Below are 144179 nucleotides of genomic sequence, written 5' to 3'. Positions count from 1 at the left end.
TTGACAATAGGTGACCCAAGAGGAGAGATCAAATACTTGGCTCACACTGGCAGCTCAGACTTTACCTTGTCAAGTTCTTGGCAAAATGCTTGCAATGAGAAAATGCAAGAGTGCATATTTTATCACGTATGGAGGCTGACTTTCATAGATGAAACCCAAGAGGCATTCAACAGGTTTGAAAAGTTTCCCTTCTTACAACCCTACTGGACTCTCGGAATGTGTATTTAACCTGGTTACTTCTTTCCAACAAAGTTCTCCTACATCACCAGGCTGGCCAATGTTTCTTACCCATCTCCGTCAGCCTTTCAGAGCAGGGGGATCCGTAGAAGGGATCAAAAATGTTACAAAGGTGCACACGGCAGCACCATGAAAGTCCAGCCACTTTTAAAACACAGAGAACTACAAAGGTGGCCCTTTTGTGACAGCACATAGGCGTCATTGGTCATTCAGCCCTTGGCATCACTAAGGTTGAATAAATTCAGTTCCCTCTTTAAATATTTATGCTAGTTCTTCTTTGACGCCAAAGGCTCTTAAAAAAGCAACAGGAACCACCCTTGGTCTGGTTTCTGTTCTTTCAGAGGGGAAAGATCTGAACGTTTTCTGCTTTGTAAAGAAACTTTTGTTGGCGTTCCACCTTTTTTTTCTCAGTTAGAGAGAAAATAAATAAATAAATAAATCACAGATTCTCCTTCAGGAACTGCTAATTATTTATTTAATTGCTTTACTTGATTCAATGTTGGTGCTGCCTGACTCTATATCGACTCTGGGCAGCTTACAATATATATGCAAAACCATCTAAAAATACATTGGGTAAATTAAAAATACAATAGAGTAAATGAACGAAGGTGGATAACCTGGCGGCCATACCAAAAGATATGCAACTTAGGTCAAGTACTTTCACCAAGGGGTTCCAAACCACTCCATCCCAATGACTGGAAGAAGATGTAATATTCTCCGGCAGACCTGAAGAATACTAGCATCGTATAGCAATCCTCACATCTGAATCCAGGACTTTACTTGGATGAAACAGACCCATCTCCTTAATCCTCTTTTTTTGAACCCAACTCTTACCACCTCTGACGGTGATATTCACAGGGTATGGTGAAAAACATCAAGCTGTGATGGCACAATTGAAGCTCTACAAGATTTTGAAATGGACACACATAAAAAAGGAGATATGATGACACATCAAGGAGACCATCTCAATATTTGGAGCCCAGCCTGCAGATTCCTGTGTCTTTGTGTCTACTTGACCCATGTGAGGCTGTTTCCTTCTGGAAGAAGCGTTATGTCACAGAGTCAACACGAAGCACCATGTCAAGGCAAAGAGGCACTACATCTGGCGAGACATCTGGCATCATTTTCAATGTTTCTCTCTGCTTCACTCCTAGGAGCCACGTTGCTTTACAAAATTGGCTTTGGACAGATGCTTCCTGAAGTGTCCTTCCAAGACCTCCACCAACGATCTGCTCAGCCTCAGCACCTAGGATTCACTCAGTGATTAAAGTAAAACCAACCATCTCCCTGAGGATGGAGCTAATGTTCTTTCCTAAAAGAGTTGGGCGTGAATTGTGAGACAAAGTGCTAATCATCAGATGTAGCCCTCAACCTAAATTGATCTACTGTCAAAAAAAGGGGGAGAGAGATTGGCAGAGTGACAAAAATTTCTCAAGGCCACCTGAACAGAGATGACAATGAAGAAAAGAAAAAGGAAGGGGAAAAAATTGTTTGTTCTCGTCGTTTTGTTCAGTTTTACACCATTTAATGGGAACATATAAACCTCTATGAGGTCGTCTCAAGATTTTAAAGCTGGTGCCATTTTAAGAGCAGGGATATGGAACAAACATTAAGAATTCATCCACTGATAAGTTTACTTTGTTATTCAGAAACTCTGTGCTAATACAAGTATTCCTTGACTTACAACAGTTCGTTTAGTGGCCAGTTACAATGGCACTGAAAAAAGTGACTTATGACCATTTTTCACACTTACAACCATTGCAGCATCCCCATGGTTACTTGATCAAAATTCGGATGCTTGGTAACTGGTTCATATTTAAGACGGTTGCAGCATCCCAGGGTCACGTGATCCCCTTTTGCAACCTTCTCACGAGTAAAGCCAATGAGGAAGCCAGATTCACTTAACAACCATGCTACCAACTTAACAACTGTGGCAAGAAAGGTCGTAAAATGGGGCAAAATTAACTTAACAAATGTTTCTCTTGGAACAGAAATTTTGGGCTCAATTGCAGTCATAAGTTGAGGACTACCTATACATCCTAAGAGTGAAATGCAATCCCCAAGGACCCAGAAAAGGGGTTATATAGTAATGCATATGGGTGCTCAAAGTATTCAACTATTATCTTAAATCATTTCTCAGCCTTTTGGCTAAGATCAAGTGTAATTTATGTCTGTGCGTGTCTTGTGTTTATCTCTGGGTCTGCACTTTATGGCCAAAATCTTAGATAAATCAGATTTCCATCCTTCCCACTTGACAGCTCAACTTCCTTAGTTTGCTGTATGCCAATGAAATGGCCATTATTTTATGCATTCCAACTGGCTTTAAGCTGGGTATTGCGATTTCTCTTGGTCAGCTGCTGTACTTTCAGTTTCTTTTTAGCATGTCTCCATATAATTTTGCATCTCACAAAATCTGGCAAACATCTAGGCTTCTGTTTATTTAGAGAAAGAAGCTGTGATAAAACTGAGCAGTGTATGTTCTAAGATGGCGGCGCCTGGAATGGCTGCGGCTGCATTGGCTCTTGAAGGCGAATAGTTTTGGGAGGGATAGTAAGGGCTATAGGCCACATGATCAGGAAGATTTTAATGTGTTTGAGCAACATGGTGGGACTAAGGTAACATACGACATATGACCGACAATCTTTGCTGGCATGGCGAGTTTCTAGTTGTTTTGGAACTGTTGGTGAGACCGTTAAAAGTCGTTGGCGCTGTTTGAATTTGTTCTACCAGCAGCAAGATCTGACTGCTGGCCCAGTGATGGATTCTACTGCAAATCAGGGCTGTTTCCAGAGGAGGCAGAGGAGGAGAGGACCTGGAGCTTATGGAGCGAAGGAACTGGATGAGGCTGTCGGCAGGCCCAGAGGAAGAGAGAGAGAGGCTTTTGGAGGAGTTGGTGGTGGCGGCAGCAGCGTGCTCCAGGGGCGAAAAGAAGCAAGGCCTCTTAAAGGAAAGGGTGGAAGAGTCAGGATCAGAAAAAGGAAAGAAGGCGAGGTTGTCAGAATACAAGCTAACTTGAGGGCTAATCCACATGGAGCCCCATTTCCATCTGCCCTGTTTGCCATCGTTCACTCCCTAGAGACTAAAATGGACAATGTGAAATTTGAGTGGGCCCCGAACAAGGAGTATATATCGGAGGTGGTGACCCTTTGAGAGCTGTATGCAACGAAATTTCATTTTGATGTATGCCGATTGGTGTACATTCAAAGTGACAATAAAGTTATCATCATATATTTTCTCTTCGCCATCAACCAAGTTCTTGTTCCAACGATTTAAGAAAGTCAGCTTGATTCCAACAGTGTCTCGCATTCTGTTCTTCCATTCCAATTGGTCAGGAAGGTTTAAAAAAATCAGCTTGATAGCCTTAACCACGTGATGAAAGACCCATCTTTTTTTTTAATGTGTTGCTGCCATCTTCACTTTTTTAACCCTTCTGAAGACATCCCTCAACATTCCTTCTTTGGGTTGGGGAAACTAGGTCATTGTTCTATTAGGTTTTTTTTTTTAGTTAGTTTAAAGTTTTCCTGAAATTCCTTTTCACTTTGAGTCCATTGTAACTCACTATTCTGATTCACTTTTAGAGAAACATAACCAAACAGCTGGAAATGTGTCCTGTTTTGTTTTCCTTTTTCCGGTAACTTTACGAGAAATCAAATATTGGAAGAAATAATTTATTCTACATTATTCAGGAGTAATGTTTTTCTCCCTTTTTGCTCTCCCACTCTGGATGACAAAAATCATGCAGGAATATGGTGAAGATATCAAGTTTATTTTTTTGAAGACTCGTTACTTACAGCACAATTATAGATAATTTAACAGGATCTTATACTCTCTGAAGAAATCTGAGAATAAATATGAAAAGAAAAAGAAAAAAAATGTTTTATTCCATTGGCCTCCAAAGATGGATGATATATCTTACAATTTAAAACATACTCTTGATTTTACGTTGAATATATAGACTCTGTCTCCAAAGGGTATAAAAAAATCTGTCTGAATCTTCTTACTCACCACAAAATAAAAATAAAAAGTAAAATCCATTCATTGCTCAAAGCAAGGATTAGCTAAACATGAATGATGTCACATGTGCTTATTGTCCGAGAAAGCATCTGTCCCTGTGTAAGGGCTGGTTTTTGAAGTAGTATTAGAGGTTGAACTTCATTCTTGGATGATTGTCTACTGATTCTTCAGGCTGGAAAAAAGAAAGGATGATCTTCGCATTAGTGAGAAGCTTTTTATTCTGGAATGCCAAGTTTCTATTCAGTGTCCTATTTACCTCTAGCAAAGGAGAGAAATCTACTTAATTCGTATTAGCAAGCAAACTTTCTCCCTTGCATATATTCCGAACTGTCATTACCAGTTAACTGAAATTCACATTTCTCCAAATTTTGCAATGTATTTCACCAGGAATGCTAATTAAAAATACACCAGAGAAAACTCGGGAGACAAATCCATATATCTGTGAACTTAGTGGGCCAAAAAAATGCATACAGATGTTGCTAGGCAGACTCACATTGGGAGTAAGGCAAATAAAGAAACATAGTATTTTATTATCATGGTTTTTTTTTAAAAAAAGATAACTGAACACATCTACAAAGAAATGAGACATTGAAATGGACAAGCTGAATGAGAAATGGAAAGAAACCAAGAGTCATCCTTCTCTACGTGCTTCAAGATGCTTAGCTTTTCCTAAGATGTAGCATTCTTATCCAATTCTCTTATTTATTATTCCTATAGTTCAGTGTTTCACAACCTTAACCACTTGAAGAGGCGTGGACTTCAACTCCCAGAATTCCCCAGCCAGCTTTGCTAGCTGGGGAATTCTGAAAGTTGAAGTCCACAGCTCTTCAAGTGCCCAAGGCTGAGAAACACTGCCATAGTTCAACCCGCTCTTTATCTCATTCCTCTTGAGTTCTGCCTGACAAAATTAAGAGGTACTATGGAAAGTTGGGACCTGAAGTCAGGCTACTGGACTGTGATCTCAAACTGATATATCGGAACACACTAAGAAGAGGAAAAATAAATCAAGGTCTATCCTTTGTTTTTATTTACTTATAAAAGGTAAAGGTTCCCCCGCACATGCATGCTAGTCGTTTCCGACTCTAGGGGCCGGTGCTCATCTCCGTTTCAAAGCCGAAGAGCCAGCGCTTGTCCGAGGACGTCTCCATGGTCATGTGGCCGGCATGACTAGATGCCAAAGGCGCACGGAACACTGTTACCTTCCCACCGTAGTGGTCCCTATTTTTCTACTTGCATTTTTACGTGCTTTCGAACTGCTAGGTTGGCAGAAGCTGGGACGAGTAACAGGCGCTCACTCTGTTACGTGGCACTCAGGATTTGACCTGCCAAACTGCTGACCTTCTGATCGACAAGCTCAGCATCCTAACCCACTGAGCCATTTATACCTGCCCTTTATTACTTTTATAAATAACTCAAGGCAGAGGACCTACCTAATGCATCTTCCTTCTCTTATTTTCTCCACAAAAGCAACCTTGTGAGGTGGGTTGGACCAAGAGAGAGTGGCTGGCCCAAAGCTTTCGTGCTGACTAGAACTCACAGCCTCCAGGTCTCTAATCCGGTTTGTAACTTGGTGCCTTAACCACTAGACCAGGGGTAGGCAACCTCGGCTCTTTTATGACTCATGGACTTCAACTCCCAGAATTCCTGAGCCAGCCATGCTGGCTCAGGAATTCTGGGAGTTGAAGTCCATGAGTCATAAAAGAGCCGAGGTTGCCTACCCCTGCACTAGACCAAACTAGTTCTTCCACATACCAGTAAAGAATTTCCCCACTTCCCTCATTTCATCTGCCTGCAATCTTTTCTTACTTTCAGAGAAGAAAATCCGACATGGCAGCAAAGGGATCTCGAGAGCATTAGAATCTTATAAAGGAAATAATGCTTATTTGTTTCATCATTCTCGAGACAAAGAACCAGCCTAGCATGTCATGTGTGTGATAAACCTTTCGCTGGGTCTGCATGTGTTTAACCTGCTTAAAATGGCAGGTTAAAAATCCAATAAAACAGAAAGCAAATCAGTCGGGTGACTGCGCTAACACAATGTTACAGCAAACGTCAAACCAGTCTCAGATTGTAGCATTTAGGTCTCTTCTGTGTGCTGTTCACTCAAGCACAGTGTCACAAAACAAAACAAAACCCTGCCAAGCACCCGTAGCGTGTTGTGTTGTGTTCCTGCACATTGGCCTCTGGATACAATCAAAGATGCTTTTTTTTTTTTTTTTGCTAATGCACGTTGGTGATGCTGCAGAACTGAACAAAAGTAGAGCAGCAAGAATTGGATGACAGCAGCGATGGGTGCATCATCAGAAGATCTGAAGGAGCAGCTTGGGAGCTAATCTATGTGGCCATTAAGAGTCAACAACAACCTGATGGCATCTAATGAACGGCACAAAACCTGTAATAAGATACCTGGTATCTAGAGCAAAAGCTGGGGAGAAAGGAAGGACAATTTTCTGCATATCAAAATTACCAAAATAATCCCAGCATTTGGAAAACAGACTGTTTGAGCATTTATTTACGGTATGGCACATTCGTGTCACATTTCAATAAAAACACAAGAGATAAAAATACAAAATATGAAATTTAAAATCTAAAATATTATAAACGTATGTCTACATTACAGATGTAATTTCTGGCTTCATTTATCACAGCCAGGAAATCAGCAAAGTCTCCATTATAGGCTTTATTTTGGCACTCTGACAATCTAACAGAATGACATAGTTGGAAAGGACTTTTGGAGGTCATCTAGTCCAACCCCCTCCCCTGCTCAACCATTTCAGACAAATGGTTGTCCAATCTCTTCTTAAAAACCTCCAGTTTTGGAGCACCCACAACTTCTGGAGGCAAGCTCTTCCACTGATTAACTGTTCTAACTGTCAGGAAATTTCTATATGTTGGGTAGTTTGTTTTTCAGCCTCACAATCACAATTTAGTGATGGTATTTTGCCCCATTTACAGAAGGCTTCTGCACATGTACCATGGCCAGTGTGAATATGGTTCAGTATTCAGTGTTTGGGGAACAATGTTCATGTCCATGACATTCCCTAAGTCACACATGTCCTATGGGTGGTGGCACTAAAGAACAATCACTTCAAGGCAAAATAACTGAAGCCTCAAAGATCTTAACAACCTCCTGGGTATATCACATCACTCTTACTTTTTGAATTACAGATCCACGTGAGTAAATGATCTATCAGCCAGTATGGATATACATGACAAGATATGCAAGCTTATATACACTCAACTACACTCATTTAAAAGATCATATACTGTTCAGGGCAGCTGGTAATAAATAATGGTTAAATAAGACATGGCTCACTGCACTATGTGAAAAAGTCTAAATTCTGGTTTGTTTTCTTTTCTAAATGATGAACAATAAGAATGAGGCTGGGCTTGCCCAAAATGCCAAGAAAGGCAAAAAAATCAATTCAGGCAGTTGGTGATTCATGAGTCAACATATTGTGAGAACTTGGGGAACATCTGCATGAATCTATATTATATTAGAATAGAATAGAATAGAATAGAATAGAATAGAATAGAATAGAATAGAATAGAATAGAATAGAATAGAATAGAATAGAATAGAATAGAATAGAATAGAATAGAATAGAATAGAATAGAATAGGAATAGAGCTGGAAGGGACCTTGGAGGTCTTCTAGTCCAGCCCCCTGTTCAAGCAGAAGAACCTGTACCATTTCAGACAGTTGATTGCTTAGTCTCTTCTTAAAAATTTCCAGTGATGGAGTGTCCACGATTTCTGGTGGCAAGCTGGTTGATTGTCCTCACTGTCAGAAAGTTTCTCCTTAGTTCCAGGTTGCTTCTCTCTTTGGTCAGTTTCCAACCATTGTTTCTCGTCCTTCCATCTGGTGTTTTGGTGAACAACCTGGCCCCCTCTGCCCTGTGGCAGTGCTTCAGATACTGGAACACTGCTATCATGTCTCCCCTATTTCTTCTTTTATTTAGACTATCATTTATTATTATTATTACATTTTTATTCATTAAACATGAACCTCAGTCAAATGAACACTAAAATTGACTGGCACTAATGGTTGACACGGGTTGCTGCCAGCATCCTAGGTATCAACCAGGTATCTCCTTAAAATGTAAGATGTTCCGAGTAGCACAGTTTTTTGTAGCTTTGCTGGAGTTATTGCAGGAAGCTGCAATTTCTTGATGTATTTTGCAAAGTTTCTGGACATAATTCCCAGTGCCCCGATGACAATGGGTATCACTCTTACACGTTTCATCCATAATCACGCAGTTTCGATGGCCATGTTGCGGTATTTCGTAATTTTCCCCAGTTCTTTTTCTTCGACTCTGGAATATCCTGGTACAGTGATATCAATCAACTGTATGCTTTGGTTCTCTACGACTGCGATATCTGGCATGTTGTGTTCCAAATGGTGATCTGTCTTATTATTATTGTTGTTGTTGTTAACTATTATTATCATTATTAACTATAATTAATCTAGAATAGTTTATTGGGAGGCTTGGGGAACACTGCATGCTGTGTGAGCACAGCAGTGGTGTTTTATGAGCCAGGATTTAGAGACTACAATGCAACATGAAAACTCAAATGTTGCTTGTTGAGATGGGTGGACATCATTTTAGTCACTCTAAACCAAAATAAATAAAAAATATTTAACGATATTCTAACTACAATTAACATGGCTATTTTCTGCTTATGCTGAAAAGGACAGATGAGAAATTTAAATCTCCTGACAGAAATTTTATATCCTCCCTTTCTGGAGGAAGGATAATTATTCAGATTCTTTTAGGAGGCAAGAAGTGATAAATTAAAATGCAGTTAAATCCCAACTAGCTTTGATAATTATTCATCTGCTAGAATGTTGATTATATTGCAGACCATTTTCCTCCTTCATATTTCAGATGGTTCCCAGCATGAAGCAGAAAGCACATAGAATAAACACATAACTATTAATAAACGTTAAAACAATTCAGATTAGCCCTAAATTTGGGACAGATGTGCTTTATGGCTTTGGTGCTTAATAACATTTCCTGGAGCTCAATGGAAGACTAACTGTGGAAAAAAAATATGAATCTCTACTGAATATGTAAAGAAGTGAAAGAAAAAACCATGACCTTTTTAAAGCATGAGTGGCAAAAACATAACAGCGACTTTTAAAGGGAGAAGCTTCAACAGATCAAAACAAGGGCAATCAGGATGATGATCAAAAGACCAGATACAATATCCTGTGATGATTACTCAGGGATCTTGTGTGATTGTAGGCCTGCTCCTTTTTTAAGGGACATGGCTTTGATCACACACAAGTGAAGGCAATATATACGTGTCCCAGAATAATGTTGCAGGATCCAAACTGGGTCGGTCACTGGGACAAAAGATTTAGTCTTCCAAGCTTTTGGACTCCTGCTGGATCCCATCCACAGGAAACTTCTCTATACCAGAATGTTTGCTTTGGGCTAGTCTATTTATTTATTCTATTTACCACCAGCTTATCAGGTATGTAGGAGCTGAGGACTTGGCAGCACAAGAAAACAACATCCAGTGACTTAATAGTCAGCCATCAACACCCCAATCAACAACTAAAAAGCCACACACAACCAGGCACCACATCATTGTCTGGGTTCTCTGAGGATGGGCTCCAGCACAAGTCCAAAATCTCAGAAGATTAAATCTCTTGTCCCAGTGATCGACCTAGATTGGATTGATCACAGAGTCATGGATATCCTATTGACTCTTTTGACCTTGTCTGTGGACACCCTTAATATATTTAGACTTGAGAAGTCTGTCAAAGGTGATGTTGCCCAGAAGGTCAATTGCTGTTTTCTGTTATCCCAGAGTGTGCAACACAGAACAATGAATTTAAAGGACAGTAATTAAGATTCCAACTGAATGTTAGAGGAAACAAGGACAATTCAATTGTAGAAATAAGAACCCAGAGAAATGATGGGTTTCTCTTCATTGGGTATGTGGAAGTAGAAGTGTTCTGATTTCCAGAACCCAAAAACGCTTCTTTAGCTCCAGAAATCATAAAGTATAACTCAACGAAATGGGTTTACAGAAAGATTTATTTCCAGTAGGCAGACTTACTTTGCTGTAGACTCATCCGGTCACAATCATATCTGTCCATTTTCATAGGTAAAAAAGGAGTAATTCTCCATCTCAGTTATTCTTGATTATAGCTGCTAGTCATGCGTGTAGCATAGTTGGTTAGAACAAAAGACTTACAACCCTGGCTGGTGGCCAGGAAATCCTGTAATAAACTTTGAAGCTCCTCCCACTTAACTAGATAAGTATTCACTAAACAGCTAGACTACATTTCCCAGAAGCCATCTCTTAAGGAAATAGCTTTAACCCTTTAAATGCCAAGCATTCTAACATACAGTTCTCTCAATGAAACAACATTAATCCTGTAAATGCTAAATACACTAACACTGTTCCTAAACACAAGCTCTGGCCAAATGGTTACATATTGGTCCAGCACAAGAAGACAGACAGTCATCTCTTGAGATTCTGAGTGACTGGGTAGCAGTTAGAGTTGATGGTCTCAATGACCTTTTCTAACGCTGGGATTCTCTCTCTCGTGCTAATCTTTCTTGCAAAGATAGAGAGCAAGATAGATTTCCCTTGTCCAGTTGTGTCTGACTCTAGAGGGTGGTGCTCATCTCTGTTTCTTAGCTAAGGGAGCCACCGTTGTCTGAAGACATTTCCGTGGTCATGTGGCCAGCATGATGAGGTGCATATGATGAGGTGCATGGAATGCTGCTACCTTTCCGCTAAAGTGGTACCTATTCACCTACTCACATTTGCATGCTTTCAAACTGCTAGGTGGGCTGGAGCTCGGGCAAGTAACAGGAGCTGACCTTGTTGTGTAGCACTCAGGTCTTGAACATGGGCTGTCAGATTTCTAGTTGACAAGCTCAGCATTTTTACCTGCTGAGCCATCATGCCCGTTTGCCCTTCTAAAGCTAGCCCTAAACACATCATTGATAATAGTATGTGGGGATGACCTATGCAAGACAGGGGAAAAGCCACAACCTTTGGATTTAGTACTCTTCGTTCTTTTCTGGACTGCCTCAAAGTGCTAACGTCATCTTGCAAGTCTACACGTTTTGAAAGCATTTTCAAAAATTCCTCCCAAATTACCTTTTTAAATATGAAATATAGGGAAGGATGAATACTTAGATAGGTGGGGAGTATTCATATAACCTGTATTGAATTTGATTTGATTTTGATTCAGATTAAATCAAGTAAAATTTAACTTTCATCCTGGTCCTGTCCACTCCTTACCAGTCCCTGGTATCCTTTTAAACACCAAGTACAGGTAGTCCTTGATGTACCATCACAATTGAGCCAAAAATTTATGTTGATAAGCGAGACATTTGTTAAGCAAATGTTGCCCTATTTTATGACCTTTCTTGAGACAGTTGATAAGCAAATCGCTGCAGTTGTTAAGTTAGTAACATAGTTGTTAAGTGAATCTGGTTTTCCCATTGACTTTGCTTGTCAGAAGGTCACAAAAGGGGATCAAGTGATCCCGGGACATAAATATGAGCCAGTTGCCAACTGCCTGAATTTTGATTTTGTGTCCATGGTGATGCTGCAATGGTCCTAAGTATGAAAAATGGTCATAAGACACTTCTTTCAGTGACATTGTAACTTTGAGCAGTCACTAAATGAACTGTTGTTAAGTCAAGGACTATCTGTACAACCGATGACCCACAATAGTTGAGCAGTCTTGATCTTCCATTGTTCTAGATCGGGGTAGGCAACCTCGGCTCTTTTATGACTCATGGACTTCAAGTCCCAGAATTCCTGAGTCAGCTGACTCAGGAATTCTGGGAGTTGAAGTCCATGAGTCGTAAAAGAGCTGAGGTTGCCTACCCCTGTAGATGGAAGTGGTTCTCCAAAATATTTGAGCAAAAGGATAATTCCTACCTAATTCTTTGAACTGGAGCTGCCAGAGGTTAACTATAATCTTTTGAACCCAGAACATATATTCTACCACACTGAAGCAATCATATATCAAGTTTACATTTTTTAGGTCAACCAGCTTTTCCAAGTAGATTTATAGATTCCAAACACAATCAAGGTGAGCTATAGATGCAATCATAGAAGGACATGGTATTTTTTTCAGCACGCTAGGTCTAATATTATGATTAGCTCAGATCTTGGACTGACAAAATAGCTTATATTAATAAATACCAGCCCCAATTAAAAATCTGTGCACAAAGTCTAAATAAAACCAACTGTTTTTGAGCAATTTCTCACACCGGCCCCTGTTAAATTTCCAGGCTTGAACTGGAGAATATATTTTCTATGATTATGGAGTTATCTTCTAAAGAAAAAAAAAGTTAACTATGCAGTCATTATCTGAATGTCTAAATTTTCTCAAAATCCCATGAATAGGGCTGCCAAATAATTTTGTCACAGAACTGGCTGAAAGCAGATTTGAAATTCATTTCATGTGACTCCATGGTGGGTCCAATCTTGCCAGAATGATGGGGGGAAAAGCCCACACCTATTTATTTTTGGCAATGTATGAGTTGCTCCATGCCCTCATAGCATTGTGAAGTTGTGGAGATCTCAAAAAATTGTCTTGTGGGAATTGGGCTTCAATTCTCATAATGTACGGGGTGTTTTTGGGGTGGGGGGGAAGAAGTATGACTTTTTCAGTATTTCATCATTGCTTTTTTCTTCTGAAAGGCATTCCTAATATTTTGAAAGCTGTGCTCCAGTCTTCACTTATACAAGTTCTTCATGGAATCATTCAACTTCTGAAGCCACTTTTGTGTGAGATCAGTGTTAAGGATTCAAACACATGAAGGGGCTTACTCTGTCCATAGCTTTTTGAGGAAAGTCTTCATATCTATTTTAAATGTATTTAAATGTATTTTAATCTACTGTTTTAACTTGGGCACCTTGTTTAATTCTTTTTTAGTTTTTGTATTCCTGTACTTTTATATGTTTGCCCTGTTCACCGCCCTGAGTCCTTCGGGAGAAGGGCGGTATACAAATAAAATTATTATTATTATTATTATTATTATTATTATTATTATTATTATTATTATTATTATTATTATTATTATTATTATTATTATTATTATTATCTGAAAATGGTGGAAACAATTGCCAACTATTGATTGAAGAATAAATTCTTCCCAATTGTGAATGAAGGTAAATATACATGTCCCCAGGATTATGTTGCAGGATCCAATCTGAATTAGTCACTGGGACCAGAGAGTTATTCTGCCAAGCTTTTGGGCTCATGCTGGTGCCTGTCCTCAGGGAACTTCTGAATGTGAGCACTGGGCAGTTCTACGTGTTGCCTTTTTGCTTTCCCAATAGGTTTGGTTTCACAAGTATTTACTGGTCACCTTCAGTCTAAGTGGAAACACATCATACTTCTAAATTTTCACTCTCTCCCCAAGCATTTTAATTTTCTTGGGCAATGGATAAGCCAAAATTAAAGTTCAAAGTGTAATATTTAATAAACAATTCACTGCTTTTTGTATTATTGTTTCAAATTGTTAAACATTTTACCTGGCTGGTCTTTGGTTGCACTAACATTTAATAACATTATTATTTTATCCCTCGACACTCAAAGCGATAAAAGAGGAAGTAGGGAAGAAGATTATTGCTTTAGACCAGGGGTAGGCAACCTTGGCTCTTTTATGACTCGTGGACTTCAACTCCCAGAATTCCTGAGCCAACTGTGCTCAGCTGTGCCAGCTGGCTCAGGAATTCTGGGAGTTGAAGTCCACGAGTCATAAAAGAGCCAAGGTTGACTACCCCTGCTTTAGACCTACCGTTTAGCAAGTTCTATTCTACTTATTTATCATTTTATGCTATTAACATTTTACACATTATAATTATCTTTTAATGGTGGCCTAGAGGCCCAAGGTAGCCTAGGGTGGATGCACCCCTTCCAATCTCTTTAGTTTTGTGCCATTTCATGCCGGGCTGTTGACACCAGCTGTCTGAACTCAACAAAAGGCTTGCCCCATTTTTAACCTGTGGCCTCCCCTGAAGTTATTTAGTCTGATTTCACCCCTGGCCCTGAGACACTGCATCAGAGATTGGGAGCAAGTTTGGGCTCCTTTCCCTTTTGGCCTAATATTAGAAAGAAACATAGAAATGGCCACGTGCGTTACTTCCAAAGTTTTGAAGCTTGGTATGCCCCCTATTAGTGGAGCTGCAGAAAACTACTGCCATCCCTTTACTGCTGATCCCCATGGAAAGCAGGATGTTCTCGAAGCCTGCGATCGGCACAAAGAGCACCCTCAGCAAATGGCATGGCAGCCCTGGGCCCTGTTCTTCTGAAGCATCCTGGTTTTGTTTCGGTTGCGCTCTCTTTGGAATGGGTAGAAAAAAAACACACACTTGTTTCGGGAACAGCCGGTTAGACAATGACTCAATCAGTTCAGCTTGTGTCCCAAGCCCCTAATTAAAGTTTTTATCCTTGGCCTCCACAGCAGATGTTCTGAAAGGTCTAACCCCCTTTTAACGTTAAGGACTGTGGATGTCCTAGTACTCCATAATAACTGTTGCTATTTTGAAACCATTGTGGTATTGCCAAGAATAGCTGACAATCAATGGGCAGAATGGGCCCAGCTTGAGCAAAGCCTCTCCTCTTTGAAGCAGGCTGGCAACATTGGAATAAAGCAATCTTTTTCCCCCAAAAAAAACGTTTGATAAAACAGGAAGATGTTCTGAGTTGTGATGGGCTCAAACAACAGAATTGGCTGCGCTTTGGGAGACCTGAAGTCTTTCATTGGCTTAGTTCCCTTATTTCTAGGCCTGAGCTTACCTGATTTTACTGGAAAGGATACTAAATTTCTTAAACCCAAGTTAGAAGACTGAATCCAGCTATCACTCTCTCTGGGTTTTGGGGATAGAAAGAGACTACCAAAAGACTTTGCCCACTCCATATTGGTATGGATGAAAACTAGGAGTAGCTTGTAGGATGAGAGACAATTGCTACTAGGGTTTGTTCTGTTTTCGTTTATTACAAAGACCAGACGCCAGAACAAATTAAAAACACACGCGATGAATATCCAGTTAAAATTCTAGAGTGAAATAATAAACAACAGATACAATCTATATTTAAAAATCACAATTTGGCATCCAGTCTGTCAGTGACACAATCCTTAAACTATGGGGCCCATAGTCATTGAACATCAAAATGCAAAAAAAGAAATAAAAATAGTAATGCAGAAGAGTTTGCTACATTAGTAGTGTAAGATTGCTACGCTGAATTAATCACGTTTCTGACAAATCCTCAGCACTGCTGTGCAGAATCTAGCCACCTGCACCACGTTTGTACTGCATTTTTGCACAAAATTTCATGACAGGAATTGGAACGGTCTATGGCGTTAAAAAGTGATAGATTATTAACAACAATATAAGGTACCCCAAAAGTTATTTTTTTTCCTATTTAGAAGATATCAAAGAAGCAGCCTTTTGGCTCAGTGTTTTAAATGTTGATGGCACTGATGGTACCGGACTTCTGTTAAGTTAGCAACAACGTTGTTAAGTGAATTTGGCTTCCCCCATTGACTTTGCTGGTCAGAAGGTCACAAAAGGTGACCCCACTTTTCATCCTGTCTTGTTTCCCTGGATAAAATGTGCTTGCTTTTTTTGTCTCTCTTGTCTGCATGCCCTGGCTGTTGCTTCAAAAGTCCTTTTGTGAGAAATTTTAGACCACCTCTTCCGGGCCGCCATTTCATGGGTCCAATTTATTTTCTCATTAATATTATCACAATATATTTGAACTCTCAGATTGAATTGGCAGAGGGCCAGCTAAACGAGAACAAAAAGGCGTCTGGGGGGTCAGATGTTATTTGGTTTTACGGTGCCAAAATCCCATCGTGCTTCTGGTTTTAAAATGAACGCACACATACACAAATAATCACACTGAGAAGCACTAACTGAAATGGCTTGTAGCCACAGAGCACAGAGGCAGATAGTCAAGAAATGTATGTTATCTAGCATGAAAACCTTTATAGCCTCAGGAGCAGGATTGGCTCCTGAGATACAGGTGGTCCTCAGCTTAGAACAATTCATTTAATGACTGTTTGGAAAAAAGTGGCCTGGGACCGTTTTTCACACTTAATAACCACTGCAGCATTCCCATGGTCATGTGATCAAAATTTGGATGCCTGGCAACTGGTTCATATTTATTTCCAGCCCTCCTGTGTTAATCTGATCCTCTGCAGCCCTCATCTGCTAACTTTACTTAGTCATTGTTGCCAGCCATGGCCAACTCAAACTATTAGCAAGTTGTAGAAAAATAGGAGGAGGATACGTTCACCATCTTGTTATTTGTAAAGATAATAAAGGTAGGATATAAATCAGGGGTCTTCAAACTCGGCCCTTTTATGACTCATGGACTTCAGCTCCCAGAATTCCTCAGCCAGTGTGCCTGGCTGAGGAATTCTGGGAGCTGAAGTCCATGAATCATAAAAGGGCCAAGTTTGAAGACCCCTGATATAAATACATCAGTAACAACAACAGCAGCAACAGCAACAACAAAACAACAATAATAAACTAACAAATAAATAAATACAACTGATAAATTAGAAGTACCTTCTTAATAGGGATCTTTGGGTGTAAATGCCTATCCTGGATTTATGGTTAATTCTTGAATTCATTTGGATGTTGAGCTGATGCTTGCAACCCTAGGAAAATTGGAAGCAGGACCTACAGAACATCATCTGCCTGGATGCTGCTTTATATCTTAGGACAGATTTATAATTGGTGCTCTTGAATATTTTTTTTTCCTGTGCTGAGAACTCTGGATATTGTTTTCCAATTCTGCTACGTCAGATTTTTTTGTCTATGGTTGGTATTTTACTAAAAGTCTTGACACAAAACCTAATCATCCTAAAGGACATCCATCACCTTTTGCATAGTTGCATAGTTCTACATTTGCATAATTTGCATAACTCTACATTTGTACAATTCCACACTTTCAGAAACTTTAATTGTAAATGATCCATGCAGTTTCTTGTACTAAAAGACAAGGCAAATATCCAGAAAACAACTATATATCCATAGCTGCTCTTTTTCCTCTTTCCCACAGCCCCAGCTAATTTTTAAAATCAGATATCAATCATATTCCCCTGAATTCCTAATTTCTCTGCACTAAAGGAAACCATGTAAGAGCAATCACAAAGATGAAGGGGAATGATCAAAGCAACTGCTTATCCAAAACTGGCTGGCTGAGCTTCTCTAACTACCGTTTCAAATTAAATTTATGAATGTTCTGGCTGCTGGATTTGATAACATCACATTGCTTCTGCTTTATTAAGTGTCTCTGGAATCACTAGTCAAATTTATATCATAATGCATATGTGAAGAGAGATTAGCTAGAAACACTAATAAGAATGTTAATTCAAAAGAAGAGTCTATAAAGAGAAAATGATTGCTTCCCAGGATAGTTCGTTTTTGATCAAGGTAAGGTTTGCATCCATCCTTCTGTCATAAATACCCGGGAATATTAAAACAACAAAGGTTCTCTCTCTCTCTCTCTCTATTTTTTTTTTTTGAGGATCTAAATTTTTTACGTAGATAGTTGAGGCGGCCCAACCTCTACCACAAATGTGTACTTTGTGACTTTGATCCCTAATTCTGAGAAAATAGGGCACTTCAAGTTTACAAGAGTGAATGAACACCACAAACTTAAGAGGAAAAAAACAACAGAACAGCTATCCGAAGTTTCTAAGCATGATTCTTACAGAGTTCAGTTTGATAAGAGTTACTGAGGAAAAAAGGGATGGGTTACAAGAATGCCAGCAGTCTTAACTATTTCTCGTTCAGAACCAATTTATTCCTGGGACAATTAAGATGGAGACACTCTCATCTTCCTTTCCTTTCCTTCTTTCCTTTCCTTCTTTCCTTTCCTTTCCTTTCCTTTCCTTTCCTTTCCTTCCTTTACAGAATAACAGAGTTGGAACGGACCTTGGAGGTCTTCTAGTCCAACCCCCTTATTGAGTAGGAGACCCTATGCTATTCCGGATAAGTGGCTGTCCATTGTCTTCTTAAAAGAGCCTTGGTGGAGCAGTGGGCTAATGCCTCCTTAAGTAACACCAGCTGCCTGCAATTAGTGCAGGTTCGCATCCCACCAGGCTCAAGGTTGACTCAGCCTTCCATCCTTCCGAGGTAGGTAAAATGAGGACCCAGATTGTTGGGGGCAATTAAGCTGACTTTGTAATAATGCCGCTTGGGGGTGTGTGTGAAAGCCCTAATAAGCAGGCATATACATAGAATGAAGGCTACTGCTAAGCTTGTAAGCCGCCCTGAGTCTTCGGAGAAGGGCGGGATATAAATGGAATAAAAAAAAAGCCTCAGTAATGAAGCATCCACAACTTCTGAAGGAAAGCTGTTCCACTGGTTAATTATTCTCACTGTCGGAAATTTCTCCTTAGTTCTAGGTTGCTTCTCTCCTTGATTAGTTTCCATCCATTGTTTCCTGTCTTGCCTCCTGGTGCTTTGGAAAATAGGTTTGCTTCTTCGTTGTGGCAGCCCCTCAAATATTCCTCCCTCCCTCCCTCCCTCCCTCCCTCCCACAATCTGGCAAAGAGACAAATCTCTTCACTGATAATTGAGAAACTTGTTATTTATTTTCGAGTCTCCTATATTTTTATCAATCCATGAACCAACCGTTGCAACCATTTCCTATATTAAGATTTTGGTCCTTAAAAGAATCAAACTCTTGCAGAAGTAGTATCAAGTAAAGATGCTCAGCAAACTGGACCACCACTGCTGAATTAATATTTGGTTTCTTGCACTCTGATTCTCAATTATTATTATTTTTACTATGCATTCAGTCTGATCCCTTCGACTTCACATTATTATACATTTTCTCTCCAAAGAAACATAGATCAAAGCTGACAAATTAATTAATTTGATGGCATTCAGTTGAGCTTTTTGATGATTGCATGGACGGTTGGCCACCAACTTTGTTATTTGTTTATATATAAATAGAATTTATAGGCTGCCCAATTCCTATTAAAAAGTAAAAAAAATACAAAATATGGGGGGAAATCATGAGGGGGCTAAAAAAAACATCTAATTAGAAAAACACATCCAGCAGGGGTTCTATCTTCACCTATCCCAGGGGTAGGCAACCTCGGCTCTTTTATGACTCATGGACTTCAACTCCCAGAATTGCTGACTCAGGAATTCTGAGAGTTGAAGTCCATGAGTCATAAAAGAGCCGAGGTTGCCTACCCCTGACCTATCCCGAAGCCTGGGAAAAGAAGGTCTTTAACAGCTTCATGAACATAATCGGTGTTGGAGTCATTGGGATCTCTAGGACAGGGGTCTCCAACCCCCGGTCCATGGACCAGTACCGGGCCGCAGAATGCCAGCAACCGGTCTTCACAAACAAGCAAAGCCCCATCCACAGGATGCAGGCAGCACACAAAACCATGCACTCTCCAGTCCGCGGAAAAACCTCTCTCTATGTAACTGGTCCCTGGTGCCCAAAAGGTTGGGGGCCTCTGATCTAGGGGAATATCATTCTAAAGGCCAGGCACAAAAAGTTTAAATATAGGGCTTCTCCATCTTTCTTTAAGAACTCATCACTTCTCATCTGTGATTACTTTTGAATATTGTTATCTATATATTTTTCTGGGATTCCTTTGAATTTCTTAAATATTTTCTCTTTTTTTTCCTTACTATCTTTTTAAGATTCCCTCTACTTCTCAATATTCTTGACTGAGATATCGTTTCCTATCTTTTCATGCTTGACACCACTCTAAATCTATTTTCATTCATCATGGATGAATCTTCGCCTCCTGTCTTGCTACTACTATCCAGAACAGCTTGTTCTGAAAGTCTCCTGAATCTTTTCTTTGAAATTTTGGGATTTCTTTTGTCATTCAATGTCTCTTCTCTTTTTTTGATAGCTCCTGTGTTCACTTCTACACACAAAGCAAATTAAATATATTCCTTATGTTGATCATATATTTTGATTGTATGTTCTACAGGTCAAAATATAAGGTCAATGTAAGGAACGTATTTAATTTGCCTAACATATTCTATGCACATTTTCTTAATGTAGTAAGTTTAATTCTCTTGCTAAATAAACTGACTGTAATAGACCTGCAATATATGTTTCTGACCACATCTTTCTAGAGAATGCTTCCTGATTTCTCATTCCAAATCTATAGGACCCAAGAAGTCCATCTTCTTTTCTGAATTATTCTATATTTTTTATCTAAAGGGATACCTTGGTACCTTACTTTGAAACTCATTGCATTTGGTACTCAACACGCTTTGACAGGAAAATGTTGTCCTGATACTCATTGTTTGTTTGGTACTCAACATACAAGCTCGAACTTGTCGGTGTCGGCTGCCTTGTGACCCACTACATCATTCCTTATGGGAAAATATTGTTTGGTGCTCATCGTTTTTGGTATTCATCGTGCCTCCTGGAATCAATTAATGATGAGCACCAAGGTACCACTGCATATAAAAACTCCAGTTGATTCCTAAACATGAATTAGAAGTAGACAAGTGTTCTGAATGTATTAAAATGGGAATTTGCTTGGACAGCCTGTGTGTGATCATTCCTCTAGATATCTATGTGCATCATTCAGTGATTTAAATTTATTCCATTCGATTAGCCATTTTCCTCAGATCAAAAGTGGCTTGTTCCACTGAATTCAGTCAATCTATTCTGCAATCATTATACGTTCTGTGTGTATCTCAGAGTTCACCTAGCCCACGTGTGCTGCCATCCGCAATTCAATTTAAACTAGGCTAGCTCCATTAAAAATCCCTCTAGAGTGAAGGCCATCTTCTCCTTAACAAAGTAAGCTTTGTGTCTTTGACACAAAAGGTACAAGGATGCATAGAGCAAAATTATTTGCATTTCTGAAGAATAGTAACCATTAAAAAAGAAACCCTCAGTGGAAACATTTTGGTTGTGGCCTCGACAGTAATAAGAAATGCAGAGGAAATTGCAAGGAAAAGCAGACGCTATTATTTTGACAAGAGTTTATTTTTGGATGAAAAATAATACAGGGAAACAAGCAGAAAACTCTGCTTTGGAATTTTTCCCAACCCCTTTAGCAGCAGCCCTGTAGAATGCATCTGTATTTCCTTCAAAATAACAAAAATATGTTGCATCTGTATGTAAGTGCCTGTCCTGGCCTCACGTTGCACATATATATATATATGTTTGTGAGAATGTGTGTACTGTGAAATACAAGATAGACTTGAAATGAGCCACTCTGAGGCACACGATCAGAATATTGTAGGGACTTAGAATGGAGCAATCGGCAATATTTTGAGCTGCTGTCCAAGGTCCTCTCCCACAGGAATGCACTGGAGAATTTTTCCTGCATTCCCCCACCCCACCCCACCCCCCCGGCAGTACTTTGCTGGATCAAGCCCATTTCAGACTCACGCCTTCCTTTTGCCACCTTCTTTCCCCATACTAGGTTTGTTCCATTTTCATTTTTGGAGAGCTATCCTGCTGCCTGAATTTCAAGCCCCATGACCTAATTTATTTCCAACACATTATAGGGTTGGGAAGAATAACAAGAGAAGACAGCAAGTCTAAAGAAAGAGACAAGGGTTAACCTAATTTAGACCTGGTGAGGCTTTTGCAGTTCCTTATTTCCAGACTGATTTCTGAATAGGCCATAGGTGAGATAGATAGATAGATAGGTAGATAGATAGATAGATAGATAGATAGATAGATAGATAGATAGATAGATAGATAGATAGATAGATAGATAGATAGATAGATATTTGGATATAGTCATATGAAAGGATTTATTAAACGTTGAAATGGGAGACATTTTGGCTAATTTTCAATATGTGGAAATTAGAATGAAAATAAGAATATTGTATTACTAACTTGTTGATATGGAAATGAGATAGATAAGAAGTGTATTTATATTACTACATATTGGAGAGAATTGTGTAAAGGGAAGGGAGGTCACTTATAAATATAAAAATGAGAAACTTCAAATGTTGAACTTTAATATCAATGCAAAATTAAAGCTGGAAAAGTATATAAGGTGTTTGATGTCTTAAAGATGGAATGTCAAAATATAAAATATACAAAAGTATTGACAAATGTAAGAAAACTACTAAATAACTGACGGATAACAACAAGAAGTATGTTATTAGATAAGAGATAATATGTATTAAAGGAAAAAAGAGGAAATTCTAGTTACAACAAATTCAAGATTTGTAATAATATATATTTGTATGAAACAGAATTATTGTAACCCAGACACCATGTTGCTTTTCAAAGATACTATTGTAACATTGGAAAATCAATAAAAACCTTATATTAAAAAGATAGATAGATAGATAGATAGATAGATAGATAGATAGATAGATAGATAGATAGATAACCTTTATTGTCATTTTTTTTTACTGTGGGCACAGTGGCACACATTAAGAATGAAATTTAATTGCTTGCTCTCAAAGTGCACACATACATAACACATATTTAAACATACTATATACAATACTATATATATACTGTATAAACAGAAACTCACTGTGTATAGAAGCGAGTTTTGGTTTTTGTTTCCAAAGAAATGGTTTATTCCCCACCCCTTCCCCTCTCCTAAATACCTTTTTAAACATGCAAATGGTTCGATAAAGCAACAGGGAAAAGATGCAGCAGTGTAGTAGTTGCATTAGTGTGCCTCGGCTTCATTTAAACATGAGGGTGAAATGGGACAGTGCCCTCACTCCAATTTTCATTGAACAGCTCACACAAAGCTGAATTTACTACAATCATTATCCTTCCCCCACCATAAACAAGTCTAGAGAGAGACTTTTTCTACCATGGCACCATCATTTAGCTATAATGGAATATTTCTTAGGATGTAAAAAGGGAATACAACCCAATTTTTTTTTTAAAAAAATGAAAGTATCTCTTTTTCATAAATTCATACTTAGGCACACATGCTACGGCTGGATCTGAATAACAGGATGGACAAGACTATAAGAGGTATTGCCAAAGGTGAGAGGCAGATTTACATTGGCAAACTGGATGGAGAGCTTATTTATACAAGGTTAAACTCTTCTTTTGCTCCCAGAAAATAAGTCCTATTCATCAGACGCTGAAGTGCTTCACTTTAATCTTTCCTTCTGCGCATCTCCCTCTCACACATACACAATTCATAAATGCATATATACTGCGTCACAATCTCCCATTCGATTTCCATCCTCCTGATTTTGACAGCCTCCTGCTGTCCTTCTTTCTCCTTCGTTCTGCTTTCTGAATATATGGCATTTTCACATTTGTGGCTTTTTACATGTGCCAGCTGTCAGGCTTAGCCCAAGAGCAACATAGAACACTGTGATGGTTCAGTTCTTTATTTGCTTACACCAGAGGTCCCCAACCATTTGGGCACCAAGGACCGGTTCCGTGGAGAGAGGTTTTTCCACGGACCGGAGAGTGCGTGGTTTTGTGCGCTGCCTGCATCCCAAGGATGGGGCTTTGCCTGTTTGTGCGGACCGGTTGCTGGCATGCCGTGGCCCAGTAACGGTCCACAGACTGGGGGTTGGGGACCCCTGACTTTCACCATATAGACAGAATCTTGCCAGACTAAACCTATACTAGTGTACCCTTAACAAGCAAAGCCCCATCCTTGGGATGCAGGCAGCGCACAACCCTGGGAGATTTTCGGGAGTGGCTATGCCAAATTTCTTCCTCTTTTTCCGATCCAGCTCTGGACTGTGCTGCCTCTTGTCTTGTCACCCTCCTTGAAATGTGCATGTCCTTCCTGGGAAATTGCCTTTTGACTATAGGCCCATCACACCACCTCCCTCAATGTGAACACAATCTACCACATCAGCAAAAATCATGCCATTTTGGGAGAACGACCTAAACTCCTTTCTCATTGCTAGTCTGTTTATTTAAATGCTTTTTTAAAAAAAATTTTTTTGCTTGCATCCAATATCCAGAAATGCAGGTTAATTATAACGGGAAGGGAAAATAATCCTGTCCCTATGTCTTGCTCACTCCACCAGAGCTAACAGAGAGTCAGACTTACTTGTTCTGATGTTTCGAGCCCTTCAAGTGTGCGTGATACTGTTCTATTGAGTTTAGAGTGACGTTACAGATGTTGCAAGTGTATGTCCGCTTCAGACCTGTGGACAGAATACATAACAGGATGAACTGCGCCATCTTATGGAAAGAGCCGGCTTGAAAGCTGCATTTACCTCAATAGGCTACTGCTACCCTGAAATCGTCCTCTCTTATGGAAGCTCCCACAGAAACCTTCTAGGTCTTATTTTCCAAACTCTCCTAGAAAATCATCACCTTCCATAGCTAGAAGACAGTGAAAATGGCGAAGGAAGCTTCTAGGTCTATTCTTCGTTTCCCAGGCCTCCATCTTTAAAGCCAGAGACTCCCCCCCCCGGTGGAAAGGATGACAAAAGGATGGCCATACTTTTAGGGTGTCATCAATAATATCTTGTAGATCAGCTGAAAAAAAATTTTTTTTGCATAACTCTACCACAGCATGAAGGGACGCGGTGGCTCAGTGGGTTAGGACGCTGAACTTGTCGATCGGAAGGTCGGCAGTTTGGCGGGTCGAATCCCGAGTGCCGCATAGCAGAGTGAGCGCCTGTTACTCGTCCCAGCTTCTGCCAACCTAGCAGTTCGAAAGCACGTAAAAATGCAAGTAGAAAAATAGGGACCACTACGGTGGGAAGGTAACAGCGTTCCGTGTGCCTTTGGCGTCTAGTCATGCCGGCCACATGACCACGGAGACGTCCTCGGACAAGCGCTGGCTCTTCGGCTTTGAAACGGAGATGAGCACCGCCCCCTAGAGTCGGAAATGACTAGCACGCATGTGCGGGGGAACCTTTACCTTTACCTTACCACAGCATATGTATACATGTGAGCATGTGTGTGAAAGAAAGAGAGATTAATTAATGTGAGCTAATTCATTTTCAGGGAACAAGGGGAGTTTTACTTTTGTATACATAAGTAAACTTCTTATGACCTTCAAGATCTCATCTTCTGCTGCTGTTCTCTAATTCTCAGTGTCTGCCCTCCCTTCCTTTTGACTCATGATGTCCTTGCCTAGGAAAGTTTGCATCCCAACAGACTTCTTTCCCTGTGCACTCTTTCTGTTATTATGTACTGCTCTGATTGTGCTACATGGAAATTTTCACTGCTGCATGGGAAAAAGATGTGGAGGAAATAATGGCTCAGTCCTTTAAAATAGCCATGTCAGAACACCAGCAAAGTAGTTAATAAGAAAACAATTGCTAACTGAAAACCGAACCACACTTCTGGGGAGAAATAGCAAACTGAAGATGCTCCGCTAAAACCCTCTGGACAAGGAGAGGGCTTAAGATCACCCATAAATACTCCATGCATTGGCTTCTTCTGAGAAGACCCCCCCGGATAGTGGTTTCCCATGGGCTTATATAAGGTCTGCGAGATGAGAAAATAGCTATCTTGCTCAATTCACAGTCAGTGTCTTTAAGGACGCTGAGCCCGGTTATTTCCTTTTCTAATCATTTAGGAAATTGTTTGCTGCTTTTTAGCTATTAGAAACCTTTGGATCAACAGGTTTTATAGCACCAGGTGAATTTCCTTCAATCCTTACCAAAAGGAGTTTTAAATACAAGTTTAAGGACTTAATTATTTTTTCTGGAATAAACAGCAAAAGGGTAATTAAAATGTTATTTTTATAAGGTTATAAATGGACTAAGAGCCTAGATGAATTTGAAGATTTTGAAATTTCCTGTGGGAAAATACTTTTGTTTTTATTTTTATTTTTTTTAAAAAAATGATAGGAGGGGACTTTGAAGGGTGGACACTAGAGGGAACTAGAAGGAATTAAAGATTACAGTCAAAGGAGTGATTAATTTAATTTTGACATACTAATAGAGAATGTGTTATTAGTGTTTCTTATTATTTTATTGTTCGGTCTGTATACCTTCCTTCCTCTGTACACCGCCCCGAGTCCCTCGGGAGAAGGGCGGTTTATAAAAACTAATAAATAAATAAATAAATAAATAAATAAAATACTTTAGCATTGGATTGTACTGAAGAATATTTGTGAACAATTGACCCAGAAGTTAATTTTTAAATGGTGTGCTTCTATAAATAGACTGTGTTTAAAAGATATTATTGAAGAGAAAGAAATTTTACTGGACAATATTCAGACTGATCTGAAAGTGAATTTAAAAATGACAGGGTTAGAAGTAGAGTTATGGTTAATATGGATAAAGATGCTACACTGGATACATAAATGAAAATGGCTGATATCAAAAATCAAGAGTTATGTGGATTATTTCCCTATATTGGATTTACAGAAAAAACTTGTTAAAGTCTTAAAGAATTTTGGGAGAAGAGACAAAGAAAACACCAAAAGAAATCAAACTTCAGGACATTATTTGAAAGGATTAAAGATCAAGATTGTTCAGAAAAAATGGAAAGAAGGAATATAAAGTTGATTTATTTTATCAAGATTAAAATAGATATACTGTCATGTCTGGTAACTCTTAATGGACCTTTGCTGATTAGGGAAGAATGATAACAAGGCTTTAAGGATTTATTTACAGATGAAATATGGGAAGATCATTTGTTCTATTTTAATAGAACATGATAAGTTTTAAAAATTGTTTATACTTGTTTATACACAAGAGTGTATAAACAAATATAAATACCTCTGTATCTCTCTGTGTGTGTCTGTGTGTGTGTATAAACTTTATATATTTCTTTTCTTTTTCTTTACTATATTCTTCTTTTTCTTTTATTTAATATTTTTCTTTCTATTTTTTCTTTTTTGCACTTTTTCTTTTTTTTTCTTTTTGGTCTTTTATTTTTTTAGTATGCATTTTTTTTATCTTTTTAACTCCAATGTTTCCTAAAAATTATTATTTTAAAAAATGAGAATAACCATATGCACAGTTCTCTCTGTAGATATCTGAGGGGTTTCATGATGCTTGGATTGTGCCCTTAGCGTGCAACATTATATTACATTTCCCTATTGCCTGAACAGACGGCTGTGCAGCCATTATCAGCTTAACATATGTTGCAATGAATGTCTGAAATTTGATGACAATCCCAGATTAATTTTTGCAAATGTTGAGAAACTGAGAAGATTTTAGGAGTAAATCTTGACAGTTATCAACATGTGACTGCCACCATTCATTGCAGTATTTCTGAAAAGTGAAGAAATAGGTAAACTGTTTCCTAAATAGGCAGCTGCTAATATCCATACTACTGAGGTCCTTGTCTACATTAATACCTCTTTGTTTGGGTGTCAGTCTTGCGGGGTAGTCCAGACAAGAAGAAAATATAGGAACACTCAGTCTAAGTTTAATATAAGGTTACATTAACAGTGTCTTGCAAGTACATTTCCCTTTACAGTGCAACAAATTAGGAAGGGATATTTACCATGCCCGCATTTCTTCTGCAGACTCTTATCTGACTATTAGCTATTCTGCAGTTGCTCCACCATTCTCCTAAGGTCATCCGCACATACCATTACAGTTTGTGAGAGAATGAAGGAAAGAAGGGAAAGGAAAAGGAATAGGAGGGAGAACAAAGAGCCTTGGTGGAGCAGTAGGCTAATGCCTCCTTAAGTAACACCAGCTGCCTGCAATTAGTGCAGGTTCGAGTCCCACCAGGCTCAAGGTTGACTCAGCCTTCCATCCTTCCGAGGTAGGTAAAATGAGGACCCAGATTGTTGGGGGCAATAAGCTGACTTTGTAATAATGCCGCTTGGGGGGGGCGAAAGCCCTAATAAGCAGGCATATACATAGAATGAAGGCTATTGCTAAGCACATTGGTTTGTGCTTAAAAATTGTAAGCCGCCCTGAGTCTTCGGAGAAGGGCGGGATATAAATGGGATTAAAAAATATATTTAAAAAAACCCAAAACAAATACAGACGGTCAAGAGATAGAAGGCAGGACATTAGCAGCTTATCCTATAAAAGGCAACTGAGACCAAGTAGCAAACAACAACAACAACAACTTGGAAGGAGCATTTCAAACCTTTAATGAATGTACTAGTAAATGTTGGCTGGAAATTGTCCTTGTAGTTCCCAAGATTCTGAATTTACCCCAGACTAGCATTAAAGTTACATAACTGAAGCCTGCTTATTCTTGTCTTGATCCTGTTCTGCTGTGTGGAGCTTGGCAATGTTGTTAGGAATATTCATCAATAAAAAGATGCACACTGGTGTGATTGTGCTGGACACAAAGTACAGGGAGTCCTTGACTTACAACTGTTCATTTAGTAACTGTTTGAAGTAACCGGCTCTGAAAAAAGGGATTTATGATTATTTTTCACACTTACGAACATTGCAGCATCCCCACGGTCAAGGGATCCAAATTCAGACCCTTGGCTACTGACTCATATTTATGACGATTGCAGTGTCCTGGGTCTCGTGATCCTCTTTTGTGACTTTCTGACAAGCAACGTCAATGGGGAAACCAGACTGACTTAACAACCCTGTAACTGACTTAACAACTGCAGTGATTCACTTAACAACTGTGGCAAGAAAGGTTGTAAAATGGGACAAAACTCAATTAACAAATGTGTCACTTTGCAACATAAACTTTGGACTCCATTGTGGCTGTAAGTCAAGAACTACCTGTAGTAAGAACTCAATAACTCGAAGGAGGCACACAAGTGGTATTAAATGTTCTGGAAATTCCATCCAGTCTAGGAGAATGTGCAACTCCACATCCGGAGGAAGAAAGGTTAAGAATGAAGGCAGACAAATTTTAATTTTGCACAGATAATTATCCTAGGGAGTTCCTGGATTTTGGAGAAAACCTGGAAAAATGAGGTAGCCTTAAAACACACTAGTGATCACATATTAATCATTGGTTATAGGAAGAATAGTTCATGCACAGAGCTAATATTTTACTTTTTATATAGAAAAAAGGAAATATTTATACAAGCATTTTGAAAAGGAAGGCTTTGGACTTAAGGAATAAAATAATGAAAGCGAATGAAAACCTCTGGTGGAGAGAAAAACAATTGCAGAAACCATAATAATAATAATAATAAAAATGAAATGAAATAATAAATAAACCCCTAATTTTACCAAAAAAGAAAAAAACCCAACCACCCTGCTTAGAACTGTCCATATTCTTAGATGCTACGTTAATAATGTTTAGTTCTTTGATCAGAACTTGAGTTATTAAGTTTCCACCATTCTTAGGCTGTGAATCTAACTCTAGATTATGCAAACATAATAATAATAATAATAACACACAACTGATTAAACTTGAACGTAGCTTGGAATGATTACAAGAGGAAATTCAACTCCCTACCATATGATTAGATACTCAAAAGCCTAGAAATAAGAGGAGTCAGTAGAAACACCAGAAGCTTTGTGCAAAGATCAATGACGCAATGGAAGACACAGTGGCTGATCAATGGTGATAGACTAGGAGAGGTTAATATCAAGAGAGAAATCTTTCAAGGAGACTCACTATCACCACAGTTGTTTGTCATTTCATTGATTCTTCTGTCAACAATACTGAAGACCATTGCTGTCAGGCCAACATAAAAAACCACCTCCTTTATCTGGACGATCTAAAGCTGTATGGAGAAACACCATCTGAAATAGAATCACTGCTCAAGACTCGCCATATATATACAGCCAAAATGTTGCGATAGTTTGGACTGCAACTTTTACCATCCACAGGGGAAAGATAGTGATAACTGAAGTAATTAAGATGCCCTCTGGAAAAGAGCCTGGATGAAGAAGATCACTACAAGAATCTGGGCATGCTGCAAATCGACAATATGAAGCACACAGAAGTCAAGAAGATTAGTAGTGAAGACTTCTTGAGAATGAAGAAGATCTTAATGTCTACATTTTATAGAGAGAATACCATCAAGGCAATTAACATCTGGGCACTTCCAGTCATTAGATACACAGCTGGAATAATGGACTGGACTCAAGCAAAACTAGATGTCATAGGGACAAGGAAGACCAGAAAAATAATGTCAATGAATCATGCCCTTCATCCACACAGCAAAGTTGAAAGATTCCACTTACCACAAAGCATAGGTAGGCATGGAAAGTTCATCAGAGATTTGAAGAATGAAAAAGGGCACCAGAAAATCAATGAAGAAGATTGAAGAAGATGCACTGAAGCTTTATACCACGAAGGCTTACCGAATACCAAAGCCAACATGGGTTCTAGGCCATGTGATACTTCCAAAATAAGATTTATTCCCAGAATTAGGCTTAACTAAGTGAGGAAATCAATCAGAAACAAAAAAAAAATCTGCATGGATGCAGGACTACTTTTAGCTGCTGAAAAAGGGATGAAACACTGAGAAACTTTTAGATGACAATGTCAAAACTCAATAAAAACTATTATTCCATAGAAAAGAGCAGAGAAAAATCCATCTGCACCTGGCAGTTGGATCAAGTGCACTGAAGCTCCGCTCCTTCATTCTTTTGCATTTGCTTTGGCACGGCTCCAATAATGTACACAGCCTGATCTGGATTCAGGTGTTGGTTTTGATCAACTCCTATTTGTGAAAAGAACTGCCTCTTTACTGATTCACCGAAAAAAGCCATTGGGAAGTGAAGTGAAAATGTTGGGGGGGGGGGGCAGAAAGGGAATGAATTGGTTTTAAAAGGAAAAGAATTCAGTTGCTAAAAATCTTGCAACCCTATCTCTTTCATCTCCATCAGTCTTACTAATAAGATACTGTAATTATCCTTTTCAAGAACCTGACAGCCACCTACCACTATAGTGATTGCCAGTTCCTCAGAAGTGACAGAGAAAGGGAACACGTGCCCTCCTCTCCATGTTTGTGTTTCCCTGATTAACACAGGGAGTGTTGGCCTAGATAAGATCTGGAAGAGAGGGCTCACTCCGAGTCCTGATCCCTCAGTAATGTCAGGGATCATGGAGGCCTGCTCTGTCACAGCCCCCTTCTTTGTATACCTTAGATCAGTGATAGAGAACCTTTTAGAGGCCGAGTGCCCAAACCGCAACCCAAAACCCACGTATTTATTGCCAGGGCTGCATCAACATTGTGGTGCCCTCAAGGGGGGGGGGCAGGGGAGTGCCATCTGAGTGCCACCTCAGGCACACAAAACCTGGGGGCACAAAACTGGGGACACTGTGCTGCAAGGCGCAAAAACGGCCGCCGCAGCACTGTGGGGTGCAGATACAAGACACTGCACCATGGAAGAATGGGGCAGGGCTAGTGAGTATCACGCAGGCACTATCCCCACCCCATTTGCAGCGTGTGCATGCTTGCAGCCCCATGCGCACATCCATGCATCTAAAATGCTTCCCCCTCCCTTTTTTCCCAGTCCACCAGTCATCAGTGGTTGATGACCTCTGCTCTACCACCTCTGCTTGAGCTTGCCAGTTGGCCGCTTTGCCTCCTTTGTGCTGGGTGGGGCTCCTGCTCCAGGCGGCAGTGGCGGCCTGATGGACCTGCTGCTGGCGGCAGTGGCACGCATGCCAACAGAGAGGGCTCTGAGTGCCGCCTCTGGCACGCGTGCCATAGGTTCGCCACCACTGCCTTAGATGATTAGAATGCCCTGGTTCTGCTAAGATTTTGGAAGGCTATCAAGATTTGGCTTCTTCAGAGGACCTTTAGCAGATAACATGAGCTTCATTTCCTCTAGGTCCTAGGTATTGATTCTTGATACTTTGCCCTTAATGTTATATTTTGCATCCTAACACAGCAATGCATACATATTTCATCACTCCGTGGATATAGACAGACTAGCCAAACAGCAGAACAATTCCATTATTTAACTGGAGGAATTCTATAATGGAGCTTCTTGAATCTACTAAAGTACTGTAATCCATTTCTATTCAGGCAGGCAGGTTTTGGAAGCACAATTATTCGACTTCTTTCAGTTTTATTCAGGATTCCCTTCCCTTTGTCCCTTAGCATTTTGGATTCTCTTTTGCTTTTTTTTTTTTTTTAAAAAAGATACCTAACCTTGGGATGAAACAGCATCAGCTTTCACATAGGGGATAGTGAAGGCAACTGAATCTCATGTTAGAAACGACACACATGGTGTCCTCTCCTCCATAATGTCATTTCTTATTTTTTTCACATTTATTTATTTTTATCCCACCTTCATTATTTTTATAAATAACTCAAGGTGATGAACATATCCAATACTCTTTCTTCCTCCTCTTTTCTCCACCACAACCTGCAAGATGGTTTGGGCTGAGAGGGAGAGTGACTGGCCCAAAGTCCACCAGCCAGCTTTCATGCCCAAGATGGGAGACCAGAACTCACAATGAAACATTGCCGTGATACACATGTTGCCATAGCTTATACCAGACACCTAAGAGAATGGGCCTCACAAGGTGGTAGACTTGTAGGTCGAAAGATGCCATTTCTTAATACTTTGAGGTCAGTTCGGTTCCCATCTGAGAAGGTGGAAGAAAGAAGAACATTTGCCTGGCTTTTGAGCTACTACAGGATTGCAACTTAATAATTTCATTAAGTGATTCAGTTTTAGGTTTAAATAGCAGGATTGTATCCTAGAGGAGATCAGCCCTGACTGCTCTTTAGAAGGCCAGGTCCTGAAGTTGAAACTCAAATACTTTGACCACCTTATGAGAAGGAAGGACTCACTGGAGAAGAGCCTAATGCTGGGAAAGGTTGAGGGCAAGAGATGAATGGGACGACAGAGAATGAGGTGGCTGGATGGAGTCACTGAAGTAGTAGGCATGAGCCTAAATGGACTCCAGAAGATGGTAGAGGACAGGAAGGCCTGGAGGAACGTTGTCCATGGGGTTGCGATGGGTCGGACACGACTTTGCAATTAACAGCAACAACAAAGCAGGATTGTAAGTTAAAAGAATACTAGTTTGTTCTACTCATGAATGGAAAAAGGTGGAGTTTCTTATTTCAGCAACCTCCAATAGATTTTCTTCATTGAATTTTGGATTATTCCACATTTGTCTCAGTATCCTATTCTAGGCATCTTCATTGTACATTCAGCAATGTAGCCATTCATTTAATTATCAAACAGATCAGTCAAAATTCATGTGATTCATCACGTAAATATTTTGTTTAATCAGTAGATGGCCTACAAATTAGAACTGCCAAGTTCTGAATATTCAGTAAGCAACTACCTTCAGGGATCTTTTGGAAAAGAATCCGCCAGAAACTGCTTTATCCACCCTTTGTTTTTATTAATGATTTGGATGAAATTGTACTGTAAAATGAATGCTTATGAAATTTATAGATGAGAGAAGGGGGGGCAACATAGTTGATACAGATATAATATTTATAACAATATTGATGAGCTAAGAATTGCACAGTAAAATTTAATCAATCAATAAATGCAACTTTACACTCTATTTACCACTATAATGCTTCCACATCATGGAAAATAATAAATCCATTTAATATGTTGTTGTAGGAGAAAAGCAGACAGAGCTGAGGGGTGGAGTTAAATATGTCATTCGTTTGGAGTCATTATGTTGCCACAAATGATCCAAATCCAGCCCCCCTTGAATTCCATTGACACTTACCTGGTGCCGATTCAGATTTGAACTTGAATTGACTAAATGTCAGTTACAATTCAGAAGAATTTATTGCTCAAGACTACACAAAAGAATCTGGTTGACTAAAGTTCAAATCTGAATCGGCACCTGATAAGAGTCAATGGAATTCAAGGTGGACTGGACTTGGGACATTTGTGGCAATGTAATGACTCTAAACTGAGTAACAGAATAATGGAAGGGACCTTGGAAGTCATCTAGTCCAACTCCCTGCTCAGGCAGGAAGCCCTATACCATTTCAGACAAATAGTTGTCCAATCTCTTCTTAAAAACTTCCAGTGTTGGAGCATTCATAACTTCTGGAGGCAAGTAGTTCCATGGATTAATTGTTCTGTCAGGAAATTTCTCCTTAGTTCCAGGTCGGTTCTCTCCTTGATTAGTTTTCATCCATTGTTTCTTGTCCTGTCTTCAGGTGCTTTGGAGAATAGATTGAACTGATGACATAGTTAACTTTACCCCCACCCCCATTCGCCACCTCCTCCTGTTCTCCTCCTACAGTTGTGGTCTGATTGTACATTGACTTCTCTATTCCTGAGCATCATTCTTTATGAAAGTTAAAGAGAGGGGCAGTGAGAATAATCAGAGGGAGTAGAGAGTAGAAAGTCCTACAAAAGAGATTGAATGAATTGGGATTGTTTGGCATTGAATTCAGAAGAACGAGGAGAAGAAGCTGCGCATCCATGGGGATGGGGTTGAAACAGGAAAGACGATGGTTACAGCAATGAGACCTAAGCCCTGTTCCTTTTGGACGCATGTTGATGTTGCATGCATGTACAAAGTGGTGGAGTTTTGATCCCAACACTGTAACTATTTTAACATTCCCCACACAGATGCCACGGTTCAGAGGAGATACTACACAAGTCTTCAGTTATCTGAAAGAATGTCACACAGAAAGTCTAGACTTAGAAATATAGAATCACAGAATTGGAAGCAATTACAAAAACAATTTGGTTCAACTTTCTGCAGAATACAGGCAAACCTGCACATGTGTAACAGAAAGCTGTCCAACTACTTCAAAAACTCCACAGATGAAGAACTTACTACCTTCACAAGTAGGCTGCTCCACTGCTTTTATAGATCATCTAATCGGAAAGATTTTCCCTATACTGTATTTAAACAACATTCAGGTACCTGCAGTTTAAACCTATATCTATATTGTATTAACAAGGTTTATCCAAGGCACAATGATTGCCAGTTGAAAACTACAGAATGTTGGGCTTCAGTTTTAAGAAGGTGTGATGGAATGCAGTCTATATTCCCAGGTGGGAGGGGCTGCATTCCAGAAGACCAAGTGTTGTGATTCAGGGTCAGCCTGTGGGTTCGGCAGTTGGGTCGGACGACTCAGAGGAGGAGGGGGGTGTTGAAGACCTTGCTGAGGGGGTTGAAGATCTTGCTGATGATAGCCCTCAGCCAGGCTCCTCCTACTTGGTCACCACGGAGACCCAGCTGTGTGAGCCTGACAGTGTGGATGAAGATGACCCACAGCTGGCCCTGTTCAAGGACGCCCGACGCAGGAGGCAGTCAATTAGGAGTAAACAGAGGAAGGCAATGGGGCTTCTTGGAAGGAGGCAGAGAGAAGCCACGCCCTGAACTCTATATAAGGGGAATGTCTGGGAGGGCTGGTTTGCTGAAGGCAACCGCTCGGATGTTTCATGTTTCTTAAAGCTTCTGTTTCTTGGTTGTGTCTTGTTTGTTTTTGTAGCTATAAATTTGGCAGGCGTAATTCCAGCCTCTTGCCGTTTGTAAAGGGGTTGACCCTGCCTTTTCTGCAGGGCCGGTAGCAGGCTGGTACAGAACACCAAGAAACAGTGAAGTTCAGATAGTTTGGCTGGGAGAAAGAGAGTTAAGAAGGCTCCTCCCTAACTGTTCCCTGAGTATATCTGTAGTGATGCAAATAATTGCTTTAGTTTGGCAAGATCTCTGTCTGTAGGTGAAGAACAATAAAATAAACTGTTCAGAAGAACCTCAGTGGTTTTTCTTGGTTTTTGGAGCCCGACCGAAAGCCAACCTCTTGTGAATGCTCAAAAAAGCTTCCTAGCAGTTTGGCAGTGTAATCAATTACTCCGATAAAGGATGGATGTGTTGAAATGAAAGCTCATCATGCATCTGTCTGGGATTCTGCACTGAGGGATTGGAATTGATGACATAAATGCTCCTTTCAACTCTACAATTGTATTTTCACCAATTTCAAGAATCCATTTAAAAAATAAGATCTGGCTGCTAGTGAGAAATTCAAATAGTAAATTTTCCTCTCTTTAGCTTTTATGCTTTGCTGTAATACTACAGGATTAGATCTTGAACTCTAGGGAAGTTACTCTTCCACAAGCACCCAAACTAAATTGGAGTCTTCATTTTATTGCAATACAGGTAACTGAGCTTCTCTTCATGCCCAGCACTTTAGCTGGAATCAGATACAATAACAAAGAAAGAATCTTATAAAACAGGCTTTAATCCTTACATGAAGAAAATAGATGAAATGTACCATGGGTGGAATCATAAAAATAGCTTAGCCTGGTTATATTAAAATCTGCTAGAATGAATCTTTAATACATGGCGTTCTGCTTATCGGCTGATCTCTACTCTGAGAGAAACATAATGATCATAGGACATGTTTGGAGTAGATGTGAGGACATTGCAACTTAAATCTTATTTTTGATCCAATACGCCCAGAGAATGTTGTAACCTTCAGAAGTAGTAAAGTCTAAAGGAGAATATTTGTAGTTCAGGATTGAACTGAGGGGTCTTTGGTGCTCTCTGGGCTGGGTGGTTTTCATTACCCAAACTAGGAAACATCATGAGTGCTAGTAAGGAGTGGGATTTGCTCCCAGTCTATATTCTAGTGTGTTTGCCCTGTCCCACATGTGTTGGTGGGAGTGGCCTTGGAGGCTCTTTGGTTGGGCTGTTTACTATTAGCTTGATTGGGGTATTGTTTACTTCTTGATTGTTGGTTTGATGTTAATCTTGGAGTTAATCTGTGCTCATCTGGGTGCGGATTGCTGGCGAGGAGATGTTTTCATCTTTTTGTTCCCTTTTTGGCTTGTAGATTGGGTTTTTTTTGCACAGTATGTAGATATTGTTTAAGTCTATGTGTCTACTGATGGCTAATTTGACAGAGTGCCAGGCTTCTAGAAATTCCCCAGCATTTTTGGACTTGGCTTGGACTAGGATGGCCATAGTTTCCCAGGTGAAACTATAGTTAAGTCTGTCCATATGTTGTGAAATTAAAGAGTTTTTATCATGCCTTCTGACTGCTAGTAGTAAACTCTCTCTAAGGCTGGCCTTTTCCTGGTCACAATATATTTCTTAGTTTCACAGTGGGTCTTAACCCAACACTGTCACAAGAAGTAAGTAGGATTACTCTACCTGTCAGTTCAATTACATGGATGCAATCCAGGATAGACTTATTTAAGGCCCACTTACACTTCTGAAATGTAGGAATTGTATATAGAGATTAAATGGATTTGGAAGTAATATGTGGGATGTAGGATTAAGAGAGAGAACTATTTTTTTTTAAAAAAAACAGCTTGGGATGTTTAAAAAACCCCTAAAAATTCTTTTAGAAAAAAATAGCGTAGGATTATGAATAAAAGCAAACAGCCTAAAAGATATTTCAACTGTACTTTGTTCAATATTCAGATATATGTAAATGTTGTTTGGGTGTTTCTGCAATAAATAGAAATCTCTGAAAAGAGAGATTTCTACTTGCTGTAGAAATCCTACTGTTATCTGTATCAGTCCAAATATGAGACATTTTCAGTCTCTTAAATAAAACAAATGTGGGAAGGACATGTATCTTGTCAAATGACATGACAGCTGACTCTCTCCTGGTGGCTTTCGGATGTGATAGGCGGAATCTATTCTGGTATCTCTCTGGTGGCTTCCATAGCATGGAACACTATGTTGAGGGTAGTTTTCTAAGTCACAGTTGCTCATTAGCCATGTAACAACAGCTCCAAGGCCCAAGACTGCAATTGCTGCCTTGGCATGTTCCTTATTTTTAGTTAATGTTCTATCTGTCAACTTCCTAATTCTGTTTTGCTATTGTTTTTAAGAAAATCCAGCATAGGGTTTTTATTTTATTATTTTACTCCTTTTCCACTTGTTTTATTTATTGGTTTTATGACTGTTGTGAGCCACCCAGATTTGCTAAGATGGGCAGGCATATAAATCTTTTAAATCAACCAACCAACCGATCAATTTCTACTGAGCAGCATACTGTAATCTGGGAAGCAAAAGAGGGGGGACCTTAACCCTCTTGGCAAGCTGCCTTGTTCTCACAACTACTCAATCAACATGTCATCTAGTCAAGCTGCAAATTCTTTCCAGACCACTTTCACAGTTTCTGTAGAAAAATTTCCAGACTTGATTATTCCTTCTATTAATAGTGTGCATTTTCTTCTAGGTCAGTGTTCCTCAAACCTGGCCACTTCAAGACATATGGACTTCAACTCCTAGAATTTTCCATAGGGTGACTGGGGAATTCTGGGAGTTGAAGCCCATATGTCTGAAAGTGGCCAAGTTTGAGAAATACTGATCTAGATCTTCCCCTAACTTTGTGCTGCTCTTGGCAACACAAAGAAGCTACAATCATCTAAAAGCAATAGCAATTACGGGGAAAAAAATACTGTTCGGGGGGAAAGCATCAGAATATGTGTTGAAGCATGTGCCGTTACCTAAAGAGATCCACTCATAGCAATAGAAGTACCTTGAGCCAGTCAGGATTGAACTCCTAATTGTGGGAAGAGTTTGCCTGCAATACTGCATTTTAACCACTGTGCTACCAAGGCTCAGTGTATGGATCTGCTCTTGATGTTAAATCCTTAAATTCACATACTGAATGGAAATTTTGGAAACTGTTGCCCCATCATATCTAAACAGCATGAATTGTTGCATTCAGCTCTCAAAAAAATTTGGGAAAACTATTCAATCCCTCAGCATATTTTTATCGAGATACCAGACAAAAATATGCTGAGGGATTGAATAGTTTTCCCAAATTTTTTTGAGAGCTGAATGCAACAATTCATGCTGTTTAGATATGTTGGGGCAACAGTTTCCAAAATATAATAATTGTTCTGCGATAGATTGAGGCCCATTAGTGTGTAGTTGGTCTTGGCTATGGCATGCTGTCCCCACTAATCTTCCTTTTTCTTCGTTAATGTCTTTCTGCTTTTTTAAGGCATTGTATTGATTTTAATCATATGCCATCCAGAGACTATGCTGAATGAGGGATAAATCTAAAATTATAACTACGTAAATAAACAAGTCGTGATAAAGGTTATTTAATTGGGCACAGCATGTTTATGTAAACAAACAGCAGGTATGTTTTGTTATTCGTAGCTTTAGTCAATAACTACCACAATTGAATTCTCTGTAAGAAAGTGGTGATGATCAGAAGCCTCTAGCAAATCTTAAGGCGAAGATTGAATTGCCAAAGAAAAACAAAGCAAAGAAAAACCTTCATATTTAGCAGCATATTCAGCTGTGAAATTTAGCTGGCTTCTACATGTGTAAGATTCTTTTTCATTGATCCTCGACTATTTGTCATCTGTCCAATTCTAGTGCAAAAAAAAACAAAACCCCACACAATTTTGATTGTGACATTGGTAAGGATAGAAATGTGTGGGCGAGGAAAGGAGAGATTAGGATATGATGTGTAGCTTTCATTTGGGGCACTTAAACTGGGTTTCTTTGGACCACATTGCACTGAACTGACATTGCACCGCAATTTGAGTTAATTTATTTATTTGTTCAATCTAAATAGTCACCTATCTCAAAACCAGTGACTATGCAGTGAAACTCATACATTTCAGTTTTACTTAATTAGATTTTCACAGATTGGAAAAGGCAGGCACTTACTTTGTTAACCAGTATCCAAGAGCCTTGGTGGAGCAGTGGGCTAATGCCTCCTTAAGTAACACCAGCTGCCCGCAATTAGTGCAGGTTCGCATCCCACCAGGCTCAAGGTTGACTCAGCCTTCCATCCTTCCGAGGTAGGTAAAATGAGGACCCAGATTGTTGGGGGCAATTAAGCTGACTTTGTAATAATGCCGCTTGGGGTGTGTGTGAAAGCCCTAACAAGCAGGCATATACATAGAATGAAGGCTACTGCTAAGTTTGTAAAGCTGCCCGGAGAAGGGCGGGATATAAATGTAATAAAAATAAAAAAATAAACCAAGGTGATAGTTTCATACCAGAAAAAAATATTTCTGTCAAACATTACATGTATATGTGTCACGCACTGAGGAAATTCAGGAAATTCAGACAGTTCAAGTGAGTGTAAAGATTTATTGCAAGCTTAAGCTCTCTACAAAATCTGAACTACTAATGAAATGAGCAGGAATTAGGAGACATTCAAGGAGGACGGGATTAGATCTCTTGCACAGAGACTCAAGACTTATTTTTTTCCCAAACTGCCATTTTTATTAGTTTATAATACAAAACACAACAGCAAACAGTAGGAAAGAAAAGGGAGGGAAAGGGGAAAGGAGAGGTGTAGAAAAAAAGGGAAAAAAGAAAAAAAAGGCGTTGACTTCCGACTCCCTCTAGTGCAGTAGAATAAAGCAGCAGCAACGTACCTCAACTTTTTCGTTTCACATACAGTAATAGTGTAAAACTAGCCATTTCGATGACAACAAATACATATCTAATCAGTAAAACTCATGATCAAATTTTCATTTTTTTTCCACCTCAAGGGACTCAAGACTTACGGATGTGTTTGACCCCTCCCTCGCGCTCAGCCCGGTCATCTCCTCCTGCATCATGCACACCACACACACGATATTGCTATCCCTCTCTCTCAGCCCAGGTTTTAGCATTTTAATCTCGCCTGCTTTGTGCTCTCCTTGCAATTTAAAGAGGTGAAAAGCGTTTAATGGGACCCTCGATCCTGTCCGTGGCTTCCAACAAATTGCAAGCAGATTTATGTATCCGTCTTTATTTAAACTACAAAAACACTTGTGGGAATTCTCAGGACGATGGATTTGCAGTGACACGTGTTGGTAGGTCTCTCCGAGGAAGAAAGACTCAACAGAAGAGAAGAAAATGGTGTCTAAGTAGAACATTTCGACAGAGGTAACATGCTGTTTTTAATCATCCCACCAGAGGTTTTAAAAATAAGTATTGCTATCCAGCTGAATTTAATAATTTAGCATGAAGAGCTGATGTTCAGGCAGTTTTACTACTCTTCTCTTTCATTGTTTTGGACAGCTCCATATCCTCAGCTGTTCCAGCCATTCCGCTCTTCTCACAAAGTGCTTTCGAACCAACTCTGAAACGCTCCCGCTTCTGCTGACTTTGAAATGTGGAGAACATAAAGCAGACATTGCAAAAACAAGTCCCTGCTCAGCTCCTTTTGCTCCAACTGACCGGTATGGAAATACAAACAACATCAGCACTCTCTCCGCTCAAAGAATGGTAAACTTTCTCTCATTCTGGAAGTTGTCATAAATGACTGTGATAGAAAAGGCTTTCCAAAGATAGAAAGCTGGAGCATTAAGGATCAACAGATGTTGGAGGGAACAATTTGCCCAAGACCAGAAGTCAGGTGCCAGAGCAAAGTAAGAGTTCTTTCAGGCAAAAAGAATCAGGACCATTTGTAAGGTTGCAGCCTAGAAGATTTATTCAGGCCTATGCACAAGAATCTGGTCAACTAAAGTTCAACACTAAATTGGCACCACATAAAAGTCAACAGAATTCAATGGGGTTGGACTTGGAGCACTTGTGGGAATGCAAGGACTGTAAACTGATGATGCACTTGATTCCACCTTCCCTAGCTGCCTGATCTTCTCCTACAAGTTCCTACCAATGGGAAGAAGGAAAGCTTTCTTGCTCTCATGGTTTCTCAAAGAAGAACATCTGCTTTGCTCAACTTTCCAAAGATCAGACTAGAATCAGAAATAAATCAACTTAGCTACTAAAATCAGATGATGATCTGAGATCCATCAGGTCAGCAGCCCACCTCAGAGTGGTAGAAAGCATTGACAAGGAATTGCCTTACATGAGATGGAGAGAACAATATTTTAGGAGTATTGAAAAAGAGCCCACCATTGCCACCTAAGGGAGCCTGTTCGTAGATACTTACAACTTGACAAGGATACACACAAACACACACACACACACACACATGCACACACGGAAGATTTTTGCTTGAAATTCACCCTTCTTCAGTTCTGTCCAAATCTAGAAAAGGAAGCAACATTTTCAAAAACAAATGAATTACCCGCAAACTATTTTTGTGTCTGTGTGCCTTTGTAGCAAGCCACAGAGGTGATCTTGGAGAAAGTACACAGCGACAATAACTAAAGCATGCTTTCAACCTGAGAAAGCACAAAAAAGAAGCTCAGATTGGTTTCCCCACCTTTTTAAAAAAACCCTCCCTAGGATATAGGAGGGAAAGAAAAGAAAACCCATCCTTTTTATTTGTCTGATACTATCCCCAATATCAGTAGCGTATAGTTCCAGTTAAACGTCTGAAATCTATTTCCTGCCCTGGGGTATCTCAAAGGACTGAGAACCTTTTCTTCTTCTCTTGTATCCTGTCCCTTCTCTTTCTCCTGAAGAAAAAAAAAGCTACTATTCAAAGTCTGAACTCAGTTCCACAAGGTAGTGGAACTCCATTTCTCTTTTCAGAGCTCCAGGTTTAAAAGAGTCACATTTAACCTAATCCACAACATTTCTTCTCTCAAAGGAAGCCCTGAGACAGGGAGAAGACTTCAAAACTTGCAGCACTGCTGATTGATTCCAGAATTCAACCAGCCAAATATTTAATCTTTCCAGGAGTAACTCCCCTTGGTGTATTGCCTCTGCATTGCATCACAGACCCACAGCTTCCTGCAAACGGTGAGAGCAAAGTCAGGATGAGATGCGGGTGTTTGTTTTTCACCAACCTTCTCAAATATTACTGCATTTCTATCCCACAGTTTCTAGTTGGTGTTAGTTGAATACTTTGTGCCTCTGGTACTCTTGATTATCCATCTCCTGCTGCCTTAGTCATTTGAAATAGATCCCCCCTCAAATGGAGATTTATTATATCTCAGTTGGATTTATTCTGTTTCCTTCTATAATGTTCTCTTTCCACCCCAACGCAAGGATTATAGAGACATTCTACTCCCTATAATTGGAGATGGGAGGGAAGAAATGTGAGGAACCAAGCATTTTTGCTCTTCTTTCTTTTGATGAGGCAGCTCTAAAGCCAAAGAGATCAAAGCTAGCAAGAAAGTTTGGGCAAATGCTTGATAAGGGAGAGAGCCTCTTATTAGATTTAGCCTCAAAATGCTCATCAACTCAAGTGTCAGGACCTAGCCAGGCTAGCTGTTCCAAAATAAAAGCTAAGGAAGTTCAGAAAAATTTGTTAATAATTGTTTGGGAGACCACCAGAAAATCCCAGGGCTATAAAATAGAGGGAAGTCTGTACCCTTTCTAGAGTCTCAACATCTATTTTACATCGTTGTCGATATTGAGACTCTAGAAAGAGTACAGAGAAGAGCAAAAAAGATTAGAAGACTGAAGACTAAAGCATATAGAAACAGTTGCTGGAATTTGGGTATGTCTAGTTTAATGAAAAGAAGGATAGGGGTGATAAGTTAAACAGTGCTCCAATATCTAAGGGGCATCCATAAAGAAGAAGGGGGCAACCTATTCTCCAAAGCACCTGAAGACAGGACAAAAAGCAATGGATGGAAACTAATCAAGGAGAGAAGCAACCTAGAAGAAATTTCCTGACTGTTAGAACAATTAATCCATGGAACAACTTGCTTCCAGAAGCTGTGGATGCTCCAACTCTGGAAGGTTTTAAGAAAAGACTGGACAACCATTTGTCTGAAATGTTGTAGGGTTTCCTGCCTAAGCAAGGAGTTGAAGACCTCCAGGGTCCCTTCTAGCTCTGTAATTCTGTTTCACGGAAACTTTTGGAGTGTCAATCAGCTCACTAAAATTGGGTATTTTCCTGGAACTAAGTCTCCATGTCACTAGACTGGCAGAGCATTACAAAAATATCAGTCTGAAAGAAGAGGATATTGACAATTAAAGGCAAAACTGACACCATGAAATTGAAGGCAATGTGTTGACTACTTAGCACTATATCCATGACCAGGTTTCACAGTAGGGAGGCCAGTGGAAAAACAAGATTCAAATGAGTTTCCTAAAAAAAGGCCCTAAGTATATGAAAAGATGAACAGCCAGTCCAGCCTTAGGATGGATCTTTAAACAAAGGGATGGAATTGAAATGTCCACATTTTACTCTCCAAAATAAGAGGTGTTTTTTTTTAAAAAAAATTTAAATCAGAAAACAAGCGAAATGACATCTTTTAATAGCAGAGAGAGGCTGAAGAGTGCATGCAAGTGGAGCTGGAACATGACTGCATTCACAAAACATGCTAAATTGAATTGAAAAGGAGCTAGATAGTTCTACTTCAGCCTGTTGGGGGAATCTAGCCATTAAACTGATTATGTGTACTAGCAAAGTGACAACATAGTAAACATCTTTGTGAATAGCATATGATGTGAAAAATTACAGCTTATTAACCTAGGTTTCAATTTAGTTTATTGTGTGAACCCAACTTTTGGTCATTCCTAGATGATATCCACTTTTTGGGGAAAATATTGATTAGAGAAGGAGGAGGAGGAAGAGGAAGAGGAAGAGGAAGAAGAGGAAGAGGAAGAAGAGGAAGAGGAAGAGGAAGAAGAAGAAGAAGAAGAAGAAGAAGAAGAAGAAGAAGAAGAAGAAGAAGAAGAAGAAGAAGAAGAAGAAGAAGAAGAGAATTTTATTAAGTCAATTGATTGTATCAAGGATGTAAAACTGATACAAAAATGTAGATTGAAAGAAAACAAGCTACATAGTAGATCATCACCCCTAAAGAAGAAGAAGAAAAAGATGAAGGTTTCCATCTTTGAACCACTGGCTCACAGATGTGGTGTCTCCATTGGATGAATGCTACCCGAAGCAGAGATGCAGGAAAACCAGTTAATTCTCTCAGCCTAAACGTCTCAGTAAATGAACCATTTCAGGCCAGCGAACCATAGTACTGAATGATCAGTGCAGATGAGGGCTCACCTTGCAGTTAAGCAGGATGGGCTGATCATTTCAGAAGAGGAACAAGGAAAGGTGGGTGGGGGGGGAAGGAAGGGAATGGAGCGGAATGCAATGGTAGCAATTTTCACAGGTATTGGTGAAGCAGGCTAGACATGGGTAAATTGGCAGGATTTCCTGGAGTGCTTCCATTGCAAAAATCAATAAAGCAATCATTAGACAGGAGAATGAAAATCTAAGCCAGATAATTGTGTTTTCCATATCTTCCACAACCTGAAAGGAAAGGGAAGAACCTGGGAGGGATGAACTAGTTCTCTGAGCATCAAAGCTATCCCATCAAATTCCATGCACTGTAGAGCAAGTTTATCGCAGTATCCTATGAGTCACAAGGGTCGTCCTTTTATCTATCTTCCAAACTGAGCACCCACTTCCTGTTTGGGAACCAGTTTAACCTCATCTAAGATTATTAGAATGAGACTGAGAATGTTGGAGAGCAACCCTCCCAGTTGGGAGGAGGCCTCACGTAGGAAATTAGATTGGACTCGCTAAGTAAACACAAGAGGGCAAGTCTGGCCCCCTCTCAATGCCTTTGAGCCTTATCTAGTGTTTCCCAGGTGGGATCTGTCAGTCTAGGAAGATTCTTGAATTATTGGCAGTGAACAATAAAATAGGTATCTTGAAGTCTACATGTGTTGAGTCTGATTGTTCGCAGCTGACAGAGATAGGGTAAAGTGGCTATCATCCTATTCTGTCTGACCTCAAAATAACTCAGGAGAATGAGTTACAAGAAGCAATGGATGGAAGCAGAAGAAGCAATGGATGGAAGCAGAAGAAGCAATGGATGGAAGCAGAAGCAGCAATGGATGGAAGCAGAAGCAATGGATGGAAGCTAATCAAAGAGAGAAGCAACCTAGAACTGAGAAATTTCTCAGAACAATTAACCAGAGGAATGGCTTGCTTTCAGAAGTTGTGGGTGCCCCAACACTGAAGGCTTTCAAGAAGAGACTGGACAGCAATTTATCTGAAATGGTACCGGGTCTCCTGCTTGAGCAGACGTTTGGACTACTAGAAGACCTCCAAGGTCCCTTCCAACTCTGTTATTCTTATTCTATTCTATTCAAGACAACAAAGAAAGAGAAGGCATTGTTATAGTGTTCCCTAGAATCTGCAAGGTTTAAAAGAACCATTCTCTAGTCTACTCAAAGAACTTTGAAATTCAATGCCACTCAAGGAAACAGCAGAAGAAAGGGGAAAAGAACTGAGGCAAGCGTTAAACAGGAAGGAAAAAAAGATGCTGGTATTTAATGACGTCTATGTACTTCTTAGCCAAGGCACACTATTGCTGAGAACTTAGAAGGCGGTCCAAAGTCTTTACAGAAAAGTTGAGCCTGGGAAAGGGATTTGACAGAACAGGGGAGGCACCATAAAGGTACCTATTCTTTGGAGTGATTCATGGCATAAAGCACAGCAAAGAAAAGATGTTTTGTAGAATAACTGAATGAAACGAAGCTGGAAGAGCAAAATTCAAGGCTGCTTTGTAATGGCACTTCAAAGCTGGGAGGGGAGAGAATTCCGAATCACTGTTGAAAGCCACTAGTGCCTACCCAGGGCCATATAACCAGCAAGGCCTCTAAATTAAGCTTTATCGATGTCTCTCCCCTCCCCGCACTGCAGAAATCCAATTCTGCTCCTCTCCCCTCTCCTTCCTTCCTTCCAGAGGTAGTCGGAAAAAATGAAGGCGTTAAGCATGACTGCAGCTCTCTCTGCAATGCACCCAAAAGTTACAGAAACGGGAGAAATAAAGTTGTCAGTACTTGGAAAGGTTAGATGAGGAGAGAGAAGCAGAGAAAGTTAGGGGGAAGAGGAAAAAGGTGGCTGAATTTATAGAAAATGTTTAAATAAATAAAAACTGAGCAGATGCATCCACACAAGAAACTACATTTGATGAGGGTTTACTGGCCTTATGCAAGCTAGCCCTAATTCATTTCTAACACCAAAATCCAAATTCAAAAAGGGTATTTATTTGATTCAAGTATGTGATTTCAAGGTCACATTACTTCAATTCAAACTGCTTCAACATTTAATTCACGGGGGGGGGGGAAAGTCTCCCGAAGCATCAAAATGCTTGCAGGTACATTAATCTGAGGAAGAAAGGAACAAAAAGAGCAGGGATGTGATAAACCTTTGAGTGACTAGAGATGTTGCAAAGTTTCCACTGGATTTGCCTTTAAGGATTTCATTGCATTTTGGAAAACTCCTGTGTTTTATTTTTTTTAAAGGCAGAGATAACAGACATGTGCACAGGACAAAAAAAGAAGCTAAAGAACTCTTTTCCTGAATCCATGCAGAAAATGCCCTACTCAAATATCAAATCTTCCTTAACATCCTGCTCAAACATCAAGCCTTTCAAAACCTTTTTAAAAAGTTTTCTTTCTTTCTTTCATTCATTCATTCATTCATTCATTCGTTCATTCATTCATTCCTTTATTAGATTTCTATAGTTGCCCATCTCACTTTGGGGTGCTTACAATAAAAAAATGTCACAATTAAAATACTAAAACATTTTAAAACAACAAAAAACAATAGAAACATCTAAAATAAATAGATGTAGTAGCCAAGATACTTGGTCAGTTAGCAAACCTTGGTCAGGAAATGGGGTTCTTATCACATTCAGCACCCCAGGCTTGGGAATATAGCCAGGTATTTAGGGCATTACAAAAGGCTAATTCTAATCTCCAAAGGGAGGATGTTCCATACAGAGCAGAGAGCACTGCAGGGGAAAAAAATAAAATTCTGTCTTCTGCTTCCTGCCAATCAACACTTTTTTGGCCGATGGAACCTGCACCATGGCCATTCTGGTAGATCAGGTTGGACTGGATTTAGTAAAATAAAATGGAGATTCTATTTTCTACCAACTGTCCTCTAACTAGTTTAACATCACAATGCAAACTCTTTAAGCAGCAAGCAGAACGGGCTGTAGAGCCTCTTGTCTTTATAAAGGAGAATATTTGTAGCTCAGGGCTGAAATGAGGGGTCCTTGGTACACTCCGAGCTTGGCTGTTTTCTTGCAGACATTTCATTACCAAATTAGGCAACATCATCAGTGCACTGACAAAGTGTCTGCAGGAAAACAACCAACCTCAGAGAGCACCAAGGACCCACTCTTGTATTTATTTTAATAATTTAAATGACCTCTGTTTTAAGTACTTCTCTTTATTTGGCAAGTTAGGCTCAAAAGCTCCAGTCAAGGTCTTTTACTTCAGCAGTCTCCAACTCCCAGGCCATGGACTGGTATTGGTCCGTGGCCTGTTAGGAACTGGGCCGGGCTAGTGGCAGGCGAGCAAACGAAGCTTCATCTGCACATGCGCAGGATCTAATTTGTGCACGAAACCACCCACTTCCCCCTGCTCTAGTCTACGGAAGACAATTTTTCTTCCAAAACCAGTCCCTGGAGCCAGAAAAACTGTTGTTTTAGTTTATCTTTTTTTTTAATCCAATATTTAAATATTGCCAATATTATCATAACTCTAGGGGGTAGGCAACCTTGGCTCTTTTATGACTCAGAATCCACGAGTCATAAAAGAGCCAAGGTTGCCTACCCCTGCTTTCTAGGCAGTTCACCCACACAAGGCAAGGCACACTCCCTTCTGCCAAATTGAAGACAATAAAATTAAATCTAGAATTACATCAAATCAGAATAAAATTGGAAGTAGAAACAGAATTTACGTGGCCGCTCTAAGCACACAACAGCCTGAACAGCTTTTCTGAAGATAAGTTTGTGTGGGGCCATCTGGATTTCAGAGAAGAACACCTTGTTGTGTATCTGTGTCTATCTCCCATCCTCCACCCCAGCCAAAGAAACTCATAAAAAACCCTTTGAGCAGAATAAATAGGCCAGGCAGAATCTATTGAAAGTGATGTTTCCAAATATAATAATTATTTCTCTGAGGATTTTATTTCCAAGATTCACTTCAAAGACGACACCACCCAATCAGTTAAGCGAATTGACCAGATGCCTTCAGATCAATGAGTGGGCTTTTGTGAATGACACATAGACAGTTTTAATTGATTTGAATTAACAGTTGGAATCAACTTGAATCTAATCAGTATTTAGAATTGGATCCTAGGTGTTTCACCTCCTCTGTTATTTTATAAATGTTAGTTTCAAAAACAGATTAAGTGTGCAAGTCAACATTTTTCTCCCCACCCCCAGTTATTTTACTTTTAAAATCTTATTGTTCCATAAAGCACAAACGTAATGACATCAAAGTCATTTTTCCACATTATTCAGAGAACAGGGGATTAATTTTCAGCGAAACAGCTGCTTGCGCCCTCAATATCTCATGGTGGAAATTATGATGCAGAAAGATGGATGGGTCCTGTCAAACATAGGCATACTAAGCAGGCTTCCTTTATGGGTTTTTTTTTAAAAAAATATTTTATTAATTTTCCAATTTTACATTTGAATATTTAAAAAGCATTGTGGTGCCTGGGTTAATAAATAGTTCAATAACAAAATCTTAGTGCAAATCTCAGGTTGCAACATCGGATATTTCTTCTTTATAGGGTTTTTATCGTCACTCAATGCGCAAGCAATATAGTTAGTCCTTGACTTACAGCCATTCCTTTAGTGAGCATTCAGAGTTACAACAGCACTGAGAAAAAAGTGACTTAAGACTGTTTTCCCCACTTACGACCGTTGCAGCATTCCCACGGTCACGTGACCAAAATCTGGATGCTTGGCACATTTGTGATGGCTACAGAGTCCCAGGATTACGTGATCCCCTTTTGCAACCAGAAACAAAGCCAGTGTCCCAGAGTCATGTGACAAGCAAAGCCAATGGGGAAGCCAGATTCACTTAACAGCCATCGCACTGCCTTAACAACTGCAGTGATTCACTTAACAACTGTTGGTGAGACCGTTAAAAGTCATTGGCGCTGTTTGAATTTGTTCTGCCAGCAGCAAGATCTGACTGCTGGCCCAGTGATGGATTCTACTGCAAATCGCCTCCAGAGGAGGCAGAGCAGGAGAGGACCTGGAGCTTATGGAGCGAAGGAACTGGATGAGGCTGTCGGCAGGCCCAGAGGAAGAGAGAGAGGCTTTTGGAGGAGTTGGTGGTGGCGGCAGCAGCGTGCTCCAGGGGCAAAAAGAAGCAAGGCCTCTTTAAGGAAAAGGTGGAAGAGTCAGGATCAGAAAAAGGAAAGAAGGCGAGGTTGTCAGAATACAAGCGAATTTGAGGGCTAATCCACATGGAGCCCCATTTCCATCTGTCCTGTTTGCCATCGTTCACTCCCTAGAGACTAAAATGGACAATGTGAAATTTGAGCGGGCCCCAAACAAGGAGTGTATATCGGAGGTGGTGACCCTTTGAGAGCTGTATGCAACGAAATTTCATTTTGATGTATGCCGATTGGTGTACATTCAAAGTGACAATAAAGTTATCATCATCATCAACAACAACTGCGACGAGAAAGGTGGTAAAATGAGGCAAAACTCACTTAACAAATGTCTCACTTTGCAACATAAATTTTGGGCTCAATTGTGGTTGGAAGTCAAGGACTATCTGTGCACTGTAACTCCTTCCTCGATTACTCTTTAATGACCCTACAAGTTCTGGTTGATAAGTTTGTATTTAAGGGAAGTTGGTCAATAATCCACGTTCTCCATTTCATCCTTTTTAACTAACATCAGTATTTTAATTTTAGAAAGACTGGATTATTCCAGTCCCAACTGTATTATTCTATGTTCTAGTTCTATTTTTTTTCTTTATTGGAAATATATTTTCTAATGTGAGACTCTCCTTTAATCATTTTATTCTACAGACTGCTTCCTGAACGGTTTGTAATTTTTGAAAAGTAGAACATGAATCTTTGAATAAATAAATGTCAGGTGGACCTGACCAAGAAAAAGATACACAGGCCTAAAAGTACTTTCATCTGTTCATCGCCGTGGCGATGGATCTTCCTTCTTGCCCTCAAGGCCATCCTCTACATTTTCTATAGTAAATGAGTACAATACAATGTTGAAAGAAGGTACCTACACTTCACCTGGTATAGAGTTGACAAGATCCACTTCATGCAACCACTTCTGCTTTGGTGACATTCTCCTTGGTGGAGCAGTGGGCTAATGCCTCCTTAAGTAACACCAGCTGCCTGTAATTAGTGCAGGTTCGAGTCCCACCAGGCTCAAGTTTGACTCAGCCTTCCATCCTTCCGAGGTAGGTAAAATGAGGACCCAGATTGTTGGGGGCAATTAAGCTGACTTTGTAATAATGCCGCTTGGGGGTGTGTGTGAAAGCCCTAATAAGCAGGCATATACATAGAATGAAGGCTACTGCTAAGCTTGTAAGCCGCCCTGAGTCTTCGGAGAAGGGCGGGATATAAATGGGATTAAAATAAAATAAGAAATAAACTATGGGATATGCTGGAGGTGGCCCCAGAAATTTATTTATTTATTAAATTAAATAAATAATAAATGTATTTATTAAATTTATTAAAGCAACCTGGAATTAAGGAGAACAACCTGGAGTTAAGGAGAGACTTCCTAACAGTGAGGAACAGCTTGCCTTCAGAATTTGTAGGTGGTCCATCACTAGAGATTTTTAAGAAGAGACTAGACAGTCACTTGTCTGAAATAGTGTAGGTTCTCCTGCTTGAGTAGGGGATTGGACTAGAAGACCTCCAAGATCCTATCCTATCCTATCCTATCCTATCCTATCCTATCCTATCCTATCCTATCCTATCCTATCCTACCCTACCCTACTCTACTCTACTCGTCTATGCCCCCCATTTTGTCTAGTGGCGATTCTAGGCAACTTACAGTCAATAAAAGCAACAATACAAAACATTAAATCAGTAAAACAATAAATAGTAATTCTAAAATTGATTAAAAATTAACAAGAAACAATGAATGGAAACCAACCAAGGAGAGAAGAAACCTGCAACTAAGGAGAAATTTCCTAGTGGTGAGAACAATTAACCAGTGGAAGGACTTGCCTTCAGAAGTTGTGGGTGCTCCATCACTGGAGGTTTTTAAGAAGAGACCGGACAGCCACTGGTCCGAAATGGTATAAGGTCTCCTGCTTGAGCAGGGGGGTTGAATTAGAAGACCTCCAAGGTCCCTTCCATCTATTTTGATTGATTGAAAGATGGGAAGGAAAGGAACAAGATGCAGACAGGAAGAAGGTAAGGTTTTATCTTAGTCCCTGAAGGATGGTGCAAAACTAACCAATTCTCAGCCCTCCAGGTCACAGTTGTCTCAAACATTCTTTTTCAAGAGGCAACTGGACTGTTTTTTTAAAAAGACATTTTGCTTCTCATCTACGATGGGAAAGTCCAGTTGCCTCTTGAAAAAGCAACTTTGGGACAATCAATGCTTTGCAAAGCAGGTTCCAGGTAGTACTTTGCCCAAAGTAATCAGAAGAACCCCTTCAGAGTTTTGCATGGCCTTAGTAGACCTTAGTTCAATTTTGCTGAGTTATTGAGCACATGCTCCAATTAACTGAATTCCCTGCAAACACAATCAAAGCCAATGTTTATTGCTTAGCTGCAGCCCTTGCTGGGACCCCCTGCTTTGGCAGCATCAGCGTTGCTGAATAATGCTATTTGCAATGTAAAATATGCGAAATGCAAGTGAATAGAAGGCAATTCACACCACGCCTGTTACAGTTTGAGCCTTGATACTTTCAGCTGGAGCGAAGAAGGCATTAGCTCAACTTTCCATTTTTAAAACCTAAACGATAATGCTTGCAAAGCATCACAGCCGCCTGAAATTAAATGTTCTCATCTGGAGGGGTCTTGTCTAGGCTCTGGCTCTGAGCTGATTCAAGTCTTAATCCGAGCCTAGCTCTGTAAACAGCTTTTCAAAGTTATTAGATCATGATTAGCAGACAACAGATGTGGTCCGGGAGCCTGTGTGAGGCAGCTCTAATTCTCCCCTGAGGAGATACTTCAAACCACAAAAGCAACAAAATTGGCCTCCACAAAGCAGTTTCATTCACGTCGGGAGACAGCCTCTTATCTGCAAGTATATATAGTAATATTTCTTTAAGTCCCAGTGCTTTCTTTTCCTATAGGCTTGTATAAAAGCCCATCTGCTGATAAGCAAACCCTTGCATTTAGCCTTTAAATCCTCAGCGTATCTGCACGCATATACTGTAGGGCAGGGGTCTTCAAACTTGGCCCTTTTATGACTTGTGGACTTCAACTCCCAGAATTCCTCAGCCAGCATTCCTGCCTGAAGAATTCTGGGAGTTGAAGTCCACAAGTCATAAAAGGGCCAAGTTTGAAGACCCCTGCTGTAGGGCATTTGCCTCGTATCTTCATCACAACAAAGAATCCATCGTTCTAAGTAGATCTGTAATTGGCCTAGTGACCAGCCCTTTTTTCTTACTTCATGGGTTGGTTCTGAGAGCTTTGGAGTTGATGCTGAGAATAATTTTAAAAATCATGATTTGGCCCTTGGATTTATGCTGCAATGAAACTGTTGTCTGCTAGTGCCTTCTTCACTCCAGCTGAAAGTATCAAGGCTCAAACTGTAGCAGGGTCCCATTTGCTCTTTCAAGACTTAAGTTTCCCTCCAGCCACAGATCTATTTTTCATAAGCACATCTGTGCTTTGATTCCAAGACAGAATAAGGAATGAAGTGAAGGGCAGTAGGAGTACTAAGGACAAGCTGAGAGGCAGTTTGGTGTCATGGGTAAAGGTACCAGGTTAAAAACCAGGAGACTGTGAGTTCTACTCCTGGTTTGGGTCCTAGATGATTGTGGACTGCTAGTTGTTTTTTTTTTCCCTTTCAGCCCTAAAAAGAACACAAACTATTTCTGAAAATATTGGTAAGAAAATACAGATAGTCCTCAACTTACGAGCACAATTGACCCAGAGATTTCTGTTGCTAAGTGAGACATTAGTTAAGTGAGATTTTGCCTCATTTGATGACCTTTCTTGCTACAGCTTTTAAATGAACCCCTGCGGTTCTTAAGTTAGTAACATGGCTGTTAAATGAATCTGGCTTCCCCATTGGCTTTGCTTGTCACATGACTCTGGGATATAGCGACCGTCATAAATATGAGCCAGTTGCCAAGCGTCCGAATTTTGATCACGTGGCCATGGGGATGCTGCAATGGTCATACGTGTGAAAAATAGTCATGAATCACTTTTTTCAATGCCGTCATAACTTTGAATGGTCACTAAATGAACTGTTGTAAGTAGAGGATTTACCTGTATTGTGAAAAGTCAAGACTGACTCTAAGGTCTCTCTCTCTCTCTCATTGACTCTCACATGTGCGCACGTACACACACACACACACACACACACACACACACACACACAAAGGCTAGCTAAATTCGTAAGAGAACAGAGATGAAGTCAAGAAGGACAACAAAGCAATCTAAATCAATAAAATTTTGGGGTGAACAGGGAAGAGTCAAGGATCTACAGCGGGGGTGTCAAACTGCCGGCCCGGGGGCCAGTTGCATCATGGGGAGGCCGCACCCACCCCAGCTCCGGCAAAGTGAAAAAAGTCACGATACGTCGCAACACATCATGTGATGTGACTGTTCTGAACCAGCCTGCTACCGGTCTTGCAATAAGGCAAACCCCTGTTCAAACAGTAGAGACTGGAGAGCGTCTGAGGCTGAAAAGCGTCTGCCAAGATTTATTACTCAAACACCAGAACAAGAAACAAAAACACTGGAACTTGAATCCTCAAACGGAAGGGTTGCTTTCAGCAACCAGCCCTTCCCCAAACACTCCTTTTATTTAGAGATCAGGGCGTGGCCTCCCTGTGCCTCCTCCCGAGGAGTCCCACAGCCTTTCTCTGTTTGGTCCTGCTCGACTGCCTCCTGCGTCGGGCGTCCTTGAACAGGGCCAGCTGTGGGTCATCATCCTCCGCACTATCGGGCTCACGCAGCTGAGAAGAGGGCCCCGGCTGGGGGCTCTGCGAAGCCTCCAAGCCATCATCAGCCGGTTCGTCTTCCACACACTCCTCCTCCCCCTCATCTGAGTCATCCGAGACATCTGAGCCGGCTGCCGGACCCACAGGCTGGCCCTGAGTCACAACAGTGGCGAGTTTGACACCTGCGATCTACACAAAACATCAAATTCCGGAAGCAAATGCACAACAGTTGGCTTTTCATGACCAGGAAAGCAAGTGTGAGCGGCAAAGGGTGATTCAGAATGGTGCCAACCAGCCATTGTCTGTAACAGGCCATCCTTAGCAGTTCAGCAGATAAACGGGCAGATATGTTTGCATGCCAATACCCACAATTTTAAATCTCAAAGTGGTTTTATCCCCATTAAACCCACAGAATAGAAATGACAAGTTAAAAACTAGATAAAGGGGAATCAAGTGGCTTGTTCCACTGAAGGAGTGAAAGAAATGAGTGAAAGAAAAAAGAAGAAAAATAACACTGACACAGTGGGACATTAAAAAAGGGTTGGGATTACAATTGCACAGCCATAGATATACACAATCACAAATCTTACACAGCACATTCAGATCACACACACACACCCACACCCACACACACATTGAGGTGTTTGCACTGCTGATATTGATCATGAGATCTCTGGCTACTGGGAAAAAGAAATTATGAAGACATTGGATTGACTGGTTAGAACAGGGGTGTCAAACTCAATTTCATTGAGGGCCGCATCAGCATTGCGGTTGCCCTCAGGGGGCCGGGTGGGTGTGGCCTGGGTGGGCGTGGCCTACTGGGTGGGCGTGGCTAGAGTGCGTATGGCCTACTGGGTGGGCGTGGCCAGCTCTACATCGTTCGCATCAAGGGTGCCTATGGGGGCCTGGGCAGGAGTGGGACAGATCTGAGGGTCTCTGGCAGAAGGAGGGTCTCTGGGCCAGGGCCAAGGCAGTGGGGGCCGTTCCCTCACTGTTTCCAGGATGGCTTCGCGGGCCACATGAAACCACTTCGCGGGCCGGATCCGGGCCCCGGGCCTTGTGTTTGACATGTCTGGGTTATAAAATCTCTGAGAAAGGACTCCGAGGAGTTATTTGGGCTAAGGGAGATATTAAATGTATGTTGCTGAATCACCTGGTCACCTTCTTGTGCTTACAAAACACAAGATTTTCTTAGCTGTGAGAACGTGAGAGCGTTCTTTCCTCAATTAAAACCAAGATGGAAAGACAAGTTCTTAAAATAAGGATTTCCACTTTTTTTTTTTAATTTCTGAAATCCTTCCAAGTAGTAGAAACTGCTAAGAGGAAACTGCCCCTTTGGAGAAATATCCTGCCTATTCCCTTCATTCCTCCCTTTTTGCCCTTCTCATTCTGGCCTCATTCCCTCACTTGCTATTTAATCTTCTGGAATGCAATGTGGTTTTGACATCACAGCATTGTGATTTCTCTGACAATATCACAGACCGAAACACCCCAAGGATGGCCCTGGCAGCCAACTGAACCAGACAAAAATAAGGGTGTACAAATGAGAGGTCAGGGAGAGAAGAAGAGGAAAGGGGAAAGGATACTTTAAAAAAGAAACAAAAGCTAAGGGAAGAAAAAGGAGATGAAATAGCATCAAAGCATCCAGCAAACTGAAGATTGAGAGCAAGAAAAGTGTGGCGGTTTTTTTTTAATGGAAGATTGAATATTGGAAACAAGGAACAGGCAGAAATAATTGATGCAAATATTTGGCAGAGAAAAAGGTTGGTTGGGCGAACTGCCTGTAGGAGAAGGACAGGCAGAGACAGGTGGCAGAGTCAAGAGAGGAATCAGCCTGGAGTTGTTAACATTCTCAGAAAGGATTCTAAGTCCAACCCCTCTTGAATTACATTAACTCTTACCTAATGCCAATTTGAGGGACGCGGTGGCTCAGTGGGTTAAGATGCTGAGCTTGTCGATCAGAAAGTCGGCAGTTTGGCGGGTCGAATCCCGAGTGCCGTGTAACAGAGTGAGTGCCTGTTACTCGTCCCAGCTTCTGCCAACCTAGCAGTTCGAAAGCACGTAAAAATGCAAGCAGAAAAATAGGGACCACTCCAGTGGGAAGGTAACAGCATTCCGTGCGTCTTTGGCATCTAGTCATGTTGGCCACATGACCACGGAGACGTCCTCGGACAAGCGCTGGCTCTTCGGCTTTAAAATGGAGATGAGCACCGACCCCTAGAGTCGGAAATGACTAGCACGCATGTGCGGGGGAACCTTTACCTTTTAATGCCAATTTAATGCTAACCTTTACTTGACTAAATTTTCTGTATAGGCATCAGCAATAAATCGCCTTATCTGAAATTTAATGTGTGGTCCTGATTCTTCGTACCTGACTTGTGGATCTCTTACTCTCCCAACCACAGGCAAGGCCCCTTTTACACCAGGATCCAAACCTTGGGGGCAAGATGGCAACTCTATTGCTGGTGACAATCTGCAAATAGGAAAGAGACTATCCCTAATCCATTAGGGATTTCCGTAAGAAGAAAGATGTTCAAATTTTGAAGGTTTTTTTTTTTAACCTCTTCTATTTTATTATATTCTTATTTTATCCAATGTCAGGGTTGTTGTTTTTTTTTACTATTTTACTACATTTCATTCAATTCTTTTCACCAGTTTTTAATTTTTACTACCTTTATTACCTTATGTCTTTGTTCCATTTGGCCCTTGTTTCTGAGGAGTTTTAAACGATTATTTTAACTAATTTAATTATGGTTATTCACTGTAACTAAATGCTTTGAAATTTGATTTGCAATTTTGAGAGCAGGTTAGAGGAACGTTGGCAACATGGATGCCATTTTAGTCACAGCCCCTCATGAAGAAGGAGGAAAATCAGTCAACTTGTACCCCAACACACCATTAAGTCCCTAATGGTCTTTTGTTTTATGTTTTGTTTTTTTTTCTGAGCAAGTAGACAGATTGCAAAGAAACTCACTGCCAGACACTTAAAAGGATCACAAATCTGAGGGTCTACACCAGCTAACTTTTTAAAAAAAAAATGCCTATCTTTCTTCCATATTCTTTGGAAGAAAGAATAATCACAATTGAATTTGTTTGCTGCCTTACTCTCCACAATTGGGTGACTCATAATAATAAGAAATTATAATAAAACCAATAAAACATGAAAAACAAATAACAAAGATGGCAAGGGCAATGATGTCTCTACTAAACAAGAAAAATGTAGATGACATTTGGATGATGACGACAACAACAACAACAACAGATTAACAGTGTTGGAAGGGACCTTGGAAGTCTTCTAATCCAACGACTTGCTCACGCAGAAGACCCTATACCATTTCAGAGTAATGGCTGTCCCAATATCTTCTTTAAAACCTCCAGTGAGAAGGGGTTGACCCACAACTTGTGGAGGCAGGTCGTTCCACTGATTAATTGTTCTCACTGTCAGGAAATTTCTCCTTAGTTCTAGGTGGCTTCCTTGATTAGTTTCCACCCTTTTCTCCTTCTCCTGCCTTCAGGTGCTTTGGAGCATACGTTGACACCCCCTCTTCTCTGTGGCAGCCCCTCAAATATTGGAACACTGCCATCATGCCTCTCCTGGTCCTTCTATTCAGAAAAAAACCTCATTCCAGAAGCCAGTTGCTACTACTATGCACTATTCATAACATCATTGAGCCCTTTTGATGAGAATAATGGCAATCAGCAGCAGAGAGCATTTTTCAAAAGTTCTTAACCAACTAAGAGTTTTGTTTTCCATTCCATTCCATTCCCATTCACCTAGAAATCAGTCCCCAGACCACCAGAGATCATTCGGTTCCACATCTGACTATGTAAATGGACTCAAAGTCGGTCTGGACCATTAATCCTTTGACCCAACATTCATTTATTTAATAAGGAAATGCACTTTTTCATGATCAGATACTGCCGCGGGCTTGTCAGTTCCCTCCAAGGCTCGGCCACATATCTTATCACTCCTCCCAACCTGCTTCTCTCTTACCAGCTTCAAAATCCAGACACGCCAGTTTTGTTAGTTGCCATGTAAAAGTGCCAAAATATTTCTGCAGTCACACATAAACACCCCCAGCGAACCGTACTTTTATTACCCACTCGCTTTTCATGGATTTGAAAACCTCAACATTTAAATGTCAAAGCAAACAAATCCTTTACACAACGTTATTGCCTGTCGACACAGAGCCAAAAGGCTGAAGGGGCCACATACTTATTGGACATTGCTGCAAATAACAGAGAATGTTTGCAATAGCAGCTTTATGTAAATCCCATTTCAGAGAAGTTCCATTGGCCTATTCTCTATTCTAGAGTTTAAGATGGATGAATGGATGGATAACCCCGATAGCTTCTCTAAAACAAGGAGATTGTGTATAAATCTCTAAGACAAATAGATTTTAAAAATATGGATATTCATCTGTTGTTTATAGAGAGATTGTTCTGAAAACTAAGATTTTTATTCTACTACCGTAGGTAAATATGAGACAAAAGTAACAAATCAGGAAAAGAAAAGTTAGGATCATTATCAGTTCATGTTCCATTCAAGTTGTTTAACATGAAGTTTTATTCATCACTGCACTTCCTTGGATCAGATCTGTACCCTGTTCAGTACAGGTAGTCCTCAACATACGACATCAATTGGGACCCAAATTTCCATTGCTAAGCAAGGTGGTTGTTAAGTGAGCAATGCCCGATTTTACCATCTTTTCTCCCATGGTTTTAAAATGAATCGCTACTCTTAAGTGAATCACATGGTTGTTAAGTGAATCTGGCTTCCCCCATTCACTTTGCTTGTCAGAGGCTGCCTGGAAAAATTGCAAATGGCCATCAGACGGCTATGGCACACTGCATCCGGTCAGTTGCCAAATGCCCAAATTTGGATTATGTGACTGTGAGGATGCTGTTAGCCTGCTCATGTCGCTTTTTTTTTCAGTGCCACTGTTAACTTTGAACACTCACTAAATGAATGGTTGTTAAGTCGAGGACTAGCTGTATTAACTTCTCTCAATGTCCTCAACCTCCAGCAGTCCCAAACATCTGGATCAATTAATTTAATTAATTTAATAATTTAATTTGTATACCGCCCTTCTCCCGAAGGACTCAGGGCGGTGAACAGGGCAGTACATAATAAAAAACAGGATACAAAAATTAAAAAGTAATTAAACAACAATGCCCGTAATAAACTAATACATATTAAAAGTTAAAACCGATTATAAAACCCAACCCCAACCCATCAGACCAGGCCAGCTTGTTCAAAAAGAAAGGTTTTGAGATCACGCCGGAAGGAGCGAAGGTCGGGGGCCATCCGGAGCTCAGCCGGCAAGCGGTTCCAAAGGTCTGGCGCGCCCACAGAGAACGCCCTCCCCCTGGGGACCACCAATCGACATTCTCTGATCGGAGGCACCCTGAGGAGGCCTACTCTGTGGGAGTGCACTGGACGGAGGGAAGTTGACGCTGGCCGCAGGTGTTGCCGTAGGTAATCCGGACCCATGCCACAGCTAGAGAAACCAAAGCTGGAGATTAGTCTACCCCTCAGCTTTTAGAACACAGAATAAGAGAGTGGGAAAGGGACCTTGGAGGTCTTCTAGTCCAGACTCCTGCTTGAGCGGGAGACCCTGTACCATTCCAGGCAAGTGGCTGTCCAAACTCTTGAAAAGCTCCATGCGATGGGGCACCCACAGCTTCAGAAGGGATGGCAATCCACTGGTTAATTGTTCTCACCATTAGGAAATTTCTCCATAGTCCTAGTCCTTAGTCTTCTTAAAAACTTCCAGTGTTGGAGCATTCACAACTTCTGGAGGCTCCACTGGTTAATTGTCCTCACTGTCAGGAAGTTTCTCCTTAATTCCAGGTTGCTTCTCTCCTTGATTAGCTTCCATCTGTTACTTCTGGTTCTGCCTTGTGTTGCTTTGGAAAATAGATTGACCCCTCTTCTTTGTGGCAGCCGCACAAATATTAAAGGTAAAGGTAAAGGTTCCCCCGCACACGCATGCTGGTTGTTTCCAAATCTAGGGGCCGGTGCTCATCTCCGCTTGTCCGAGGATGTCTCCGTGGTCATGTGGCCGGCATGACTAGATGCCAAAGGCGCACGGAACGCTGTTACCTTCCCACCGTAGTGGTCCCTATTTTTCTCCTTGCATTTGTACGTGCTTTCGAACTGCTAGGTTGGCAGAAGCTGGAACGAGTAACAGGCGCTCACTCTGCTACGCGGCACTCGGGATTTGACCCGCCAAACTGCTGACCTTCTGATCGACAAGCTCAGTGTCCTAACCCACTGAGAACACTGCTATTATGTCTCCCTTGGTCCTTCTTTTCACTAGATGAGACATACGCAAATGTTTCTGCAAACGTTCTTCATGGGTTATAGCCTCTTTTTTTAAATATTTTTTTTAATAAGCCATCTCTTCCCAGGTTCTCCTAAGAATGCTTAATTTGAAGCTGGAATCATTTGAGAGTCTTGTGAAGGTTCTCCCCCGTAACTGTGGTCTTTCTATTTTAACCACGGGAAATTCTACCAGCCTAAAGGCCATTGTCATAGGTGGGTGTTTTTTTTTTAATAAAAGGGCACTGATGAATCCAGCTCAAATACAAGTACCTTAGTTTTACCAGAAGCTGTTCATAAAACAGAATTCCACCACAAGATAGGAGGCTCCAAAAATAAAGAAAAACATCTATAATATTGCCGCGAGAGGTTCTACAGCTAAATTTGCTGCTCAGCTTTAAAATAAGGAGAATTCTTTCATCTGAGGGATTTTAATATCATCAGTAAAAGACTTGTGATCTGAGCATAATCTTAAGGGAAGGATACCCTTCATTAAAGATGAACTTTTTAGCTTTTGGTATATCTAGAAGCGCAATCTATATTGTGTAGAATTGGGAAATGAGGGTATTTAAAAAAGAACTGGGATTTTCTTTTAAAAAAAAATCCTTCACATTTAATGTTGCCCCAGGAAAGCTTTCTATTTTCAACCCTTTTTGTGAAATCATAAATGGATAAAATGTTCCACGGTTGATGGGCTATCCGCTAATAGTCCTTGACTGCAGGAAGTTGAAGGTATTATTTAGGAAGAAGGGGGAAAAAAGGAGATGAAAAACAAGTGTTCACTGTGAACTTTCAACCTCTTTTGAAGACGCTTCCCCTCCCCACCCCATATCCTGGAGGAATAGGTGTGATGTTCCGATTTTGCTTAATTAACCAAAATTTGGTTAGTTTGTTTTTGCAAGAGGCAGAAAAAGTGATGGTGGGCTGCTTTAAACATTCATTCACATATGCCTCTTTTTATCACTAAAATAACTGCTGGAATGTCACGCTCCATCATAAACTGCAAGGTTCTTCCTCCCTTGAGAGAGAAAAGTGCAATCCGAAGCAATATTGTTTCCATTAAGGTGAAAGAACAGAAATGAAAATGGCAATGAACAATTTAGCCAAACTCTAGTCTGAATAGAGCTATTTTAGAAATTTTGAGTTTAGGCCGAATCAGGCCAACAAAGGGTCATCCTTGGCATAGGGGACACCAGCCATCGCAGGTACTGTAGTCCTCAAGTTCCCTTCGTCCAGTGCGCTCCCACAGGGAGGGTCTTCTCAGGGTGCCACCGGTAAGAGATTGCCGGCGGGTAACACCCAGGGATAGGGCTTTCTCAGTGGGGGCACCTGCCCTTTGGAACCAGCTGCCAGTGAAGCTGAGGACTGCCCCCGACCTCCGTTCATTCCACCGGGACCTGAAGACTTGGCTCTTCGAACTCTCTGGCCCAGGCTGAGGATTAATTTATTTTAATTGGGGTTTTATTTAAGCAGGGACACATATAATTTTTTTAAAATTTGTTTTTAACTTTTGTATTTTGGTTTTTTAATCACCCTGTAAACCGCCCTGAGTCCTTCGGGAAAGGGCGGTATATAAATGTAATAAAAATAAAATAAATAAATAAACTTACAAATGTTTGTTTAGCGACCATTCAGAGTTACAATGGTATTGAAAAAGTGACTTATGACCGTTGTTCATACTTACGACCATTGCAGCATTCCCCAGGGTCACGTGATCAAAATTCTGACACTTGCCAACTGGTTCATATTTATGAGGGTTGCAGTGTCCCGGGATCATGTGATCCCCTTTTGGGAATCTTCCGATAAACAAAGTCAACGGGGAAGCCGGATTCTCTTAACAACCGTGTTATTAATTTCACAACTGCAGGGATTCACTTAACAACTGTGGCAAGAAAGGTTGCAAAAGGGGGCAAAACTCACTTAACAAGTGTCTCACTTAGCCACAGAAATTTTGGGCTCAGTTATGTTTGTAAGGCAAGGGCTACCTGTATTGTGAGAAAAGCAGTCTTATCTCAAGTCCTCATAATTGAATGCACATCCTTATTAAGACAACACTCCTCATTACAAAGGCCAGCTCAAAGAGGACAGAATATCTTGATCAGATTGGACATACCCTTAAGGTATCTACTATGAAGCTTGTTTTCTTTCACTCTACGGTTTTGTATCAGTTTTACATCCTTGATACAATCAATTGACTTAAGTCTTCTTCTTCTTCTTCTTCTTCTTCTTCTTCTTCTTCTTCTTCTTCTTCTTCTTCTTCTTCTTCTTCCTCTTCTTCCTCTTCTTCTTCTTCTTCTTCTTCTTCTTCTTCTTCTTCTTCCTTTTCTTCTTCTTCTTCTTCTTCTTCTTCTTCTTCTTCTTCTTCTTCTTCTTCTTCTTCCTTTTCTTCTTCTTCTTCTTCTTCTTCTTCTTCTTCTTCTTCTTCTTCTTCTTCTTCTTCTTTTTCTTCCTTTTCTTCATCATCTTCTTCTTCTTCCTCCTCCTCCTCTAATCAATATTTTCCCCCAAAATTGGATATCATCTAGGAATGACCGAAAGTTGGGTTCACACAACTTTCCTATCGATATTCTTCTTCTTTTTTCCTGTTCCTTCTCCTCCTTCTTCAATTTTACCTTTGATACAATTTGATTTTACTTCACTTTTATATTACCTTCTATATCTTATTCTATTTTATCTCACTTCATTGTATCTTATCTCAGTTTATTGCATTTTACTGTGGCTGGTGCTCATGTCTGAGATGGCCAATTGACTACTCCATAAAGTACGTCATATTGTATTTTGATCAGGTCACTCAACAGGCCTGGTGATAACCCACTGTTAACTCAAGGAGTCACCTCAATGGCTTCTCAGGGTCACCAATTTGTGCCTGGTTTTAATTTTTTGATGGGTGCCCACCCAAAGAATACAATCACTTTCATTTACCCAAAGACTTTTGAAGATGATTATTTTAGAAGACTAAAATCTCTTACCTCTTACCTCGCCTAGGTCCAATGTCTTTCCTAGCTGCTCTAGTAGATCAGCCCTGGCTGCGTTCTTTTTGTGCTTTTTTCCATCATAGTGTTGCTGTGCCATCATTGGGTTGTTAAACCAAGCTGCACACAGCTGGCAATACCTGTCAGAATCTCTTCTCTGATGGGGTGGAGACACTGCTGGAGAGCTCTCCACATGTGGCTCCTTAAGAGAACTCAGGTTTGTTTCTGCAAAAGAAAGCAAGTAGAAATGGAGTCACCCAGGTTCCTATCTCATCATTGAGAAACAAGGCTTCCAATAAACAACTAATCGTCATATTTTGGTCACCATGATAGAAAGGATTCTAGAAAGATTGGAGAGAAGAGCAACAAAAATAACTAGGGGACTGGAGTTTAAAACATACAAAGAACGGTTGCAGGAATTGGGTTTAATGAACAGAAGGACTAGGGGTGAGATGATAGCAGTGTTCCAATATCTGAAGGGTTGCCACAAAGAAGAGGAGGTCAAACTATTCTCCAAAGCATCTGAAGGCAGGACAAGAAGCAACGGAGCAAAACTAATCAAGGAGAGATCCAACTTAGAACTGAGGAGAAATTTCCTGACAGTGAGAACACTCAATCAGTGGAACAACTTGCCTCCAGAAGTTATGGGTGCTCCAACACTGGACAATCATTTATCTGAAATGCTATAGGGTTTCCTGCTTGAGCAGTGGGTTGGACTAGAAGACCTCCAAGGTCCCTTTCAACTCTGTTATTCTATTATATGAACTGGATAGCCAGTGAGTATTCTTCTTTCTGCAGTTGTAAAGGAGATATTTAATATGAGAGAATGTAATTAGTTCAATCAAGAACTAATTGGGATGCATATTGGAATACTGGCCATCTAAAGGATCCTAGAGATTTGATTTCTGGAGACACTTCAAGATGTAAATAACCAGAGTTGTCTAAAGGCCATTCACGTTCCATCATAAGGCATATAAATGTCTAGAAATTAACATGGATAGTTTAAACCTGACCTGGGCCCAGAAATGCAACAGGAAGAGGATTCTGCTTTCATATTTATCAGACAAAATGGAAGGTCAGCATCTAGTTACTTAAGGTCTCAAAACCCTGGAGACTTCATGTTGTTATTTGACCTCAAGGACCAAAACTGCATTTACCTAACTCAATTGGTCTGGAATCAGGTAGCACCAAAACCGAAATCAATAAATCAATACATAATATACCCTCTGTCAAGCACAGGAAATCAGGAAGTCCAGGCAGTTCAAATGAATATTCCACCAGAATCTGAACTATTAACGGTCAAAGCAAATTGGCGATAGATAAGAATTCAAGGTGGGCTGGACTTAGATCCCTTGTGGGAACAAAGGGACTTTGATTGTGCAGTTGACCCTTCCAGGTTCAGCCTGGTCTACTCCTACATCCTCAGTTGAGCACAAAGCCCCAAGTAAATACAAAACAGTAAACGATGAACTAGACTGAGCAGCGTGGTGGCGAGAGGTGGAGCTCTCGCCTCACAATCAGGAGGCTATGAGTTCGATCCTAGGTAGTGGCAGATATTTCTCTCTATGGGAGCAAAAAGGAAATATCTGCTGTGAGCTCCCTGTAGGCATCAGGAAGGGCATTCAGCCAGTAAATGCTCAGCTCTATGCAGTCATCCTGACTCCACCCTGAAAGAAGGGATTACTGGGTCATTAAAAGAAAAAAAAAAGATGAACTAGACTAAATCAGTTCAACAGCTCATCTAATCCTACCACCCATTTTCCCTGTTTGCTAAAATAGCTCCTTGGAAAGCCTAGAGGTCAGCCATTAGCTTGATGGCATCCTCCAGCATATGTTTCTCAACAATTAATAGCCTAGGCCAGGGGTAGCTCTTGGCTCTTTTATGACTTGTGGACTTCAACTCCCAGAATTCCTGAGTCAGCATTCTGGGAGTTGAAGTCCACGAGTCATAAAAGAGCCAAGGTTGCCTACCCCTGGTCTAGGCCAGTGTTTCTCGCCCTTGGCACCTTTAAGATATCTGGACTTCATCTATCCGGAAAATAAATAGTTGATTTCATAAACCATGTTTAAGCTAACAATGAATAAGCATGTCTCATATATATATATATATATATATATATATATATATATATATATATATATATATATATATATATATATATATATATGGATCTTTGGTCATTCGGGTTTTTCCCCACGTAGAATTGAAGGTGTAAAAGCAACGTTTTGACGGAATCCCATCCGTCATCCTCAGGCTGGTAGCTTCAGCTTCCTTCTTCTGGAAGCTGAAGCCACCAGCCTGAGGATGACGGATGGGATTCCGTCGAAACGTTGCTTTTACACCTTCAATTCTACGTGGGAAAAAACCCGAATGTCCAAATATATATACATATATTTCCTGTTTGCTAACAAAGAATTAAAGGGAGACTGATATGCATTTAAAACTTATTTGTTTTCATCAGTCAGCCATACCCTTCTGAGATACACACACACACACACACACACACACACACACACACACACACACACACATATATATATATATATATATATATATATATATATATATATATATATATATATATATATATATATATATATATAAATTTTAGATTGCTAATAAAGAATTAAAGGTATATATATATACCAAGATGGAGGGTTTTTTTTTCTTTATTAGACTACACCTCCATCAAGTCATGAAACGTGTAGATTTGGGTAATGGATAATGTCACAGTGTGACATGGATTTAGATTCTTAAAAATATATTTAAAAATCTGTTCTCATGTGTCATCATTCTAAAATATGGTTGGTATATACACCACATCCTCAAATGATTAACATACTTTCCCCAATAAATCTTAACACTTCTCTGGTGTGATTCTGTATGTGAGGTTCTACAGGGAGGGTTTTTAAATGAAAAATTCACTATTTTTTCTTCATACAGGGACATCTTTATGCAACACAAATTTCAACATCATTCATTCGCAGGTACCGTTCTCAGTCAATGTCTGGCTAAAAAGGCATAAGGTAAAGGTTCCCCCGCACACGCGTGCTAGTCGTTTCCGACTCTAGGGGCCGGTGCTCATCTCCGTTTCAAAGCCGAAGAGCCAGCACTTGTCCGAGGACGTCTCCATGGTCATGACTAGATGCCAAAGGCGCACAGAACGCTGTTACCTTCCCACCGTAGTGGTCCCTATTTTTCTACTTGCATTTTTACGTGCTTTCGAACTGCTAGGTTATCCTGTCTAAGAAGAAAGAGGTGTACGGGAACAATCAGACTTGCAAAATTCTCTTATTATAGCCAATTGTGACATGAGTAGTTTCAGGCTACCTGTGGAGTTGAGTCTCTAGTCTGCTCTACTCAGTGGGGCTGACATCTGTAGACTTTGTTCAGTGTTGTCATTTGCATAATGGAGTTTGTTTTGGCAACTCTATTTCCATAGAAACCTGTGATAAATTCCTTTTAAATTCTGACAATCTAGGTTAGTGGTGGGCAGTCACACTGCCTGCACATTTTCCTATCTTCTGCTGGAAAATGCACCAACCATATAAACAAAGCACTGGCTTGACATAATTTATAAAGCAGAAAAATCCCATCAGCCTACAAAACAAAAGGACAAAATAGAATAGCAAAACTGGGCTCCATCCATTGCTCTCCTTCCAGTTTCCTTCAAAGGCTGTTTCCCCTGATTAAAACTCACCTCCTTTCCCTTCCCATCCAAAGGCTGACCACTTGACCATCTACTTTATCATCTTGCATCCAACTCTGGTCAACCAGATGCCTCAAGAAAACCCCAGACAGGGCGTGAAAGTATTCTTACTTTTTCAAAAAAAAAAAAAAAAAGCACGAACGGTTACTTCTGAATTGCTAAGAGTGCCCCAAAACTTTCAAGGCTGACATCAAGAAGAAACCTACTGAAATCGAATTCACTTTTCAAGCCACATTCTAACTGCTCCTACTAATCCTTGACTTATGGCCACAATTGGGAGCAGAACTTGCATTGCTAAGCAAGGCAGTTGTTAAGTGGATCATATGCGATTTTATGACATCTTTGGCCACGGTCATTAAGCAAATCATTGCAGTTGTTAAGTGAATCCTATGGCTTTCCCCATTGCTTGTCAGAAGCTGGCTGGGAAAGTCACAAATGGCAGTGACATGACCCTGGGATGCTGCAGCCATCGTAAATACATGCCCGTTGCCAAGCACCCAAATTCTGATCACATCATCACAGGGATGCTGCAATGGCTGCAAGTGCAAGGATTGCTGTAATTTTTTTCCAGGGCTGTTGTAGCTTGGAATGGTCACTAAATGAATGGTTGTAAATCAAGGACAGCTGTATTCAACTGAAGGACCCAAAGCAGTGGTGGGATTCAGCCAGTTCACATCACTTCGGCAGAACCGGTAGCTAATTTTTTGTTGCCCAGGCCCAGAACGGACTTCCAGAAGTGGCATCCACACAGAGAACCGATTGTTCACATATCTGAACCCCACCACTGAGCCAAAGTCACCCCTTGATGAGGTTAGACTTAAACCTGGATCTCTGTAGTCTTCATCCAGGACTTTCACTACTATATCACTCAAGCTCTTTCATAGATCTATTCCTGAATCAAAGCCCTTGAGAAGAAACACTTATTTATCTGCAGCGATCTCTAATCTTCTCTCATATGATTGATCTTTAAAAGATGAGAATCCTTTATATGTACTGAGAATATAATAAAGGTAAAGGTAAAGGTTCCCCCGCACATGCATGCTAGTCGTTTCCAACTGTAGGGGCCGGTGCTCATCTCCGTTTCAAAGCCGAAGAGCCAGCGCTTGTCCGAGGACGTCTCCGTGGTCATGTGGCCGGCATAACTAGACGCCAAAGGCGCACGGAACGCTGTTACCTTCCCACCGTAGTGGTCCACATTTTTCTACTTGCATTTTTACGTGCTTTTGAACTGCTAGGTTGGCAGAAGCTGGGACGAGTAACAGGCGCTCACTCTGTTACGTGGCACTCGGGATTTGACCCGCCAAACTGCCGACCTTCTGATCAACAAGCTCAGCATCCTAACCCACTGAGCCACCACGTCCCTTCAAGAATATAATAGAGGAGGGCTTTGCAGAATTCCTATCAAATTTTTCATTTCTTCCTGGTCCCTGCAGCTACTACTCAAGCTATGCAAGGACAAAACACAAAAGAAAGGAAAGGAAAGGAAAGGAAAGGAAAGGAAAGGAAAGGAAGGAAGGAAGGAAGGAAGGAAGGAAGGAAGGAAGGAAGGAAGGAAGGAAGGAAGGAAGGAAGGAAGGAAGGAAGGAAGGAAGGAAGGAAGGACAATAGAAATAAATAGAAGAAGAGAATAGATGAAGGAAGGAAGGAAATAGACAAATAGAAATAAACAGAAGGGAAAGAAGGAAAGAAAGAAAGAAAGAAAGAAAGAAAGAAAGAAAGAAAGAAAGAAAGAAAGAAAGAAAGAAAGAAAGAAGAAAGAAAGAAAGAAAGAAAGAAAAAGAAAGAAAGAAAGAAAGAAAGAAAGAAAGAAAGAAAGAAAGAAAGAAAGAAAGAAAGAAAGATATGTGAAAGTTTAAAGGAAATAAATAACCCCAATTCCCTCTTTTCTAATGTCACCAATTATTTTTAATAGCCTTGTGAGTTGAGTGCCTTGTAGATTAAAAAACTGACATAAGCTGAAAATTGCAGGAAGGGCTTGTCAGACAGTGTTTTGGACATGTTGTAGTGCAGCACTTTGGGCTATAAAGTAAGAGATTTCCTCCTTTCGACTCTCTTTGTTTATCAGCTTCTCAGCTCCCTGGGGGAGAAGCCGACTGGAGTACCATTTGCTTAGCTGGTAGCAACTTTGGAATTTATGTCAGTTGGATGCTGACATAAAAGTAATGACTGAAGTTCACCCACTCAACACTGCCTTTTTTCCCCCCTGCCAGCTTGGAGAGATTTGATGCTTTGAGGATTTATTTATTTATTTATTTATTTATTTAATTGTATTTATATACCGCCCTATTCCCTGAGGACTCAGGGCGGTTTACAGGGAATTAAAAATCCAAAATACAAAAATTAAGAACCAAATTAAAAAAAATTAAATTAACCCTGTAGTCAGTTAAAAAAGAACCCCAAATTAAAAAATCCTCCTCAGTCTGGGCCCGAGAGCTCGAAGAGCCAGGTCTTCAGGCCCCGGCGGAATGATCGGAGGTCGGGGGCAGTCCTCAGCTCCACCGGCAGCTGGTTCCAGAGGGCAGGCGCTCCCACAGAGAAGGCCCTATCCCTGGGTGTCACCCGCCGGCAATCTCTCACCGGCGGAACCCTGAGCAGACCCTCCCTGTGGGAGCGCACTGGGCGAAGGGCGTTTGATGCCGGCAGCAGGTGTTCCCTCAAATAACCCGGACCCAGGCCATGTAGGGCTTTATAGGTGATAACCAGCACCTTGAATTTCACCCGGAGGGCAACCGGAAGCCAATGCAGCTCGCGGAGTAGAGGTGTTACATGGGAGTATCGGGAAACCCCCATTACAACTCGCGCGGCCGCATTCTGCACCAGTTGAAGCCTCCGAGTGGTCTTCAAGGGCAGCCCCATGTAGAGAGCGTTACAGTAGTCCAAACGGGAGGTCACAAGCGCATGAGTGACTGTGCGTAGGGCGTCTCGGTCCAAATAGGGACGCAACTGGCGCACCAGGCGAACCTGTGCAAAAGCCCCCCTGGTCACGGCTCCTATATGATCTTCAAAATTGAGCCGTGAATCCAGGAGGACGCCTAAGTTGCGAGCCCTATCAACGGGGGGCAACACCTCACCCCCCATCGTTAGAGGTGGAATAACATGGTTAACCCGAGACGCCAATATGCAGAGCCACTCAGTCTTGGCGGGATTGAGACGGAGCCTGTTTCTCCCCATCCAGACCTGAACCGCCTCCAGGCACCGGGACATCACGGAGAGGGCATCACTGGGTTGGTTCGGGGTGGAAAGAAAAAGTTGGGTATCATCAGCGTACTGGTGATACCCCACCCCAAAACCACGAATGATCTCACCCAGCGGCTTCATGTAGATGTTGAACAGGAGAGGCGAGAGAACCGACCCCTGAGGAACTCCACAAACGAGAGACCTCGGGGCGGATCTCTGCCCTCCTGTCAACACCGACTGCGAGCGGCCCTGGAGGTAGGAGGAGAACCACCGTAAAACGGTGCCTCCCACTCCCAACCCCCTGAGACGTCGCAGCAGGATACCATGGTCGATGGTATCAAAAGCCGCTGAGAGATCTAATAGGACCAGGACAGAGGAGCAGCCCCTGTCCCTAGCCCTCCAGAGATCATTCACCAGTGCGACCAATGCCGTCTCCGTGCTGTGTCCGGGCCTGAAGCCCGATTGGTACGGGTCCAGATAATCAGTTTCCTCCAGGAACATAGGGAGCTGATGCGCCACCACACTCTCAACAACCTTCGCCAGAAAGCGAAGGTTGGAGACTGGACGATAGTTGTTTAAAACAGCCGGGTCCAAAGCAGGCTTCTTGAGGAGGGGTCTCACCACCGCCTCCTTCAGGGCGGCAGGGAAGACACCCTCCTTCAAAGAAGCAGTTATTACTGCATGGAACCAGCCTCGTGTTCCCTCCCGAGCCGCATAAGCTAGCCAGGAGGGGCACGGATCCAACAAACAGGTGGTGGAGCTCAGTCTCCCCATGATCCTGTCCACATCATCAGGGGAAACAGGGTCGAACTCAGTCCAGATAACATGCTCAAGACCGCCTGATTCCTCCACATCAGACTCTGCCCAGTCAGAGTCCAGGCCGGTCCGGATCCGAGCGATTTTGTCCGCCAGATGATGACTAAACTCCTCGGCTCGTCCCTGCAAGGGATCCTCTCTCACCTCCTGACTAAGGAGGGAGCGAGTCACCCTAAACAGGGCGGCCGGGCGATTATCTGCGGATGCGACAAGGGCGGCAAAGTAGTTAGACTTCGCCGTCCTTATCGCCGCAAGATAAGACCTTATAAAGGTTCTTAACTGCAATTTACTGGTTTTTATTTTAAAATAGAGGTCAGAAGTCCAGTAAGAGCAGCCAGGTGCACCCCAAGGAGTCGGGGGCAAAGCTACTTCCCTGCTGATCTCCAGGAACAAAACCCCCAGACAGGTTGAATATCTAAGCGCTATCCCAAATTAGAAGGTCAATTTCTCCTGCATTTTTATTTCCTGCAGTTTTCATTCCATCTCATGAAAGAGAATTTGCTTTTAAAAATCTGATTAGGAAGAAGAGAATTGGGGAGGTGGAGTTTACTTATTAAGGAATAAAGTGGACAAGGGTGTAAGTTTAGGTATGAAGGTCCTGATTTTCATGGTTCAAACAACTCCCTTGGGTCAGTCCTTTGCTATATAGACCAGGCAGAAAATATACTGTAAAACAGGGGTGTCAAACTCAATTTCAGTGAGGGCCGCATCAGCATTGCGGTTGCCCTCAGGGGGCCGGGTGGGGGTGGCCTGGGTGGGCGTGGCCTACTGGGTGGGCGTGGCTAGAGTGCGTATGGCTTACAGGGTGGGCGTGGCCAGCTCTACATCATTCGCATCAAGGGTGCCTATGGGGGCCTGGGCAGGAGTGGGACAGATCTGAGGGTCTCTGGCAGGAGGAAGGTCTCTGGGCCAGGACCAAGGCAGTGGGGGCCGTTCCCTCACTGTTTCCAGGATGGCTTCACGGGCCACATGAAACCACTTCATGGGCCGCATCTGGCCCCCGGGCCTTCTGTTTGACATGTCCGCTGTAAAAGGACTACCAAAAGTCTACTTTATCGTTGTAGGGAATGATAACCAAAATCTGCCAGAGTTTCTCTCTCCCTCCTCTTATATCCAAAAGAACTAAGTTGGGGAAATCTTGATTTTTTTGGGGGGGACCCCTCCTCTCTTTCAAAGCTATGCTGGTCTTTACATAGATGTGCTTGCATTCCTTCTGTCTGTCACTTAATGCTACACTATTTGCTGGATCTGTTTCTACTAAAAGGGAGGCCTGATTTGGAGAAAAATAGAGAAATTGTCCACACAATATATTTCAATGACAAAGAGAGTGGAGAATTTTTCCAAACCACCAAAAGGCAAGACAAGAAACAATGGATGGAGAGAAGTATTAGTACCGCTTTATAAAACCCCTAGTAAGACCACACCTGGAATATTGCAGCCAATTTTGGTCACCATATCACAAAAAAGATGTTGAGAGTCTGGAAAAAATGCAGAGAAGAGCAACTAAGATGATCAAAGGCCTGGAGACTAAAACATACGAAGAACGGCTGAGGGACTTGGGTTTGGCTACTCTAAAGAAAAGAAGAAATAGGGGAGACATAATAGCAGTGTTCCAGTATCTGAGGGGCTGCCACAAAGAAGTGGGGGGGGGGGGTTATGTTATTCACCAGAGCACCAGAGGGAAGGACGAGAAACAACAGTTGGAAACTGATCGAAGAGAGAAGCACCCTGGAATTAAGGAGAAGCTTCCTGACAGTGAGGACAATCAACCAGTGGAACAGCTTACTCCCAGAGATCGTGGGTGCTCCATCTCTGGAAGACAACCATCTGTCTGTGATGGTTCTCCTGCTTGAGCAGGGGGCTGGACTAGAAGACCTCCAAGGTTCCTTCCAGCTCTATTCTATTCTATTCTATTCTATTCTATTCTATTCTATTCTATTCTATTCTATTCTATTCTATTCTATTCTATTCTATTCTATTCTATTCTATTCTATTCTATTCTATTACTAAGGAGAAATTTCCTAACAGTGAGGACAATCAACCAGTGGAACAGCTTGCTTTCAGGAGTTGTGGATTGCTCCATCCCTGGAGGTGGTTTTTTTTTTGAAAAAGACTGAACAGCCATCTGTCTGAAATGGTATAGGCTCTCCTGTTCAAGCAGGGGGTTGGACTAGAAGACCTCCAAGGTTCCTTCCAACTCTATTGTTCTATATTTTATGTACCCAGCTTGAATTTTTTTAAAAAAAAAACTTCAGTGGTTGGGGCTGTGGGGGACCTGACCTATTTAGTCATCTTGAAACAGGCCCAAGAAAGTATTCTGAGTCATGTAACATTAACGGTGGTCCTTTCTTCCCATCTCTGCTCTAAAATACACGGGCAAGCTAGCACCGCGTTGAGCTACCCCTGGAATCATAAGGCAATTTGGGCCAGAGGGAGGGAGGGAGGAAGCATTTCGTTGAAATTACTGAAAGTTCTATCACAGAATTTTGCTAACTCATTAATTAGCAATATAAGCATTTTCCCAGCTTGAATAAAATTGCCTTCCAGACAACTTAAGCTGCTTTTTTTTATTTCCAAAGTAATTCACTCTATTCTGCAACCATTCTGCAAGTAGAAATTCCAAGCACCTCCGTGTGTTTCCTAAAGTCAATATCATCTTGCGTATTTGAAACCGCATTCCCAAAAATATTAGATTTTAATTATGTGGAATAAAAATTCAGTTAAATAAATGGAGTTACTGTAATACGGTGCTGCTCATTTATTTTTACTACTTTCCTCATTAGACCACATCAAAAAAATCTCAGTTTGGGCAAACTCTTGGAAAGGGGCTTCAAAGCAGATACCCTTTCCAGAAATGAAGGCTTGGATTCATTGCTATGTTAATTTAGCATTGTAGTTCATGATGGGCATCAGCTCTTCAGAACCTGTAGCAGACAAGCCGATGGGACAGAAGGTAAGATGATGTCACCAGCTGCCATCCATCCTTCTGTGCAATCCTGATGGAGATCCTTTGGGAAGTGAAAGAAAACTCCGCAATCGTGGACAAATTCCAATACAGGTAGTCCTTGACGTACGGCCACAATTGAGCCCAAAATTTCTATTGCTAAGTGAGACATTTGTTAAGTGAGTTTGGCTCCATTTAATGACCTTGCCACAGTTGTTAAGGGAATCACTGCACTTGTTAAATGATAACACAGTTGTTAACTGAATCCCCATTGAATGCTTGTTAGGTTGCCAAAGGGGATCACATGACCCCAGGACACGGCAACCATCACAAATCAGTTGCCAAGCATCCCTGGGCATGCTGCAAAGGTCCTAAGTGTGAAAAATGCTCATACGTCACTTTTTTCAGTTATGTTGTAATGTCAAACAGTCAGTAAATGAACTGTTGTTAAGTCGAGGACTACCTGTATCTAAAAACTAATTTACACTTTCCATATCGTCCATCACGATGGATGTGATGGGATTATATCCGGATTCCTAGGAGGGAGAAAATGCATTCTGGAGGAGCAAAAGATGGTGCAATTCGGATAGTTTGTGTGGGAGAAAGAGAGTTAAGATGTCTCCTCCCTAGTAATTTCCAAAATGTATATTTTATGGTGCAAGTAGATGGCTTTAGTTTGGCAAGAATTCTCTCTATAGGTGAGGAACAATGAAGGAAACCACTTAGAAGAGTCCTTGACGTGTCTTTCTTCGTTTTGGGAGTTCAACATCAATCAAAGACCTCTGGGAACTATTAGGGAGGAGCCGTCTCAACACTCTTTCTTCCACACAAATGATCTGAACTGGCTTATCTCTTGCTCCTCTGGAATGCATTCTTTCTCTCTCCTGGGAATCCAGACAACCTTCCATTACAGTGGGTATCTTAGCACCAACTATCATTAGTCCTAACCAAGTGGCTAGTGGTGGGGGATTTCGATCCCAAACTACCACACCAAGATGACTCTTTTTAGCTTACCCAAAATGGGATTTGGAGATTTGCAGCCGTAACATAAGGCACGCAACACGTTTACGGTGCTAGTCCTAGGTCGATTGTAATAATCGGATTTTTCCCTTAGAAGTATGAAATGCAAATGTAAAATGCAGTGTACTCCTGCTTGTCCTTTTATTCTTCTGTCTGGGCTTTTGAGCACAGCATTGGGGAAATGTAGCTTCTCTGCATGTAAGAACGTTGCATCGAGTGTTGCAATTGACAGTCCAATGGCTAAATTAGCTGCTACTGACATTTGATTTCTTAATTGTGAAAATTAATGGGGTCTGGATAGTCTAAGCAGAGGAGGAGGAGGTAGCTGAAGCTTCAGACAAAATTCAGGAGGCCAACCAACCAAAGAAGAAATTCTTATTCTCTTTAAGAAGAATTTATCTTCCCCCCCCCTGCCCAAACATTTCTGCAAAGTTAAAAGTAAAACGATATTTTACTCTGTGGGATGCTGGAAGGATGTATAAATGCATTCACTGAGCTAAAGGCAATTCCAGAACAGGTTATGCATCGCCAGAGGGAGGAGTGTCAAACTTACAAATACATTTCAAGCAAATGGAGTTACTTTTGAAATGACAGAACCTGATGGATGGCTATGTAGATCAGCCTTCCTCATTTTCCTGCCCTCAAAATCTGCCAAACTATATTTCTCATTATTTACAAACAACCCAGTAATGCTGGGAGGACTACTAATCAAGGACAGAAGCAACCTAAAACTAAGAAGAAATTTCCTGGCAGTTAGAACAATTAACCAGTGGAACAGAAGTTGCCTCCAGAAGTTGTGGGTGCTCCAACACTGGAAGTTTTTAAGAAGAGACCGGACAGCCATTTGTCTGAAATGGTATAATTTTTCTGCCTGAGCAGGGGGTTGGACTAGAAGACCTCGAAGGTCCCTTTCAACTCTGTTATTCTATTCTATTCTATTCTGTTCTGTTCTGTTCCTATTCCTATTCCTATTCTATTCCTACTCCTATTTCTATTTCTATTCCTAAGAATTTTAGACAAGTCCCAGTTGATGACTAACTAAACAAGTATTCTTAATCAAATCAACCAGATGCATTCAGAAAAACGGCATGTGTGAACTGAAGAGTGATCTACTTCTCCACCCTCATCGCGTCCGCAGATAATCGCCCGGCCGCCCTGTTTAGGGTGACTCGCTCACTTCTTAATCAGGAGGTGAGGGAGGATCCCTTGCAGGGTCGTGCCGAGGAATTTAGTCAACATCTGTCGGATAAAATCGCTCGGATTCGGACCAGTTTGGACTCCAGCTGGGCAGAGTCAGGCGATCAGGACACGGGCGGTCTTGTCAATGTTATCTGGGAAGAGTTTGATTCTGTGACCCCTGATGAAGTGGACAGGATTATGGGGAGGCTGAGCTCCTCCACATGTTTGTTGGACCCGTGCCCTTCCTGGCTGGTTTATGCAGCTAGGGAGAGGACACGAGGCTGGCTCCAGGCGGTTATATCTGCTTCTCTGAGTGAGGGTTATTTCCCCACCGTCTTGAAGGAGGCGGTGGTGAGACCTCTCCTCAAGAAGCCTGCCCTGGACCCAGCTGTTTTGAACAACTTTCGTCCAGTCTCCAACCTTCGCTTTCTTGCGAAGGTTGTTGAGAGTGTGGTGGCGCATCAGCTCCCTCTGGTCCTGGATGAAGCGGATTATCTGGACCCCTACCAATCGGGTTTCAGGCCCGGGTACAGCACGGAGACGGCATTGGTCGCTCTGGTGAATGATCTCTGGAGGGCGCGGGATAGGGGATATTCCTCTGTCCTAGTCCTATTAGACCTCTCAGCGGCTTTCGATACCATCGACCATGGTATCTTGCTGCGGCGTCTCAGGGGATTGGGAGTGGGAGGCACAGTTCTTCAGTGGTTCTCCTCCTATCTCCTGGGACGCTCGCAGTCGGTGTTGGCAGGGGGGCAGAGATCGACCCCTAGGTCTCTCGTTTGTGGAGTTCCTCAGGGGTCGGTTCTCTCGCCTCTCTTGTTCAACATCTATATGAAACCGCTGGGTGAGATCATTCGTGGTTTTGGAGTTGGGTATCATCAGTATGCAGATGATACCCAACTTTTCTTTTCGACCCCAAACCACCCCAGTGATGCCCTCGCCGTGATGTCCCGTTGCCTGGAGGCGGTTCGGGTCTGGATGGGGAGGAACAGACTTCAACTCAACCCTGACAAGACTGAGTGGCTGTGCATTCCGGCATCCCGGGACATTCAAAATGTTCCATCTCTTTCTATGGGGGGTGAGCTCTTACCCCCCGTGGATAGGGCTCGCAACTTGGGAGTCCTCCTAGATTCACGGCTTACCCTGGAAGATCATATAGTGGCCGTGACTAGGGGGGCTTTCGCCCAGGTTCGCCTGGTGCGCCAGTTGCGGCCCTATCTGAACCGGGATGCCCTGTGTACGGTCACTCATGCGCTTGTGACCTCTCGCCTTGACTACTGTAATGCTCTCTACATGGGGCTTCCCTTGAAGACCACTCGGAGGCTCCAACTGGTACAGAATGCGGCCGCGAGAGTTGTCTTGGGAGTTTCCCGGTGCTCCCATGTTACACCTTTGCTCCGCGAGCTGCATTGGTTACCAGTTGTCTTTCGGGTGAGGTTCAAGGTGTTGGTTACGATCTTTAAGTCCCTACATGGCATGGGTCCGGGATACCTCAGGGACCACCTGCTGCCGGCATCGATTCCCCTCCGCCCTGTGCGTTCCCACAGAGAGGGCCTCCTCAGGGTGCCGCCAGTCAGGGAATGCCGACTGGTGGCCCCCAGGGGGAGGGCCTTCTCTGTGGGCGCTCCGGCATTATGGAATCAACTGCCGGTGGAGCTCCGGATGGCACCAGACCTCCGAACTTTCCGTCGGGGCCTGAAGACCCACCTGTTTGAAATAGCTGGTCTGGCCTGATGGGGGATTATGGGTTTTTAATTGTTTTTTAAATTTGTATTACTGTTTTAATTGGGCATGGGTTTAATCCTTTTTTAATTTTTGTATTGTCTTTTTTATATATGCCCTGTGAACCGCCCTGAGTCCCTACCAAGGAGAAGGGCGGTATATAAATCAAATAAACTATAACTATAAACTATAACTATCTCCCCCTTCCATTGTTGCTTCCCCAGGAGCTAGCATTTCAGAGATGGTGCCTGTGACTAGTAGCCATGCATTATCAGATTCTCCATGAACCTGCTCAGTCTAAAGCATCTAAAGGCATGACCCTCAAGTTTTTAGTTTATATGACAGAAAGAAAGACTTTTTAAACTCTGTCCTAGCTCTTGCCCTATTTAGTTTTAATGGATGACCCCGAGTTCTAACACTGAGTGTAGTGGAAAAGAACTTCCTTCTATACACATTTCAGAAGTAGGCATCTACTCCAGGTTTCCCAGTTTGGTACTTTTCAAACCAATCAATTAATTTTTATTACGGTTACAGACCAGCGTTACCCTCCAGATAACTTAGTTTTCATAAGAGCATAAGAAGAATCCTGAGGTTACCATGGCCTACCTAAGCCAGGATTCTGGGTCAAGTGGTGGTCAACCAGAGGCATTGAGGAGTTCATAAGGAGGAAAACAGGAGTACAATAGCTCTCTTCTAGTAGCCAGTTCTTAAAATCTACTCTCTGTGATTCTGTGATTAGCATGGAGACATCAAAGCTGAGAATTGTTGATAGGTTGATCCCCCGGGGAAGTTCTCCATTCTCTTCTAAAAGTAATCTAAGTAGATGGCCATGATCACAATTTCATCAGAGGGTATCAAGCCTAGGTTCCTTCCCCAATCGGCATAGTTATTTTTAAAAAGCTGCTGTGGCAAAGAGCAATGATATCTTATTGGCTTCTTTCTTACCAACATGGTTGGACTTACCAGTAGCTTTTAAAGTCGGCTGCACTCCTAGCAAGAGTTTTAATCTTTTGGCATGGATTTTCCCCTGATAGTGTGACTCAGCCACCACCGCTGAGGTAAATGACATGTTGCAGAGCGTACAGCACTTGTTCTTATCCACGGAATCATCGTCGCTTCCCTGGAGAAGACAAGAAGGAAGCAACTTGGAGATTAGCTTATTGTGAAGCAACAGAGAGAGCAGGAATTGCAGGCAAACCCCAGATAAATCTGATTTTTTTTGATGCCTGATTTTGAATTGAGATTTCAGAAGTGGATGGAGTCTGAAAAGAGACCTGAGGGAGTTGTGGAGAATTGTCCTTCCATGCACAAAAAGTTCCAGCATCAACTGACTCATCTACCTTTTTTTTTCCCAGACAGCTGACCTGTACCTCAAGGATTGTAAGGATTCAAACAGCAGCAACAGGAATTAAAGCTTCTAAAACACAAGTGCATAGGTCGACAATGTATGTTTAAAAAAACCCATCCAAAAAGAGAGTTGGTGTATGTGTTAAAATCATAAAGATATACATACGTATTTTTAAAAATGACATTGCCCCGATGGATTTCATGAGATCATCCAATCTTATAAGGTTACAAAATCCTACCCTTGAGATGGCTGAAATCTGGCAGGATTATTGGTGATGCCACCAGGCTTGCCTACTTTTGAATGTCAGCATCTGGGATCTGAAAAGAGCAGTGGCTTGCTATCTTAGCTCATCCGCCAGCGTCTAGCGGCCTTTCTGAGCAATGCTGAGAGCAACTTCAGAATATCTCTTTTTTCTGCCTTATTTTCCCCTGCTAAATCTAGGAAATGTACCATGTTCCAACCCAGAGTCATTTCAACTGTGAAAAGACATTCCATTTTGCTATTCAAGACAATTTTATGGGCTTATGAATGCTTTAATATTTTCATAACTACTACAACAACTTTATTGATTAGCCCTTGGGCCATATCAAAGTGCAAAGTTCCAGCAACAAATTGTTACTAAAATTTGATAAAGGCAATTTAAAATGGAATTTGATAAAGTACAATTTAAAATGGAATTTGATAAAATACAATTTAAAATGGAATTAAAATAAAATACAATTTAAGATGAAATAGTAATAAAATACAATCTAAAATGAAATTGTAATAATGTACAATAATTTAAAATATAGATAAAATATGATAACATTATATTTCGGAGTGGCCCTTGCAATCTACCCCAATCAGTCCCACATATGCAGACCTCAACCGGATCATTTTGTTTAAGTAATGTGCTACATTAAATGTTATTTTCAAGTTCTGGCCGGACATAAAGTAATTTATTTTGATGTGGGGATCCCAATGGGTCAATATTTTCATACTTTTAATTGATTCTTTGATGGGGTGTTTCTCAAGATTCTAATGAAAGACAAAGTCTACATCCCACCCCAAGCCATAAGCAAAAAAACAACCGCCCACTTTTTTTTTGCCAAATTAGAATTAGGGTCATAAGATGCACTCATCTCCAAGAGATTCCCCACCAAATTGTAGTTTTCAGGAGCAAATACATAGAGAGCAGTGTTTCTCAACCTTGGTGCCTTTAAAAAGTATGTATTTCAACTCCCAGAATTCCCCAGCCAGCCAGCAAAGCTGATGATGGGAAGCATGCAGCCTGGGGAATTCTGGGAGTTGATGTTCCACATATTTTCAAGTTGCCAAAGTTGAGAAACACAGAGAAAAAGAATGCAAAAGAATGCAAAATAGATGCATTAGAGTCTCTTGCTCTTAAAACAACTTTTTAAAAAATCAACATATACACCCAACTAGCAGAACATTTATACTCTACCTCTTTGACAGCAAATGTCACTATGCCTTCAGGGTTTAATCAATTCCATCTCCTAAAGGCAAGTGATTTGGAGTGCACTATATAAACTAGGCTGAAAATAATGGCATTATTCTATTGTAGTACCAGAACCGTGACAAAATTTCAAATTTCTCCAACTGATTAGGCAGAGGCACCAAAGCAGTGGCGGGATTCAAATGTGTGAACAATCAGTTCTCTGTGTGGATGCCGCTTCCAGAAGTCCGTTCTGGGCCTGGGCAACAAAAATTAGCTACTGGTTCTGCTGAAGTTGTGCGAACTGGCTGAATCCCACCACTGCACCAAAGGAAGGAGAATGTGCCAGTTTGGTGTAGTAGTTAGGCACTCACCTAGAAGCCAGGAAACTGTGAGTTCTAGTCCTTGCTTAGGCATGGAAGCCGGCTGGATGACATTGAGCTAATAACCAGGAGACCATAAGTTCTAATTCCAAAGTCAACTGGGTGACTTTGGGCCAATCACCAGGAGATGGTGAGTTCTAGTCTCCTTAGGTATGAAAGCCAGCTGGGTGACTTTGGGCCAATCATCAGAAGATTGTAAGTTCTAGTCTCGCCTTAGACATGAAAGCCATAGATGGGTGACTTTGGGCCAATAGCCAGGAGACAGTGAGTTCCAGTCCCAGCTTAGGCATGAAAGCCAAATAGGTAAACTTGGGCTAGTTGGTCTCTCTTAGCCCAACCTACCTCATAGGATTGTTGTGGTGGGGAAAATAGGAGGCGGGAAGAGTATTTGGTATATTCCTGCCTTGAGTTATTTATATTCAAAATAAAGGGGTAGATATATATAGGAACAAACAGCCACTACCACATGCTTCTCCCAGAAGAAGGAAGCTGAAGCCACCAGCCTGATGATGACGGATGGGATTCCGTCGAAACGTTGCTATGTGTGTGTGTGTGTGTGTGTGTGTGTGTGTGTGTGTCCCATTTATATCCCGCCTTTCTCCAAAGACTCAGGGCGGCTTACAATCTAAGCACAAATCAAATGTGCTTAGCAATAGCCTTCATTCTATGTATATGCCTGCTTATTAGGGCTTTCGCCCCCCCCAAGTGGCATTATTACAAAGTCAGCTTATTGCCCCCAACAATCTGGGTCCTCATTTTACCTACCTCGAAAGGATGGAAGGCTGAGTCAATCTTGAGCCTGGTGGGATGCGAACCTGCACTAATTGCAGGCAGCTGGTGTTACTGAAGGAGGCATTAGCCCACTGCTCCACCAAGGCTCTTATATATATATATATATATATATATATATATATATATATATATATATATATATATATATATATATATATATAAGCAAGACACCTTTTTAAGTGCCACGTGTATCTCAACAGAGGAAGCCCACAGTTGAGTTCTTAGCAGGAAAGCAGAGAAGCCAGAAGACCACGGAGAAAGGCAGGTTACTCTCCTCCCTCCCTTCGTTTGGTGGGTCACCTTCATCACTAAAGCAGCTTAGGAACATGACACTCTCATCTGTGCAAATGTCACCAAGCTTCTACGTTTCTTCTACGAAACGTCAAAAAGCAAACTGCCTTGCATCAACGAGGGGAAAATGCAAGGAGAAAATTACATGCAAAAGAATTCTGCCTGGCACTAAATGGAGCATGGAAGGAGAAATGGAGGCCAGAGGGAAGCACACAAATTCCTGGGGCTTGATAACTATCATTTTTGGAATAACACTGCCTTTTCTCTCCTCTCCCATAGGTGCATGTTCAGTTGCATCAGTAACGGTCACAGATTTCTTCCCATTCTAAAGAGAGCTGCTAAAACAAGCATTCCTAGCAACATTAAAAGAGACTGAAGCGAGGACATTTTAAAGTCATTTGTCATTCTCCTATAGCTGCATCTAGGGCAAAATGTGCGCACAGCTGCTGCACTACGCTAGACCTGAAACGAACATACTGGAGGAAAAAAATGGATCTCCTGATCCTGATCTGTATGCTACGAATATTTACCAAACCCTATCAGAAAGATTTGTGATGCTATAAGCCTTATTTTAAAATATAAATACAGAGAATTAAGAGATACGGAAGCACAAATGATAGTGACAACTCCACCAGTCAGCCAGAGGAAGGTGCTCTGTGGAGCTAAGTAAAGACTATAAGTCGCCAATTGAACCGTTTGGGACTGAAATATAAACTCATGACAAATGAAGGCAACTATACATGTCCCGGGATAATGTTGCAGGATCCAAAGTGGGTCAGTCACCGGGACCAGAGGTTGAGTCTTCTGAGCTTCAGGACTTGTACTGGAGCCCATCTTCAGGAAACCTCTCTGAGGATGGGCTCCAGCACAAATCAAAATGCTCAATCAATCAATCAATCAATCAATCAATCAATCAGAATAGAGCTGGAAGGGACCTTGAAGATCTTCTAGTCCTGCCCCCTGCTCAAGTAGGAGACCCTATACCATTTCAGACAAGTGGCTGTCCAGTCTCTTCTTAGAAACTTCCAGTGGTGAAGCACCCACAACTTCTGAACGCAAACTGTTCCACTGGTTAATTGTTCTCACTGTTAGAACATTTCTCCTTAATTCCAGGTTGCTTCTCTCCTTGATTAGTTTCCATCCACTGTTTCTTGTCTTGCTCTCTGGTGCTCTGGAGAATAATTTGACCCCCTTTTCTTTGTGGCAGCCCCTCAAATACTGGAATACAGGTATCATGTCACCTCCTAGTCCTTCTTTTCTCTAGACTGGCCAAATCCAATTCCTGCAACCCTTCTTCATATGTTTTAGTCTCCAAGCCTTTAATCATCTTAGTTGCTCTTCTCTGCAATTTTTCCAAAATCTCAACATCTTTTTTGTAATGTGATGATCAAAACTGAATGCCGTATTCCAGGTGCAGCCTTACTAAGTTTTTGTAAAGCAGTACTAATACTTCATGTGATTTTGATTCTATGCTTCTGTTTACACTGAATTCAGTTTATAACTGAAGAAGCTCAGAAGACTAAACCTCTGGTCCCGGTTACTGACTCAGATTGGATGCTGTAATAAAGTCATAAACTGACTGACATAAACTTACTAGAGAGATTACTCTTTCTCCCCTCCTATCTTCCCATCTGTGATATAGGTCAAATATAAGCCTTTCCCCACAACCCCCCTCTAGGCTGCCATGAAGATGAACAACTATACAAAGTCTTCATCCACACCGTCATTTCCATGGTTTGCATGTCACAGTACAAGGCAGAGTGATGTGACGAGACTTCTGACATTTCACACTTCATAAAAGATTTCTGCAGTAATGCTGCTGTGCCACAAAGATAACATCACAGGGGGTCTAATGGGGCAAGGAAAGAACATTTCTAAAAATGAAATCGCTTCCCAAGTTCCATCCACTTGGAGAGTCTAAACTCTTCCTCCTTCGGCAGCTTCCAAACCAAAGTAAGTATATTTACTGTATAATTATGAGCACTTACCCATTCAAGTACTTCCACCCCTACTGGGTTACTTCCTCAGATGGCTTGATTGCAAAGTTTGTACCTGTTTCCTTCTCCCCCCCTCCCTCTTTCTTCAGAGCCAGGCAAGAGCCATTCTTTAAAGCTCTAACACTCACGATAGATTGGGTTTTAATTTTTTGCACTTCAGTTCTGGACATTTCAGCATTAAGTCATTTACTTTTATTCGGGACATAGCTACTTTCAACTTACTGCCAGGGCTGCATTCAGAAGGGACTGTGAATTTCAGATGGACTCCTTGAGAAGATTTATTTATTTCTGTGGCTGCCCAGTTCATCCAGTGATTCTCAGTGGTGGGTAAAGATTTAAAACCACAGAATGCAACCAATAATCTATGCAACCCAGTGTAAAAACAAGAAACTCTGATCATGGCAACCACATCAACGGAAGAGCTTGCCTAACCTCCTAGCCCAAAAGCCTGAGGAAACATCCAAGTCTTTAGGCTGCAAAAGGCTAATATGGACAGGGCCATCTGAATCTCCAGAAGGAAACTGTTCCACAAGGTAGTCACTGCCTGCCACAGAGAAGACTCAACTCCTGGGACCAAGAAGATGACACTCTTTAATGGAGGGGACCTGGAACATCAATCTCTGCTAGATCCTGTAAGCCAAGCAGAAACCACGCAGGAGACACAGCTCCAGAGTCTGGCCCTGTGCTGTGTAGGTCTCTATAGGTGACAACTAGCACCTGAAATGTGCACTTGGAAGCCTACCAGAGCCAGTGCAGCATTATTATAGTAGCATAATGGGAAACTCCAAAGCTCTACACAGTGGTGGAATTCAAATACCTGAACAATCGGTTCTCTTATTTGATGCAGGCCTGAGCCTCCGAGACCTAGAATGGACTTCCAGAAGTGGCATCCTAGCATGTCCAGCAGGCTGTTCTAGGCCTGGGAGGCCTCCTCCAGGCCTAGACTGGACTTCTGGAAGCCAGCCATTTCTCCGAATGCAGAAAAATTTAGCTACCGGTTCTACCAAACCGGTGCGAGCCGGCTGAATCCCACCACTGTCCCTACAATACTGCATTCTGCACCTGAGGAAACTTCTGAGTGCTCTTCAGGGGCAACTTCACATTAGACATCGAAGTAATCCAAACAGGAGGTGAAGAAGCTATGAGTCACCATGAAGTAAAGCCTCCCAGTTCATGAATGGGCACTTTGGTGCACAAGATGAATCTGTGCAAACGCTCCCCTAACCATGGCTGCCAGCTACTTCTTGTTGTGATTCAGCATCAGCCTGTGATACTGGCAGCTGATGATTCTGAAGAGGAGGAGGGGAGGGGTTGGAGAGCCTTTGGTGTCAGAGGGAGGCTCTGATGCACTGCAGGACTCTCAGCCTGGCCCCTCCTATCATGTTCCTCATCAGACTCAGCCGTGTGAGCATGAGGTATTGGATGTAGATGATTCACAGCTGGATCTATTCAGGGACACTAGGAGCAGGAGGCAATCCAGCAGAGTAGAACAGAGAAAGGCAATGAGGCAACTCGGTGAGAGGAGGAGAAGACAATGAGAAGCCATGCCTTGGGACTGCTGATAAAAGGGGAAGGTGTGGGAGGTGCTGGTTGCTGAAGGCAACCGTTTGAAGATCTTCTGCTAGAGTCCTGGTCTGTTATTCCTGTTTTGTTTGAACTTTTGATTTCTTTGTAAATAAATTTGGTTGGGTTTTTCCCACCTGTTGACTATGAAAAGGGGTTGTCCCTGACATTCAAACAGGGCTGGTCATAGGCTGGAACTTCTTTAGCAGGAGTGGTAGGTTCTGGAGACACCCAAACGGCACTCTGACTGTAAAGGTGCATCTCCAGGCAGAGTTAAAGATGGAAAATCTCCAGAGTCAGGAGGCCTTAAAACCCACAACCACTCAGCCTTGTGAGGATTGAGCAGAAGCCTGTTCTTCCCCATCAAGATCTTCATAGCCTCCAGCCATTGGAGATCCCAGCAATGTTCTTCCTGTAGTGCCTTCATCACCCACCTGAAATCACCTGCAAACCACTCTAAAATGTGGGGACCAAAGGTACTTGAAGAATGGGAATCTCCAAAGTTTGATTTCCCAATGGGAAACTCCATTCTTTTAGCCATTAATTCAGGGAGCGAGTACCAAAACGATGGAGGGAACCTTTACAACTCACCCCAAATCCCAACCCACGGGTTAGCACATGCTTATGAACACTGAGTATCCAACCAAATAAAGACTGGGGAGGTGAGAGGAATGGGTAGAGCTTTTCCTTTCCTTAGTTAGTTTGTATGGTTGTAAATAAACAAGTGCAAAATATCAATACATCTGCAGTAGCCTTTTTTCTTAACAAGCTAAACAGGATTATGTGGAACAAGATTTAGGAGGACAGTGCTAGTTGGCATCACACAACATGTTTAAATTGGTAGGACTGAGAGGGAGGGGCTGGCCCAAGGTCACCCAGGTGGCTTTGTGGCCAAGACAAGCCTAGAACTTACAATCCCCTAGTTTTAGCCTGGCGCCTCAGCCACCAGCCCAATTTGGATCCCTCATGCACAGGTTTATCCCCCAAATAAACCGAACTGACTGTATTTCCACTGCATAAACTCAGAAGAAATTATCCACTGAAAACTGCACCTTTCAGCCCAAAGGACTATCATTCCTTTGATGTCCTTTGCCTTGCTATCTGCTCTCTCCTGACATCTTGATGAAGATTAGCAGCTGGTATTTCCACGTTAACAGCAGAAAATGCCTGCGCAAAGAATCCAGCAGTTCCATGCTTATTTTTATCAGAAAATACGCCAGTGCTCTAATTAGTTTGCCAGACAAAATTGCTTCCTACCATCAATTTACTAGGAAGATTTATAAACAAAGGTTGCTAAAAGCCTCCTCTGTGATACAATGTCTTTCTAAAACTACTTCCCACCCCCACTCTCATTTAAGAATAATCAATCACATCACACCAATCATCAACCAAAACAGAAAGTTCTAGCTTGGAAGTTTTCTAACCCTGCACAGTGGTAGAAGGAAATCAAGCATAATTACATGCCACTGATCCTGCAAGCCACTGGGTTTCCAGTCCAGCCCGAAACAGATTTACTTAGGAGAAGTCTGACCAAGTGAAACATGAAAGAATATAATTTTTGACAGTGGCAAAATCCCCCAGGAATTATTCCAACATTGCTGCCGAAGACTGAAAAGAATCCTCTTGCTTTCACTTCACACTGGAGTTTTGCTGAGTTGAAAGAGAAGAGAAGTGGATCAGTGCACGGGGATGTGGGAATGACCTTGGGAAAGGGAGGAAGGGAGGCTGTCTGGGGAACAGTCAGATAACAGACGGCCTAGCCCACAGCTGCATAATGAGCAGAGAAAGCAACTCAGAAGGGGATGCTGCCAAGATTCTCAGGCTTTTGAAAGAGACAGTGGGAGATTTGTATTTTCAGACTTGCAAGATTCTGTTAACATACTCTTACAATAAAGTAAAATTTGTTCCTCTGATCATAACTTTCTGCCTGGTTTATCTGGGAAAGCTGACATCAACCTTGCAAGTCTGAAAGTACAAATCTCCTGTCTCTTTCATAGCCTGGGAACATGAGGATTGGGGGTGGGGGTGGGTAGCCTTCTAAGTTGTTTTCTCCCATTATGCAGCTGCAGTTTATGCTTTCTCTTATCTGACTGACCCATAGCTAGCTGCCCCCCCAGGTCATTCCCAAATACCATTACAGTTAGGGAGAAAAGGGTGCTTTGATCACTTTAAACTCCAGTGCTCCATTACACAGCCCCCAGTGGATTACCCCTGCAAGAAGGTGACCCTCAGCTGAAAAAGACTGACATATTCCTGCTGCAGAATGAATCAATGCCGGTCGATACAGAAAACAAAGCTGGATAGGCCAGCAACAGAAAAGTAGCTTTGGATTTCTGTACCGAAGCAGAGAAGCATGATGAAAAAGAGTAAGTGCTTGTTTTCTTGCATCACATCTCTTTTATGTAGGGGGCCTAATCACTCAACGCAAGACAAGCAGCAGCACTTCATAGGCTGATTCCCCAGGAAAGGCTCCTAATTGTGCATGATTCCTAATCTGCCTGACCCAAATTTACCACAACAACAGTAACTTACAAAAGGGTGTATGGCCATGTCTAGTTTAATGAAAAGAAGGACTAGGGGTGACATGGTAACAGTGTTCCAGTAACTAAGGGGTTGTTGCTACAAAGAAGAGGGGGGCCAATTTATTTTCCAAAGTGCACGAAGGCAGGACAAGAAGCGATGGATGAAAACTAATCAAGGAGAGAAACAATCTAGAACTAAAGAGAAATTTCCTGACAGTTAGAACAACAATTAATTTGTGGAACGACTTGCTTCCAGAAGTTGTGGGTGCTCCAACATTGGAAGTTTTTTAAGAAGATATTGACAACCATTTGTCTGAAATGGTATACTGTACAGTTTCCTGCCTGAGCAGGGGGTTGGACTAGAAGACCACCAAAGGTCCTTCCAATTCTGTTACTCTGTGTCCTGCAGCCATCCCTATCAGCACATTGCAATGGTGGTCCTGATGCTGTTCCAGCACCACAACCCTCTGTTGGTTTGCCCTTCAGACAACAGATGGCAATTCGACCTAAGTTGGAGCTATCTCCTCAACCTGGATCCTTGGCAAGTGTGGAAATCTGCAAATGTGGCAGCTTTGCTTTTGTACCCTGGGTATTCAGAATAAGATTTCTATTGCAGAGCGAGCAATTTATGGCCCAGAACTGAATGTTGATCTTGGGTTTTCCTCAATCATAACTGCTGAAAATTAGTTATGCTTCCTATTTTGAGGAGGAAAGAGCTGAAAACTATAGTTCTCAAACTTTTTTCGCCACAGACTCCTTTAAATACATTTGTGGCCGCGGATTATGCCACGAACCCCAAACTTAACTCAAGATTTAAAGCACCAGGCTGCATCAAATATTTGGGACCCACCCCCCCTTGTGACGACATTGCCCCACCCCCCAGCAGTCTACGGACCACAGGTGTAACCCTTAGAATAAGCAGATAGCTGTTTAAACACTAAAGAGAAGTCCTGAACTGGTATGGCACAGCAACACTCAGCAGCTCTCAGTCTCCTTCAAAGTTAATAGCAGCCCCGTTTCTACCCATATCTCAGTTCAGCATCTGGCCAAGGATTTGTTTCCAGAAGCTTTACGCTACTAGCATCTTTCTCTCACCTGAGATGGAAGCATCAACACGGAGTTCTTTCAACATAAAATATGTTTATCATTAGCCTTCAGTAGAAGAAAATAAAGGAAATGTCTTCAGGTAGAAGAGCTATAAATGCTTGTTAGCAGGGGGGGAAAAGCTTCTTTTTAATGCCCTGCTTTTTTTCCCCTATTTTTTTTTCTCTCTCTCTCTCCTTTTATATATTAAGTTTTCTTCTTGTCTTGGGCCCTGGGGAATGATTTCAAAGTAATTTCAAAGTTAAAGTGCAGTAAGGAATTGTTGCGAATTCACACATCAACATCCAATGATGCTCAAACTAGTCACCCATAAAGATCTTGTTTGAAAACCCGACGCTTGAAAAGTGTTTGCGGCTGGAGTTGTGTTTTTTTTATCCTCACACACCCAGGCTCATTTGGGAGGCATTTTTCCTGAGCTTTGCTGAGATTATTCCCCTTCAAAATCAGATAAATGTCATTATTGATTGAAGCAGTTTCAGGATTCTCCTATTCCATCAACCACGTTTTTGTGTTTTTGTTCAGAGGTTACACTGGAAATGATGGCCAGAGCCTCACAGGAGAATTCAAAGACCTCCATTGCTAGCTAAATAGCTTTCATATTTCTCTTCCCTATTTGGAGTCTTTCATAAAGATTTGGAGAAAGAAACAATTAAATTTCATGCTAGAGTGTTTCTAAACATCTAACCACCAGGAAAGAAACATGCTGTTCTCAGATCCTTCCCTACTCCTTAGTTTTCATGGATCCCGTGGTCCAGCGTTTCTCCAGCTTGAAAATGTGTAGATGCAAATTCCACAGCTGTGTGGGGGAGGCCTTCATGCCTTCCCACCCAGCATGCTCGCTAGGGAATTCTGGGAGTTGAAGTCCAAGCCTCTTCAAGTTGTCAGGGTTGCTCTAGTCCAGGGGTCTTCTAATTTGGCAACTTTCTTATGGACTTCACCTCCCAGAATTCCTCAGCCACCTGGCTGAGGAATTCTGGGAATTGAAGTCCACAAGTCTTAAAGTTGCCAAATTAGAAGACCCCTGCTCTAGTCCAGGTGACTTCATTCTGTTGGATTTTCTCCACCAAGATGTGCACTAATAAGAGCAGTAAATCTGAGAACTGGTATGAAGGGATAGTAAAATGGGGCCAGAGGATGCCATGTTGCCCATGATAATTGTCAGATAGCATACATGGGAATAATAGTGGAATGGCTGTACCCGGAGATAGCAGAATAGAAGAGGAAGAACTGTAGAACAGAACAAAATTTTGAAAATAGCAATAGAATGACTGTGGCAAAAGAAAGTGAAGGCAATACCAATACTAATGGGTCCCTTGGGTGCAATCCCAAACTACTAGAGCACTAGTTGAACACCATCGCCATTGACAAAATAACCATCAACTGCAAAGGCAGCTTTACTCAGAACAGTTTACATCCTGCGACAATACCTTTAACGTATCCATATCTGCCTATCCCAGGTTCTTGGGAAGGACTTGATAGGTGGACAAAAGTGCCAAATCCAGTCTGAATATCTGGCTGACCTCCCCCAGTTGACTTTTTTTCAAATGGCAACTGGGCTTTGTTTTTCCTTGAAGATGTTTCACTTCTCATCCAAGAAGCTTTCTTGGTTTCGAAGTTCAGAATTTGAAGAAGCTTCTTGGATAAAAAGCAGAATGTCTTCAAGGAAAAACAAAGATCAGCTGCCTTTTGAAAAAAAAAAGCACCTTTGGGAAAACCATAATAATAAGTCTCAGAAGACTTTGAGCAAGACCACAAAAATTTATAGAGTTTACTAATTGTTCAAGATTTCAGAGACTGGGCTGTTGATCAATATAGAATTATTTTCAAGCCTGTCTCCTAAGACAGCGATCTATCACTTTTTATCTGGCCAAAAGTTGCAGTGTATAAAGGTGCACAAATAAGCCAATATAATCTCAAGATAGCCTCTTATAAATCTCCCAAACTCAGTGGACCTTGTCCAGATGGTTTTGTAGGAATGAAATAGAGAGATACTCTTTACAGAACAGTGGCTATGACTTGATATCCAATATGTCATGGTCTGAATAAATACAGAGCTGCATTCTTCCTTGAAAATCTGGATCAGGCCAACAGCAGAACCTCAGATATGGCTCCACCACAGAATAACAATAGGTTTAAATATATTCATCAAAGATTATATTTTAATTTTAAAGGAACTAGTAAAATTCTTGGGTTACAGAATTTTGTGCCATTCGCTCTTAGAAGGTCTGTTCAATGCATAGGCAATAATAGATTTTGACCTATTTGCTTTATGAAGTTTGACTGGTTTAATAATCTGTGCCCTTTGTTAAAATGTCTTTGTAATTTCTAAATAATAATAATAATAATAATAATAATAATAATAATAATAATAATAATAATAATAATAATAATAATAATAATATAAAGTTGGAAGGGACCTTGGAGGTCATCTAGTCCAACCCCCTGCTCAAGCAAGAAACCCTATACCATTTTTAAAAAATGGTTGTCGATGCAGTTGTCAATGTTGTCAATGCAGTTCAACTGTTTACCAGCGACATCAGAATGGACTTTGGACTTGGAAAATGTGCTATATTATCCATGCAATGAGGAAAAATGGGAAAAATGGAAGGAATAGAACTGGGAAATGGAAGTATTATGAAAGCACTAGCAAAGGATGACGGTTACAAATACCTAGGCATATTGGAAGCAGATAACATCTTGAATGGAAAAGTCAAAGAGTCAACACCAAAGGAATACATCAGAAGAGTCCGCAAAATACGGTACTAAAATCAAAACTGAATGCTGGAATTATAATTAAAGCCATTAATACATGGTTAGTCCCAGTGATACGCTACCCAGCTGGAATTATCAACTGGACATTGGCCGAATTGGAACACCTAGACCGGAAAATGCATAAACCTTTGAACATGCACCATGCTCTACATCCACGAAGTAACATCGACAAATTGTACCTGCCAAGAAGAATAGGGGGCAGAGGGCTACTGCAAATCCACCAAACTGTAGAAGAAGAAAAACAAAGTTTGAATGACTATGTGAATCAAAGTACAGAAAAATTGCTGCAGGCTGTGAAAACAGAGAGCAGAAACAAAGGCAGAATATAAGGAAAAACGGCTGGATGATAGATTAAATAGATGGAAAACAAAGCTTTGCATGGACAGCATTTGAAAAACATTGAAGGAAAATGTGATAACAACTTGACATGGGCATGGCTTAAGATGGGAACCATCAAGAAAGAAACGGAAGGCTTAATACTGGCTGCTCAAGAACAAGCACTACAAACTAATGCCATGAAAGCGAAGATACAAAAATCTACTGACAATCCAAATTGCCGACTTTGCAACAACAAAGTTGAAACTGCTTCACATTTAATATGCGAGTGCAGCAAAATCTCGCAAACTGATTTCAAATCTAGACATGACCAAGTTGCTAAACTAATCCACTGGGCATTGTGTAAAAAATACGACTTGCCTGTGTCCGAAAAGTCGTGGGAACATAGGGTGGAAAAAGTTGTCAAGAATGAGAGGTTGAAGATGTTGTGGGACTTCCAAATACAGACAGATCGCCATTTGGAACACAACACACCATATATCACAGTTGTAGAGGACCAAAGCATACAGTTGATTGATATCGCTGTACCAGGAGATGCCAGAGTCGAAGAAAAAGAACTGGAAAAAAATTACAGAATACCGCAACATGGCCATCGAAACTGCGTGATTATGGATGAAACGCGTAACAGTGATACCCATTGTCATCGGGGCACTGGGAACTATGTCCAAAAACTTTACAAAACACATCAAGAAATTGCAACTTCCTGCAATAACTCCAGCAAAGCTACAAAAAACTGCGCTACTCAGAACATCTTACATTTTAAGGATACCTGGTTGATACCTAGGATGCTGGCAGCAACCCGTGTCAACCATTAGTGCCAGTCAATTTGAGTGTTCAGTTGACTGAGTTTCATGTTTTATGAATAAAGGTTTTATAATAATAATAATATAAAGTTGGAAGGAACCTTGGAGGTCATCTAGTCCAACCCCCTGCTCAAGCAGGAAATCCTATACCATTTTTAAAAAATGGTTGTCCAAAATCTCTCTTTAAAAACTTCCAGTGTTGAAGCATTCACAACTTCTGGAGGCAGGTTGTTCCACTGATTAATTGTTCTAACTGTCAGGAAATTTCTCCTTAGTTCTATGTTGCTTCTCTCTTTGGCTAGTTTCCATCCATTGCTTCTTGTCTTGCCTTTAGGTACTTTGGAGAATAGCTTGACTCCCTCTTCTTTGTGGCAATCCCTGAGATTTTGGAACACTGCTATTATGTCACCCCTGGTCCTTCTCTTCATTAAACTACACATACCCAATTCCAGCAACCGTTCTTTATATGTCTTAGCTTCCAGTCCCCTGATCATCTTTGTTGCTCTTCTCTGCACTCTTTCTAGAGTCTCAACTTCTTTTTTAGATCGTGGTGACCAAAACTGGATGCTGTATCCCAAGTGTGGCCTTACCAAGGTGTTGTAAAGTGGTATTAACTCTTCACGTGATCTTGATTCTATCCCTCTGTTAATGCAGCCTAGGACTTTGTTGGCTTTTTTGGCAGCTGCAGCACACTGCTGGCTATTTTAGTGATTGTCCACTGGGACTCTGAGATCCGTCTCAGAGTTACTACTATTGAGCAAGGTAACCACCTATACTATGCCTGTGCATTTGGTTTTTCTTGCCTAAAGATAGAATCTTAATTTTTTCACCATTGAATTTCATTTTGTTAGATAGCACCCAATGTACAAGTCTGTCAAGATCCTTCTGTATCTTCTGGAGCGTTGGCTATTCCTTCCAGCTTGGTGTCGTCTGCAAATTATTTTTGGAACTTTCACTGTATAGTACTTACCTATGACTATACTAACAATCACATTCCATTTAGATGGCATTCAAGCTAGATAGCGATGGTTTGAGACATGGGTGGACAATTGGTGGGCAGAAGAAATTGGTGGAAAGACAGGAGAAATTGTCCAATAGGTTCTCAACAGCAGGAGCTCCTTTAGTAATAACAGTAGCAATAACGTTGCTAGTACTTTTGAATTAACCCCATAAGAGAGGGAATATTGTCCTGATATCTTCCACTGAGATTGAATGGAATTGCATAAAGTCAAGACAATATCTTTTTTTTTTGTTTGATTATGGGACTGGTGTTGACACAATGAAAGACAGGACAGCCCCACATTTGGCTAACAGGCATTACATAAGTATATTTAATCCATGAAAACCTCTCCAAAAGTTATTCCTTTGGGTGGGAATCCTTCTAAATTCTTTTTTTATCCCCCAAAATAAAAACTGATGGGAAAAAACACAGGGGATTTTTTCTCTCTAACTTTGTGTAATATCTCTCCCTAGCTTTCTATTGTTCTTTCATTCAGTGTGTCTGCTTTAAGGAAAAAGAGAAGAAGCAAGTAGATATAATGGCTGATGAGTCTTTTGATTATTTCAGACTTTAGGAGGCAAGAGAATACAAAAAAAAAACAAAAAACCCCAACCTCTCTTACTGGAAAGAATCAAAGCTTTCTTCTTGGCATGTGAGATACTCTTAAGAGAAAAACAAAGGAATGGCAATGTATAGCCAACAGTTGGTCCCAAAATGGGACTTACAAATGAAGGAGGATTCTGGCTATAGAAAAGTTGAACGCTGCTATCAAATGGAGGGTTTGTTGTCACTGTGTGTTGGGGGGAGAGCGCACGGGGGGAGGCTCAGCTAATCTCAATGTACACATGTTGTACTTTGACAATAAAGGTTTATTTATTTATTTATTTATTTTAAATGTTTGTGTTATACATTATTTGTGATATGTGAATGGGAAGAAGCAAGTAGCAGAGGCAGCCCTGGTTCTTGTTTCCACAACTGCTTTACAGGAACTACTCTTAAGCAGAATGTCTCCTCAAGGCAAGAAGGTGACTTCAGGATGACTTTGGCACCAGAGGACAGAATGGGACAATCTGTCCCGGCCAATTTGCCAATTCTCACTACGGCCAACTTGCCATGGCCGCGGGACAATGCCACGCGGGACAACTCAATGCGATACTGTAAATGTTACCCACCACTGTTTCTTCAACATTATTTCCATTTTTTGGAAAGTGGTGGATAACATTCATCACGTTGAGTTATCCTACATAGAACTGTCTGCAGTGAGTTGTCCCATGGTGGCGAGTTGGCTATGGTGAGTGTCCCGTGGTGTTGGCTGTGGCAAGATGGCCACAGTGGGTTGGCTGAGGCGAAATGGCCTTGGCGAGTTGGTTGCAGTGAGATGGCTGTGGTGAGATAGCTGTGGCGAGTTGGCCTAGACCCCCCAAAGGATACATTCTCTCCTATGTCTCTCTTTCTCCTTCAGCTAGGCTTTCTCACATCCAACATTTATTTCTTGCATTTGCCCAGATTTTCTTTTCCAAAGCGGATTGCTATTGCTTTGCAGCTTCTCAGATGACCAGCTGCTCCATCTCTTCCTCTCCACCTTTAAGACCTGCTGATGCTGGAAACTTTTTTTTACAGAAGTCCATTTCTTTATTGAGCTACCTTGCAGCAGGTCTTCCCCAACTTGACCTCCTGATCCTTTACAGTGGAACTACAAAGGCTTGAACCTAAATCCTTCTGCCTCTGCTAAAGCCTGGGGCCTTGTTGATGGAATACAGCTGTACCCAGGGAAGGCAACTTTATTTTCTCAAGGTGGGCAGAAGCAAACTGATGTCATCGTGTGTTCTGACTTCAGGGCAGTCACCTTGGGGATCCATCAGGATCAAGTCAGATATACAAAAAAAAAAACCTCTTTGTAGGTTTGGGACCTGGAACAAATTCCCTCTGTCTTTGTTTGTGGCCCTATTATCCCTCATGCCTCTGAGGCCTTGGGACGGTCCTGCTCAGCTGCCACTGGGACTCAGGAACATCTTGTGAAACATTGCAAGTTCTTCTTTACCTATGGGGATCGTGTGGAAGACAGACATCATTTCAGTAGACTTGAGATGAAATAAATCTAGAAGCTCATCACTACTCAATTACCACAGGCCCACAAGGGGCCAGATAAAGCTAAGAGGAACAAAAGACAATGTGAGCCTTATAATGCTTGTGATTGATGCAACAATCATTTACTAGAATTTATTTCTCCCAGCTTTCTCCCCTCGGGATGAAGGAACACATTATTCAATTTTTCTTTCTTGTTTACATTCAGAAAGAGGCTTCAGGAAGGTTTTTTTTTAGCAATTCTAATAGGAAGCGACCTGATTCACAACTGGTAGACTAGTGAGTGATTTGAAACTTATTTTGATCTGGAAAAGATTGGTTTTAAATGTATCAACATGATTTTCCAAACCTGCCTTTTGAGCAAAAGAGAGGTGTTTAAATGCCATTCAAAAGAAAAAAATGTCTTGCGATTTTTTGAAACACAAATAAATGCAGAGATAAGGTAGAATCGAATTTTCCCGCACTCCACAACCCCAATTCTGTCTTATTCATTTTTTCCCATTTTCTTTGCCTAATAAACCAGGGGTCTTCGAACTTGGCAACTTTTAAGACTTGTGGACTTCAACTCCTAGCATTCCTCAGCTAGCCATTCTGACTTCTGGTTGAAGTCTACGCATCTTAAATTTGCCAAAGTTGAAAAACATTGTCCTAAGCCAGGGGTAGGCAACCTCTTTTATGACTCATGGACTTCAACTCCCAGAATTCCTTTTTTTTTTACAACACGGAGATTGTTTATTAAAATGTCACACTTCAGTTTACAAATAAGAGAGTTTAGTGCTATTCAGAGGACATTCAACGGAAGGGAGCTTTGGATACAGTGATAAATTGGGACATTAGAAAATAGTTGCCCCTAAAGCAACAGATCTGTCTATTTATATATAAATCTTTACAGTAGTGGGTGTTTTTTTCTGCAGATACACAATCCCAAAGCAGTTGGAAAAATAACTGAAGAAAAAAGAAAGGAAAAGAAAGCTGAGTGGTGATAACAGAAAATATCTAAAGAAGTGCAGAGGAACAGGAGGAATACAAGATCAACCTCTGAATGGCTGAAAGAACCATCTAATATGACCACCTGTGCAAAACATCAATGTTTCTTGACTTTGTTGGCATCTATTACTCTCTGGCAAGCACTGAGGTGCTTCCAGGCATCCCAGATGAGAAGAGAGGGAATGATAATCCACAGACCATTCCTAAAGACAAAGTAAAACCAGAAGTAGGGTTAGGGTGCCACATCTCACTATGGCGAAAGCCATCACGGTATTCAGTGTACAAGTACAGAACGTCACCATGTAGAAGACCTAGTGACACCACTAGCTGCAACACGTATCGATGGGACTGGCGTGACAGAAATGTGACCACACTCCAAAGACTGAGGGGACCCCAAAAACAGACATTCATGGTTTCCACGCAAACTATGAAATTATCTGATATCATAAATCTGCTGTCACCTTTGCCATATTCCTTCCAGATCTGCGAGAGAAAGGATGGATCCCCTGGGATTTCCGTATAGTAAAGGACAAACCAGCCTTCAATGACATCATGAATAAAAAAAACAGATGGTAAATCAGCAAATGATCAAGGTGCGCCAAGTTCCAAAAGGGCCCCATGTTTTGCTTCGCCAACCTGCTGCAAACCAAGTCAACAGCAAGATAATTCCTGAAGTAGAGAATAAGAATGTCAACAGCTGCCATAAGGGTCGGTCATTTGGGATGTAATTTTGGAGTTCCAAATTCCGAGGCCAGTATGGGTGGTGGACAATAACGGGTTTTGCTTCCAGAACCATAGTGGGTTGAGAAAGTATGAGTTGAGCCAGTGACAAAGGCAAGGGCTTCTTCTGGTAGAAAATGACCCACCCAACGTAGCTCGCAAAACTTTCCCACCCAACGCTTCTCCTCAACTCCCAGAATTCCTGAGTCAGCATAGCTGACTCAGGAATTCTGGGAGTTGAAGTCCATGAGTCATAAAAGAGCCGAGGTTGCCTACCCGTGTCCTAAGCTAACTCAAAGCTTCTCTAACACACAAGGGCTCATCATCTGCCATTAGCTTTCAGGTGGAAGAGGAAAAGGTTCACGCTATGCTAAAAATCTACATTGTTTACCAATTTCTTTTCTTCCTCCATTACAGCCTGGCGCTTCAGATTTATTTCATCTTTCTCCCCAGGCTGACCTTACTTGTGGCAGAGGGCACTACTTCTATTCTTCTGGCTTTCTGTCCCTTTTCATCCCTCTGCAGCCTCCTTGGCTGCTGAATCTTTCACTTTGTTGTCTTCCTTTGGGATTATATGCAAGTATGGGAGAAGCCATGGAAGCTGGAGATGGCCGGAGGGATGAATGCGCTGGACAGGAAATTCATATATATATATATATATATATATATATATATATATATATATATATATATATATATATATATATATATATATATATATATATATATATATATATATATATATATTGTTGTTGTTGTTGTTAGCTGCGAAGTCGTGTCCGACCCATCGCGACCCTATGGACAACATTCCTCCAGGCCTTCCTGTCTTCTACCATCTTCTGGAGTCCATTTAAGCTCACGCCTACTGCTTCAGTGACTCCATCCAGCCACCTCATTCTCTGTCGTCCCCTTCTTCTATTGCCCTCGATCTTTCCCAGCATTAGGCTCTTCTCCAGTGAGTCCTTCCTTCTCATTAGGTGGCCAAAGTATTTGAGTTTTAGCTTCAGGATCTGGCCTTCTAAAGAGCAGTCAGGATTGATCTCCTCTAGGACTGACCGGTTTGATCGCCTTGCGGTCCAAGGGACTCGCAGGAGTCTTCTCCAGCACCATAGTTCAAAGGCCTCAATTCTTTGGCGCTCAGCCTTTCTTATGGTCCAACTTTCACTGCCATACATTGCAACTGGGAAGACCATAGCCTTGACTATACGCACTTTTGTTGACAGGGTGATGTCTCTGCTTTTTAGTGTGCTGTCTAGATTTGCCATGGCTTTCCTCCCCAGGAGCAAGCGTCTTTTAATTTCTTGGCTACAGTCCCCATCTGCAGTGATCTTGGAGCCCAGGAAAACAAAATCTGTCACTACCTCCATTTCTTCCCCATCTATTTGCCAGGAATTGAGAGGGCCAGATGCCATGATCTTGGTTTTCTTAATGTTAAGTTTCAACCCAAGTTTTGCACTCTCCTTCTTCACCCGCAACAAGAGGCTCTTTAGTTCTTCTTCACTTTCTGCCATTAGAGTGGTATCATCTGCGTATCTTAGGTTGTTGATATTTCTTCCGGCAATCTTAATTCCAACTTTTGATTCATCTAGCCCTGCCTTTCTCATGATGTGCTCTGCATATAAGTTAAATAGGCAGGGCGACAGTATACAGCCTTGCCGGACTCCTTTCCCAATTTTGAACCAATCAGTGGTTCCGTGTCCAGTTCTCACTGTTGCTTCTTGACCCGCATATAGGTTTCTCAAGAGACAAATAAGATGGTCTGGTACTCCCATCTCTTTAAGAACTTGCCACAGTTTGTTATGATCCACACAATCAAAGGCTTTAGCATAGTCAATGAAGCAGAAGTAGATGTTTTTCTGGAACTCCCTAGCTTTCTCCATGATCCAGCGTATGTTGGCAATTTGATCTCTAGTTCCTCTGCCTCTTCGAAATCCTGCCTGTACTTCTGGTAGTTCTCGATCCACATACTGCTGAAGTCTAGCTTGTAGGATTTTAAGCATGACTTTACTAGCATGAGAAATGAGTGCAATGGTGCGATAGTTTGAACATTCTTTGGCACTGCCTTTCTTTGGAATTGGAATGTAAACTGATCTTTTCCAATCCTGTGGCCACTGTTGAGATTTCCAAATTTGCTGGCAAATTGAGTGTAGCACTTTTACTGCACTGTCTTTTAAGATTTTGAATAGCTCAGCTGGAATACTGTCACCTCCACTAGCTTTGTTGTTGCTCAGCTTTTCTAAGGCCCACTTCACCTCACATTCTAGGATGTCTGGCTCGAGGTCAGTGACCACCTCATTGTGATTATCTGGGACGTTAAGCTCATTCTTGTATAGTTCTTCTGTGTAATTTTGCCACCTCTTCTTAATCTCTTCTGCCTCTGTTAGGTCCCTGCCATTTTGGTCCTTTATCATGCCCATTTTTGCATGAAACGTTCCCTTCATCTCTCCAATTTTCTTGAAAAGATCTCTGGTCCTCCCTATTCTATTGTTTTCTTCTATTTCTTTGCACTGTTCATTTAAGAAGGCATTCTTATCTCTTCTAGCTATTCTCTGGAATTCTGCATTCAATTGGGCATATCTATGTTTTTCTCCCTTGCCTTTCGCTTCCCTCCTTTCCTCAGCTATTTGCAAAGCTTCCTCAGACAGCCATTTTGCTTTCTTGCATTTCTTTTTCTTTGGGATGGTTTTGGTTGCTACCTGTTGTACAATGTCGCGAACCTCTGTCCATAGTTCTTCAGGCACTCTGTCTATCAGATCTAATTCCTTAAATCTATTTGTCACCTCTACTGTATATTCAACAGGGATATGATTTAATTCATACCTGAGTGGCCTAATGCTTTTCCCTACTTTCTTCAGTTTAAGCCTAAACTTTGCAAGGAGAAGCTCATGGTCTGAGCCACAGTCAGCTCCTGGTCTTGTTTTTACCGACTGTATAGAGCTTCTCCATCTTTGGCTGCAGAGCATATAGTCAATCTGATTTCTGTGTTGACCGTCTGGTGATGTCCATGTGTAGAGCCGTCTCTTGGGTTGTTGGAAAAGAGTGTTTGCTATGACCATCGTATTCTCTTGACAAAATTCTATCAGCCTGTGCCCTGCTTCATTTTGTACTCCAAGGCCAAACTTGCCTGTTATTCCAGTTATCTTTTGGCTTCCTACTTTAGCATTCCAATCCCCCATGATGATAAGGACATCATTTTTTGGTGTTACTTCTATAAAGTGCTGTAGGGCTTCATAGAACCAGTCAATTTCATCCTCTTCAGCACTGGTGGTTGGGGCATAGACTTGGACTACTGTGATATTGAATGGTTTGCCTTGGATTCGAACTGAGATCATTCTGTCATTTTGAGGATTGTATCCCAGTATTGATTTTCCTACTCTTTTATTGACTATGAAGGCTACTCCATTTCTTCTGAGGGATTCTTGCCCGCAGTAGTATACCTGATGGTCATCTGAATTAAATTCACCCATTCCTGTCCATTTTAGTTCGCTGATACCTAAGATGTCGATGTTCAGTCTTGTCATCTCTTGTTTGACCACGTCCAGCTTTCCTTGATTCATGGATCTTACATTCCAGGTTCCTATGGAGAAAAAATCTTTACAGCATCGGACTTTCCTTTCACCACCAGACACATCCACAGCTGAGCGTCCTTTCGGCTTTGGCCCAGTCGCTTCATTCTTTCTGGCGCTACTAGTACTAGCCCTCTGCTCTTCCCCAGTAGCATATTGGACGCCTTCCGACCTGAGGGGCTCATCTTCCAGCGTCATATCGTTTTGCCTTTTGGTACTGTCCATAGGGTTTTCATGGCAAAGATACTGGAGTGGGTTGCCATTTCCTTCTCCAGTGGATCACGTTTTGTCAGAACTCTCAGCTATGACCTGTCCGTCTTGGGTGGCCCTGCACGGCATAGCTCATAGCTTCATTGAATTACGCAAGCCCCTTCGCCACGACAAGGCAGTAATCCATGAAGGGGATATATATATATATATATATATATATATATATATATATATATATATATATATATATATATATATATATATATATATATATATATATATATATATATATATATATATATATATATATATATATATATATATATATATATATAAATATATATATATATCCCTTCCCCTGCATACATGAGAACATCTCTGAAATTTTATCCTTGTAATGTTCAAAAACAAGTGCCCTTCCATCAAATGGAGTGCAACCTGGAGGAGAGAGAAATGTAGGGAATTTTTTAAAAAAATCCAAACTAAAATCAGGTGGGATTAATGCATAGCTGAAAACAAAAGAAACCACGAGGATATTTCTTCAGAAGCACCTTCACTGCATCTGCACAGGTCCACTTTTTCCTGCAATTAGACAGCCTCTGCCATTGCAGTTCCCATGTGGCTGTGCCAATTATCCTCTGCCCTCTGGGTTCTCCCCAGTAAAAATGCATCATTAAAAAAAATATGATAGCACCGTGATTATAGCATAGCCAGCCCAGTTTGGTTTGTAGTCTTAATTTTCTTAGATTGCAAGGGACAGCTGCATATAATAAATCAAATCCCATAAAATAAGTTGCCAAGCATCCTTTATATGCTGTCTGCCAGGCTGAGATACCAACATTTTAGGACAGCAGTGAGGATTACCTAAATAATACTTTGTGTAACCCCTTTCACTCCTTTCTCCTGCTCAGTCACATTGGTTTTCCCAGCTGCTACCATAACACTTTACTCATTTACAGTATCTTTCATTTTGCTATTCTTTAAAGAAAAACCCAATTGCAACAATAAATGGAACAGAGTACGGGACCAAATTGCACAGTTTTTTAAAAAAACAGTAATGCCAACCATTTAGATAAAAAGTAAACAGCAATCAAGGCAACAGATAAAATCTCCAAAATGCCCCAACTAATAGATATGTGCTCAGTGAAAACATATTGGGGGGGGGGGAGGAAAGCTATTTAATCTTTGGGAAGATTATTCCTGAAAATGAAGATTATTCCTGAAAACCAGAAGAGAAGAATGCCGTACTCTTGGATCCACAGATGAATGACTATCAGCATAGCAGTTTGGTTAGTAGGGCAGCTGCTCCAGAGCTAAAAGACTATGTAACCCTATACTGAAATAGCCTGTTCCTTATAAACCTGGACCTTGAAGAAATGTCATGATTTAAATCTTGAGTTAAGTCTTAAGGGTCCGTGGCCATAGTCTGTGGCCACAAATGGTATTTAAGGAGGTCCAGCGTGAAGACAGGATTGGGAATCACTGGCTTAGTATCTACCAGGAAGTATAACAGTAATGTTTTAACACCCTGTTCTGACTACTGCATCTCTTTCTCCATACTGGATTGATTAGTCCAGACATGTCAATCTCACGATGTCATGTGATGTATCTGAGCTTTTTCCCCATTGCCGGCAAAGGGGTGGGTGCAGTTTCATTGTGACGCGTCCGGCCTGTGGGCCGGCAGTTTGATACCCCTGGATAAGTTCTTTGAAGAGTCTCAACCAATCATGAGTGGAGGAAACACAAAAATATGAGACCAAGAGGATTTGTCTATCGGCTGATAACAATCAAATCAAATGAGGTCATGGCAGGCTAGAAAGAGACACTGGGATTCAACTCACACATCATATTTGGACAGAACATCACAGTCACCTACAATAATGTGCCGAAGTTACATCTCCTGCTTTCTCTTTCTCCTTCTACGTGCAAAATAATGCTTTCTCACTTGAGAAAGAAGATAGCTAAATTATTTTTAAAAATGTCCTCATTTTACCATCTTCTCAAGCTATGACAGCTACAGATCAACTTGGAATTATCCTTCAGGCTGTCTTTCTCTGAGCATTCCTACCATGCTCATCTCCGAATGCGTTCTTTCTCTAATGGCATGCTGTTAAGACACCAGTTTCCTCCAGTTATTCTTGCATTCTGGTGTAGCCCCTTGTGAAAATAACAGCCAGGACTTCAAGGCAGAGTTCTGCAGGCAAAACCCTAGGCTGGTCAAAACTTCAAGGGCCTGAGTTGATTTGAAAGCGATTTAGAGGAGATATGAAAAGAAGAATTTTTTACTTACGAAAAGAGATATTTGTCACAGTCCTATAGATGCTTTTTCCAAAAGGCCACTGGACTTTCTTGGTTTCTTTCTTTGAAAACATCTGGCTTCTCAATCCAAGAAGCTTCTTCATTTCTAATTGATAGGTGGGGAATGGAAGATATATATATATATAAATCCTTCCCTTCTCCACTAGTCAGTCAGAACTGAAGAAGCTCCTTGGATGAGAAGCAAAACATTTTCAAAGAAAACCATGATCTGGATGACTGAGAATCTCCATAGATGTTTTTTTTAAAAAACAAACAAACAAACAAGAAAATCCAGTTGTCTTTTGGAAAAAGCACCATTGGGATAACCATGACCTGGATGACTGAGAATCTCCATAGGCATTTAACCCATGCACAAGAAACCACTTTGCTTTAAACGTTGGGTCAGACTGTGCAATCTTTGATGCTTCAAGTACAGTAGATTCTACTACCCCTTCTGTATTGTCCATCTCTAAATGTTTTTGCAGGTATGAATGCTAGGAAATCCAATCTGGGTCCATGTTGGGTAAGTAACAGACAAAAGAATACTCACGTTTTCTGACCGAAGCTTCTTTGCAGGACACCCTCCATCAATCGGGTGGAGCATGTAGTAAAGCCGAACTTTGCTTGCATGTTTCCGACTCTGTGGAGGAAAACCAAGGAGCCTTTTTTCAATGAACCAAGCCTTTGCAAAGAACACCAAAGCCAAGTTTTGCCCTACGGCTTAGATTGCTACAGCTCTCTTTTCTTAGGTTTGAGGGAGAGCTTAAATTCCCAGCCTGTTTTCTGGGTAAAAAAACCTTGAGGATGTGATTTTTACAGCCTTCTCTACAAAGTCAGCATCTTGCCCCCAACAATCTGGGTCCTCATTTTACCGACCTCGGGAAGAGGGAAGGCGGAGTCAACCTTGGAGCAAGTCAGGATCGAACTGCTGGCAGTGGGCAGTGTCAGCCTGCAATGCTGAATTCTAACCCCTGTGCCACCACAAAAGGGAGGGAGGGAGGGAGGGAGGGAGGGAGGGAAGGAAGGAAGGAAGGAAGGAAGGAAGGAAGGAAGGAAGGAAGGAAGGAAGATAGCAATAGATTTATATACCGCTTCACAGCGCTTTACAGCCCCTCTCTAAGCATTTTACAGAGTTAGCCTATTTGCCCCCAACAATCTGGGTACTCATTTTACCGACCTCGGAAGGATGGAAGGCTGAGTCAACCTTGAGCTGGTGAGAATCAAACTGCTGGCAGCCGGCAGTCAGCAGAAGTAGCCTGCAGTACTGCATTCTAACCACTGAGCCACCACAAATTCAGATAGCTGAACATAGAGACAAGAAAAGTTTAATTTTCTTGTTTGAATATCTATGAAAAAAATGTCATGTTTTCTTCACATGAATTCCATGTAAATAAATAAATAAATAAATACCAAGTTAAAGTACATACCATAGCAATTGTTACATGATTTTACTTGCCACAGGAAAGTATATCAAAGCCACTAAATTCTTTCATTGGGATAAGCAGCACTTGGAATTAATTAATTTTAGCTGGATGAGGAGAACCCTATTTTGCATTGTTCTGAACAGGATAATCACCAATTTGTTAATTAACCATCAGAGATGTATTTGATTTTTTTTCCCCATTTCATTCCTCAGCCTTGGGAATCCTGATGCTATCAGTACACCGTCTGCTACAGCTTGCGTGCCTTTATGGTAATATTTCATTTCCAGACTGGAGACAGAGATTTGATCATATAGCATATACGGCATTTCAGATTGCAATCTATGAATACCCTCCACGCTAACAACAGTTAATAGTGGAGCAAAGCAACTTTTCAGCCTTCAGTCTCTTGCTTTGGGTGCTTCACAGTCTCTTTTGTTTAGTTTGATTTAATTGGAAGAGATATTCTCTGAGCCAGCCAAAACACAACGAACAAGTAATTTTTGCAAGGGAAGTGGTTCTGGATTGCCTGAAACTCAGCTTCTGCAAATGAGCCATTTTGCATTTGAAACAAGGTCATTCATTCTAAGTCCAACAGCATTCTGTGCCATGTTTCTGGGTCAGCCGTGCCTCTTATTAGCATGCTTTAGTCCATGGTCCTCCACTTCCTAAAGGTAAAACCCAACTGCCTTGTATTTTGATCTAGGTTACCATTGCATTTTTTTAAAAATTCCATTTATATCCCGCCCTTCTCCGAAGACTCAGGGCGGCTTACAAGCTTAGCAGTAGCCTTCATTCTATGTATATGCCTGCTTATTAGGGCTTTCACACACACACCCCAAGTGGCATTATTACAAAGTCAGCTTAATTGCCCCCAACAATCTGGGTCCTCATTTTACCTACCTCGGAAGGATGGAAGGCTGAGTCAACCTTGAGCCTGGTGGGATGCGAACCTGCACTAATTGCAGGCAGCTGGTGTTACTTAAGGAGGCATTAGCCCACTGCTCCACCAAGGCTCAACAATTTTGATGCATGATCTCAAAGAGCTGCAAAGGCAGGGAGGCATTCAAGGTTTACCTTGCTATATGAATTTGCCAGTAGTTCTAAAAAAAAGTGGGTTTAAGAATCATCCTCCAAAAGAAAAGGAGCAGAAAACTGCTTTACCCTCCCATGCACATAATCCCATTTCTTACTCAACTGGCATGAGCCGTACGAGATGTTTAAAGTGGGAGCCCATCTGTTGCTTTATTTTAGGTCCAATCCCACCTGAAATTTTTCTTTAGGTTTGAGTTGCAGTATTTTAAAGAAGGAAGGAAGGAAGGAAGGAAGGAAGGAAGGAAGGAAGGAAGGAAGGAAGGAAGGAAGGAAGGAAGGAAGGAAGGAAGGAAGGAAGGAAGGAAGGAAGGAAAAGAAAGGAAGGAAGGAAGGAAGGAAGGAAGGAAGGAAGGAAGGAAGGAAGGAAGGAAGGAAGGAAGGAAGGAAGGAAGGAAGGAAGGAAGGAAAACAAAAACCATCCTGGTTTTTGTGAGAATGGAAGGAACCTCTTCAGACATCAAAAACTAGCATTTCTAAGCAAAAGCTTGGATGAATTGCTCACTGATTTATATACTTATTTATATGATTTCTAAAGCCTGCCTTTCATTCATGACCTCACAATGGCATCTGGTCTATTTGTTTTCCTCACAATAACTATACTGAGTGGTAGGATTGGATGGGAGAGAAGGACGAGCCCAAAGCCACTGAGAGAGCTTGCAAGGCCGAGGAGAGATTAGAATCTGGGTCTCCTAGTCAAGGACTTTCAGCCTTACATCACTCTGCCTCTCAACTTTTCTCCCATCTCCCATCAAGCACAGAATGGATTAGAAGCGTCGGTAAGCTCAAAGGTGTGTTTTTTCTTCTTCAAAAGACAACTGGACTGGTTTTTTTCCCTTGAGGAAGATGTTCTGCTTCTCTTCCAAGAAGCTTCATCAGTTATGGCAGGATGATGGGAGCGATGGAAGGGTTACTTATGACCGGAGGGGCTGATGGTTTGGAAGGATCATATTTCTTTGCAGTCATCTGGTCGTTAGTCATCTCCATGAGAGCTCTTGAGGCCACTCGGGGATTTACCTGTGCCCTCAGAGTCACCTGTATCGGAGTGCAAATGGGAGTGGGATCTTCTTGGAACTGCTGCAAGGGCTGCGTTGTAGACAGGAGAGAGGAGGCGTCTTACACACCACCACCCCAGCTCAATGTTAACATAAATGGTCTATTTTCCCCTCTTTCAAACCAATGGTCCTCTCCATCCGGAATGTGGACCGAAAGCACAGGTAAAGAAGTGGTGTGATGGAATGTAGTCTGGACTCACAGGAGGGAGGGGCTCCTTCCCAGAATGCAAAGAGACAGCAGATTTTGGAATGTCTGATAGGCATTGATTCTTTGGGCCCGGCATTGGTGTTTTATTGCCACAACTGCAAATGACAGAATGACAGCGACATGCTGTTAAAAAGGAAGACAGGACTAGGCAGACACGGAAAGAGTTTGCAATGCTACTTGGATTGTTGCTTCAGATCACCTGCTTGGCAAACATACCACTTGAATGAAATAGCAGATCATAATTTAGCAATTGCAACAGGAGGATTAAACTGCCTTGCAAGGATAAAAACCTCAGGTTTCTTTCCCCTGTGCCAGAAAGACATTTATATTTGCATGTTCCCCTGTGTGTTCAATTTAAACAAAAATAAATGTATGCGCATTAGATGGGAACAGGGGGGGAGAGGACAAAATGGTTTATACTTTCAGGGTTTGGATGCGTTTCCTGAATATGTTAGTTTTCTCTGATAGGCCCCTATTGACGCAAAGGAATCGAGATTTTTTTGAAAGGATTATTTGAAAACATTTTAGCATGGTGCTGCAGAGAAGCAGCAAAATCTAAGAATTCAGCCCCAAGAAAGAGAGTCTTTACCTCTGAGTTTAGTGCTAGATGCAAGATGGTTTTCTTGCATTTAGCTCAGTTCATTGTCTTTTGAGAATATTCTTCAGCAAATATATTTCCAATTTTCCACCTTCTCTTTTATATTGTGCAGTTAAGCAGTGAGACCACTTTAGTTTCTGTCAGCCTTTCAGAGAAGGCCTGTGCTATCTATCTAACATGCTCTAGCTCAGGGGTCCCCAACCTTGGCCACTTTAGGACTTGTGGACTGGTTGAGGAATTCTGGGAGTTGAAGTCCACAAGTCCTAAAGTGGCCAAGGTTGGGGACCCCTGCTCTAGCTGATTTAGAGCCGCAAGCTGACTTCTCAGCCCTAGCCAGAAACAGCTTCTTGAGGCCCTCTGCGCACCCTCTTCAATCAGCCAGGTATCTCAGTTGCATAACAATCCCCAAATTCAGAAGGTCCCTTTCTTTAGCCAGATTCAGCGCCCCCACCTACAGCCATCACTGAAGGAAGATACAAAAAAAATCTCCTTCAAACAAAGACTATGTCTACGTGGTAGTGGAATAATTTAATCATCGGAACCCGTTATACTGTATTGTCCCCTCTATGCAGGAGCATGCCAGCAGTTATTATTTCCACTTTTTATTAAATACCCTGGTCATTCTGATTTATCTTAAAATGGTATTATCAGATCAATCTGACTATATATCTCTCTCTTCACAGCCAAGTACTGCTCAGTAATCTGCACTTTACACGTAGGATTGGTTCTACTCAGTGGTGGGATTCAGCCGGTTTGTACCACTTTGCACAAGCATAAAGCCAAAGACACCAGCCTAAAGATGACGAGTGGGACCTTGTCGAAACGTCACCAAGACACCCTTAATCTTACATGGGAAAAGACCCGAATACACACACACACACACCCGTATATATATATGTATGTGTATATATGTGTGTGTGTATATATATATGTGTGTGTATATATATATATATATATGTGTGTGTGTGTGTGTGTATATATATATATATATATATATGTGTGTGTGTGTGTATATATATATATATATATATATATATATATATATATATATATATATATATATATATATATATGTATTTCATTGGTATCCCATGCTAATTGCACAAAATTAATTAATCTCAAAACCCTTCTGGAAGAGCTTGTTTGAGCAATTTCTAAAAAGCCAGAAGGATTGGGGAAAAACAGGCAAATCTGAAAATCTGAAAGGAAGATTCATGTTTTAATCCTTTCTCATGTACATACAAACATGCTGTATGCAGAGAATAAGTTGAAAATCATTGCAGTAGTTTGAAACTGGATCTCAGAACTAACTTTAAAGCAGTGAAGCTGGCACAATGACAAAGTGATGCCGTCGCAACAGCTCCTTCCAGTTAAAAATTTGGCTTCCACTTTCTGGATCAAACCATTTATATGTGTGAATGACCTTGGGAGAGGAGAAGAAGAGAGACTGCCTCAGGAACAGCCAGATGAAAGGTAGGCAAGGAGGCGGAGCCCACAGCTGAATAACATCAGGGAAAGAAACTTAAAAAGCATCTGCCCTAAATTGTAACATGAAAAAAAGAGATTTGTACTTTTAGACTTGCAAGACTGACTGTCAGCCTCCCAAGTAGACTAGAATCACAACAAGGTGAATTAAATCTACTTTATTGTAAAATAACTTTAACAGAATCTTGCAAGTCCAAAAGTACAATTCTCCTGCTGTCACGTTTTCTCTGCCCATCTTCACATATAATTACATTTATTTAGCTACAAACTCAGTGGAGAATTTTTTTCCCTCTCTGGATGGCTTGAATTTAGCTACTTTTCTCTCGACTCATTTATTGTTCTGTACATTTGCATGATATTACTCTTTTCTTGGATGCTGTGCTCAGATGTTCTACCTGACTAATTAATCTCAGAATAGAAATTTGCTCCTCTTTAAATAGAATACACATTTCTGGTTCTTGTATAAAAAGGTTTACATAGCCCTTCCAGCTTCCTATCCGGATAATAAGAGCACCAATATTATACATGCAATGAATTCACGTGAATGACTTTATCAAACAGAATCGTACAATCTCAATATATGAAGGGGAAAATAGCTGAATCTTTTATCTGTGCCAAATAACAGCTGAAGCCATTTGTTCTAAAATGGGCAATTACAGAGTTTCCCAAAAGTCTGACAGCTAAAGAACACCGGGGTATTTTTGAGACATTTTTCTTTTCTTTTTTTTAAGAATGAGCAAAAATCTCAATTTTCTTTGTTGCTCTCCTTTAAGATAAGACTTTGAGGGAGAAATTATGGATCTTCTCTGCAGAATCTATAAAAGGCATCCAAATGTAGTAAGTTCGTTATACAATGAAATAATGAGGGAATAATTTTTCCCCTCCTAAGACAAAATCTGTGAGCCCCAATATGTTTTGCTTTGCTCAGGTTTCATTGTTATGGATTTCAAAAAGAAATTTCCTAATCTGATTTCTAGAACTGGATGTTTTGGCTAACTTACTTAAGGCATTTAATTATTTATGCTTCTGTTCATTTGCATTTTTCTCCTGCTATATTGCCGCTGCATCAATAAAACATGAAAAATTGGTAAACAAACTCTAGCCTGCTCTGAACCATCATTTAATTGTATCAAGATGAATTTTCTGTAGTGCTTTTACTGAAGCCAAGGCCTTCTTCCCCTAAAACATCACAATAAAGAATCTTAATGCAATGAAAGATATGTCTAATGCTACCAAAATGGCTTGTCTGGCACCAGATCCTCTGAAGATGAAAGAGACATATATCATCTAACTGGTAGGAGGAGAACATTTTGGCAAAGGTTTAAAGGGAGGGGTGGACAATCTGCAGACCTCAGTCTCGTTTGCAAATAACCCTGTGAGATGAACTCAGATTGCTGGTAAACGGTTCTACGGCTTGGGAGGGAGGCAAAAAAGAACCTCAGAAAGAAAAATAAAGGTATGTTAGAAAGAAAGAAAAAAATAATGGCTTCACCCACTTTGAGTTCTGGTTCCAGCCACTGTTTTCTTTATGCAGCATGGACCCTGAACTAATGCAGCAATGGACAGAAAAAGAAATGTCCACTTTTGGTTTAGGGGGAAAAAATAGAAATAGTTTCAGGGTTATAAAACCCAGCTGGAGTCACTCTGTGTGAGTTGAGTTATGTTCCTTGAAACACAATGCATAAAATGTCATAAGATCAGAAAGCACAGGAGACAAAGAAGCTTCTTTTGGGGGAAGTGACGTGCAAACCTTGTGAGCCTTTGGATAAGTAGAGTATGAAGTGTGTGTATGTGTGTGTGATTGTGCCTCCACAATCTTCAGATGCTAACATGCAGAGGTGGAAATCCCAGATGTAACTCTTGTTATAAACCAGGGGTGTTTATAAACCAAGGATGTTTATAAAGGCTATCCAGATCAAATTCAGTTCGAAAAGAAGGATTTACAGCAGGGGTGTCCAACTTTGGCAACTTTAAGATCTGTGGACTTCAACTCCCAGAATTCCCCAGCCAGCCACGTAGTCCATAAGTCTTAAAGTTGCCAAGGTTGGACACCCATTATAAATCCTTCTTTTTGAACTGAATTTGAATTGAATGGCCTTTCCGCTATCTTCAAGTAGAGAATGATCTTCTGGGATATTGGGCAATGGAGATGGAAGGAGAAGGCCAAGGAGAACAACCCAGACCATCGCAACTCTTGCAAAACAAGACTCAACACAAACAATAAAAAAAAGAGAGGAACTGTGGGCTCGTCAACCTTGTGATTTAAATGCCTGAAAGCAGAGTGGAAAGAATTTGCATGTTGCCATGATGTATTCTAGGACCCAAAGTTAATCCTGTCCCAATTCTGATGTCTTTTTCAATTAGGCATGCCATCTTCACCAAAATCTGCCTTTCAATTTCTCAACCATTTTCTTCCCAGGTATAAACTCTTCTGTGTTCCTAACGTGGTTCTCCAAACACTTAATAATTTCTTTTGAAGTTCTGGTGTTATTATATAACCTTCCTTTATTGTTTGAGGTGGCTGAAGGTTCTGCAACAATATTATTTTCTGTGACATGTCTATTTTTCTGAAATTTTCCTGACTTTACTCATTTTTCAGCTGGGCAAGCAGCCATGGGAGAAGTTCCCTCTAAAGCATCTTTTTAAAGATTTAATGTACAGGTATCTATGGAGATTCTCAGTCATCCAGGTCATGGTTGTCCCGACAGTGCTTTTTCAGGAGGCTTTCTTGTTTGTTTGGGTTTTTTGAAGACGTTCACTTCTCATCCAAGAAGCTCCTTCAGCTCTGACTGGACGGTGGGGAGTGGAAGGATTTATATTCCTTGTAGACAGCTGGTCATTTGCCTTCTTTTACAGAGTCATTGAGGCCACCTGGAGGTTTACCTGTGTCCTCAGGGTCACCTGAGTAGTGCAAATGGGTGTGAAGCCTTCTTGGCTGCAGGATGTTTTCTGCCCTGTGTCCCTTTGCTGTTGAAGACAGGAGCAGGCTGTGGGGGATAAGTTTTGTGTTGTCTGCATCTCAAACTGATCTGCAAATGATCAGATGACTCTGAGACACTGCAACCGTCACACATAGGAGTCAGTTGCCAAGCGTCTGAATTTTGATTACATATCCACATGGATGCTGCAATAGTCGTAAGTGTAAAAAACAGCCATCAGTCACTTTTTTTAACTAAATCACTAAATGAATGGTTGAAAAGTCAAGGGCTACCAGCACTTGTAAGAAACCAGGAAGATTACAGGCAAGTAAGAGATAATTTTATAATGGAGGGCAGGATATTTATATGCTTAGCTCTTCATTATCCTTATCATTACATAAGTCTGAGATCAACATCTACCTATAAGAATTTCACCAAAATTCCCTTTGAAAACAAGTTCAAAAGCAAACTACCTTTCATCAGACAAAGTGAGAACTAACAGAAAAATGCCAGAGAATAGTTTTGTATAGTACTGGTCTGAAACCAGAATAATGCTGGATTTCCTCAAATGAGACTTCCTATGTAATGAGACATTTTTGCAACTCAGAAGGTGTCTGATGGTAAGTGCAATTTGCAGAAAACCCAAACAATAACTGTTTGGGGGTTTAGGCTCTGCTGTTAAGATTCTAGCCTTAATTAAAATGCAGTGCTCGATAAGGTAAGATGGCAGAGTGTTCATTAACTAAACTTCCTTGGCTCACTGCATTGTGCAAAAATAATCAGAGATTAAGAGTTCCCTGGAATTGCAGTCCACCTTATCATCTGAGGTTAAAGCCGTATCTTCCATAATTTCTAGCTGTGAAAATGTATTCGTAAAGCTCCCCCCAGCATCTCTCATCTCCTCCTTCTCCGTAAAGGTTACCAAATGGGTATAGCACTAGCTGATTTTAATTAAACTTGTCAGTCCTTGTGTTGCTGCCTTGACCTCCTGGCTTTCACAGGCTGAGAAGGGGAGAGAGATAAAAAAAAAGCCTCGTTCAAAACAGGAGGTCACTTATTTTCTACCTCAGCCTGAAATTCATAAAATAAAAACAGAAAATCACATTTAAGTTCATTGCCCTGCTTTTGTTTTCTTACAGGCAATGCAGACAGGGGGAAATGAAAATCCATCTAACAAATATTCAGAGACAACAAGAGGTTATTGACCTAGAAAAGAATGAGGGAAAAAATGTATTCCCAGAAAATTTCAGGAAAATACCTACTTAATTACACATTAAAATTGTTTTCCAGATGCTTTTCCTTGTTCTCCCGTGAAAGGCTGCATACTGTAGCTAGCTTGGTACTAGACTTTCAATTTCTTTTCCAATTCTGCGAGAGCTGTGAGAATTGATAACTCTTTTTAAACATGTTGCTTTGTTGGCTGAACCCTTGTGAGGCGCAAACAACCAGGTCTACCCATGAAGAGTTCAATTAGCAGTTTCATTTCTCACATCTATACAGTACACAGAAATTTTTGCAGACTGACAGCTTACATCTGGGTAAGACTAGATAAGGTTCAATGGCATTGAAGAGGGTTGGACTTCACTCTCTTGTGCCCACACAGCGATTCCAGACTATTTCCTTGTTGGACTCTTTCCCCTGACTTGGCCAGTCTCTCTTCAACAACTCTGCAGTATTGTAAGCAGTTAAATCTAAATGCATACCTCATGCTTAGACAGATAGACAGACAGACAGATAGATAGATGGATGGATGGTTGGATGGATGAATGGATGATACATAAGATGATAGACAGACAGACAGAAGACAGATGATGGATCAGATAAACAGAAGGTACATAGAGACATGCTTACACACACACACACACACAAACACACACACACACACATACATATCAATAAATGCTTCACTTTGATTATCTTTTAAGCTAAGTATCTCCTCAAAACTGTTGGCCTGCAAACCCTGCCCTCCAAGCAGGCTACTTGGGACTACTCTCAGTCTCCTCCTGCAGAACTGATAATGGGGAAGATGAGAGATTTACCCCAAACCCCTTGTCAGCCATAATGCCTTTGCATGGCACTCTGCATGGCTTGGGAGCTTCAGGAGTGGCTTTGGCATGCCCAGCTTTTAGGAGAGTCCAGTAGTATGCATAGATTTTTGTCATATTGCTGGTCTCTTTCAACTTCTGATTGTTGGGAGAAAGCGAGCAGAAATAGTTTCTCACATCTCCCTAATCTTGGAAACTCTTGGCCCACTCTGAGGAGACTCCAGATTTTTTAGAGAAGAACAAAGGGGGTATGTTGCAAGATCAGTTGTTGCCTAGACTCCAACTGTTGCCTACAGTTGAGGAGAACGTCAAATGAATAACCTTCCTCCAGACCTTTCAGTCAAGGAAGCCCCAGTTGATCACAAAGACTCCTCTTCATTCAGCCATGAAAGCCCATTGGGGGAGCCTCCGTCCCTCAGTTCAACCAACCTCCCAGAGTTGTTGTGGAGATGGAATTTGATGCTGGCTGCCCTAAACTTGCATAGAAGAGGCAAGATAGAAATCATCATAATCCTCCAGAGAAGTTCAGCAATATTCAATCAAATTCCTACCGCACGTGTCATAAATCCATTAGCAAAGAAGCAGAAAAGTGCACTCAAGAATCTAGCAAAATCCCTGGGTGCCTGTCTGGGTTTCCCTTGATTAATGGATTTATCTGCTCCATCATGGTCGTTACTAGATTGAGAACAAGATGCAATAAACGCAGATGTCCCTAGTGTAATCTGGTCTCCGTTCAGAGCCTTGCAACATGGAAATTGAAAGGGGTGTCTGTTATGTTTCTTTGGCATATATCTTCATGGAGTTTAAGGAGCCTTTTAATAGAACGGACTGTTTTCTTCTTCAAAAGCGACACTGGGGACTGCTTTGGAAGAAGAAATGGCTGCCATCAACGGAGCCTTGCCACCAGGAAGTCAAGCTGCCATTATTTCTGACAACGGAGAAGGAGTCAACAAGTGGTAGAACATCTGCTTGGTATTAATTGCTGTTTCAAAAGATGGTTGAGTTTAGAACCAATGTGGTCTCTTCCCCACTCCCCCCACCCATTCCTTAACAAAAACACAAACCAGCATCCATCCACCTCCTTAAAATTCTTGGAAAATCTTCTCAGAATGTTTTCAGGGCATGTCAAATATTCACCATCTTCAGATTCTTATTTTGTAATTCAAGGAAATAAATCCAGCTATACTGAATAGTTGAATATTGAAATAGTATTTTTGTAATTCAAGGAAATAAATCCAGCTATACTGAATAGTGGAATGTTTAAGTAGTGAATATTCAGTAAGCCAGAAGTTATATTAGGCTCAAAAGGACTGTGATCTTTGTGCTTAAGTATTTATGGTAATCTAGCTGTCATTTTAGCAAACTGTGTAAAGCACAGCATTATGTGTAGCTATAACATGATTTCCTTGTTCATAGCATAGCATGTTATAATAATATAGAAATGTAGTTTTGTTAATCTGGGTTTACAATTGGCATATTGCATGAATCTAACAAAAATTAGCCATTTTCATTTAAAAATCCTCAGACATAATTCAAAAACCAAAGTAAATTCAGAGTGAATTTCTACACTTTAAACACTAGATGTTTGGGTTGACCAAGATATAATGTGTAACCAAGCAATCAGGAAAGATCAGCACATAAAAAAGGGAAAGAAAGCAAAATAGAGTCTTGTACATTACTAAACAATTGCATTATTCACAAGAAACAAAATTTTGCTTGAAAGCCCTGGTGACAAGAGTCATATGGAGAGTCAGTAAGGTTAAATGAAGAAGCAACTTTCAAAAAAGGGAGAGAGAAATCAGATAGCTAAGATGGATAATGAAAAGAGCCAGAGAATTCGCGAAAGAGGCTGGCTATTGTTGCTTTATTAATTGCAGAAAAGTCTGTGATCGGGCGGGATACATTAAAAGCAAGGATGCCAGAAGACCTGATAGTTTTTATCAGGAGGCTTTAAAATGTACATGAATAGGGAAAGAAGTGCGATGAGGATGCATTCTGTTTACATGTTTGCTTCATAGCATCATTCTATGCTGTGACCTAGAGTTGAGATGGTACCCAGTTAATCAGATGTTATCCATGAGGGCTTGGTTAATGCCCCTGGAGTAAGAGAGGCCCACCTTCAAGGGAACCCATTATAAACTGACCACAGATTTTGAGAGCCTAATCCAAAAATACTGCTGTGTTACTGAATCTTTAGAATTACTTCCTTTGGACATAAAAAAACAACTTGCCATCAATTTCTCCTTCTCAAATTGTTACCCATGCAGAATTGGGTTTTTCCATTTCTCCAGGGCATTGTGGGGGAATGAGGAGAGGATAGGATAGGATAGGGTAGGGTAGGATAAGATAGGATAGTGTAGGGTAGGGTAGGGTAGGACAGGACAGGACAGAATAGAGGTTGGGAGGGGTCTTGGAGATTTTCTAGTCCAACCCCCTGTTCAGCAGGACACCTTATACCATTTCAGACAAATGGCTACCCAATCTTGTCTTGAAACCTTCCAGTGATGGAACAGCCACAACTTCTAAAGGCAAGTTGTTTCACTGGTTAATTGTTCTCACTGTCAAGAAATTTCTCCTTAGTTCTAGGTTGGATCTCCCCTTGATAAGTTTTGATCCACTGCTTCTTGTCCTGCATTCAGGTGTTTTGGAGAGCAGGTTGATCCCCTCTTCTCGGTGACAGCCCCTCAAGTACTGGAAGACAACTATCATGTCACCCCTAGTCCTTCCCTTCATTTTATGAGGCAGACCCAGATCTTGCAACCATGTTATAGCCCCTAGAATAGTACAGAAATAGTTGGACAATGCTCGCATAAGACACTGAAAGTAAGAATAAAAGTAACTCCTTCCCCACAGCACACATATGGATAATGCCAAAATGATGAACTATCCTGAGCAGCAACTTTTCAAAGCTCCCTCACAGATATAACAAACAGCATAACAAACAGCAGTTACACCTCTCAGATTCTCGTGTGATGACATTCAGCTTGTCAAAAATAGTTCAACACTTCCCTTCACAATGACAAGACTTCACCCATCAACTCTTAAGCATGTGCTGCTACCCTGAAGTTGTAGGACAGCCTTAAAAAAATCAGCAACAGAGACCTTCCTCTCTATCTGTTGTTCAGCTCCAGAACAGCATTTCTTAAATTCTTTAGCTTGATTATTAATATATTATTTCATCAACAGAATATAGCAGACGTGTCAAACTCACAACGTCAAAGAATTGCCGTACAGAAGCCATCCAGACCCACCTACTCCTGTTGGGTCCACTTTAAGCCTGTGAGAAAAAGACTCAGAAAATTTCTGGCATAAGAGACACCTGAATATACAGTATGGTTTCACTTGCTGGAATGCTTGCATCACTGCTTATTTCACCTCAACAAATCTTGCTAAAGAAAACTCCGTGAGATTCATGCGTGGGAGGAAAAAAAATACAAATCAGACAAACAATATGGCCAGTGGTGAGATTCAAATATGTGAACAACTGGTTCTCTGTGTGGATGCTGCTTCCGGAAGTCCATTCTGGGCCTGGGCAACAAACAATTAGCTACCGGTTCTGCCAAAGTGGTGCAAACTGGCTGAATCCCACCACTGAATATGACTCAAGTAAAAGGAGATAATTATTTTAAAGATCGTTTATGTTATTAGACTTTTGCTAAAACTGACAATACCCAGAGGCATCACCTATGACAATACAGCAGTTTTCACAGAAGCAGCTAAAAGCTTGGAACCAACATCAAAGAGTCAAAGAGATGCTTGCTTTGTTTTAATTTGGCAGCCATCACATTTTAATTATCTGTCCTTTCATGATCCCTGGAATGTTATGACACCTATATATTGCAAACGGTTACAGAATACAATCTTTATAAATTGTTTAATAATCAAAACAATTCCTCTTAGCTTATGTACAGTATGTGCATTTTAGGATGGTTATTCAAATATTTTTAAAGCCCTTGGAGCAATATTCAAAGAGCAGCTTAAAAACTACACGTGCATATTAATAATTTGGCTCCACATTAAATATGAGCACAATACAGCCTGGATAATTTTACTGCAAGTTTTTTCGGGCAGGTATGAGAAACTGTTCTATTTCTTCAAAAGGTGTTGTATATGCGTAGGATCCTAAGTCATGCTGTCAAAATCTGCCTTGTTGTTTTTTCAAAAAAGGTTTCTGCGTTTGTATGAGATTTTCAGGATGCTTGAGAATTTTTTTCTAGAATTCCTCTTGGGGGTCCCTTTGATGGCATGATTGTGTTTAGTTGAACCTCAGTAGCACTTTATTTATTTTGTAGAAATAGCCAGGGGAAGTTCTCAATATCTCAGATAGGCTCCATATGAAAAAGACCACCTAGTTCATGGAAGCACCACGGTCCAGCCTCCTTACAGAAGCTTTACAACCCATCTTACGCCACCCTTGGTCAAACTAAATTTATTTATTTATTTATTTATTTGATTTGTATACCGCCCTTCTCCCCAAGGACTCAGGGCGGTGAACAGTGACATAAATATCAAAAATGTACAAATACAGAAATTGAAAATAAGTTAAACCCTATTGCCCAAATGCAGAAGATAAGTTACATTAAAACAATAATTAAAACAGAACCCGTCAGACCAGACCGGATTGTTCAAACAGATAGGTTTTTAGGTCGCGTCGGAAGGAGCGACACACAAACACAATGAACCCTACCAAACACCCTTCCATAACGAGAGGTGCCTGTTGTTCAGATTCTTGCCAAGAGAGGCAGCTAAACACACAGACTGTAGAACAGTTGGCAAATGTTGGAAACACTCGGCAGGCATTAGCGCAACCACAGATACTCAAAAAGAACGTGTTTGAGACCGAAAAGAACGCTCTGTTGCTTTTCATCCAGTTAGGAGTCGACTCTGTACTTCACAAATCCATTCACCTGCCCTCACATCCCCCTCTCTGGAAGCAATTTTACTTTGTTTCATGGAATTTCTTGTCAATTTTTATCGGTATTGTTTGTAATAAAAAGAGTAGTTTTGGTAAAATGTTCATTTTCACTGTCGCTATTCTTCCCAGGATTCATAGTTGTAGGTTTTTCCATTTTTCCAAGTCTAGTTTTATTTGTTTTAATAATTTTACATAATTGTCTTCTTTTATTGTTGCACTTCTTGCTGTTAGATATATCCCCAAGTATTTAACTTTCTTAACTACTTGCAGGTTTGTTTTTACTGATAGTTGGTTGTTGTTTTTTTGTTTATCTGTGAGATTTTTAACTATAACTTTAGTCTTTTCTCTGTTAATTTTCAGTCCTGCTACTTCTCCAAATTCTTTAATCTTTGCTAATAATTTAGGACTTGTCTCTAATGGATCCTCTAGTACAGGGGTGTCAAACTCAATTTCATTGAGGGCCGCATCAGCATTGCGGTTGCTCTCAGGGGGCCGGGTGGGTGTGGCCTGGGTGGGCGTGGCCTACTGGGTGGGCATGGCTAGAGTGCGTATGGCCTACTGGGTGGGCGTGGCCAGCTCTACATCATTCGCATCAAGGGTGCCTATGGGGGCCTGGGCAGGAGTGGGACAGATCTGAGGGTCTCTGGCAGGAGGAGGGTCTCTGGGCCAGGGACAAGGCAGTGGGGCTGTTCCCTCACTGTTTCCAGGATGGCTTCGCGGGCCACATGAAACCACTTTGTGGGCTGGATCTGGCCCCCGGGCCTTGTGTTTGACATGTCTGCTCTAGTATAAATACCAGGTCATCTTCAAATGCTTGTAGTTTGTACTTTTCATCTTTTATCTCCATTCCTTTGATTTCTGGATCCTGTCTGACATTCCTGTTCAACACTTCCAAAGTTAAGATAAATAATTGTGGGGATAACGGACATCCTTGTCTTGTGCCTTTTTTAATATTGAAGCTCTCTGTGAAATCTCCATTCACAATTATTTTAGCCATTTGTCTATTATAAATTGTTTGGACTATATTCATAAACTTTTCTCTGAAATCCATATGGTTTAGTTGTTAAACCATAAATTGCCAACTGATGTTGTCAAAGGCTTTCTGTGTCTAAAATTATTCTTAAATTGTTCTTTATTTGTCTCTTTGGTAAAAATCCATTTTAGTCTGAATGTATAAATTCAATCAAGAATCTCTTTAGTCTTTCTGCTATTATTGAAGCAAAGATTTTATAGTCCACATTTAGTAGAGATATTGGTCTGTAGTTCTTTATCAGGGTCAAGTCTGTGTCTTCTTTGGGTATTAGCGTAATATTGGCATCTATCCATGTATTTGGTAATTTGGCTTTTAGTAATACCTCATTACACACTTCTTGCATTAGTAAAATTAATGTATCTTGTAAACATTTGTAGCCCATCTGGGCCTGCTGTCTTATCATTTTTTTGTCTTTTTATAGCTTCTGTCAGCTCCATCACTGTTATTTTCCCATTTGGCATATTTTTGAAATTCTCTGAGATTTTTGGTAAATTAGCATTTTCTAAGTATTGCCTTATTTTTTCCTGAGGAATTTCTTCTGTATTATAAAGTGTTTTATAAAATTATTATTATTTTTTATTGCATCATTTTGACATTGTAGATCACCTCTCAGATATTGTAGTTTGTTTATCAATTTCTTCTCTCTTTCTTTTTTTCAATTTATAAGCCAACCATCTCCCCGGCTTATTGGCATTTTCAAAAAAAGTTTTGTTTTGCTATTTTGATTTGTTGAGCCATTTCTTCAGCTTCTTTTAGATTTAATTCGTGTTTTATTATCTCCATTTGTTTTTTAAGAGTTTTATTTTGTGGGTCTCTTTGTAATTCTGATTCTAATTTTGTAAGTTCTTCTTTGAGCTTAGCTTGTTGTTTTTTGTCTTTCATCTTTTTTGCCATATAGGTTATGGCTACTCCTCTAAAATATGCTTTTGCTGTATCCCAGACATTTTGGAGTGACGTATTTTCTTTCTTATTTTCTTTGAAGAAAAAATCCATTTCCTTTATGGCTTTTTGTATAAATTCTTTCTCTCTCAGTAAGAATTGGTTTAAACCCCATCTTGCTTTTTTCTTTGTTCCTCTTCAAGTCATCTTTATTCTCAATTTCTTGTATATCCCTTCTTAATTCAGGAGATATCCATATCATGTCAATTCTGGACCATGATTTGTGGCTGTTTGAATAAAATGTATGTTGGGATTTCTTAGGATTTATTTCTCTCCATATGTCCTGTATATAAATTTCTTCTGCCATTCTGAAAAAAGCCTTAGGCAAAATATTCCTTCCTTTTCCCCCTATTTTACCATTCTTGTAATCTAACTTTCCATCTACAATTGCATTAAAATCTCCTACTAAACAAATATTCTGGTACTCCATTTCCAGTATTTTCTTGTGTAATCTTTGGTAGAATTCTTCTTGTTTGTTATTCAGTGTGTAAAATGCTACCATCAATGTCTGTTTTCAATTCATCGTTATTCTTACCATGTGCCTTCGGGAAAAGATAGCCCCGAAATTGACACTTTGCTTGCTACTGAGCCACATTTATGCACCAGTGAATCTTTCATAAGTCTTCAAACTATCATTATTTTACTTCTATCTCTTTGATTTGAACAGAAGGAAGGAAAAAGTATATATTTTTGTTACCTATGGAGTCTCAGAATTTTACCTTCTCCTCACCTACTCTTTGGCCTGTTCTCTAGTCAATTTCAAACCAATAGTCAATTTCACAATTCCTCCTAGTCAGATTTACAAGCCAAATCTGCATGGTTTCCATCTTTCTTTTTTAAATGTTTACAAAATTAGTGCCCACTTGCCTTAGCAACGTCCTATAAATGAAACAACACTTTAAAATGCTTGTACTCAGACCTACAGTAAAAGCTAAAAATATCCTGCGTGAGGAAAAATGGAGCATCTTTTGATAGACAGAAGGTGAAATTCTTGTGTTATCCTTATTTCGGAGATGGCAATTGTTCCTCCACTCCATAATGTAATCCTCCCTTTTAAATTTTTTGACCTAGTTGTTTAACTGCAATTGCAAACTCTAAAAAATCTTAGACCAACAACAGAACTAAAATGAAGATAAGAAAGATTTGCATGGCATGTTGAGAATTGTGCTGGAATAAGATGCTAGGTTCATTCAGTTTTTCTTAAAAATAAATATTTCTAGACATCCTGGTTTAAGCATTCTTACTGGTGCAAAATCACATTGCAGACATTTACATCCCAGTCCAGATTCCTCTTGGATCAAGTGACTGAGAACCAACATGGTAAAATACATCATTGTAATGATCAGAGCTTGTTCAGGATTTTGGAGGGAGGGAGGAATCTCAAGCATGACATCCACTCATGCTTGTTTCATTTTCAAAGGAGCATGTGTGTAATCATCTATCAATTCTCTTTGGCTAAATGGCCACAGGAAAAAGTTCAAGTTTTGTGTGGCCCTCAAAAGTCTTTGATGCAGCTTATGAAGTCCTGCCATTGTGTCATGATCCTTCACATGCTCCTTCAGCTTCTCTCCAGAATGATCAGGGAATAGATAAGGTGGACAAGACCAATCCCCAAAGGATCGATGACTTATTGCTGAGATCTCAGGGGATTCCTTTATATCACCTGCATCCTGAACCAAAGGGTGTTGTGGAGCCTGCGAGGATGTGGCTAGGTCCACCTTAACTACAACTGAATGGAGAAATGTCAGATTGCTCGGAAGAGCACTGTGGAGTAGTAGACTTCTCTGAAAGAGTCTCTTCCCCTCAAATTGTGTTGGCATCCATAGGAAGGTTCAGAATAGGCAGCATAGCAGATGCAGCATTGCAATATAAGCTACAGCTAGTCCTTGACTTACAATAGCTCATCTAGTAACCGTCCAAAGTTACAAAAATGGCACTGAAAAGTGATTTATAAGTTTTTCACACTTACAACCACTGCAGCATCCCCAGGGTCATGTGATCAAAATTTGGACACTTGGCAACTGGTGCATATTTATGACCTTTGCTGGGTCCCAGAGTCATGTGATCACCCTTTGTGACCTTCTGACAAGCAAAGTCAATGGAGAAGCCAGCCATGGCGGTGCAGTGGTTAGAATGCAGTATTGCAGGCTAACTCACTTCTCACTGCCAGCAGTTCGATCCTGACCGGCTCAAGGTTGACTCAGCCTTCCATTCCTTTCGAGGTCGGTCAAACAAGGACCCAGATTGTTGGGGGGAAATATGCTGATGCTGTAAACCACTTAGAGAAGGCTTAAAGCACTAAGTGTTATTGCTATTGCTATGAATAGAACAGTACAGGACAGGGGAAAAAAGAACAGAATTGAGTTGAAAGGGACCTTGGAGGTCTTCAAGTCCAGCCCCATGATCAAGCAGGAGAACCTATCCAGGGGTGTCAAACTCAATTTCATTGAGGGCCGCATCAGCATTGCGGTTGCCCTCAGGGGGCCGGGTGGGTGTGGCCTGGGTGGGTGTTGCCTACTGGGTGGGCGTGGCTAAAGTACGTATGGCCTACTGGGTGGGCGTGGCCAGCTCTACATCATTCGCATCAAGGGTGCCTATGGGGGAGGAGTGGGGCAGATCTGAGGGTCTCTGGCAGAAGGAGGGTCTCTGGGCCAGGGCCAAGGCAGTGGGGGCCGTTCCCTCACTGTTTCCAGGATGGCTTCGCGGGCCGCATGAAACCACTTCACGGGCCGGATCTGGGCCCCGGGCCTTGTGTTTGACATGTCTGACCTATACCATCTCAGAAAGGTGAATGACCAGTCTCTTCTTGAAAATCTCCAGTGATGGAATGCCCACGATTCCTGGGGGTAAGCTATTGATTGTCCACACTGTCAGGAAGTTTCTCCTTAATTCCAGGTTGCTTCTCTCTTTGGTAAGTTTCCAACCATTGTTTCTCATCCTTCCCTCTGGTTCTTTGGTGAACAACCTGACCCCCTCTTCCTTGTGGCAGCCCCTCAGATACCGGAACGCTGCTATCATGTCTCCCCTATTTCTTCTTTTCTTTAGACTAGCCAAACTCAAGTCCTGCAGCCGTTCTTCATATGTTTTAGTCTCCAGGCCTTGGATCATCTGTAGTGATTCACTTAAGTAATGTGGCAAGAGAGGCTATAAAATGGGGCAAAGCTCACTTAACAAATGTCTCACTTAGCAACATAGATTTTGGGCTCAGTTATGATCATAAGTCAATGACTACCTGCATATGCCTTTTGTCCATGTGCAGAGGCATTGCAACAGTGAATCCACCATCTTTCCTGTTTTACACATACACTTCATGGTTATCTCCCCTGCAACTGAATTTAGCTTGACTCCCCATCCACCCACCCAAGTTGCTCGCCTGAGAAGTGGGCCAAAACCCTGATGCCCTGTGATGAAATCGAAGCTGAGATGAACTGGAGTGGCCCTTCCTGTTGTTGTTGTTAGCTGCAAAGTCATGTCCGACCCATCGTGACCCCATGGACAACGTTCCTCCAGGCCTTCCTGTCCTCTACCATCTTCTGGAGTCCTTTTAAGCTCACGCCTACTGCTTCAGTGACTCCATCCAGCCACCTCATTCTCTGTCGTCCCCTTCTTCTTCTCTTGCCCTCCATCTTTCCCAGCATGAGGCTCTTCTCCAGTGAGTCCTTCCTTCTCATTAGGTGGCCAAAGTATTTGAGTTTCCACTTCAGGATCTGGCTTTCTAAAGAGCAGTCAGGGTTGATCTCCTCTAGGACTGACCGGTTTGATCGCCTTGCAGTCCAAGGGACTCGCAGGAGTTTTCTCCAGCACCAGAGTTCAAAGGCCTCAATTCTTTGGCGCTCATCTGTATTCTTCATCTGTATTTCCACTCACCCACCCACCCAAATTGCAACAATTACGGCCTTCCAAAAGTGCAATGAAGCTGAGCAGTGAAGAAATCGGCATATTAAAAACAGCAATGAAGCAATTAGTGTGCTTTTTAAAAAGGAAAACGGTAGCATATAAATTGATATATTCTGATACAGAAGACTGCCTGGACCAAGAAAGCTGTGATTATAACATTTTTAGAGGAATTCCAGCCCAGTACAGTTAGTTCTGCATTCAAAAGGAGGCAACAAATTATTATAAAACAATTTTATAATAACTGGGGTTTTTTTGGGGGGGGGCGAACAGGGATCAGAAAACAACCAGCGTGGAAAAAAATATTGTAGGCGCAGTATGCAATCTTATTACAGCAATTCAAGACGGTAGCGTGCAATGCAGTTAGAGAACAAGTTTGGCAGTACAATTACCATATAAAAAAATTATTCTTTTGTTTTTCGGTGGTTCGTTCGATTTGCATTTGATTGGCTCAGCTCCTACAAAGTCAAATCAGCGTGCCAGTTCCTTTCTATATCCTTTCTATGCTTTCAATACTTCAGAATCAGGAGATTTTCTGTTTTCTCCTCTCTCTTTACTTGAGAGGTGAAAAATTAAGATTCACCTTTATTGCAGAGAGGGAGAACATTTTCCTGATCAAGATCTGCACTCAAGGAAACCAGGGAGATGAGAGACACGCAGCGGACAGGTGAAAATGCAGCGAGAGTGGCATCTCTCCTGGTCCTGCACCTTCACCACTACACCTTGCCAGCTATCTAATAATAAGTCAAGTAAGCAATGGAATCTACTTGCAGTCTACATTCATTCATTCATTTAATTTATTTATTTTATTATTTTTAATCCCATTTATATCCCGCCCTTCTCCGAAGACTCAGGGCGGCTTACAATCTAAGAAGCACAAATCAATGTGCTTAGCAACAGCCTTCATTCTATGTACAGTATATGCCTGCTTATTAGGGCTTTCGCCCCCCCCAAGCGGCATTATTACAAAGTCAGCTTATTGCCCCCCAACAATCTGGGTCCTCATTTTACCTAGCTCAGAAGGATGGAAGGCTGAGTCAACCTTGAGCCTGGTGGGACTCGAACCTGCACTAATTGCAGGCAGCTGGTGTTACTTAAGGAGGCATTAGCCCACTGCTCCACCAAGGCTCTTCACACAAATAGGCTTTCTGTAAATCAGAAAAAATAATGCTGCTTTCGGCTGCCTTCTGAGGAACACCTTGCCAAGAGCCAGGATAAGAAAATGACAGAGTTGGAAGGGACATTGGAGGTCTCCGAGTCCATCCCTCGCTCAAGCAGGAAATCTTATATCATTTCAGACAAATGGTTGTACAATCGCTACTTAAAAATCTTCAGTGTTGAAGCACCCACAACTTGTGGAGGCAAGTTGTTCCACTGATTAATTGTTCTGTCAGGAAATTTCTCCTTAGTTCTAGGTTGCTTCTCTCCTGGATTACCTTCCATCCATTGCTTCTTATTCTGCTTTCAGGTGCTTTGGAGAATAGGTTGACCCCCCCCCTCTTCTTTGTGGCAGACCCTCAAACATTGGAACATTGCTATCATGTCCACCCTAGTCCTTCTTTTCACTAGATTAGACATATACCCAATTCCTGCAACCATTCTTCAACCCTCTGCCACCACCCAGCAAGTCAATGAGCATGTTAAGCGGTCAAAGGGAATGTTAGATCCTGTTGCCACCACTCATCAACGACTGAGCTTCAGATACACACAATAGGAAGCAAAATAAATAAATGCTGCATTGATAGTTCCACTGATGTTGGGCGAAGGATCTTCCATAAGGATCCAGCAAAATCCAGGTTGGACTCTGTGCCACACACATAGCCATATAACTGTTGATCGTTTTGAAATTTGAGCAGGAGAATAAATGCTAATATCACACAAATTAAAAGAGAAAAGCCATCTTTCCTAAATATCAAAATGTTCACTTTCCATATTCATCACATTCCTTACAGTTCATCTCCTGCCTCCCCTAAGCAACTCGAAAATGTCCCACTCTTGTCTTGACCAAAAGAGCTGAAAATCATAATTTAACCTGGGTTACCCATCAGGTCTTTTTCTGCAATACAGTACACAAACTGCAAATGCATATTAAATCAAAGCTCGTAAATTTCCAACAATCATCCCCAAAGATGAAAATATCTGCTTTGCCTCTTGAGAAAACTCTAGCACCTACCTCAAAATAATGCACGGATGATTGGCTAATGATAAACAAAGTGGATGTAATGCAAAAGTCAGCCTTCAAGCTTACTATTTTTTTCCCCCTTTCAAGCCTCTTTTTTAAAGCTGAAAATAGTAGGCTACTGTCAAAAAATAACAATCTGAAAGGGAAGGGGTACTTAACTCTCCCTATTTGCCACTATCTATAGAAACACTCTAGTTGTATCTCCCTCCCTTTTTCCTCTTCCCAGAAGAAAATAAATTTGGGGAAAGTAATTTGAAGAGGAGGAACAGCGGGAGAAGAAATGGCTAAGTCATTGAATGTTCTAAAATTCAATATATTAAGGTTGGCTCATCTTTTTCTCAGCCACTGGCCATGGTGGGTGAAGAAGTGATCAGTCGCAATTAGAAGAAGACATAGGAAGGGCCCTTGGAAGTCATCTAGTCTCACCCCCTGCTTGAGCAGGAGACCTGTACCATTACAGACAAATTGCTTTCCAGTCTCTTCTTGAAAACCTCCAGTGGTGGGCAAGCCACAACATCTGAAAAGCTGGGATTTTCCTTATTTCTCTTGCTTCTGTTTCACCAGCCATACCATCATCATAATAAAAGGGCTACAGAGCTTGACAAAGATTGGCCAAGTGCAGGAATTCCTAAGGTCACACTCCACAACAAGTGAGACATATTATGTATATATTTTTTTCCACCGATGGACAAAAAATGTCTCTGTTATGAAGTGATACCACTTTTCACTTATATCCCTGTATAAATATATTATGACCCATTTTGCATTACTCTGCAGATTAAAGAAAGCTGCTTGAGGAAGTACATTTAGTTTTAAGCATATGTTCTTTAAGCATGTCTCTCCTCAAAAGGAACTCTTCCAAATGTGTTTGCTGTCTGAAGATGCCCGCTTAAACAACACTTTTGAGCTAAGATGCATATAGATATTCAGAACATGAGGAAACTGGCAGAGAATGTGTTAAATCTGGCAGAGAGTATTAAATACTATGTTATCAGATGACAAATTATATCAATCTGTACTGAAATTCTCAGAGATCAGTTTGTAGAAACACCCTTATTCCTTTCCTTCCCTTAACTTCCTGGGAAAACTTATCAGCATTAATTATACAGCTTTAGCAAAGTTTCTCCAACTCCACTTGTCATCATCAAATTTGTTCTCGGCAGGGATAGGTGATTTTTTTTTTCAATGGACACATGATCAACCTTATCATTCTTATCCTCATCCTCTGCAAAAGACATGATGATGAAAAAATAATAATATCACCAGAGTGGATGAGGGAGATAAAAGTATCATACCATTTTTGTAAGTTTTAAAGATTTGATAGTGGCTTCATAAAATCAGTACGTTAAGTTTATGCTGGTCTATGACTGTAATAAAGAATTGATTTGATACCATATGTTAAATATTTCAGAAGGTGAAACACGGACTTTGAAGAGCTATCCTCACTACAGAAACCTAAGTAAAGCATCCCAGACTTGTGCTTGTGTATAACAATACACAAAAGAACTGGACCTTATTTTATGGGACAATTTTTCAGGTGACAGTTCCTCTTTCATTCTTCTCTTTTCCAGCTTGATGCCAAGTCTTTAAACCATTTCTCCACTACTGACTTAAAACATCTACGTAATATCACCCAACCATCGCTGAAGTGGTAGAAAACCTATCTTTTTCGGTTTGCACAATAGTGTTTGGATGATTCTAGGAGACCCTAAGTAAGTTAGTCCCTTGACCATCCTCATTGTTTGTCACAGGACATGTTCTAGTTTCTCTGAAGCTTTCTCGAAATTGATGCCACCCTCTTGATTTATTGATTTGAAATCAAGACGTCTTGGTTGAGGACTAAGGGAGTCACGATAGCAGTGTTCCAATATTTAAGAGGCTCCTACAAAGACAAGGGGGTTAAATTACTTTTCCAAAGCACCAAAAGACAAGACAAGAATGGATGGATGGAAACTAACCAAGGAGAGAAAACAACCTAAAACTAAGGAGACATTTCTTAACAGTGCAAGCAATCAACCAATGGAATAGCTTGTCTTCAGAAGTTGTGGGTGCTCCATCCCTGGAGGCTTTCAAAAAGAGACTGGACAGCCATTTGTCTGAAATGGCATAGGGTCTTCTATTTGAGCAGGGGTTGGACTACTAGAAGACCTCAAAGGTCCCTTCCAACTCTATTCTATGTTCTACCATAAAATGAGGACCCTCCTGCTTTGTCTATTTCCTTCAAACCCACTGTTAGATTACCAATTTGCAACAAACCTAAAACAACAAACCAGACACCAGGTTTTCCCGCACTCTCCAGCATCACACGCCTTACCTCATAGTGAGCCACACGCTGTGATTCTGATATTAGCTGAGCACTGCATACCCTGCAATAACTTTCTGTGAATAATTCTTGATCGATCTCCGATGACTTCATCTGTTTAAGAGAGAAAAAAAATGATCGGGAGGGTGTTATGATCACCTCCTCAGCGTGTAACTGTGGCAGATACGAACTACGGTTTACATCAACCCTTGAAAAGCTCTGACTAATTTCCCCCCCCCCTCAGGGTGTGTACGTCACAATTAGTCAAAATGGGCATTCTAACTGAATCAGACTTTACAAGGAAAAAGAAATGCCTCTTAATTATGTAGACTGTCAACTCCCTGAAGCCTCAGCTGTCAGTGAGCTTTTAGAAGTCTTGTCAATCTTGGGAGAACTTAGAGAAAAGGACAAGTTATAAGTGCAAAAGTATTCAGTGGAGCCAAAGTGACAATGCATTTGAAGTTGAATGTTAAGTTTTGTGTCAACCCACAAGCATTTCAAGACTGGGGGGGCGGGATACATCTTGCCAATCAAATATAACCAGAGGGAGAGTCCATGTGATTTTTTTTAATGTCATCAAATCTTCCTTTCTCAGAGGCTGCTCTGCCCTGAGGTTGGAGAGGGGTTTGTCCTTTTCCCCCCAACTTCATCCAGATGGGGATCTTGAGTTGAGTTGCTTTTAGAAGATCATGCAGGCTCTGAAAGTCTCAGAGGAGCCCAAAGCAAGCAATTAATTGACTTTGGTTGAGACCCAATGAACAACAATTAGATGCAATGCCAATTTTTGTATTCTGTGATTTTTCATGTTTGGAGGACAGAATGAAAATGTGGAGTCCTTTTTTCCCTTTAAAGTCCCAAAATGTGCTCTCACTTCCCCCAAAACTGAAGAAGTGCACTAGAAAAGTAAAAATCATTTTTAAATGAAGAGTTTTATCATTTTACTTTTAAAAAATCTGAAACAAAACAAAAAAAGACAGCTGCTTGCCTGTCTCTAGATTGTCTTCTATGTTCTATTTTAAAATAGGTTTATTTGGTTGTAGCTTAAAGCAATATATTGTGCTGAATGTCTAGTGTTATTTTGACATGGATCTTTCTACTTGGATAAAATAGGATAAGGTGTTTATATGATTTTGGTTCGCAGTATCCTTACTAAAGGAATTTTCCAACATAAATTGGGCTAAATACCATACCATACCAGTAATCCTCAACCTACAACTGTTCATTTAGGGATAGTTTGAAGTTACAACAGCACGGGAAAAAGTGTCATATGACCAGTTTTCACACTTATGGCCATTGCAGCAAATCCAAATTTGGGCACTAGGCAACTGGTGAGAACATTGCACTGCAATCCAGTTTATGGCATTTGCACTGTCCCAGAGTCACAAGCAAAGTCAATGGGGAAGCCAGATTCATTTAAGAATTGTGTTACTAACTTCAGAACTGCAGTGATTCACGTCACAACTGTGGCAAGAAAGGTCATAAAATGGGCCAAATATCTTAACAAATGTCTTTCTTAGCAGCAAAAAATTTGGGCTCACTTGTGGCTGTCAACTCTGCTAACATCGGATGTTCTTGCTTTGACAATATATGAAAATGCAGCCATTTCCCCTTAACTTGTGTGTTACTTTTAGAGTTAGATGATGCTGGGGGGGGGGGGAGAGAAGGAAGAATGTGCATGGGAATTAGTTAGACATAACCACCTCATAGTAGAGTGTTTTTTCAAGGCTGTTTGAAATAAGAGATGATAAGGAATGGCGGGTTGGAGAACTGGAGGGAAGGTCGGCATTTCAAACTAATTGGAGAATGTGATTTTGGACTGTTAATTAGAGGAGGGAATTGTGCTTTGATATTATGTGTTTAGGGGAGGAGAATTCAGATTTTGCCTTCAACCATGTACATGCCGATGCCATGCAACTTGAATAAAGAGTTTCATGGGTCGGAACCGTGACACTTACAAGAAAAAAGTTCTCCAACCACATCATTGCTTCAATGATGCTGTGCCTCTGTAGTTCTTGGGAGACCAGAAAAAAAGGGGTGTCAGTTTTGCTCCCCTCCCATAACTCACAAAAATTAGCACATCAACTGTCACAGAGAAGAATGCTGCTAGAACCCATGGCTTCATCATCTTAGCCTGTTAGTCCTACATTCCTGGATCCAGAGCTTCTCTGAAGCCTGTAGGACAGGGGTCTTCAAACTTGACCCTTTTATGACTTGTGGACTTCAACTCCCAGAATTCCTCAGCCAGGCACACTGGCTGAGGAATTCTGGGAGTTGAAGTCCACAAGTCATAAAAGGGCCAAGTTTGAAGACCTCTGCTGTAGGATTTGATCTCTTCAACCCTGTATGAAGAGCAAAGTTAATAAGGAAGCAGTTTGCTTTGTTATCTTCACCTTCCTAGATTCCTAGAAGACTTCCAAGGTCCCTTCCAACTCTGTTATTCTTTATTTTTTTCACAGTCCCAGAGAATTAACATCCATCAGCCACAGGAGCTGAAATGCTCGTCTGAGCTCAGAGCCTTTCCAACTGAAGCAGTTTCTGAACTTTGCAAGCAGAAGGGGTCTGATAGCACCTTTTCCAACTAACAAATGTTATTAAAAGGCATAAACTTTCATGCTTATTTCAAGCTTTGCTCTCCTTTTTCTCTCGGCACTTTCCTGCCTTAAGCCTCTTGGTTATGGATAACTGCTATAGAGGATAAGGTCTTAGGCAGCAGACTTAATGTGCAAGTAATCATTTGTCCAGCCACAGAATGTCCAAAATCTTCTTTACTGAATTTACTGAAGTGAAAGTTGAGCTGCAGAAATCTCAGCAACTAAACTACTTTCCACTAGAACTTATTTACCTCCTAATACCTTAAGGCGGGGCCTGTTATACCATATTTTCCGGCGTATAAGACGACTGGGCGTATAAGACGACCCCCTACATTTCCTGTTAAATTATAGGGTTTGGGCTATACTCGCCGTATAAGACTACCCCTCTTCCAACGCACACTAAATAAAAATTAAAAAACATCAGATTTGATTTTAATATGGTAATTTTAATTCAAATGCTTATGACATGCAGGTGCTTAGTAGGAAAACTGTCACTTATAAACATAAGGCTGTTTGTCATCAAACATGTAAACATAAAACAGTGCAAGTGGAAATAATAATAATAATAATAATAATAATAATAATAATAATAATAATAATAATAATAAGTTGGAGGGGACCTTGGAGGTCATCTAGTCCAACCCCCTGCTAAGGCAGGAAACCCTATAAACCCTGTAAAAAATCACAGACTGCAGCTTCTTCTCCAATTGGTCCCACTTTCCCTGCGCAGACTAAATGGGAGATCCGCTCCAGGTTTTCCAGCCAGCCCTGTCCCTAAATTTTCAGCACCCGGCGTATAAGACGACCCCTGACTTTTGAGAAGATTTTCATGGGTTAAAAAGTAGTCTTATACGCCAGAAAATACAGTAATTTCTTTGTGATGGCTTTACTGTGAGCAGGCATGTTTTATTAGTTTTTTAGTTTAATTGAGAATGACTGCAGGTGTCTATTTGCAAAACCTTCTCCTGAAGCCTTATCACTCCAAGAACATATTCTTACGGGTTGTTCTGTCACATCACAGAAGTTAATAAATTCCCTGAAAAGGATACACATACGCACACCCAACCATCATTTGCCACTAAAGGCTTTGTTGGAGCCAGCTGGGGGCATCCAACTGTTTGTAACTTCTTTCCTTGCTGACTGAGCATCTCCAGAGATAAATTGGAGAGCAAGAATACCATAAAGCCTTGAACAGCACTAAACAGCGCAACCGTGCTTTCAAATGTTGGGAAAATGGCATTTTTTGGAAAGCATCTTGCAAGATCCAATCATCCCTGGAAAGAAATGAGTTTGGGAGGAGCCAGGATGAATATATATATATATATATATATATATATATATATATATATATATATATATATATACACACACACACACACACACAGAGTTTACGACCTCCCTTTCCATAGCTGTGAAGTGAATCACTGAAGTTATTAAGTCAGGAATGTGGCTGCTAAATGAATCTGGCTTCCCCATTGACTTGGCTTTTCAAAAGGTCACAAAAGAAGAACGCATGACCCCGGGAGACGGCAACCATCATAAATCAGAATCGGGTGCCGAAGGTCTGAATTTTGACCACGTGACTGTGGGGATGCTGCCACAGTCATGTGAAAAACAGTCATAAGTCACTTTCTTCAGTGCCATTTGAACAGCCCATAAACGAATGGTTGTAAGTCAAGGACTACCTGTGCAACATTTTATTTATGTGTAAATGTATAGTTCACCTTTTCTTAACACGAGATACATCAGAGGTCTTCCCCTAGTTTTTTCCCATAAAAGCGACCCTCTAGGGTGGATTAGATTGAAAAATACGTTAATTGTATCAAAATGTCTTCATGAATTTTTCTGAATAAAACAGAATTTGAACCTGGCTCTCCTAGGTTCTAATCCAATTGCTTCACTACTTCAACCCTGCAAGGCAGGAAAGTCTCTGTGTTTGTGGATTCAGACCAACAGTCCTGTCCCCCACAATTCACCAGCAGCCAAGCAGATAGTTCCCCAAACCTTTGTAAGCATGAAGCAAATACACCCCATCCCTTTATCTGATGTGTGTATCCATGTTTGCTGATGTCACGGTCCTGTAAGCGAAGACTTAATCATAGAAGCAGGCTGTGAATGAAACAGATTGGAGCCATTTTTGTGTTTAAGGAAAGCCATCACTTCCTGTAGATAGAGTCTTTGTATTAGAAGGAATTTATATTCGTGCAGGGACAGTTCTGAGATTTATGCAGAATTTTTCTGAACGAAAAAGAGGGTATGTGTTACTTGAGACCCAATAAGGCCAGTTAACTGGGTTTAGGCATGTCTAGTGACTGACCTGCATTTTTTAATCATCAGCTGGAAGAGAGTCCAGCTTAGACAAGCTAGCTTTCCCAATTTACTTTTGCAAGTGGTGACATAACAAACTTTTGCTCATACTCCAGTCAGATAATTACTTTCCTCCTTTGCTGAAGCAGGCGCCCAATAACTGCTAGAAACTTAATCCAAATCCTTCCCTTGCTGATCCTAAACTAAGCAACTCTGGAGGTGGTGGGCAATAAAACTTGCTCAACAAAAGCAGCCCCTTATTGAGTTAATTCCGCAGACTTGTCCCTGCCACTTGAGCTCAACTGGCAATTAGGGAAGGAACCCTAGTGCTGTAGGTAATTAATGAAGACAACTCAAATACAACGATTGTTTTGGTCCTGGTATCCCTTCATGTCCTATTTCAACAGCCATCCTGAAAATTCAAAATTAGCCAGCAACAGACCCCTTTTCAAGAAATTCCTAGTTGTTTTCTTGAAGATCTGTGGTGGAGTGTAGTCTGGATTCCCAGGAGGGAAGGGCTGCATTCCAAGAGAGGACCAAGAGACACCAAAGTTTAGATAGTTTGGTAGGGAGAAAGAGAGTTAAGAATGCTCCTTCCTAACGATTCTCAGGGTATATTTATGGTAATGCAAACAGCTGCTTTCATTTGGGAAAAAATCCTGCCTGAAGGGGAAGAGCAATAAAGGAAACTGCTCAGAAGTAACTCTATTTGTCTTAGTTTGGGGACCCGACAAGGTTATGTTTTCTCCAAATCAAGTTGATCCCCAAATGCACACTGTTTTGTATACGCTTAGGATTAACTCAGGAACTACAAACCGGAGAGAAGCATTGAGACTCAGTGTGTTGGTTGCTTCACTTTAAGATGTGGGGCTGAGCATCCGCTACAAGTCTCACATCCAGGCTTAGAGCTCTCCAGTTTAATGATCCTGGATGCTGTTTGGCTGAAGCTGCAGGGACGCAAATGCAGGTCCCAGTTATGAGTCAGTAGACCGCATGACACAGCCTACAATGGGAGGAAACAAGAGACCCGAAGGCAGCCCCCAGCCCCAGCTGTGAGTGCCATTAAAGAAGCCAACACCACCCACTTTGTAGTACATTGTACTTTTCTTGTGCTCCAGGCAGTCAAATGCCACCAAGATGTCCCCAGTTGTGTTAAATTAAAATGTCACCCAAATAATATCAATAATTTAGCCTGGGTTTTTCTTTTATCTTTAGAGTATACCGAGGAGGGATGTTATTTTTTCTCTTTTTTTAGTAGAAAGGAATACAACGACGCTTCCTCTGGTTTTGTGAACATTTACAAACAGGGAGGCAGAAGAACTTTCTTGCACAATTTCTCCTCTGGCAATTCTGGTTCCATTTGTTGAAAGAGACTTGACGCTGAAAACAAAAAAATTTTGGGGAAATTCTCACAATGAAGACTGGTGTCCTTGCACTGACATGGTGCAGATTATGAAGGAAGGCAGATGTGTGTCAAGGCCCTGTTGTTCATTACATAACAATCTGTCCAGAAATGCACCCCACACTTCATTCAGTCCCTGGCAGATCCCAAGAACCAAGAAAGAAATTATCAGACCTGCCTCAGCTTGAACCTTTAAGCAAAAATGATCCTTAACTCAATTTGTTGAGAAAGGCATAGTTTACTAAAGGTCAAGTGAAATACAGTAGAGCAAAGCCAGAACTTAAACTAGTGTGCCAAATTCCCCAAGCATAAATTTCCCCCTCTTAGGTACTTCCCATCGCTGGTCCCCCATCGTCCAATCATATTTAAAGATGATGTTTTTGGAACAGTCACTTCAAGTGTGGGATGGCAAGCAGCTACTTTCCATTCCCAGCCATCTGACCTTGAAGTCATGTCTCAGGAAGGTACAGTGAACAGTGAAGCCTTCCCCCCTCCCATCCAGCTCCCCCCCCCCCAGTTTACAGCACACTGGTACCGAGCGATAGCAGAGCGCAGGTGTGAGGTGGCAATTCTGACAGACATGTTAAATTACTTCTAAACAGTTTCCTTTATTGTTGCTAACCTATAAACAGAGATCTTGCCAAACTGAAGCAAATATCTGCATCACTATAGATATATACTGAGAATTGCTAGGGAGAAGCCTTCTTTACTCTCTTTCTCCCAACCACACACTCTAAGCTTTGCTGTCTCTTTGCTCTCTGGAATGCAGCCCCTCCCTCCTGGGAATCCAGACTACATTCCACCACAATCCCAAATGAAAGAGGACTTAGGATCTCAGCAGTGATGTTTCAGTCTCCATTACAAGACAGTCCTGCTCTTGAGAACTGCCTGGATATTTTATCCTCCCCATTGTCTACCTATTTCTCTGCTCATATACCGGTATTTGGTGGAGAATATTTCAGAAGTCACTCATGGCCTGTTCTAGTAATCTGGATATCATGCCACATTTGGTTAGTTTCAACCTTGCATGTTATCTGAACCCAACCAGTGTAGTTTGTAAATCATATTTAATGACATGGTGAAACGTGAAGCTGCTGTGGTTGGTTATCAAACCGTGATTATAACAAATGTTACATGGCCACATAGCCAATGGCAGATGTAGTAAGCACTTTCTACTCAGAGCACTCACGTTTTTTCAGAAAGGGATTAAAAGAGATAGCTAACAGTTTTAGGTAAGCTTGTGTTTTTCCAGACAGAACAAAAGTTAGACAGTTAGTTAGTCTCAAGTTAGCATTCATTCTATCCTGGACATGTTAATATGAATTTTTCAAATTTGCTTGCCACATCCTACATAGTGGAACTCTTTCTCTCACTAACATTAACATTCTTTGGAAAAGCATTTTTGTTAATTTCCCTTAACAAAGTGAATGGAAATTATGAAAAAAAAAGTTACAGAAGAAAAATTCAGCTACACTCCGAGGACAATACATTGTATTTCTAAACTTATTCAGGTAGAACCTCAACTTACAATCGTTCATTTAGTGACCATTCTAAGTTTCAACGGCACTAAAGAAAACAAATTATAACTGTTTTTCACACCTACGGCTGTTGCAGCATCCCCAGGGTCATGTGATCAAAATTTAGATGCTTGGCAACTGAATCATGTTCATGATGGCTGCAGTGTCTCCGGGTCATGTGATCACCTTTTGCAACCTTCTGATAAGCAACATCAATGGGGAAGCCATTAACAATTGCAGCGATTCACTTAACAACTGTGGCAAGAAAGGTGGTAAAATGGGATGAAACTCACTTAACGACTGCCTCAGCAACAGAAATGTTGAACTCAATTGTGGTCGTAAATTAAGGACTACCAGTTATTCATCCTACAAACCATAGTGTCTTCTAGCCATAAGCCTAACTACCAAGAGGCTTTTAATAATGTATTTTTGACTCATTAGATATTTCAAGTATTTGAAAGATGCCTGCTCTCTCTTCATGGCCTGCACACAAGATGGTTTTGCCATTACTATTAATCCTGATCTCACTGGTGTCTAAGATAGCTAGTCATCTTGTAGCCATCAAAGATCCAGAGAGGTTGAGCAGGTTGTCCAGTCTGGTTTAGCATGCTCACATTCCATTTCAAGTATTTACTCAACTTTATTTGATCCATTCACTAGCAAATACAACATACTACATATTTTAAAATTACTATCTCCATTAAAGATATAAAATTACTACTGCTCCAATAAAGATGTCAAAAGACTGCTACGTGCTTAACTATAAGCCAAAATTAGCAATGACATGTTGAAATGAGAATTATACCACAGCCCATCTTAAGGTCAGAGATAATTGAGAGGCCTGCCATAAAAAGTGAGCAAGAAGGACATCCATCATTTTCCGTTAGGATCATCATATACATCCACATACATACACAGTCACACATCATCAAGGCTAGCAAACATCCTTCACAACTTCTAGAGTAGCATTTCCCATCTTGTTTGTCACGGTTTTCTTTATTGTTCCTCACCTATAGATATAATCTTGCCAAACTAAAGCATGCTAACACCCCCAGAAAACATATATACTGGGAACTATTAGGGAGGAGCGGTCTTCACCCTCTTTCTCTGACACAAACTATCTGAACTGAATTGTCTCTTGCTCCTCTGGAATCAACCCCTCCCTCCTGGGAATCCAGACTACGTTCCATAACAGTAACTGAATACCTGGAGTTGAAGTGCTCACAATCATCAGCCCTTCATCATGCTAGCTTGGGGGTGGGGGGGGAATGCACTCCAGCAGAAATAAAATAAACCAGCACGAAAAAGAAAAGATTAATTCATGCATTCTTAAAATAGAGTTGATATAACCTCAATTCATTGGATAAAATAATGCTGTCTAGGTACCTGCCATGTAATTTCCTCACATTTTTCTTCCTTTGCAAAAATAAAACTTTTCTTTTTTCCAAGGATGCCCCAGGGTGGCTGAGAACTTATTTCATATTTCTCACAGTAAGTTTTTAAAATTTTGTTTACCCTGGCAGTGACTATGGTCGCTGCATTTTTTCCCCCTATTACATATGATTCCATCCCTTTGCAGATGGCAAGAGTTCTCTCAAAGGACTGTCTCTAAGAGATATCAGGGAGCTTCAGCCAGCCAACAAGAGGATTGCAGGACACAAGACAAAGCCTTTGTATGCGTTCCTCACTCACCCATCACTAACAAAATAAAACACACCACCCATGAGAACATCACTCAAAGTTTCTGGTCCTATGAATGACATTTTAAAGAGCACCGCTTTCATCCAAAGGAATAAGAAACACTAGCAGGGGGAAATGTAGGAAACAGGCATTTGGGAAAGAAAATGGTCCAACGCATAGGAAAGAAGTTTGAGGTGGGCTGGGAGACATGTCCATTGGTGTAGGACTAAAGATAACTCAAGCAAGAGCCCCTCTGCTCTTATCTTGGATGCCTTCAAGGAGAGGTGGAGAAGCCCCGTTGGGATACTTTCATGTGCATGAAGCGTGAAGTTGAAGTTGATGGCTCCAAGGGCTTCCTTCCAGCCTACATTCTATGATCTGTCCTGTAACATAGAATTTTGGGGAAGAGTCCAAATATGGACCAAGGAGAATATTTGTAACTCAGGATTGAAAAGAGGGCTCCTTACTGCTCTTTGAGCTTGACTTCTTGCAGATGTTTCGTTATCCAAACTAGGTAACATCATCGTTGCTGATGTTGTTACCTGATTTGGTAATGAAATGTCTACATAAAAACAACCAAGCTCAGAGAACAACAAGGACCCCTCACGTCCAACTATTCTTTGGGCTGTCCTTTTCAGAAGTGCTGCAAATGGTACAGATTCCTTTCTTATTCCTATCAGGCACATCACTCATAGCATCCAAAGAACTCCCTTCCTACAAGCTGCTGATCCCTAGACCAAAGATAAATCTAGGATCTAAACACACTGCAGTGTAATTATCGAAGTTCAATGCCTGTGAGCTCACATTCCGATAAGGGATAGATATTACTTAACAGGTGCCTGACAAGTCCCTACAAGAAGGAAAACAGATCTATAATGCCTCCTTCTGATCAGGAGTGAATATAGCAGTATTTCAGAAGGTTTGGGAAAAGCCCAAGGGCCAAAATATTTCAAGCTCTGATCCAGGCAACAAATGGCAAGTTGTCTTACTTCTTACGACAGCAAAATATGAGCTCAGCACAGGAAGGATTGAGTTCTGTTGTGGTCTGGTACTGGGGAGAAACTCTTAAGTCAGGGTGCAGTCAGCAGAAATGTGGCTAGGAATACCAAGGAGCAGATGGGTACACATGACTCATTGCACTAGGATGCATTATACAAAGTTAATGTCTCATGTCCTCAGTGAAAGAAGCAGGAGCTGCATCAGAAGACAGGAAGACCATCTGGCGGAGTTCTACGATCATCAATCAGAATGAACTGGTGGGATTCATTTCCATCGACACAGGCAGATATTGGAGGAGTAAATGAGCCACATGCGAAGATGGTATAAATACGGTACAGAGTCATCAATGATTCCCTCCTCGTCCTCCATTTAGACGCACAGGTCCCATCATGTGTTGGTTGTTATGGTAACAGGAGTTTCATCCAAACAGCAGCGTGTATCAGTTTGCCAGAACTTAGCCCCAAGCTCTGAGAACCTTGCTGGGGTGAAGGACAAGGACTTCTCATCAGAGGACTTTGAGTGGGTTGGATTATTTAAACACACAGTCACTGTGGGACCAATTCTACTAGCCTGTGCCCAAAGGATGCTCAGCCCAGAAAGTTGCATGGGCAGAATACGTGTGCATGAAAAAAATATCAGCCCGAGGGTGCGTGCTTTCTTCCCAATAAATGAACAGCACATGCGAATAGCTCAAAATGTCTATCCACATTTGAACTATAATACTTTTTGAGCTGCAGCAGAACGGCTCCTACCGCCACATCACCGGCATCCGCTTGGACGATAAACGGTGCCTTGGTGGAGCAGTGGGCTAATGCCTCCTTAAGTAACACCAGCTGCCTGCAATTACTGCAGGTTCGAGTCCCACCAGGCTCAAGGTTGACTCAGCCTTCCATCCTTCCGAGGTAGGTAAAATGAGGACCCAGATTGTTGGGGGCAATAAGCTGACTTTGTAATAATGCCGCTTGGGGGGGGGCGAAAGCCCTAATAAGCAGGCATATACATAGAATGAAGGCTATTGCTAAGCACATTGATTTGTGCTTCTTAGATTGTAAGCCGCCCTGAGTCTTTGGAGAAGGGCGGGATATAAATGGGATTAAAAAAAAAAGATCATAAGTGTGCTTCAGCTGATTTTGTGGGGCTCACAACCCAGCTATGGCTTTGTAAACATCTGGATAAACTCAACTGGTGCTCCGGATTTGTGGGACTAAAATCATCCGAGCTGCATTGGGTCCTTGGCTTTCGTTGCCTGTCCCCAACAAATTCACACAAAATTTAACACTGATCCAACACTACTAGTGACATCAAGAGGAGTTCATCTCTCGTCCAGAGCCCAGGCCAAAGAAAGGTCATGAGGATTTTGTACTAAGCATTACCGGGATTCTCGTAAAACAGACTTGTATCATGATTGCATGCACTGACCAAAGTTTCTTGATCTTGATTTTCATTTTAATATGGAACAGGATGCATGTCTCTCAAAGCAATCAAGTGTCAAATTTCTAGCAGGGGATCTAGCGTTTTCTAAAATTAGAGACACGTTTTATGGCCTTCTGTCGATCAGCTTTACACCTCTCATTAATTGAGGATGAAATTTGTTCGCTTTGAGATTGCACATCTTATTCATAGAACATAGAAAAATAGGGTTGGAAAAGATCTTGGAGGTCTTCTAGTCCCACCCTCTGCTCAAGCAGGAGATGTTATACCTTTCCGGGCAAGAAGAGACAAGTCTCTTCTTGAAAACCTCCAGTTTTCTAGCAGTAACCCATTCCACTGAATAATTTTTCTCACTGTCATGAAATTTCTCTTTAATTCTAGGTTGGATCTTTCTCTAATGGTCTTCCACCCATGACTTCGTCTCCTGCCCTCAGGTACTTTGGAGAATAGGTTAGCCCCCTTATTCTCTGTGACTGCCCTCAAGCACTGGAAGACTGCTATCGTATCACCCCTGGTCCCTCTCTTTGTTAGATTAAACATACCTAGTTCCCTCAATCGTTCATCATAGTATTTAGCCTCCAGACTCCTTATCACTTTTTCTAGGGTCTCTTCAACATCTTTCAAGCTCAGTCACATGATAATCCGCAGTTTACATGTTAGGATATTATGTGAAGCCAAGCAACTGTAGCTAAGTCAACTTAAGACATGTTTTTTTCTGCAATGGGTAAACCTAATTTCAGGCTGGATATACACAACACACCGAGTCATAATGTGTTTGGAATAGCATGTGAAATTATCAGAATGATTAATAACTAAGAAGATATTTTGCAACCTCAGCAACTTTAAGATGGGTGGACTTTAACTCCCTCGCTGGCTGCAGAATTCTGGGAGTTGAAGTCCATCCATTCTAAAGTTGATGAGGTTATTATTATTATTATTATTATTATTATTATTATTATTATTTGAATTTCTATACCGCCCTTCTCCCAAAGGACTCAGGGTGGTGTACAGGGCAATAAAATACAACGTACAAAAGTTAAAAGTAAAATTAAATTAATTTAGCCCTAACAATAAATAGTTAAAAAAAACCCAAACCCCTTAGTCCAGGCCGGCCTGTTCAAACAACCAGGTCTTCAGATCACGGCGGAAAGAGCGAAGGTTGGGAGCCATCCGGAGCTCAACAGGCAATTGATTCCAAAGGGCTGGCGTGCCCACAGAGAATGCTCTCCCCCTGGGTTGAAGTGAGTGAGTCTGTATAGCTTCGAGTGCTATACAGACTCACTTTTACTTTGTTTGGAAAGCCATGATTAAGTAAGGGTGGCATATACAGCAGTGTTTCAATATCTCAAGGGCTGCCACAAAGAAGAAGGAGTCAACCTATTCTCCAAAGACCCTGAAGGCA

The 144179-nt window shown here is 41.1% G+C and overlaps 1 protein-coding gene and 1 pseudogene across 2 annotated transcripts; both read right to left on the bottom strand.

Moving 5' to 3' along the window:
- Positions 1–24363: 24363 nt before the first annotated feature.
- Positions 24364–130964, bottom strand: ZMAT4 (zinc finger matrin-type 4; the record flags this gene model as incomplete). Its single annotated transcript, XM_081333586.1, has 5 exons — position 24364; positions 63968–64208; positions 79515–79671; positions 105314–105403; positions 130863–130964. Coding segments are annotated over 5 exons (591 nt in total).
- LOC308671704 (3-beta-hydroxysteroid-Delta(8),Delta(7)-isomerase-like) lies at positions 98067–98828 on the bottom strand (annotated as a pseudogene). The gene has a single exon. The product of its transcript is annotated as a 3-beta-hydroxysteroid-Delta(8),Delta(7)-isomerase-like (transcript).
- Positions 130965–144179: the final 13215 nt, after the last annotated feature.

Source organism: Vipera berus, assembly GCF_964194415.1.
Source record: "Vipera berus genome assembly, chromosome: 8".
Taxonomy (NCBI): Eukaryota; Metazoa; Chordata; class Lepidosauria; order Squamata; family Viperidae; genus Vipera; species Vipera berus.
The sequence above is the reverse complement of the archived record's forward strand: the minus strand, read 5'-3'. Positions and strand labels throughout refer to the sequence as shown.